This window comes from Astatotilapia calliptera, chromosome 16 (genome assembly GCF_900246225.1).
Source record: "Astatotilapia calliptera chromosome 16, fAstCal1.2, whole genome shotgun sequence".
Classification (NCBI taxonomy): domain Eukaryota; kingdom Metazoa; phylum Chordata; class Actinopteri; order Cichliformes; family Cichlidae; genus Astatotilapia; species Astatotilapia calliptera.
The window spans coordinates 21,479,620-21,623,798 of NC_039317.1; the positions used below are offsets into that span (position 1 = coordinate 21,479,620).

Below are 144,179 nucleotides of genomic sequence, written 5' to 3' on the forward strand. Positions count from 1 at the left end.
GTGATACTGACCTGAAGTGCTCAAAACCGAATGAAAAGTGCAACAAACTGTGTGATTCACTGCTCTTGCCCTGGTGAAGTTAACTATGCAAACTGCAAAATCAGCAGTATGGTTCATTTTTAGCACATCACCTGCCACAGTATAAATCGATGGAAAAATATGAATTTCACTTCTGGGTTAATTTTACTCACTTTCACAATTTCACTGCTGTAAATGTCTGACATGTCTTGATGGATAAATATATTAGGATTTTATATATGCAATGGGGACTTCAATAACAATGGTGCCACCCCCTAGAGAAACTAACACATGTCACTCTCTTTTTGTAGCTTTTAAGGGTGCCGATATTACGCTGCTGCAGCATTAAACTGTGCATTCTGCCAGGCTACATAATGTCTGGGAGTTTATGCACCACTCACTGTAGAATTAAGCAAAACTTGCCAATTATCTTATTGTAGTGTTAAGCTAACACTTACTTATGTACACTTCTTGGCCACTTGATTATTTACACCTTCCTAGTAAAAGATTGAGCCTTCTTTTCCATTTAAAGCTACATAAATCTTTTATGCCATATACGCTGAACAAGGAGCTGATCTTGTTTTGGTGAGCCCCTGCATTTTAGTTGTAATGAGTGTTTTTTGAGTTACCAGGTGTTTTCACCCAGAAAACTGCCACTCAATTTTTTAAATTCTCCATAAACCATAGAAATGTGCAAAAAATAACAGTAAATTAGTAGTTTCTGAAATACTAAAATCAGCTCATCTGGCACCAACAACCACGTTGCATTCAAAGTCACTTAAATTATCTTTGTTCTCCATTCTAATGCTCAGTTTGAATTTGAGGAAGTTGTCTTTGCCATGTCTACTTGCCTACATGTTTTGAGTTGCTGTTGTGCCATTTATTGATTACATATTTGCATTAGAGAGCAGTTGACCAGGTATACAGAATAAAGTGGCCAGGGAATGTGTATACTTGTATTTCCTTAATAAGGATTAGTGCAGAGTTTGCATGTTTCGGTTTCTTTCACTTCCCCAGTTGTTTTGTCACATTACTGTCTCCCTCAATCACTTCCATTGTGTTTTGTGAGCTTTTGTTTTAATTTTTATTTTGCTATTTTAGTTGTATGTGTGTTTGTTTTGTTTTTTTATTCACCTTCTGTCACAGAGTTTTTCTATTTGCTGGCATTGTACAAAATAGACGATATTTCTCTCACAGAAGAAATGCAAAAAAAAAAATAAAAGAACTGAAAAAGTGCTGATGAAGTAACTAAACTACAAGCAAAATAGCAACAGGACTTGCTATAAAGTTAAAAGTTTACTGTTGTTTTTGGATTAAATTGTGATAAAAATGTTGGCATATTTGCTGTGCCTATTTTACATTTTCATTGCCTAACTGTTACATCTACTCCTACCGTACCAGTTTTAAAAGAAACTAAAAAAAATTAACATCGTGCAGAATTAAGTTCAGCTTGTTTCACAACACTCCGAGTTTCTCACGTGGCCTCTTGGGGGAAATTCTACACGTAACCAAATCTCGTGTTTGGCACGTAAAAACGCGATAGCCAGCCCCGAGACTGCTGGATCTTTCTAGATGCAGACCTGGGGGTGGAGCTAGAGTCTCACACACGGAGACTGTGTAGTGTAGATTGTAGAGTATCTGTCAACAATAGATTAAATTTCAAAAATGAGCGATAACGACAAAGGCCGGGTACGTATACATTTTATTACCGTTTGTAATGCATTAAACATTTCAAATCATTGGGTTTGACAGGGTAACTGAAATTGTAACGGTAACAACCTTATTCATATTTTGTTGGCTAGTAGTACCCAGCTTACCTTGTTGGCACAACTCTTTGGTCGAAAGCTGGGTTTTAGAAAGAAAATAAATTGCACAAATTTAAACAATAAAAGGCGACTTTATGCGCAACGGATGCGAGTTTTTAGTTCATCTTTAGCTACCTGGCTAAGACTAGCTTATAGATGAAAGCTAGGCCTGGTGCTTTTTTGTTTACGAGCCGGGGTTTGCACTGAAAACACTGCAATGTCGGCAAACATTTTTATAACGTTTTTAAATTGTTAAAACTCAGTAATTTTCTTCGTCTGATTTGTCTGATTATTGTGCGTAGAAACCAAAATAAATATTTCATGTCGTCGCGGATTCAGTGGAAGACATTTGCCTAACGAACTGTTATATTTTCGCTGTTTTGTTGATGTTGTTTTTTGTTCGTTTGTTTGTTTTTGTTTTGTTTCCCCCCCTGTTCCCCGGATTGAATTATATCATGTTACGTCTGCTGGTTATTAATCTTTGAATGTCATTGTGGGTTTCCTTAGTTCTTAGGCACAACAACAATTTAAAACAAAACTAACGACCTCAAGATTTGACCTTATAAAAAAAAAAATAATCATTTTTATTAACTCATGCAGCTCTCCCACACCATCTTAAAACTGTTAAAGCTGATACGCCACAAGCACCAGCATTATGGATAAGTTTGATTAATACTTGCTGGGCTGACTGACCTGTGTGCAGTAATATCCTTCCTGTAGTGAACTGTTTAATATCCCCTCACCTTGCACAGCTCCTGAATGCTTCTGTCTGTTTAATGGGCGTGTGATATGCCCTGTGTTCCCATGTGGGAGGGTAAATGGCAGATTAAGAAAAAAGAAATGAAGAATTTATTTTCTGCATGTAAACCCATATTTTGAACTGGTTTGTATTAGTTCCTGCAAGGTGCTGGGTGCTTGTTGCTTAACTAACAAGTTTTGTTTTTTTAGTTTTTTTGCCTCTTATTGGATTCCTTTTCTTTTGCTAATATTTAATCTTTAAGGTTTTCAATATATTATGTAATCGTAACAGATAGCAACAGTTTTCTGTCTTTGCATTTCCAGAACAGGTTTTAAGGGCTGCTCAAATGAGTGACTGCTACATCTTGAGGTCGTTGGAGCAAATTTTACACTTTATTTTGGAGTTATCCACTTAAAAAAATGGAGACAGTGTTGGTAGTTTTAATCTTGATTATAAAATATTCACAGTCAGTGGTTTGATGAACACTATGGTGACTTAAAGGCCATTTGTCAGAAATTATGTAAGAAGGGTTCATTTGGGAAAATATATTGTTAAAGGAAGGCAAAGGGAATCACAAGAAGTTACCTTCACATCCTTACCCTTCAGTTTTAGTTGTAATTTTTAAAAAATGATCACCCCCGGTTTTACCTCTCAATTATTCCAAATTGTTTTTGAGGAAGTTCTTAGGAAAAGTGGCCAGAAAAACACAAAAGTGAAAGCAAAACCACTGAGCGTGAATGTTAATAAAAACACTGACCGTATGTATAATGTGGTCTTTAATAGGGCTGGGCGATATGACCCAAAATTCATATCTCGATATTTTTTAGCTGGATGGCGATATAAGATATATATCTCGATTTTTCTTTTTAAAGCCATAAGTTAAGAACAAAAAGAGAGTTCTTAGTCACACGGGCACTTTTATTTACATACAGCGTAGATATTACTCAAAGATAAATTATCAGCATATATTAAATAATCATGGTCCATAAATAAAAGAAAATAATGTTGTTTTTGTGCATAACAAAAAGCTCACAATTGTGCAGTCAAAATGTAAACTAAAAGACGCTGAGCATAATAACAAAGAGACAGATTTCACAGCTGCTCCACGTCTCTGAACAGGTGCCATTTGTGGTCCTTATACACACACTGTACGTATCACTCCGCGAGGCTCCTCCTCTGTAGCCGTAATTCTCCGACAATCCATCAAGCGGTGCAGCTCCTTAGCTTAGCAAAGTCATATTAAAACATTTTTTGACAGATTGCTGAGCGCTGTGTACCACATAAAATCGGTTCGCGGTCAGTAAGCACAACCAGAATTCATACATAAGGCGCACTGTCGATTTTTGAGAAAAGGAAAGGATTTTAGGCCGTGCAGCCCCTCTGGGCTGCATGTCGTTAGCGTGGTTAGCTCGCTAACACGTTGACGCCATCCAGCCCCACGCACGGTAACTCGCTAACGGAGATTTTCCGCTTTCATCTTGTCATTGCCTGCAGGTGAAGCTATGGGGGAGGCGGAGTTGTGTTCAGTGCAGGAGAGGCGAGGCCGAGTAACGTTGCGTAGAGACAAAAGTGGACGAAAGAGAGGCAAACCTGCGGCTCCACAAGTATAATTATAACGTAACATAGACTATATCGATATAAACGATATTGTCACATCTTATATCTCGTATGAAAATATATCGATATTTTTAAAAAACTCGATATATCGCCCAGCCCTAGTCTTTAACATTCCCATTAATGTCATTAGCTCGTACTACTACTACTACTACTACTACTAATAATAATAATAATACCACATTAAACGTTGAATGAGCGTGCAGTTTTAATTGCAGTCATATATTCTTCATCCTTTTCTTTTTCATAAAGGTTAAGGTTGGACGAAGAAAATACGGAAGAAGTCCACTTTATTTTCAATAATATGAAGCTCAGATGTGTGAAGCTGAATTGTTGAATGCATGCTAAAACATGAGGAGGGAAGAAGTATGGGCAGTGTGTGAGAGATGGGGAAGTAAGAAGAAGTAAGACAATTGAAGAAAGAAGAATAATGTCAAGTAATGAAGTTACAGAAATGAAGTTAAGGAAGTAATCTGGATAAGGTCACTGCGCTAAGTAAATTTCTGGTCTGTTTGTCAAATGCGTGCATGTTCTTCTTATTCAATACACACACATTAGTTTAAATCATTGCAATTTTATCTCACAACTGACCATTTTCTTTTTTTCCCCACTATTTAACAACTTATTAATGTAAACATATTGATGTCATATTATCCATGACTACACAGCACTCCTATTTCACAACCCTAAATTCCTGTACTTTTCACAGGATAGTCTTAATTTTTAAATACACAGTAATATTTTGGCAAATGTATGTGTTGATCACTTCATTGGTGCTGATAAAAAAATGTGTGTGGTTCGTTCAGGAGTCTCGCTCTGCATCCAGGAGCGTGAGCCCACGGGGCTCTGGGAAGTCGGGGAGCCAGTCCCCAGCTCAATCCCCTGCCCACTCAAAAGGAGGCTCCCACTGCTCCCGCTCCAAATCTCGGTCAAGGTCAAAATCTTGGTGAGTAATACACTGGCATAAAATTCTCTACTATCGATAAACAGACTCAATATGGCCACTTTCATGTTATACCCACCCTGTTCAGGGCTTCACGGCAAGAGAATCCTGGGTTCAAACCCAGATAGGGGACTTCTCTGTGGAGCTGACTTCTTCCGTTTCTCTGGCCATTGACAAATCTTGCAAAAGTTCAAGAGTTTCACTTCCAAGTTGTTGAAAAAAAACCCAAACAAACAAACAAAAAAAAGACATTTACATCTGCATTGTCTGCCAATTTCTGCGTCATGTGTGAATGAGTGTCCTGGTCACTGTGCTACAAACGCAGTGACAATGTCAGTAGATCGGACCATGCAAGTAAAATTTACACTTTCAGTGCAAATTTTCAGTGGGGAATTAAGTGTTGCAGCTCTTGATGGTTGACAACAAACACTATTCAGTTAAACTATATGTTCATATTTCATTGAGGCACAACGCAGCTTAACGGTTCAGTCTCAGATGTTACGTAGTTGAGGTGAGAGCCTGTCTCTATCTCTCACTCTCAATCTCTGTGACAGGAAGTTGTTACCAAGCGAAAGAGGCACGAGCCGGCGGGTTTTGCAGTACTTTGATCTTAGAAAACAGAAGGTTTGTGTGTTGGCTACGTCACAGGAAACTGGCATTTAACTAGCATCGCTAGGTTTAGCCACACGCTGCAAATTAATCTGACATTGTGCGTGTTTTACATGATGCAAAGTGCCACACATTTCATCAACATTTAAATATGATGTGGTTATAGAAGACTGTGAGTAATGGTTTTAAATAGATCTTAAATACATACACAGTATTTCTGTGTGCAGTGTTTCATCCATTAGACTGTGTGCACTTCTACCTGTTTTCTGACTGTTTTATTACTTTTAGGCTATTAAAAAATATTTCACCTGTTCATCTCTTTAATATTATTACTCCTATTGGTGGTCCCAAGCCTGGATAAATAGGAGGGCTGTGTTAAAGCAAACATGCAGATCAATCCACACTGTGGCAGCCCCTTGGAAAATAAGGGAGCAGCTTAAAATACCTCCAATAAGACATTTGACTTGTGCATTCTGTTTCCCCATTCACAGGAGAGAGACTTTTTACTCTGTTTGTAAGGTGCAGGGGCAGCGCTGTCATTCAGCAATACAGCACCAGGTGTATTTTTGACAGAAACACTTTAAGTTGCACAGAAATCCAAAGTAAATTGTTGTTTTTCAAAAGTTTGCGACAATGTCAATAAAGCCTTGTTGGAAATTTGACGTCACAGAGGGTTTAGTGTTAGAGATTGTGACAGTGGTAAGTGGGGTTACTTTTCACTAGAGTCTGGGATGTTTTGGCAGTTATTTTAAATATTTCATGCTTTTTTTTTTTGCTTTTTTTTTTTAGTCCATGCTATAATTTTCATAAAGACAAATGTAAATTTGTGGAATTACATGAAAATTGCCAGAGAACGTATGAATATGGGTTGTTTGTTTCTCTCGCTCTCTATAGGTCACATTCCCACCGCTCACGGAGACACTACAGCCGATCCCGCTCCCGATCACGGTCCTATCATCACCGATCTCACAGTAGGTCCTACAGCGGAGAGCGTCGGCGCAGAAGCCACAGCCATTCACCCATGTCCAATCGTCGGAGGCACATTGGCAACCGTGTATGTGCTTAGCAATGTGTGATATCTAAAAACAGAGGATGTATTGGTTTAATGAATGATTTTAATGAGAAAATGATCACATCCAAATCTTGAAACCTTTCAAATTTGCAGGCTAATCCAGATCCGAATTGCTGCCTGGGAGTCTTTGGCCTGAGCTTGTACACCACAGAGAGGGATCTGAGGGACGTCTTCTCCAAATACGGCCCCCTGGAGGATGTTTCCATTGTGTATGACCAGCAATCGAGGCGCTCCAGGGGCTTTGCTTTTGTGTATTTCGAGAACACAGATGATGCCAAAGAGGTACAAGAACAATAATAAATAAACCCGCCTGCCACACCTATACTTAAAATATCCTCTAGGACTGCAAGTGTAATTTATGTTCACTTTCAGGCGAAGGAGCGAGCCAATGGCATGGAGCTGGACGGGCGTACAATCAGGGTGGACTTCTCCATCACAAAAAGACCTCACACCCCAACACCTGGAATTTACATGGGCCGGCCCACATAGTAAGCAATCTCTTTGTGTGGAATAATTAAATATGTTTTTAAACAAAGACACAGTGAAAATGCTTGTAATATAAGACAGCTCTAACTTATGGACACATCAAAGCATCTGAAATAAAATTCTTAGTGTTATTAAACCTGAAAAGTAGTGTTTTTATTCAACATTTAATCAGTCAACAGTAAAGGGAAAAAAAGAAAATAGAAACAGGCTCTTACAAAATTAGTCCCTGTGTCATAAGTTGTATCCAGTTGAACCTAAAATGAACGCAGAGATTTTAATGGTAAAAATGACACAACTAACCTCTTCAAAGGCTTTCTCCAACCTCTTGGCGAGTGGTTGCTACGGTCTCAGTCACATAGCCCTAGAGTCTAGTCAGTGACCCCCTGATAACCACAGGTAACTAGAGAACAGTGTAAGCAAGTAGGTTCTGGCAGTTGCTAGGTGAAATTTGTGAAAAAGAGGTATATAATGCTGCACCAAAAACCTTCTTTTAAATCTTTTTAATTGGAGGTGAGAATGTAACAGTAAAATAATGCAAAAGTACGCTTTGTGTAGCGTGAAAAATCTTATATTACTGCTTTTGTGTAGCGGAGGAGGCGGCCCAAGCGGTCCCCGACGCTATTCACGTGACTACGACCGTGGTTACGACCGTGGATACGACCGTGGATATGACCGAGGTGGATACGACCGCTATGATGACAGGGACTACTACAGATCATACAGGTGACTGTTAAAGGATATCAGCGGTTACTTTATTCTCATCGTGTCGTATTTGGGTTTGCTGTTCTTTATTTTATCCCCCTGACACTGACAAAAATGATAAATGGTCTTTGTTCCTCTAGAAGGCGATCTCCTTCACCTTACTACAGAGGCGCTTACAGGTCTCGATCGAGGTCACGGTCTTATTCTCCCCGTAAGTCATTTCAATAAAGTATCAGAAGTTTTTATTGAAGAATCCAGCATGTTGTATTGTGTCATTTAATTACCCTGTTTTGTTTCACAGGTCGATATTGAAGGCTTCTGTCCCCTTATCTTCCCAAACGTGCAGAATTTTTTTGTTTGTTTTTTTTGTGGGGGGTTGTTACGTTTTGTAAAGACAGATATGATTGACTTCAGAGTACATCTTTCTTACTGTAATCATCAAACATCTTTTTGCTTAAAATACAAAAGTATAGTAAATTTATGAAGCGGTGCATTCATGTTTTGAACGCCTGTTGTAAATGTTATACTCATGTCAGATTTTTGTTGTATAGTGGAGCAGATTAAAAAGCAGATCTGTTTTTCCCACCTTGACTCGTGTCCTTCCTCGCAGTATTTTTATGCCTTTTACAATAGACTATTGCATTTGCAAGATAGTTGTAATGCTGACATGAATATATTAAAGCCTTGACTTTATGATATTTATGCATATTCTTTCTACAGAATTTGTGCAAGGCATTTCTATTGATTTGAGTTAAGTTAAATTTTCTGGAGGGCTTCGTATAGTGTCAAGTGGGTGAGGATGACATCAGGAATAAAACTGCTTTGATGAAATAGTAAAACACAAAAGTATTTTAATCTTCCTGTTAAAAGCTCAATCACTCGGGCCTCGTCCTTTCCTTACTGCAGCTGTTCATGCCGACCACGTTTAGCTGGATGGATTTTTTTTTTTTTTAACCAAGCTGGAACTTTTTAATTAATTTATTTTCCCCCTAACTTTTCAGACCAGAGTAAACAGATCTGACCAGTTAGACAACTCGTTTGGCAACAAGCATAGCTTAAAACTCGTCTCTGTGCTGAATATACAAATGGTAAAATTATACTATTTTGTTGGGGTTTTTTTAAACCTCAAACACAGCTAGATGCTTCTCTGGGTCAGTTGGCTCTCTGAAATCAAAGTAATGAATCCAGAATTTCAGTTTCTCCCTTTTCTGGTTAGAAACATCAGGATCTGCTCATCGTTGCTTGGTGTCAACAGTGTGTTTTTGGAGGACAGATGTTCTGCAGAAACGCAACGTGTTTGATGTTTATACGTTACAAGTTCTGACCTCCTCCACCTAGGGTAGTAACTCATCCCTCACCCATAGCTGGCACTATACCGTTTTCTATCTGAGATCTATGGTCTTGGACTTGGATGTGCTAATTCCTGTGCAGGTGGAGGAGGTCAAGTGTCTTGGGGTCTTGTTCAAGAGTAAGGGAAGAGTGGGACATGAGATTGACAGATGGATTGGGATGGCGTCCACAGTGATGCAGATGCTGAACAGATGTGTTGTGGTGAAGAGAGAGCTGAGTATAGAAGCTAAGCTATCGATTAACCAGTCCCCCTACGTACCTACCCTCACCTATGGTCACAAGCTCTGGGAATGTAGTCGCGGATACAAGTGGGAGAGATGAGTTTCCTTTGAAGAGTGGCGGGGCTCGGTCATTCAAGAGGGACTCGGAATAGAGCTGCTCCTCCACGTTGAAAGGAGCCAGTTAAAGTGATTCAGGCATCTGACTAGGATACCTCCTGGATTGACAACAAATGGTGAATGTTTGCAGATAATTCAGCTTCTACCATACAAACTGCAGATAACCACAGCAATCACAAGTAGCCAGGCATGCACCCTGACCCACCGGATGAGCTGGAGGTGTCTGGGATGAGGGAAGTCTGGGCTTCTCTGCTCAGACTGCTGCACCCACAAACTGAACCCAGTTAAACGGTAGAGGATGGATGGATTGACCAATTCAGAACTGAAAAATCTGGGCTTTCGTGTCACTTTTTTGCAACATGCTTGCCGTGTAATGGCCTAAAGTTGGACCTTTTGACATCTGTTGGTTGCAGCAGTAATGTACAACTTCTTCTTTGAAAGTGAATAGTCTCTGTTTCTGGTTTCCATTACACAATTTCCAAGTTTCACTACAACTTAGACAGCAAGTGGGGACTGTTTGCAGATAAATCCGCTTCTTCAATGCAAACTTTAGGTTTTAAGTCAACCAGGGGAATGATCTAAAATGAATATGATTGCTTAGGAGAAAAATACACAAAGAGGAGTTTGTTTATGCAATCATGCTGACCCTTATTAACATTAAATTACATATGGATCCTTTTTTTTTAATTGTTAATGATTGATAATAAATAAGGGTTTGAGGCAGTTTCCCAATGCAATAAAAAGCTGGAGTACTATCAGGCTAATTGGTGCTTCTAAACTGGCTGTAGATACAGGATTAAAGTGCTGCATGAATAGCCTGAAAACTATGAATGTGGTGGGCAGCGTAAAGTGCTTCAGGTTGTCAGTAAGACTAGAATATCAATATCATTTTCCAGCCTGCTTTGTTGAGGGTCAAAGGTTACCAAATTGTAGTACAGCAGGTTTGTCCACAATAGATTCGCCTTGTATAGCCATAGAAAACGTTTATTTAATGTCAGAAGAAGGTGAGTCGTAGGACTGCTTTATGATTTTTTTTTTTAACGTGGTTTTGAGGAAAATTGATCCGTGACTAAATGCAGCTAAACAGCCACTGTGAAATCAAGTCAGTTACACCAAGCACACTGTTTAAACCTTCACCACAAGGTGAAGCAAGAGCCTCGGAGTAGCACCTAGCTGCAGGAAAGCAAAGTCCAACATCTACCCCTGCTGGTCACAAATGGTCCAAATCTGTATCCATGACATACAGTACATTACATGGAAAAATATTACTTGCTGGATTCTTTGCTTATTGTAGTTTTTCCCTTTTTGCCAGAGAGGAGAGGGGGAGGCGGAGAGGCAGAGCTCATGTCTTGTAAAAACAGGCAGTTTCTTTACTCAAAGGGTCAGTTCACCCAAATTATTAAAAAAAACACAATCCCCCCTCTTATCTCAAGTGAGATCAAGCCATGCAGATAATTTTTGTTTTATTTGTCCAGGCTTTGCAATATCCGTTCTGAGATTCCTCGCTTCACGCCAAGACCATTGAGGTGAAATGACTTCATTTGTGGTGCACTGCGCACAAGCACCTCAAATTATTTTTGGTTTTGTCCAAAATTTGGGTGATTAACTGATAAAATTAATTAGATTCCCACGGTGGAGATATTGACAATTTTTAAAAATTCTAAATCTTAAAATTAGCCATATCTGATGTATTTGATGCCCTCCAGCTGTTTGAGTTTCACTGAGTAAATGGATGCTTTACACTTTGGTTTACTGCACAACCAAGCAAGAAATTGACCCTGTAATAGACACACAGAAGATACAACAATAGATTCACTAAATATATATCGATATCACTAAATTCAGCTCTGATTTGAATGGTTATTTTACCCCAAACCCTATTCAACAGTTTATATTGTGGACTTTTGTGGCTTTAGTGCTGAAATTAATAAAATTAAATACTTTGCAAGGGAGCATTGTAACTTCCATAATTTATAAATTAGTACTTTAAACCTTGAATTAAAGTAAAAGATGTTAGAAATGATAAATAAAACAGTGTTGGGCAAGGATACCGTAAAAATTAATGCAAGTTAGAAGCAAGAAAAATTCACAAAGATGTTCTTTTTTTTTTCACTACCAAAAAAGGGGAAGACCAGCAGAAAGACACCAGCAACCAGTGACCACACCTTGGAAAGTGCATAAGCCTATTTATTTCCATATTCTACCACAAGTCTACATGTGCAGTATGTGTGTAGTGAGTTTTGTTCAGCAGTTCTCAGCACGTTCCCCAAATGTCACATCCCTTCCACTCTCAGCTCAATTTTCCCCTCAGAGTGTAAATAATTTTTGGGTGGCTGGCGTGATTTGTCAGCACACTGACCTAATTGGGCATAACACATAAAAAGAACACATGTAAACAAACCCTGCTTTTCACGGGGAAATGCAAATGCGACGCATGGATGTGATTTTATGACTTCTATACTGATCATGGGGAGTGGTAACATTAATAAAGTAGCTATTAATGCGTTCAAAGCGACTTAATGACTTGTTTGAATGGTGATTCTTATCTCTAAGCGTAAAGACCCAAGACAACTGTGTTAGCAGGTCACCTAGGAAAGTAACTAAAGAGCTTGTTTTGTAAATAGGCCACAGTTTGGACATTCCTCTGTTCGCATACTGACGTAAACAGGGCAGGGATGGTCAGTACTGCTGCTGTTGGCACTATCTCCACTACAGTGGGGTGGCAGTAATGTTCCAAGGCACAGGCCAGTCACATGTAGAAACACTCAGCTGCTGTAAGCACGAGGCTCCTCCCCCTTCTTCGGTAGTGTAGGTAGAAGGACTACACATCCATGCACGAGCCCTGCAGCCACAACCTTTCACTGACATTTCAGCCTTTGTTTGAAATTCGCCTTACGTTTAGCCGTGCTTCCCTCCCAAACACACCCATCCGTGCGCACACACAAAAGAGACGGGATGCTACATCATGCGTAGGGTAATATATATATATATATATATATATATATATATATATATATATATATATATATATATATATATATATATATATATATATATATATATATATATATATATATTTAAATGAGTGGCCTGAGTGGCACCGCATGGAGGGCGCATGCAGCACAAGGCCTGGGATCCCCTCGCTCCTTCTTATCAGCAGCTTAAAATAAATATTTGCTCCTTTTTTACAATTTGCGCACTGGGGCTGTTGGTACTATTCAAGGCTTAAAAATGGAAACTGTCGCCACCTTTAATTAAAAAGTGTAAAAGCCAATAAGAGATATTGGTGCCAAAACAGATGCCTCTGGTAAGGCTGTATAAGTCATGAATATAAGTAGTAATAAGTAGCTAATTCACCATTATTCCTGCAAGGACGGCGTGTACAGGCAAGCCAAGCTTTCACTTTCTGTATTACTTAAGACAGTTACGTTCATATTCTCTCTTTTTTTGTTGTTGGTGTTTGTTTTTTGATTTGTTACAGCTTTATAATTATATTCAGATTTTACAAGATCACAATTATTACCTGAGGTGGTCTTATTGGAGTGTAATATATGCGTAATAACAGGTGTTCACGGTCGAGGATTGGGCCCACATCTTACACGCCGCCATAAATCCATATTTTTATGTGGCTCATAAATAAATAAAAGGCAAACTGTGGGGATCAGTGACACTCTTTGAGTCGACAAGTGCAGTGACAACGACTTGATTTTCCACACAGTAGCTCTTTTTTTTCCTTTCTTCACTCCCCCAGCCTGGAGGGACCCGTGGCACGGCCCTTATTATGATTTGTTAATATAACCCCTCTGCCTCCTTTAAGCCCATCCCTTTGCTGAATGTACCCACTGCTCATCATGCCACTTTCATACCCTACTGCACTTTCTGTGCTGGGAGAGCAGCAGTGAACCCACATGCACCTCCAAACAATTTTTTTCTTGTGATTTTAAGGGAGATTTTATTTAGAGGCGGTGCTTGTTGGCTCCAGAGTAGCGTCGTAGCGACGACACTTCTCCCTCAGTCCCTGTTAAAAGAGTTTGGCCAGGGCCAGTTGGTGCCGGGGGGTCGCCTATAGCTTAGTACTATCCTGGGGGGTGATTGCTGCGTCTTTTTTTTTTTAAATCCCAGCAGATTTTTTTCTATTTTATTTTTTATTTTATTTTTTAAATTTTTTTCTACTTCTCTGAATATCGCCATTCTCTCACTCTAAGATCTGATACCCCTTCGAGATTTTTCCTTTCAGATCATGAACAAACTATATGTTGGGAATTTAAGTCCTTCGGTCACTGTCGAGGACTTGAAGCAGCTCTTTGGGGAGAGGAAGCTGCCAGTGGCCGACCAGGTCCTACTGAAATCCGGCTATGCTTTTGTGGACTTCCCCGATCAGAACTCGGCCATAAAGGCTATAGAGACTCTTTCTGGTAAGTGTGGATTTGATAAGTGATGCTGCTGGTGACAGGGAAATTTCACAGCGAGTTTAACTGCAAGACGAGGTTTAAAAAGCACAATAGGTCAGAGTGTCCGAAATGTGAAATAGGCTGTTAAGCAGCTCTTGTGTTATTTCTTTTACACATATATCTATATCTATATGTATATGTGTGTGTGTGAGAGTGTGTGTGTCTGTGTATGTTGTTCGGGACAGTGTTTGCGATCACATCCGTGTGTGCCATCAGAGTTTAGATGAACGCTCAGTCATGCACGCTCCAGCAAAAATTGGATAAATTATCGATCACAGGACACACTTGGGGCTTTAGTGCCCATTTGCCTAAAGAAAGCACGAGTCGTCGTAACGCAATTAACGCGCACAATACCCTATATTTTGGGGATTCCGATAGTGCGGGGCGCTACTTTGCAATCACCCACTGGAATGTATGGGATGGTCTGATGGTTCGGGTAGGCATAATTATTTTTCACTTATTTTTTATCTTGATTTTATTCAAGAGAGCACGGCGAAGCGAGCGCGGAAAACTTGTCAGATTCGTGTTCCTCTGATGTCTGGCTATGTTTTTACGAGGTGTCTTGGAGGTGGGTCACGGGGGTCCAGAGGAAAGAGCTAATAAACAGGTAGCTGAGGGGGGACGAGGTGAGACGCTAATTCCGTGCTGCGCCAGGCCACTCAATAGTAACGAAAAGCCGTGTTTGAAAGCCTCGCCGAAGAGCGCTTCAAATTCACCCTCCGAGCCGGGTCAGCACGGGGAATTAGGAAAAACACCTACCTAGAATAGAAAGAGTACAAGTCAATTCTCCTTTGCAAATCATCTCCTCTTTTGATGTTGCATTCTTTACTGGAAGCTGAAAAAATATCCCTCATTGCACTGTGAGGGTTGTGGGAGTGGAAAGCATGGCTGCCCATTTTCCCCATAGTATATAAGCTTATCATGCTTCATTTTGGCGCCGATACCCCCCCAATTGTCACCCACAGGACCTCACCCCGAGTTGGGATTAATGTAAACGTATACAGTTTGTTCGCCGCCGCGCACACAACGCGCCCGTGTACACTACTTTTTTCAGGGGTTGGCTATTTTGAATGGGGACGCACCTACTTGGTGAAGTGATTCAAAGTGTTGGTGTGTAGGCCTACCCAGCTTGCATTGTTACTTTTATGAACACAACAGCTAACGCTACACTATCAATTGTTTTTCGTCCCTACAGGTAAAGTTGAATTACACGGAAAGGTGATAGAGGTAGACTACTCTGTTCCCAAAAAACTAAGGTAGGCCTACAATCTGTGACACACACGTTCTCCACAAACACACACGCATTGTATCATACGCCTATACTGTGCCCCATGGCAGACTTGTGTGACCTGTAGGCTTCCGCTGTGAAATATAGCGAGCAGATTTTCCCTCTTTTCTCGGCTGCCGTGTGTGATTTCTGCCACGCTGTTGCTGCTTTGTTTCCTGGCGATTAAATTGCGATTGTGTGGTGATTAGACAAAGGGAGTTGAAGGGGTGGGTGGGTGTTGGGGGGAGAGAAAAGGGCGATAAAGAAACAGTTTAGTCCCAACATCCGCACAACACACGGTGGCTGCTGCCATATCGCGTGATCTTGCAGCAAGGCCTATCCCAGTTTAAAACATGGACTCACGCGCACACGCTTGACGTGTAATAATTAATATATCCTAATTAAATCTCACCTAAAGGCTGAAATTAAACTTGGTTCAAGTTTAGGCTGAAATTAACGTGGTCCAAATGCGTTTATGTATTAACCTCCTCTCCCTACGCAAGGTTATTTTTCCATATATGTAGGCGATAAAAGTTGGGTTTCTTTATTGACTGTTGCACTGCAATGCACGACGTGATGCATACCAATCAGCTGCCTCTTTCTCCCCTATATGCATGCGTGTGGATGTATGTGGGAGTCACGCTGTGTGTGTAAGAGAGAGAAGAAGTAGCAGCTAGGGTTGACTGTTTTAGTGCGTAAATCTATAGGTCAGCCCCTCAGCTTTACAACCACGACACCACTGCTGTGTACTTGTGTTTGTGTCAGCTTGCCCACAAACGTAAGAAATCCACGAGCTTTTTTAATTTCTTTTAAATGCCTGGGTATATTAAAGAAAGAAACTAATTTTTTTTTACCCCTACGCATAACGCCTGAAAAAGTCACTCGTATGTGGCAGTTTGCGCAGCCTAAACACTCCCTCGACATCTATAGATCCACCCATTTTCACAACAATGCCATTGGCTATAGGGAAAAACTACATTGCGTGACAAAAAGGTAAATATTCAAGCCCCTTGTGGAGGAACACGTGACCCATACTTTATGTGCTTCCAGCATAGTCCTCCCCCTCTAGTGCAGGCTTTCTACTTTCCTGCCTAAGCAGCCCCTTCGTGTTTTTTCCTTTCTTTTTTTTTTGCTTAACAACATTGTAGAAAAAAATCTGCATGCTTTACATATACAATGATCGAGCTGCTGTGTCGTTTTCCTTGCTTTATGGCTCGATCTAAAGACGTTTTGTAAGCTGCAAGGCGCAACATGGTGTAAAAGCCTGCGCCACTCCCCACAGTTAATGTGCACGTAGGCCATGGCAATGTTGGAGAGCCTCATAATGGCTGCCATGATGGCCCTGCACACTGCACGGCTATAGGCTGAATCAGATGGAGCAAATGTCCATACATGTGCCCGATGTGTCCAATCGGCAGTGTGTACAGCTGCTGGATGTGCTTGCATGTGCTGAAAAAGGCCTTAAAGCGGAATCCTCGCCATATGAGCGAGATCAATACTAGTGCTGTTTGAATACGTATAGGTGTTCATTTTGTAACGCAGAGCCTGCCTCAACGTGACACGTGGAGGTGCAACTTAATAGTTTGCTGTTGTTGTTGTTCGCTTGGTTTAAATACAGAATGCCTTAAAAAGTAGTGAATTTAAATTTGAAACCCTCTCCGCAGAAGTTCGCCACGATTTGTTTGGAGATTTTGCGACAGAAACGTTCGCCCAGATTTAAATTTTAAAAAGATTAAAATGCGTATTTTTTGTGTTCACTATAAGATTTAATTATCATAATTTACAGGCCTCCAGTTAATGCAAATGTCTCATCTTTTTCGTGTATAATTTCTTTTACATGTATTCAAGCTCTACGAGACATCATTGAAAATGCAATTTAGATGTAATAATATAGGACGATTCTACGCTGTTTGCTTTATTTATGGTATTTTCTAAATCTTGCATTTAAATAATTATGTTAACAACTGCAGGAATTCTCGTGGATTTAATTGCAGCTGAGCTTGATGCATATAGTTACACAGGGCTCATCAGTTTTTGTCTTGTTATTTAGGAAGCTGTGTGAGCTTTATGTCTCATCTTCAGGCCTGCTGACACTTCTTGGGTTTTGTGAGGCTGCTGTAGTTTCAGCTGCTGCTTGTTTATATATTTTTAGTTATGTTTTGTTGTGTAACAAGGTCCCTGTGCTGACAGCCATATATGGATTCACAGTTAAATTGTACCCATTTTAAAGGGTAAAATTCAGATTGATTATGGTGACTTTTTAGCTTTTTGTTTGCTAATGAGTGAAAGCCTGGGCCTTTTTAAACGTGTTTTTAAATCACCTGATCAAAAACAAAGGTGTGAGTTCATGTGGTTTTGATGTCCTGTTTGCCATTTAAATATTATTTCACCTCTGTGCAGTTTATGTGTTCACATTTCAAATAGCTTTGGAGCTATGAGCTAATTTATAAGAATAAAAGTAGCTTTTGATTTTATTTGGGGAAGTTTGGAAGCTTCTTGTCAGGGAAATGTTGAATAATTAGTTACAAATTTATAGTCATATTTTAAAGAGAGTTTTTACAATTATGAGGCTTGTATCTGCTGAAACTGTTTGTTTGTAGCACTTTATTAGTGTTTTAAAAATATGGATTACTTAATATAGATTTCAGTGTTAAGACAATTGTTACTCCAAATGTATATATTTATGTTAATGGACTCATACTTTAAATAATTTCTGTGTTTTACATATATATTTAATTGCCTTGACATGAGCTTGATATATAATTGTAGGTTTTAAAAATAATTGTTTATTGCAGCAATAATCAGTGGAACTCATGAAACAGAAATTCAGTATGCTTAAGAATAATTATTATTAGCCATATTTCTTTTATTGTAGTTGCCTAATTTATATGTTCCTAATTAGAGTGCAATTGCAAAGGAAATTATTTTGATATTATAGTTAAGCAAAATATCTTTGTTGCATTTTTGCTCATGTGTTTTGTTTTGTTTTTTAATGGTGGCCTGTTTTTACACAAGAAATCATTTAAAAAAAAAGGTTTGTCCTCCATATTAAGTTTCTTGCAGTCGTTGCTCGTGCTGCACACGAGGCACACGAGAGTGGGACTTGGTGCTAATTGATATTGGAGCTTCATAAACCGTTTGCAGTGTTGCTTGTCTATCAAACCTGAGCTGGAGTTGCACGCAAAATGACCAATGTGAGCGCTTGCTGTGAGCCTGATCAATAGTCAGTCAGTGATAGTAAGCACATGAAGGTGGTGCTTGCGGAGTAAACGCAATTAAAGCTGTCCTCCTGTAATATCATGCAGGTTTGTTTACTTGCTTGTTCAGTGACAAAAACAGACTTTTCCTCCTTCCAATTATCTCCCGGCACCTTCGACATGCCTAAATGAAAATGTGATACATTTGTGACCGAGTGCTAACTCTTGTGCTACACTCCACTGTCTTTCTAATGAGCTGTTTTGTGCTCTTCATCTACGTATTAAGCTAGCTAACAGTTGTTTAATAAAGCCAGGCCGATTACAAGACGTGCATTCTTTTTTTTTTTTAATAATGGGATACTACGGCGTGGTGTAAACATCTGCATTGCACCACAGTGGTGCCCGTGCAGATGTGTGTGTTGGGTTGTCTGTGCACACTGAGTCAAAACACCGAAATACGATAGCCATCAGTTGATCCACTCAGAATCCATTAATACTCCCCAGTTGATCCTGGGCGAAGGGGAAGCTCTCCAATTCAGGCTCTGGTTTTGTCTGGAGTGATATCAGGAGGTACTGTATTGCTCTCCTCTAAAGCCACATCCGCTGTACCCTCCTCCTCCTCCTGTCTCCTCTCACCTGTCCATAAGGAGTGATCCCTCAGAGTGATCTGTTTTATTTAGGAGGAGATGCCACACATGTTTAATCTTCCATACAAATGTATCCCCTATTGAGATCTTGTGTTATAAAAGTTATGGCTTATGAAATTGCTCTTCATTAGCAATTACAGGAGAAAAAATGACAATTTTCTTCTTAGAAATTAGCCTTGGGCTTTTATTTTTTCTGTGTTCAGGCTACTGCATTTCAAATTTCAGCGCCTCTACAACTCTGCTAAATTTGTATAGCAATTATTAACTTTTTCATGAAAGTGAAAGAGTATATTTTCTCTCCTGAAGTGATAACAGGCTTGCTAGTGCAACAGAGTACATAGCTTAAGGGAGCAGCGAGATTAGATGTGAGAGAATTGTGAGTTCATTGTGTGTCTATTGTAGCTGTGGGATCACTGTTTAAGCTCCCCGAGAGTTTGAAACACCTTTTTAAAAAAGATCTACTTTTTTTTTTTTTTTATTATAACAGAAGCTTGCGTGTGTATCACAGCAGTGTCTGTAGAAACTCACTTCTCAATGAGCTGCCACTCACATTTCACTGCAACCTGTTGCATGACTAATAGTTCCTGTAGCATTACACCCATTACAACCAGGATTTAAATAATCGGCTAGATGACTCTCCAGAGCCATAGTGAGGAGGTGTGGAAGGCGTGGCTGGAATGAGGAGGATTGCTCTGACTTGATGACTTAGTCTCTGACTAAGCCGTCCAAATATGCTAGAAATAAGGGAAGTAAAACAGGACTGGTCACTATTTGGAGATGGTTTCACCTGAAGGAGAGTGTGACAGCGGGAGAAAGAACTAGAGAGGTGCTATGTATCATCATCATCATCCAAATGGGAGATGAAGGGGACAGCTCTGTGTTTTTGTTTGTGACCTCACAATCGTGCATTGCTGCTGCAATTTTTATCACGATGGAATAAAAAGTGTAATGAAAAAGAAGTCTGTTGTGAAAGGGAAATGAAACCCTCATGATTAAAGACGAGAGGCTTAAAGTTGCCTTGAACTGAGACACCTGAAGACATTTTATTTCAATCTGTAAGTTTGTCCCTGAAGATATGCTGTCATTGGCTTTCTGTAGAAGATGATAGAAAAAGTTGAAGTTCTGAACTTATCAAGACTAAAAAGTTGCATTTCTAATCAACTAGGTGCTCGGTGGCACACCTGTCCATCAGGTATGCCAGATACGTCACCTAGTTTACCGGTTGCTTGGAGATAAGTGTGAGCGCTGCCATGTCAGGCTGTTTGGAGTGGTTGTTTGGGGACGCCGTTATGCTAAACAGGGTTTGATGAAATACTGGAATCTAAAACGTGCTGAACATGAATGCTTAATGACTTTATAAGTCATGATTATGAGTGCCACAGTTTGTACCCAAGTTCTTTTTTTAAGGAAGTCATTTGAAAGTTGTAACAGCTGCTAGGTCTCTCTTTCCTTTTCTACATCATCCCTCTGTTGCTCAGGCTGGTTTCCCTCGTGTGTGTGTGTGTGTGTGTGTGTGTGTGTGTGTGTGTGTGTGTGCACGCGCCATGTGAATATAATGGTTGAACATGACACAGGATGACACAGGAGAGACAGAGAAGCTGTGGGGAATCCCAGCTAAAAGCAACATGCCGGATGTAAAGTTTAGTGTTTCTGCCATTCAGTGTGCCAGCACACAAGGGCGTGGTGTCCGTGGAGGGGAGGGCAGCTGAGGCGTACAGCAGGTGGCATTTCTCACACAGGCAGATCCCGTCCTTGTCCCATATCATCACCATATAAAACTGCTACCCTGATACTACTTTAGAGCTCTGATGGGTTTTGAACAGGTGAAAACTTCCAAGGAGCCAATCAGAGTCTGACATGGAGCGAGCCCAGAGCCAAAAATGCTTACATGCAGAGGAGGCACTGTGTCACTGGCTTAAAACTGTGAGCTGGAAATACGGTCTGCCTAAAGATTCACCCTGGTCAAATGAGCTTCATAATCCTGTCAGGCTTTCACCCTTTTCTCATTCTCTTACCTTGGTTTTAAAGTAGAGATGTAGCAGTGGAATTAATTTCTCTTATACATGATTGCCCGTTGGTTGACTGGTAGTTGACCTGTCAGTATCAGAGATGATTATTGTACCTACCTGGTCTAATCCAGAGCCCTGGTACCAGGATGCCTGTAATTAACGTTACTTACAGCAATTTTAAAATAAATGAATAAAATGTTGAATGCTCCAAAGAGAGGAAAAACAACCAAATGGGTAGAAAAAAGAAAGAGGAGAGAGCAGACAGGCAAAAAATTACCAGGTAGACTCAAATTGATGGCAAAAACATGAACATTTTCCACAAGGAGATGGTGACTGATTGCGGAGACAAAAACAACCACAAACATCCATAAAACAAGATTCTGGGTGACTTGTTGACTTGTTTCTTTTCTCTTTTTCTCCTGTGTTATTCAGGGCTCCAGACTGTCAATGTTTGGTCAGGTTTTATGATCATTATATTAGGCGTTTTTGTGTTTGTTTTTTTCATTTTCTTTAATGCAGGCTGTACATATGTTTTGGAAAATAAAAATACACAATTATAGTTGAACGTTGAATGGAAATGGTATTTAAAGACATAGCCACAGCCTAGCAGGCAACTATGGGGAAAATTTCTTTATCAGCTTGTTTTGTAAGGCTACTGTTAACATTGGGTAACATGGCAAGAGATTGCACGTGCCGTTGTTCCGATATAAATGCCCTGTAGCTGCAAAACAATGTGGAGACACTGAAGGCAAGGAAGACAGCTTAAATAGAAAGAACCTTAAAAGACACGCGGATTTCACTGGCTGAGGTACAATAACGAGATGCATTGAGTAAATTGTGCAGAATGTGGCGGTGCGAGTATGATTAATGCATTGTTCGAAACGATCTATCTAACTGCACAATGGCACCATATGACACAAGCTATGCAGGGATTCGTGGAGTCCTTGAAAAGCAGCGCCTCTTCTCACAAGCATTTACCAACAGGGTCGCCTGGCAAATAAGACCAAAAAACTCAATAAAAACAAACAAAACAACATAACTTGCATGATCGTATCATGTGAAGATGACTTTTAATATCTTTAAATTAAAACTGTTGTTTTAAAAAAGAAAAAAAAGAAAAGGTTTTGCCCATTTGGTATGTTTTCATGCCTGAGTTTGGAGTTTTTCAGTAAACTGCTGCCTGCCGCCCTTATTTGATCTTAAATATACATTATTATTCACGTTAGAGCACAAAACAGATGCAATAGCACCAAAATCTGGTGGTGGTGCTACCATTTGTGAGACTTTGGTGGCATTTGGTGAGGCGAGAGGGAAAGTTCTCCTGAAGCCTTGCTTTTAGGAGCTAAATAGCAGCTATATGTGTTTATTCAGAAGGCATTTATTACCCTGAAAAACAATATTATTGCCAATATTAGGCAGTTTTTCTTGCAGAAATCCAACTCCTTTGAGTCTGAACACAAAGTGCGCTTTAGGCTGGTCGCCCCACTCAAAAGTTTCTAAACCCAGTTTCATTTCCAGGAACTTCCAGATTTCCAGACAGCTTTTTAAAAAAAAATTTTATTCCCCATGTAGCGGCAGTAACATCGTTTGATATTTATCCGCGAAGAGAAATGCTACAAGATACAGTCCTCTGACATTTACAGCATCTTGATGTGGGAGCAAAACTGTGTCATTGTGCTGTTGAATGCGCGTGTGTGTCCATGTGTGTTTACAGGTCGCGCTTTATTCAGGTCCAACTGTTCCGCGTTGCCACGGAAACCAGTTTTGAGTGTTTTGCTTTAGTTAAAGAAGCAGAGCTCGAACTTTCAGAAATTAGACCCAAAGCGCTCCGGTGAATAGAAGGACCTCGCAAGCTGCAAAACAAAACGTTTCCTGCTTTTTATTTATATATTTTATAGAACCCCCTGAGATTCACCCTGCAGCCGATCACTTTAATAACTCTTGATATCAAAATTGCAAGATTACAGATTTTGTTTGTCACAAACTGCTGTCAGTTTGGGCATCTTGTAATTTCCATCCATTCCCAGGAGAGTGGAGAGTGCAGTCCAGGCGTGTATCCGTGGCTTGGGATATGGGCGGCGCAGTGGTCAGAGTGCTGATTTTATATGACAGTGAATTCACAGCCGAGTAAGGTGCCTCAATAAAAATGCCTGTGCAAAGCTGGCACTTCAAACCTTCAAGTGCTCATTTTCTTTCCACAAGTGCAGCAGGGAAAACTGCTGAATGGGCTGTCCATCTATGTCACAGCCGCAGCCCTTTTGTGACCTTTCTTATTTATGAACCCTCTCGCGGCCGTCATTTCCACCCTTTTCCATATGTATGCAGCAGAATCACTACCACTGCCACCGCCATCAGAACAAGTCATCTACAGTAGGGTCATCGCACAGCTGAGCCTCCGACACAACCTAGAGCACAGTCCGGCTATTGTGCTTTCCCTGTTTCGCACTGTTTCTGATGGAAGAGGAAGCCACAGAGAGGACTTCCGAGTCAAAGATGAGCATGTCCCACATGCATACTTATAGGGAGAAATGAGCACTGCTGATAGAGGGCAGCATTTCTTTCCCCGTCACTGAGGCTCATGGGGAGGCTGTGTGAGGCCGTTAGTGTCCTTTCTCAGCAGGGTATGTGTGGTCTGCTCGCAATCATTAGGATTTCCAGCTGTTGCAAATCACATTAAACGTTAAAGCACATTGAAATCATGTATATTCTCACATTAACCATGTATGCCCACTTCTTGAAAAAGAAATCAAATTATATGTATCTGAAATCTTAAGATACTCGATCTTCTTCCCCATGCTGAATGCGAGACACCTCCTTCACTTGTATCCAGCTGTAACATTAAAATAAAACTTAGCAAAAACATCCCAACCCACACAGAGCTGGACGAATCCCTAAAATCACATTTTAGTTTTAAAGCCGAGTGAGTGAATATCAGACTGCTTTAAATGTTTAGTATGCTGTTTTCAGATACTCTACACAAACAGCTACTTTTACTTTGCATGTTAAACAGGAAGCAGTCACATTAAACTGTCTTCTTTTGAAGCTGTTCCTCAAACTAACTAAAAATAAAAAAATAAAAAATTATATATATATATATATGACTTAGTGTTTTTGTAGTTATGTATTTAGCAGCATATATGACTTAGTGTCAGCATGAAAACTAATAAGCCTTAGACAAAATGTCAATCTGTTCTTTTACTGATTTATTCATTTTTATTGAAAGGAAACATGGTTATTCTGTCTTTGTGATTCAGTTTTTGCCACTTTTAAAAATTGTGGTTCTTAGCTACAGTGTCCTTGGGCCATGTCAGTGTTAGCAGTGCTGCTTTGCATTTGTGAATTGTGATATACAGTGAAGCCTGTTGTGTTACACTGGTATGCCTGAGTCTGACTTTGACTTGGTGAGCCCAGTGATGAGTTGGGTGATAAGCAACAGGCAGGAGCTGGAGAGTAGGACAAATCCGTCTGCGGCCCTGCCAAGTGGCCAAGTTCACGCCAATACCCAGTCAGTTGCTTTTGGATGAGAAAAACATGCATGAGAAAACTGGATATGGCGATAAGCAAATGGAATGACAGGAGTCTCGCATTTGCATGGAAACACAAGGGACCTTAAGGGAGTCCTTTTGATCGTATCAGACCAAACGGCAGTTTGCAGGCAGAGCTGGAGAGTATTTTCATATAGACGCAGCAGAGCTGCTCAAAAAGAGCCGTGAGCAGAATGTGAAAGAAACAGTATCAGCTTGTAAATAGTTGTCGTCTTGCTGACCCTTAGCTAATATATTTCAGGAGGAGTTAAGTAATTTATTGTGAAGTGTTCAGTCTGTGTGCATCTAACTAAAAAGTCTATTCTAAGGGATTCCTGTGGGTGCAGGAGCTGCTGCGTAGCATAGCGTACACGAGGAATACAACTGTATGTCCTTCCTGTGAGTTTTAAATTGTTACATTCACATATTTGTAATTACGTCGTGGTGAAACAGCATGCAGGAAACTGCCAAACAGCAATGTGATTTAGCAGCTGACTGATTCATTTGTGTGTGCGTTTATCGTGGTCTCCTTGCATGTATGCTGCCGTTGTTGCCCATCCAGCAACGCAGAGCCTCTGTCTCACACATGCAAACAACATTATGACACTGATTGGTGAATGAGCTCTCCCTGTCAGGTTAAACGAAGCACACGCTCACACAAATCCAATTAAACTTGAAGCAAGCGTGCATTGAGGAGCACAATCTGAGAACCTGAAGGCAAGCACGAGGGCATCTTCAGCCCACCAGGTTAATAAATATTTGATACTGAGGCAGCCATGCGTGTCTTCTTGTTCAGAGTGTTGGGAAAGTTAAAGAGGGTCTTTGCCTTTAAGCACGGTGCGACCAGAGCCGCTTCTGTTAACACGCTTCTGCTCAGGTGATTTTTATTTTTAATAATTATAAATTCCAAAAGATCCAGCTGCAGCTCACCTCCTCTCTCCAGGGACTGTCACACACTTCTCGCACTGCAGTATTTGGTGCCTGTCTTCCCTGCATCCTCCTCCTTCCTCTCCTCCTTCTCACATGTGCATGCTTTGCCACCTAGATTGCGTGAACTGTCTCCCACTGCATCCCGCTGGCTGTGACGCCACTGCTCCCCTGGCACGGAGTGGTAATGCAGAATGAAGCCTGCTATGTCTTAGCATGAGTTGGTGTAAATAGCTTAGAACTGTATGTTATGTATAGTAAGCTGAATGTGAGCCGCCATATCAGATAGCGCAACGGAGACAAGCGACTTATTCTTAGTAGAGTTGTGGTTGCCGCCATTCAGATCCTTCAACAACAGTAGACGTATGTGTGGCCGTGTCATTGCGTGTGTGTATTATGCCTCTGTGCTACTGCCAACCTCCCTTCTCCCCCCACCACCGCCCCTCCGGTGGGAAGCAAGAGTTCATTTCAGTGATGGCAACTGAGATGGTTTTGTTTCAAGTGGTGTGAGGAGTGACTCCAGGCTGGGAGGTTTCCGGTCGCTTAACGTTGCGGGACGATAAATTACAGGGAAATAGAGTGACAAGCTTCAGAGGGTAGATTGTTGATGAAGAGACAGTGGTGGTGCAGATGTGGAGCCACTGAAGATGACACAAGTGTAATTAGAAGGGACTTGTGTTTGTTCTTCCTTTTGTCAAGCGCAATTGTCGTACCCTTTGATAGAAGCACCGAGACACGCACCCCGGGCATTGGTGAAGCATTTACGGTATCACAGTTACAGTTTCCTCCTTTATTATGGTACATTATTAAAGATGGCGTATGCCTATGTAGGATTCATAAGCCAGGTTCTCTCTCTCTCACACAGTCACACACACAGACACACACACACAGATGGACCCTGATTTGATCAAATCACAGAAATGCCGCTGAGGGGAAAAAAATGCAGTTTTATTTGCTTTTGCCGTCTTTTCGCTCGTTGTTGTAAAATACAATCCACCGCTGCAGATGTGAGGTCTGGTCATGACGAATGATCCCATTACCATTATGTGGCTGTCACAAGCTCGAATCCGCCAGGGCCTTCACACCGAGATGGTGCTTTTCAGGGCAGTTGTTGTGGTTGTCTTGAAGAACTGGCAGCCCGTTTTTCAGAACAGCCTTCACTCCTAATAACCCCTTCAACTTAGACAGGGTGTTTGTTAAAGAGGGGAACCAGGCTCGTTTGTTTTCTGCCAGGAATGATGAAAGCAGCCGGCCTGTAAATACTTGCAGATTTGTTTTGGTGTTTCTGTGGAGGAGTGGCGTAAACTCGAGTGCGACTAGAAACAGTTGTTAAATGAGTGGACTTTGACATCCTGCTTGCCTGTCATTGTTATTAATACTTTGGTTGCAACTCAGGTGGATCTAAGAAATGCAGATCTTTAAAGGGGGTTATTTTCAGCCTGTGATTGTCTTTAAGTAAAACTGCACATTAGATTTGGCAGGAAAGTCTGACCCTTGTATACAATATATCCTGTTTTTGTGTTGCTGCGTTTGCAAGTTGTAGCAGTTTGTTACATAATCAAACCTGGAAAGCAAACAGTAAAGAAACATAAACTGCTACTCGGGCCGCAACTTCATGCGCGTTGAAGAGTTGCTGCAGCTTGGCAGACGTTTAGACTCCACTGAGCTCCTTCTAGTCCCATATATAAGAGACTAGAACAACAAACCTTTCCCTCAGGCTTTTTCACAATCGCCAATAACTCTCTCTCGCCTTCTCTGTCTCACTTTAAATGCTATCCACGTAAATAGGCATTTCCACCCGCTACCCGCTGTTGTGCAGATCGGCTTTCTAACCCGAGGTATCGATGTCATCCTAGGATATTTACACAAGTATTTATTGGTTATCGATCAGGGCCGGTATCCCTGTCAGCAGCTTCCATAATTGAATTAGTCTATATACTACATTCCCACACAGTGTGCAGGCATCTGCCAAACTCCTCCTTCCTCACCCAAATCAACTGCTCCTCACGCTGAAGCACACGTAGCTCTGAATCCTTTCTATTTCCTGTGCGCTTCCTGTCGAGCCCCCCACTTCATTTCACAGAGCAGATCAGGATTTGGAGCCATTTTAGCCGCAGGATTAAAGTCTGACAGGGATAATGCCACTTCAGCCACTTGTGAGTCACGTGACACAAGATGATCTAAGGTTTTGGGAGGAGCACTATAATGTAATTAATGTATCGGAGGCTCTAATCCATTTGACTCCACCCCCTCGTGGAGCCGGATGGCCATAAACCTTAAAAGCTGCTCTTTTCCCCCGTAGAGGACAGTGAGGAAAACAGAGGGGTTGATGAGCGCCTCTTTCTCCTTCACGCTGCTGCCCCTCCACACACTCCCTCTTCTAAATAGAGCGGCCTGTTCACGTTATTTTAACCTTAAACCGGCACGCACGAGTGCGTCCTATGTACTGTACATAATCCCACCTCCTTCTTAATCTCCTGATGGCTTATCACCGTTACTGCATTTTACCCAGTTATGTAAAATTGCTGCAAGTCAGCAGCTAATTTAATATCCTACTGTTGCTACTTGTCACTGGATCTTTTTCGTATTCTTCACTAGCATTGTTATTTTTAAAAAGGTGTCACATTCGTGGAAAGTTTACTTTAAGTTTGCTCTTGTCAAATGCAAGCAAAGGAATTTACTTTTAATGTGTGCTTGTTATTTTATTATTATTTTTGTTTTTCTTGCATTCCTAAAACTGCTGGGACTTTGCATTTATTAAAGGCGCTAAAAAAAATAAATGTTTCAACAATCAGCTGAATATTTATTGATTAATTAATGTTTAACTGCTTTTATTTCTGTCCAACTCTTAAATGAATTATTATTTCCGATATTTGCGGCTTTTTAAATAAGCACTTAAATACTGCAGGATTAAAGGTCAGGTGTTGCTTCTTTAATTTAATTAGTCTAAACTGTAATAAAGGTGAGAAGGAAGACTGCAAAAGAATAGGTGTAAACCTGTATAAATATACAAAGTAGGCTTAAAATAAAGTTAACCCACCAAATTTTAAAATAAACATGGCGACCGAGGCATCGTTAATAAATATTTCCCCCAATTTGGCGGTGATTTCCTGACCCGGTGTTTGAGAACACACTCTTTCCAAAAGCTGCGTTGTGCCGATGTTTGGAGATTAAGGACTCCACAGTGACGGCAGCTGCGACTGGCAGGGGTGTTTTGAAAGATGTTGCTCATTGACCAGACGTGCAGGGTTTCTGTTTCCCAGAGGATGAATCTTCACTCACCTCCTGCTAGTTACCGTGCGTATTTTCGCTCTCTGTTAGGAACTTCCCTGCAGATGGAGGTGGGGGAGGTGGGGGGCAGTGCATTCAAGTGTGTGTGAACAAGTAAAGCTTGCTCTCCAGAGGGAGCTGGAGGGAGAAGTAAGACGGAGACGTTGAGAGACAGACTGTAGAGAGAGCAGCAGACAGAAAGCAGGAACAGTTTGAGGGCTTGCGTAATGTTGAGTGGTGTGCATGTGTTATTGATCCTGGGACCTACACCTATGGCAGACGCGCTGAGCCTTCCAGCTACGGTATAATACCTTATGGTTGGCAGATTAAAGGATGAGACCTCAGGAACAAGCTGCACAACTCAACATAAAGCAACAGAAGCAGCCATGAGGAGCAGCTAGCAGCGGACCCACACACTGCACCGCCGCAGTATGAGCTGGTATCCACCTGTCAGTAGCTGTAGGCACTGAGGTGTGTGAGAGGCAGACACAGGAAATGCATCAGTGTGTGCATGTAGAGAGGAGTAGACAAACTAGTCCGCTATACTGTACATTAATGTGTTTTGGATGTGCATGTGTGTCCCCGTTGTCTGGCTGTATGTCTGTCACTGACTGTGCTGACTTTGTGCTTTGTGACGGGGACAGAAGGGTCCTCGGTTTCTGGAGGAGCCGGCAGGCATTTGATGTGCACAGGACAGGACGGCACATGAGGAGCACTCTTGAATTATCTTTCTGTTTATTATTCTTCCTTCCCCCCCCCCCCCCCCCCCCTCCCTTTTTGTTCTGTTGCTTGTGGCTCAGTGGTGAGGGAAGTGGTTTGAGCCCCAACGCATTAAAATGTAAATGCTGTAATTGCAGCTGATTGAATGTTTTCTGCATTTTGCGTGATTACCAGAAATTACTTTTTGAACAGGATTACACATAATGCTCCACGTCCCTCGTGAATTAGCCTATACGCTTAGTTATGAGTGTAACACTCATTCCCGTGAGCGTGATCTGTGAAATCACAGCAAGTTTGGCAGCCATGCAATTTACACAATTAACTTCTTTTTTTTTAATTAGCACAGAGAAATTACTTTTCAGTGCAGCAGAAGTCTGTGTCCAGTATTTAACTTTAGAAATAAATATAATTCTAGAAGTTTTTGAGGAAAAAAAATGTACATCTTTTTTTACTGATTATCTTATGTTATAATAATTTGGATTTGCAAAATACAGGTAAATAGGTGGCTCCTCGTTTGAGCCATAAACCTTTGGAAGCTCGTAATGCTAATATATACACACAAAATAGAAGAGATTTTAAGACCTTATTTTACTTTTTTTTTTTTTTTTTTCACATGGGAATCCTGCAGTCCCTACCATCCCATTCAAGTATAACAACAGTTTGAAAATTAGATTTATATGTATTAATTTGGGAGACTAATATAGGCTATTCCCTTAAGAGCAGCTGTTTATGTTATGTTTTCTGGATGTTTTCTCCTTTATTACTCAGTACAGTAGGGATTTGATACGAAAGTGGGAATAGAGAGTGTGTGTGAAACCGGAAATGATGTGGGACGGACTCAAACATTCCTCATTGGTCAGCGCTTGGTAGCGACCTCGCAGTCGTGTCTAGAAGCTCTTCAGACCCCCAACGTTTGTTGTTGCTAGGTTTCTACATGGAAAATTGTGAGCACAAACAAGAAACAGCAGCTTCTCTCAGCATGAGGAAAAAAAGGTAACGTAAGGCACATTAGCAAGAAAAGAGCGCTAGCCTGTATTGTGTTTACCTCGTTAATTATGAATGGTTTAGCTTACAGTAATTAGTGAATGTAAGTCAGCAGATATCAACTGAACGTTTTATGTAAAGCCTGGTCAGTTAAAACAGGTCTGGTTCTTTTAACTTTTTTTTTTTCTTTGAATAATTTAAACTTCTTTATTCCACCAGAGACATTACAGAAGAGATACGTGGCACTAATTCCCAGACAAAGGGTGGTCGAGCTTCCGGTTTTTTAAAAACAAATAAGCTCTTTAAAACGGTATTTTTGAGGCGACGTGGATAAAGAGTTTTAGGCTTGCTTTATCATATTTTTCTAGTGTTACTAAACATACAGTTCCCATTTCCTGGTGACCGTTGAAATGAAAGTTATCTGAGATAAGTATTTAAAAAGGAAAATCAATGGAAGGTAAGATGGCGGCTGCGCGGAAAGTCTTTGTGTTCAGAGGCCTTGAGTTCATTTAAATCTAGTAGGCTGTTTTTACATGTAAAGAACATGTTTACATTTTTTTTCTTTTTAAATGTTAGCACAACATTTGTTTGTGTTATCTTAAAAACAAAAAGGGTTGTATTATTAGTGCACTTAAGGCCAATGGTTAAAAAAAGTCAGATTAAAGGCACATTTTTCCTCCAAATGTATATTCATTCAGGGTAAGTTTACCATTTATTTAAAAAAGTTGATACATACGTATTACATTTATTAAATTCAGTAATAACATCTCCTGGAGTGTCACCAGAATGTAGGGGTCCTCCATTGTGCTTGCACATTGCATTGAAGGAAATAAGAATGGAGGCCCTTCCTTAAATTTAGTTACTGCACTTTCTAATAGACATCTACTGTAAATAATTTTCCCTCCAATTCTCTCTAGTCCCATTATTGTACATTGAAATTTAATAGTTTAAATTTAAAGAAAAAAAAAAGGCTTGGAAGCACATTTACACATTGTATGGCAGTACCATCGGCAGGATATCACAAATGTGTAAAATGCTTTTGGTGAGGGGAAAAAACCCCACTGTATGTGAGTGAATTTATACCAGAATGTGTTTGTTTTTTAGTGTTGTGCTTTGTAAACAGTCCCTTACACCAGTGCTGTTAATCTTCTTTGTAGTTTGTCTGCTGGCCTCAGGCAGGCCTGGCAACCTGTGGTTGCTAGGGACGAATGCGTATTCGCAGATTGGTGTGCGAGCGGTTGCTGGCAGCCACTCATCGACTGCGCTGTGGTAGTGAAAGTGTGAAAAGTGTCTCACACACAGGAAATCAGGTATCTACTCTTTCAAAATGTTGCACCCTTTGAAGTGTATTACAGAAGGTGGCCATTCTCTGTTTCCGGTGTGCAGCGTACGTTTTCAAGTGCTCAGGGAATAAACATTTTTCTTTAGTGATCTATGGTTGCCAGGATGTTGTTGACTGTTTTCCTAGTGTGTTTCTATGTTGCCGAGGCTCTACAGCAGTATTTTAGGTGGATCTAAGGGGTTTGGGCCCCACCTTTAACAACAAGCAACCGAGGATTTTTTTTCATCAGCTTTTATTTGAAGTAGTTAAAATAAATATGAATTTGTTTTCCTTTCTGAAAGCATAAACGGCCTATGTCACGCTGACAGATACTTATTTGTTTGGAGCATGCATGTCACGATTAAGAGCAGTTGTTCAAGAGACGAAGAAACTTTCTTTATCTTTTTTTTTTAATGCATTGTGTACTGATGTGGATCCCATACCTCCTGACTTGAGCTTGATGTTCTAGGGCTTCAGGGGTTTTTAGGTACACTGAGCCTGGATGGTTTTCTCATACTGTTTGAGATTTTTTTACACCAGAAGCCTCAGTGGAAAAACACAACAAAACATTTTATCTCGAGAGTTGTTAAGAAGTAGGTCACCTGTAATTAATGGATGTGGTTTTTCTTGCATTTATATTTAGACTTTCACGTTATTATTATTTTTAAACAGTAGGGATATTACGTCAGGTTCTGCCTCTGCAGGAAAAAAAAAACATGTAATGGGCTAGAGTGAGGATGAAGTCACTTAGTGCAGCAGATAGCTACCTTTTCTATTGAAAGTAGAAAAACCTTGAACAATAGAGAAGACGGGAGTTAGCTGAAAATTTGTGCCTGTTGTATTTTCTCCTTGAAAGCTTAGGCGGTTTCTCTTGAGAGAAGTTAATGAATTTACAGCGCAGTGCGCTGCTGTCTCTCTCGCTCTCTGTTGATACCAGTTAGTGTAGCTCACCCGACAGCCTCTTTCTTTCTCCCACTCCTTCTCTCTTCTATATGACAATAATCATTTGAATAAGAAGGTATTTAATAACACTTTGAATTTCTGTGTTTAAGTGAATGGATGACCTATATTGGTCCTCACCACGCACAAAATCACACAGTAACAGTGATAGATTAGTTATGTTTCCTTCATTTTTACACAAACATTTGTCTGCGTGTTATCAATAGAAGCTTTAATTTTGAAAACGTCTGTAATTACAAGGCCTGGTTCAAATTACTCTAGTCGATACGTAATCAGAGTCTTGGCAACATGCCTGCTGAAGCCTTAACTTCCTAAGACCCGACCTCTTTCATGGCATGCATTTTTAATTTTTCGTTGCTATTTTGGTTGATTGGGGCCTAAAGAATGTAAAAACAAAGAGTTACCAGATTTTTTATTTTTATTTTTTACTTAAGTTTTGTTTTTGTGAAAAAATGAGATCCACGCATAAGTACATTTGTTTCAAATTTTGATAGAACAGTGGCAGTATAATGTCCTCGTAAGTGGATATCAGGCTCTTGTAGAGCTGGGCGATATGAGATTTTTTCATATCACGATATGTTTTTTTCATTTCAGGCGATAACGATATCTATCACGATATAAGCCAAATAACTATATTTGTAAGATTTAAATGTGCCGTTGCTCACAAGTAAAATGTGAAATAATCAGCAGCTTGTTTTTATTTAAATATTTATTTCCCATAAGTTCAACAGGGTAGATGTACTTAAGGAACATGAGACTTTTTCAGATAAATAAAGGCAAATATTGCAAACTACACAAAAGGCAGCCGCTAAAGCGTTTAAGTTTCAAAATAGAACAAACGAAACAGACTAAATTGTCAATTCCACTTAGAAACAAAGTATTAATTCTAAAAATAAATCTTAGTTTGTTTTACAGAAGAACAGACAAAACTGACTAACTTTTGTCAATATCAAATAAACTGAGAACTAAAAGGAAATTCTCAATCTCTCCTTGTTGTATAGCTGAGCTTTTCAAACAGTTTTAACAGTTACTTTAGTCTGACAAAAGCCGAATGACGAATTAGCGCTTCCAGTCAGAGACTGAGGCTACGTCCACACGTACACGGGTATTTTTGAAAACGGAGATTTTCCGTTTTCGTTTTAAAAAATAATCCCGTCCACACATAAAGGCAGAAATGAAGGAAAACGCTGCTATGAACATGCCAAAGCAGCAGGTGGCGCTAGATTCCTAACCGTGCAGAAATGTTGGCCAATCAGAAGTCTAGAAGCCTCGGTGGGAAAAAGTAAACAAAGCTGGGGCATAGAAGCAGAACAGAGTCGTATGTGTGGACGGACAGTAACTGTGTGTATATGTAAGCATTTAAACACTGCAGAGAGTAGAATTAACAGTAACAGTATTGTAGAAATTCATTTCACCGAAACAATAACGTAGCGCACAGTGTGACGCATGCACCAGTTTATTGTATTTCCAGACTTGCTTTCGGCACAATTTACAGTGCACGCTACTCTGTTTTTTGTCAGACTTGAAATAGCCGAAATACCTTCACACTACGGAACTTCTATGGCTCTTCCGTTCGACAATCTCTCCGGCATTGGAACCATCATCTGTTTTCTCTTCGGTCACGCTCGGTTGATTTTTCTAGTCGGCACACTCATTTCCTCCATTATGCGCTGGCTCCATTACCCGCTGGCTGCTTCCCAAACAAACACACGTGCGGCTTGGCACTTGTGCTGTACGTAACAAGTCACGCGACGTGACGCTGCGGCTGTGATTGGTTCGGCTCTGCGCTACTTGATTTGGATTGGCTGACCTTTTTTTTTTTTTATATTTATTTATTTTTTTTAAGAGGACAAGAGCGGCGAGGTCTATCGCGATAGCTTAATTTCTCTATCGAGTAAAAGTTATATCGCGATACATATCGTTATCGTTCTATCGCCCAGCTCTAGGCTCTTGTAGAGAAAAATTAAGTATTTTGGTCTAGACGTCTCAAAATGTGATGTCCACATATGTGGATGCCAGGTTCTAGGAGGTTAATGGTAAGATTAGTTATTACATGTTATTTTATTGACATCATATTTCTCTTTATTGTTATTGAAAGGGTATTCTCCTTGATGGGAAAAATAGACATTTTTTTCCTCCTAAATTTGCTACATTAGTCTAAAAAACTTGTAATCTCTTCTTGGATCTTTCCTCTTGTTGTGCTTGCCTGCTTTTTTCACGTTTTTTTTTTTTCTTCACTTTAAGTGTCCAAAATAGACTTTCTTTCCCTTTCAAAATAAATGTGTGACACACATTTATTGGCGCTACACTGCAGGGACATACATACATCTCTACCTGTATTGGAATAAATAAAGATAATTAATCCTGATAATTCACAGTAGAACCTTAAAATAAGTGTAATATATCAGCAATATGACTTAAATTTGAAAAAGTGCTTGTAGGCTAATATAGTGAATTTAGTTAAAGTTGTAGCTTATGCGCTAAAGAAATGTCGTAAATATGTCTATTTCCCTAATGCGGAGGGACATTTTAAGTCTAGCCTGTGTGCTGGCCCACACCCTGCACAGTAAATAGTGAAACTCACAGCTCAAAGTTTTGTCTGACCAACAGTCACTTTGCTGTGGTTTTTCTTTTTCCAATTGTGAAATTTAAAATTTTTATTACACTGTTTTTATTTATTAAGCTCTTAAGAGAATAGATTTTAAGGCCTAAAACAACTCTGACATGTTATTGCCATTTGTCAGTTTCCCACCTGCTCAAAAATAAATTTAGCAAAACAAGTGTTTATATAGTAATAAAAATGTGTTTGATTTAAGGTGTGTGAATGTACTTTACAGTCATTATGAAGTGCTCCGTCGCTTTGTTTGAAGCAAACCATTGTCATTTAAATAGAAATGGATTATGCTACAGTTATGGGCAAATGAAACATTTTTTATAAAAATACTCATTTCATTGGCTTAGCAGGCATGACGGGAGAAAATGCGTTTTGTGTCAGCTGGGCACCCTGTGGCATTGTAGCTCTGACTAAAAAAAATAAAATTAATTTGTGATGATTACACCTGAGAGCTGAAAATGATTTTTATATCTGCAACACTGTGCAAATAACTTTTGGAATAACAAGAGGTGAACCGGTGGTATTGTAAACATTCATTCATTTTTTTTCTTTTTTCTTTTATTGTAGTCAAACTGCAGTTTGCTTATCTTCAAGCTTACCTGTATTGTACAGGCAGAAAAGTTAATGACTTTGGACTGCCAGCTTTCACTACAATAGGGCCTCAGACATGAACGCTGTGTTTTACCTGAATCACTGAAATCTGTTGAATCATTTGTAATTATCTCATTATATAACCCAGAGTCACTGCTTGGTTCAGCAGTTAATCTTGAAATGTCCCTACGTACATGTAAATGACGAGGAACAACACGCAGTGTTGCCTTATTTACATCTTTCTATTAACCAGCCGAGTGAGCGTCGACAGCAAATGTCAACAGGAAGGCTGTGGCTTCCATCTGAGCCGCATGCGCCTACCTGCATGCCTTTCGGCCTGTGCCTCCCCGCCTCGGTGCCACGGTGAAAACTAATGCGTGAAGAGAAACGGGCAGGCAGGTAAGCTTGCTGCATTCTGATGAGTTCTCGCCCCACGAGGTCTGGGAGGGGAACTGAAGCAGGCACCTGAGTGCTACATACCGAGATGAGGTGGTTAGCACTACCGTGGAGCAGCAGCTTTGTTCACTCTGCAGCATCAGTGTGAAAAATATGTAGTTAGGGAACAATGGAAAAGGGGAGACCAACTGCCTGTTTTCTACCTGATGATCATGGGATATACTGGAGGGATAAACACCATTAAGTGAAGCTGCATGTGCAGAAGACGTTGACTGTAACACCCTTCAATATATTTGATATGTCACTATACGTTTAGTCAAAAAACAACAAGCATTTTGTTTCTTTACAATATGACTGTGTTTTTACCCTGTGAAACCTGTCCATGTAGGTGTGAGACGTATGTTGTCAAAGAAGTGTCTTGTAGTCATAAACTGATCGAAATCTAACTTGACCCTGCAGTTTTCCTCAGTCGTATAGAGCATTTCAGTGCCTTTCAGCTCACTGGTTTGGTCTTCTCATTGCTTATAATGACGTTTTTATCTGGCCAAGCAGTTTTCACCGAACAAGCTCTGACAGTACATTATCTGCCCACCACTGAACAGTCCTCAGTTTTTGCCATAACTGGAAATGATGGATGCTTATATTTAATACGGCCAAAATTTCAAGCCTGCGTACAAGTAATCCCCATTAGGTTGCAGACTGCTGTAAACACTTAGTTTTCAATTTTTTTTTCTCCTTCTACTTCTACTTCTTCTTTTCCTGTTCCCTGTTTTTGGGCTAGGTTGACGTCAGCTGCTTATATGGTCGTGTCAGGCACTACTAGATCTGTGACTCTGTGAACAAAATGGCTCACCCAGAAAATGTTTCTTCCGTTATGCTTGAAAATGCTGTGCAGCCTTTTAGGGGTTTATTAGGATGTGTCTTAAAATGAGCTTTTTCCCATTGTGAAGTTCAGTTGAATTTTCTTGCTTTTTCTAAATTAGAATGCACAAGTATAGTCTTGGTATGTGGTAAATGTATATCTTTTACAGGTTTTTTTTTTCTACGTTCTCTTCATAGATGGTATCAAAAGTATATGTAGCTACTGTGATATTACCCATACGTTTTTGAAATCTTAAAAAGAGGATTTCTGCCATTGCCATCTCAGTTACAAAAAGTTGGATTTGACGAGAAGGGGCGGGTCTAACTGTTGCTAATGATCTGTGATCGACAGGTTGTTAGGCTCTATATAAGGTCAAAAAAGGATCTATTTTTCAAACTGTAAATAATTTAGAACTACTTTGGTGGAGTCCTGGGATTAAAAACATGGAGGTGGAAATGAGCATAATCAGTCCATTTTAAGAGTAAATTACAGTGGCAAGTTATGTTTCATTTTCAGGGCTGCATGTCTCCAAAAATACTTTAAAATAGGTTCAAAGATGTATTTTATATCTAACTGTATGAGACTGTAGGGTACTGATTATCTATAACTAATATGGAAAGCAAAAAACAGAGGGCTTTTTGTCCTCCTTTGATTCTTACAGGCAGTGGTTTTGCTGATTGTCTATTGGTTATGATTATATTGTGCTTCAGTCTTGACATCTGATAATGGTTTGTAAATTGCAAACTAAAGTCATTGCAGTGTCGTTCTTTTCATGCGCCTCCTCCACTAGGAAAGAAGAAAATGAACCACAGCTGCACCAGTGCCCAACCATAAACCATTTCAACTCAGATATTATTAAATAGTCATTAATTCAGAATCATTTCCTAAGAAATTAGGAAATGATTCTGAAATGATTCCAGGAAATTTCTTCCCAAGAAATTCGCTGGATAGAGTTAATAATTATTTGATATGTATCAAAAATATGAATGTCCTTATAGGAGTTTAAAACCCAAGAATAGATTTATTTACCATACATTTGTTTGTGCAGTTGTTTTTTGTTGATGTTGATAAATCCCATATTTTGCACTGTCACTGCTTATTTCTTACCTCTCCAATGACTGCAAAATTGCACATTCTTCTCAGAATTTCTGGAAAATAATTGGAAGATTGCTGAGTCAGAAAACTCAATGCCACATTTCTTTTTCAAATTGCCTTGTACAGCCATTATCTCCAATATATTATATTTGTTCTGTGCTCTTAGATGTGTCCTGACAGAGCTCACACAACCCAATATACAAACTCAAACCAATGTGCAGAAATGGAAAAATTTTGTCGAACAGCGTCATAGGTTTGTGTGATGTCCTGTTTATGTTTTGCTTTAGAGTCTGTTTGTCCTTGTGGGTGGAAAAGCAGGAACAAATCTTTGTGGCTAGAGGACGGTAACAACGTATAGACACCACTCTCATACAAATCCTGTTATCTCTGCTCCACAACAATTGGATGGGACTTAGAGAAGCGCTTAGGAGCACTAAACAGAAATGGTCTGAGCAGCGTCTTAATCCAGCAGCAGAGAGTGGGCCACTGTGGGAGTGCCAACAGAGTTTGAAAGGAGAAGCGGGGGGACGTCTTCCACTCTGAAGGGTGTCCCGAATATTGTTGACTTGTTGCGCCTTCTCTGAGATTTCAGGGCGTTTAGGAGCTTAAGGGTCAAAACCAGAAAGTGGGTTAATTCAGATTAGATGAATCCGCTGCATCCCCTTGGTGTCTAAGGACCACTGGGCTTTTTGACCAACCCACCCAAACTGAGCCATATACTGTTTCACCACTAGTCTCGGCGTAAATGAAAACTGTCAGTGCAGACTTGCATTTACCGTAAAATCAGTCCAGACTGAAGATGTAAGAGCAACAGCCACTCACATACATGCGCTGGCAGCTGTAAATGCAGCTGATTGTTCGCTGATCACATTATGCTGCACTCAGCACTGCACTACCATACATAAAATAAACTGAGACATTAGTGTTGCCTGCACAGTATATATCACTGCATTAGTAACATGAGCATGTAATAGGTGCGTAATCACATGCCTCCAGTGTGATTTACGACCGCAGAGTTTTTCATTTCCTATTTTATCTGCATAGTACAGCTGATGTGATGGAGGCCGGGTCATCTTTCATTTTGTGAAGCCATCACTCGCATGAAAATATGAAGTCTTCCGTCAAGCTGTTTCTAGATGCTGTGAACTTCCTGTGTGTGTGTGCGTTATATCCTCAAGCATGGCCGTCAGTTGCTAATAGAGCCTTTTGCTAGCAACTGAACTGTTTTGTTAGAGAGTTGTTTTCTGTTTTCTGACAGAAAATAGGTTCGGCAATATTGTTTATCTTATCCCAGAGAAGAGATTATCTCCTTAAGCATTAAGCAGTAAATATGTTCCTAAGCTGTTGTGAAACAGTGGTGAGGACTTTGTAATATGACATGTTTGCACTGACAATCAGCCGGTGTTGACAGCTAAATGGATGCTGGAAAGAGGGGAATGACAGTTAAATGGAGAAAAAACTCCCAACACATTTATCATTCAGGTGAATGTTGCAAACAATTATGTGAGGACTGCAGTAGCAGTGAGTGAGTGTGCAGAGGTGTTTGTGTGCGTTTTGTGAGGCAGCGTGCTCCGGAATGAAAGACTATTTGAGATGCCTTTTTATTCGTCCAGAGCGAGCCACCCTGCTGGGCGCAGGACAGCATGCCTTGTGAGGCGTCTCTGACAGCCTGGGCATCCACACAGAACAGGGTGAGAAAGGTAAACAAGGCTCTTAAAGATCTCATTAGAAAGAAACCTTTAGCAGAGAAGGAAACGTTTAATTATTCACTTGTGAGTTTCTGTGTAGAGGGGAAAAAAAGGAAGGAAAAAAGGTTTCCCCCTCAGCCGAAATTCCAAAAGAGGCCTTGGGGAAAAAAAGCAAAACTTATCGTGTTGTAGTGTGTTTCTAATGACATAAGTGAGTTTGATTTTTGGGGGTTAGGAACAAAGTACACTGAGATTATGATAAATTGAAATCTGCACTGTGCATGCTGAGTGAGCGTGGAGGACATTTTGAAAAGCACATGTGTTAGGAACATAAAGAAAATTTGTTTCATATGAAATATTTCTTCTGACATACAGTTAGGTGCCTGTCATGTCAGTTTACATGATATAAAAGTGTCATATCACAGTATCAATGATATAGGAACACCATCCATTTAGATTCAGTGACTCAAACAACGAGGGAAGCCCAAGCATGTCTGAGGGCAAGAGCCTCCAGTGGTGATTTAGTATTTAAAAAGTGAACTACTCAGCAACTTAGAATCAGCACAGTACTTTGCAAAACATGCAAGAAAACTATTTCTGCTAAATGTGGAAACAATGCATGTTTTTCACCACTTGATACACGTGTGACTCAAAAGTAAACTAATACGTTGACAAAGTGTGGCTGGAGCGGTCACTTGTTGCAGTCCATAGGACAGGAAGAGCAAATGCTAGATGGAAATGACTGATGTGGTTACACAGTAGAAAAGAAATGCTATAAGCAGTTGGTTACAGGGCTGTAATACATGGAAAAACAAAACATACAAGGTGCTGGGGTTGTTGCAGCATGTCACATCATGGTTCCCCTTGGACAAATTGTTTAGTGTTAAAGTTTGCAAAGTGAACTTGAACTTAAAAGTCTGTAGGATGTTTTCATAAATAAGTAGAAGAAATCGATAATAATTCTTTTCTCTTCTCTAAATAATGCCACGCATCATGGTCAAATGAGGTTGCATACTAGTAACCAATGGCTACAATGGTGCATTTTTTTTTTCTAAATTAGCTTTTGGCCAATACCTATCACTAGGTACTCGGCCATAAAAGAGGGCACATCAGAAGACCAGCAGATTGATAAGCTTGAATTCCGTAAAAACCTGGATTTGTCTCTGTTGGCTCCATCCAAGTGATCATTCTCTAGTTTGTGATTATAAACATGGTTGTGAATCACCATGATGCAAAACAGGCTCACACACCTGTCCCTAAGGTGTCTTCACAGGTTATCTTGAAAAATTTGGACATCGGTGCCCGACATGAGGAAATTTACTGCCTAAATCTCTGAGCGCTGATGATACGACGATAACGTTCTGGTCCATTATGAGCTGCTGCTGAGCACTTTAACATTATCATTAAGCAGTAATTTCACACTACTTCCTTTGCTGCAAAAGGGCATTTCACTGTGTTGTAAGCTGTGCAGATTTTGCTTTTGGGCCCAGTAAAATATGATGTTGGTAAAATATTACCTTGACTGCTGTGTCTTAAGAGACCTCATAGTAGCAAGATTGGCATGCTTTTTTTATGATTTCATAATGAATTTGCCCACCCGTATGGGTGCCTGACATGTGTGCCCTGTGTATTCTTGTGTGCAACTACAGGGTCTGGTAGTTGCAAGACTGGCATATTTTTATTTTATTTTTTTAAGAGGTATGTTAGAATAGGGCTGTGCGATATGACCAAAATCTCATATCCTGATATAAGACATCTATCGTCCCGATAATGATATAAATCACAAACATTTTCTGAAAGTTCAGTGAATCTCGGGCAGCTTGACTTGCGTGAAGTGTTTCCAGCTAGGTGTCGTGTACCTGGAGTTGAGTGTTTTGACCGATGCATGAAACTATACATTTTTAGACATAAGTTGTAACGGCCGCCGTTTTCTTTCTGAGTATTTATTACACAGTGTGCTGCGGGGAAAAGCCTGTTCTAACGTTTGAGTCTAAGGTTTATTTTTTAGCACCTGATGGCTATTTTTTGCTTCTCATCCGTAAACACTCTGCATAGTATTTCACGTGATTCCGTTTATTTTGAAAGGTCTCAACAGGATCTTGAGCTTTATGCTGAAAGGTTTATGTGGAAAATAAACAAGTGGACACGCTATTGTTTTACCGTCGTTGTTGCTAACGATGACGCATAAAAACAGGCGCTTGTCTGTCCTTAGTGTGGTTATATTAAATATAAGAGATAGAGAGAACTTTAAGAAATTAATATAGCCACTACAGTGACCATCAAAATGGTGAAAAAATATTGCCGTAAACAGTTTATTTTGCGACACCATGAAACAAACGATAGCGTAAAATGAAACGATAGATGTTTTTACATCGTCATCCGATGTATATCGTTATATCGAACAGCCCTATGTTAAAATGTGACAAGACGAATGGAATATTAAAGCCTCTGTACCTTACAGCTTTACAGTCCTCTCTCACACACACACACACACACACCAACACCCCAACATCGTGGCCACTCCCATGGCTCTGGATGGTTTAAACGCTCAACCAAAAGATACAACATCCTATGTAGAAAACATTGTGCAGCTTCTGAAGAGTTACAAGGTTAGGTCACTTTAGCTACTGTTAAATTGAAAATGTTAAATGGTTATTTTATACGTTTACTAAATAAAATTTCCAGGGAAAATGGTATCTGGGCTACTTTTGTGCTTATATTTCACTTAGTCTGTGTCACTGGATGTAATGCTTTCTCACTGCTATTGCAGCAGTAATAGCAGGGAGCTACTTTTAATCCTTTAACGCTCCAAGTGATGTGAAGCTGTCCAAAAATTTGACGTCAGCTGATTGCATGCCACTGATTAGCAAGTCAGTGGCGTCACTTGATGACTCATGACAGTATCTCCTTCATAAAAATCAAAAACCCCATTTTTGAAATCCAGCAAAGAGGGAAATTTCTACACAAAAACAACACTGTGGTCCCAGATTCTGGAACACACACACACACACACACACACACACACACACACACACACACACACACACACACACACACACAGCAGCAGGTATACCACCAACCAAAACCCAGTAGAGTTGACCTGAGTAGCTACTAATGGGTAAAAGGATATATAATGCTGACTTACTTTTGCAGTAAATTCACACTTCAGATTAACGAGTGTGTCATCAGTGACAGAAACTTACTGGAAAAGAAGGACTGAAAATGCCCCTTACTTAGATTTAAAAATGCTGCTGCCTGCAAGCAAATACCAAACACAAAATTTGGTATTCATTTATTTTTTCATATATTGTCAGAAATATCATGGCAAGTTTTCTTGAACTATCATGATATAATTTAGAATCTTTGTCATCCACCTCACTTGCAGTTTATATTTATCAAGTCACCCATGGTATCAAATATGGTTACTTCTAGAATATGTTGCATTAAACTGCCTTTTTTTTTTTTAACAGCATGGGGCTGTTTTGCATGGTAACTGTTTTTTAATACTTGCACATGTGAATTTATAAGCTCTTATAGAATCTACTTTTATCAAAGTAAAAACGCTGCATAGATCAGCCCCAGCTGTAGTTATGTCTAGCTTGTTTTAGTTGTGTCTAAATTTTATAGACAATATCTCCCAGAAGCACCTGCAGTATTTGATAAATGTAGCCTGCGTTTCGGGTTGTGTTTTGTGTTAATCTCGTGTCATTCCTGTTGAAACTTTTCCCAGACTGATGTTGACACTTTGTCCAACTTCTCTTTTTTGCCTCCATAAAATGAGTTCAATTTCAGTCTTTGCCCATTTGCATTGACATAAGCTGTAGTCTCATGTAGCCATGTTTCTAATGTAAGGTGGAGTTAATCTTTCATAACTTGATGGGGGAAAAACCATCAATGTCTCACTTTTGACATTTTTGGGTACAAATTAATCAGTTAGTGCAATGTTAGCGATAGATTAATTTGAATGGATGATTAATTTTATATTTGTTGACAAATAGATTAAACAGTCAATTGGTGCAGCTCTGCTGCTTCTATTTTAATCTTACTTGCACCCAAGTGATATGTGCCGATAGCAAGCTGAGTCTCTGCTCCAGACACATGAAGGTTTTAAAATCTGAAGGTAGAACTGAAAGCACAGATCAGAACAGAGGAGAACAGAGAACCTGTGAAAGGATTCCTCTAGAATGGTTGATGATCATAGGGTCATCTTTAGGAGCAATGCAAACTTTTGGCACGGGTTGAATACCCTCTTTCTCACCCCTCTGTCTGCCTGCTCTCTCAGAGGTTAAAATTCCTTCGACTGCACCGCTTGCGTGTGAGTATTAGTATGCACGCCTGTGTGCAGACACGGTTCCTTAGCTCGTACAGGTGGGTGCAGTAAATATTAGCTTTTCAAATGAACATGGCCACCCTCGGATATTTAAAGGCTGAAATTGAGAGGCTTTCTTTTTTCTCGTGGCAGGCAGCTCCAAACCAGCAGCAGACAGCTTGGTTACATTCAACAAACATTAAGTAACCATTGACTTCAGTCTGCATCTTCTACTGCAGTTCATTTTGGACTTGGGAAAGGAGGAGCTGAGAAAGGGCACTGGGTTCAAGCTTGAATGCAAGAAAACAGGAGATATTAGCAGATGACTGCCTCTGGTTTATCCACAGATAATAAGGGAACACAAATAAGTTGAGGATACCTGAAGACTGTAGACAGGCAGCATTTTATTTTACAGAAAGCAGTCATCTTGTGCTTATCCAGTGTATGCTGAGTGAGACCTCAAATGTGTCACTGCTTATTCAAGATGTCCCTTTGGATGCTTTCAGTCTGACAGGAAAACAGGTGGCTCTAAATAATGACTTATGACAGAGATGCTGAAAGAAATGGTGCATTTCTTACAGCGACGTTTTCCTGTTGAAGAATGAGTTTGCAAAGTTTACCCCAGTGTCCTGCTCGGGTTAGCCTCTCCCATCATCAGATTCACTAAAGTATCCATTCTAATATAAAGTAAGTGTTCAGCATCGGGCATCAAGATTAGTTGGAATAATTAATTAGCACAGACGCTATAGAGAAGTGGTACTTCTGAATTCACGGACTATTTAGGGAGACTACGCCGAATGAAAGGACCTTTCAGTTTCCATATTCTGCAGGTTGGGGATGCCAGCATTCGGAGCTGTTTTGAGGTTTTGACTTGGTCTTAAATCCTTTTCAGCTACTGGCTGCTTTTTGGATGTCACGGGTTTGCTTACAACGTTAGAAAAAGTGATGTGTTTTAGCGGTAGAGACAGATTTTAATTGGTTTACCCTTGTTTGGATATTGACTGCCAAAAGAGATCTTTCATCAAGCCACTTGCTTTAAACTGCCATCAGTGACAGAAAGCTTGCAGGCCACTGTGCTGTACAACACAGCAGGAATTGTCCGTTTGTTTTTTATCCTTGTGCATTCTGTTTTATTTCGGAATGAAGGCAGTATCTGAAGTGTCTATCACTTTAGAGACTTTAAAGTTATAGTTGGAAGATTTATTGCTAAATATACATATAAAAAGGTGTTCTACTCTTAAATTAAGTTTGCTTTTTTGCTGCCGTTTCCCCTTTGCTTATCTTAAATTGGTATTGTCAGTTTGTTAATTTATTTCTTGGTATTTTAAGAAAAAGGGGAGAAGACACGTGACACTGTGTTTCTCCGGACAATCAGAAAAGAGTCATTCATTCGTGTCCAGCTGCCCGCGCAGTGCTCCCAACCTCTCCTCAGCCACTGACGGGAAATTCTGACCTGCAGTGTTTTACGCCCAGCCTGGTTCAGGAGAAAAATGCAGAATAGAAATGTTTGCCAGTGCGTGAACACAGGCATTCGAGGCGCAGAAAAGCTGATACGACGTGCGTGTTTGTTTGTGGGTCCCATGGCAATCCCGCCTGAACTGAAATCTATCGCTCATTATCACATCTCATTACATTTCTTCCTCCACTTCATATCTGCATCTCAGCCCTTCAGTCTCACTCGTTGTAGTGTCTCCTGTTTTCCCACCAAAATGCTTCTCAGCAGCATGGCTTTCTCTCCACCGGCTCCTCATCAGCTGCCTTCATCGCAGAGCTGGGCTCTCTCACGTTAATGTAGTTGTTAACAGCCTGTGGTCACAGGCGGTTTGTGTGGCTTTGCTGTTGGAGCTGAAACGCTCACAGGAGGCAGAGGAGGTGCTTTGTAGGACCTCTGATCCCAAATGGACCGGCCAGTGATGGACTGTGCTTGGTTGACTGATATAGTTTGACAAGAAACTAAAAAGACCAGGGGTTCAGTGTTAAATTACAGAAATTGAAGATACAAATGAAAGGGATATGAACTGAAAACCAGAGCGAGAAACTGTAAAAGAACACATGAATAAATTTTCAGGGAATACATGAATATCTTGTTTATTGCTGAATGTGGGTGCTTTTTGTTTCCTTTGTTCTCCAAACCAAAAACACACCCTCTGTTGCTCTAGTTACGTCACTCAGGACGAAGGAAACCCATCATTGTGGTCTGAGCGCCTCTTTTGTTTTTTGTTTTTTTCCTTGTCATGTGATACTTTCACTTCTCCAGTTGAGAGTAGTAAGCACAGTGCTTGTAAGATGGTGTTACCAGGAGTCACATGCTGCTGTCTAATAAACACCCTCACCTTACATACCTACGGTACCTTCAGCACATCTGTGACAGCCCTTTGATTGGTGATAATGAGCCGTGGGTGTTTACAGTGACTGTGAAATTACATAGAGTAAATATAGTACAGGTCTGATTCTACATTATGTCTTTGCTTTTGAGCTACTGATACAGCAGAGGTGTGTGTGTGTGTGTGTGTGTGTGTGTGTGTGTGTGTGTGTGTGTATGTATATATATGTATATATATATATATATATATATATATAGCACAGTTTGCTGCCTTTGCTCTGAACACAACAGATGAGTGTAAGTTTATGTGAGTTTGTGGTTCGGGTCTGTTAAATTCTCTCCGTCTGTGTCTTTAATCTCTGCAGGAGTCGGAAGATCCAGATCCGGAACATTCCCCCTCATCTACAGTGGGAGGTCAGTGTGTGTGTCTCCGTCTGTGTGTGTGTGTTGGTGTGACAGTAATGCCCTGTTGATCAGCACCAGGTAGCACATAAACCAGTTTCCTGACGATGAGTCACCAGCCTTTATCCTGTGTTTGTGTGTTTATGTCTGTACTTGTGTGCGCGCTTATGTCTGTGTCGGTGTGCAGATGACAGTGCGTCTGTGTGTCGACATCTGTAACCTTGCTGGGGTCCAAGTTGGTTTTCTCTGTGTGAGAGTCTCTGTCTTCAAGCCTTTACTCTGTCATTTTTCTTATTTTAATATCTGCAGCCTGTCTGCGCTCACAGCTCTGGGCATGTGGTTTAAATGGGTTTTATTGTTTTTAATATTATAAACATTAGCGGATAAAAACGCTTTGTGTTTACTGAACAGATTAGGACAATTTGCCTTATTCCCCCCCCAATCTTTTAGTACTGCATACAGTTTTATTGTACAAAAGAATTTATTCACATTTAATAACACAGTATTTTTGTATTAGTATATAGATAAAGAATTGAATATCTGATAGAAAACACGTGATCCAAGTGTCATCTATTTGTTTCTGAAATTTAGTAGAGACGCTCAGAGGCAGCTCATTTTATTGTATGTGGCTCATTCAGAGTTATTTCATTTCTGTTGGACCAGATGAGTAAAATAATTAGTTTCCATAATAACCTAAATAAAAAATAAAATACAAACAAAAGTACAGTTTTTGAAGACTTAAAAGAAACCCAGCTATTTAAAAGCAGATAGTGGACAGCATGAAATGTCTTTAAAAAATAAACAAAAGATATGTTTTTCTGCATTCAGTCAGTCTGCGGCGACTTTTAGCAGCATGGTGCCTCAGCACTTTTGCCTCAGATCTGCATGGTCCTGGGCTCAAACCCACAAGGGCCTTTCTGTGTGAAGTTTGCATGTCCTCCTGAGGCTTTCACAGGTTTTCTGCAGGAGCTCCAGTTCTGCCTGCCATTGAAAAACATGTAATGGTAACCCTATCTGTCTTGCCCCAGGCATTTTTGCAAGAGATTCTTAATCTCAAGAGTTTTCTGGTAAATAAAATAAAATATCAAAGATGCGCTGCTGTAGTGAATAAAAGAATGTGCTGCAATGGCTCCTTGGCTTAACCATTCTAATGATGTGATTTATTCTTAATACGTGAAACACAATTCCTTGCCGCAAAATACAGTGAAAAGTTCAAAATGGCGGCCCTTCTTCTCTACTGATGTCACTCTTTGCACACTGCCGGTCCAGGAAAGATCCTTTGGTGGTTTTCTTTTTACATTACTTTTTTTTTTTTTTGGTTTTTTGTTTTTTGTTTTTTCCTACATGAATCTGACCTCTTTCCGTTTGAACAGTGACCTTTTATTATTTAACATATTATGATGGAACGCTGCCACACATTCTTATATCATCTTAGGTGTTAGTATGTCTTTTATGTCTGCCTTATTTCCCCTTTGCACCATACATAATGTTTGCACAGCAAGATTAGGCTCTTCAGCCACAAGTATAACAACTGAGATACAAGTTTTTGGAATAATACTTTGATTGATCACACTTATGAATATTAAAGTATCTCTGTTTTTACCAATATTGCGTGACTGCAGGGAATGACATCTCTGACACACGCATGCACGCACGCACTTTGCCACCTCTCCAGGTTTCTCTGCAAGTATTAGCTGTGATCTCAGACGCCATTCAGCTCTCATTTTCTTTATTTACAGACAAGTCTGCACTAGCTGCAGCTACTCATCTGACATTAGGAAAAGTTTTTGTTTGGAGCTAGGTACATCAACGTACAGTGCTTTTTATTACGCATGCATTGTAGAGGAATAAGCTGATATGAAGTGACGTAATTAAAATAATGTAAGGTTAAAGGTCTGGCCTTCCAGTAATAAGCTTTAATCTAAAGATCAATCAGATCTTAAAGTCTTGATCTCACTCTAATGTGTATGTATGTCAGTGCTATTTTGTGTGTCTGAGTTTTATCTTTTCTCTTTTCCCCATCAGGTTTTGGATGGCCTTCTAGCTCAGTATGGTACTGTAGAAAATGTGGAACAAGGTACAGAATTCTTCTCCTCCCTGTTTGCTGTGCATGTCATCTTCATTTGGTTCCAACTGTTCAATTCACATGAGACTGTTTAGCATCACACACACACAAACATGCACGCACGCAGACCTCCCAGTGAGTCAAGTCTCCCTTTGTGACTTCACTTCCTCGTTACCATCATCCCACACAACCATTATCTAAACATAACCCATCTCTGCATATGAATCAGCCTTTATCATCTTGTCTGTCTGCGTGTGTGCGTGTGTCTTATAAGTTTGACCCGAAGAGTCGAGTGTTTGAATTGCATGCAGCCTCTATAATAAGCACTGTGTACTACCACGATTCCCGTTGGCCCCAGCGTATAGATTGAAGTGGGCAGACATGGCAGTAATCCAGTAGTAATGTGTCCACGTGTGTGTTTATGCCTGCATGTGTTTGCGAGATGGATCTCTTTTGGGGAGGTGCATCGTGGTAACTGGGGAGGACACTGCAGGCGCCTGTGGTGAGGCTTTTGCACTGTCTGATTTTGTGTGTGTGGTGTTTTTCTTTTTTTGGGGGGGGGGTAGGCAGCATTAGAGCAATCCCTGCAAACTTTTTGCTGTCTAAGCACGCATGCATGAGTAATAGAGGCATGCACCGCAAGGTATAAGCACCAACAAAGATGCACATGTACAAATCTTTACACACACACACACACACACATACAGGCACAGTGTCTCCTTGTATATCAAAACAGCCACAACCAACTACTACCCACTGTTGTCATGACAGGTGCTAAAAGAGAATCCGACAGAGGAGATACTCCACTCAGAGTTTACCACACGCTGCCATTAAACAGTCTACTTCATGCTGTACCACACACCGGCACAGCATTTTCCCTTCACCTCCTCTTTCAGTTCCTCAGCCCGGCTCTCCAAACATCGCTAGTTGCAGTGAATTATCAATGGAGCCAGCTTGCTCGTGTGTCCGTCCCTGCTTGCAGTCTCTGTCACTTTTCTCTGCCTGGATCTGTGCACTCTTGTTACAGGGGTGAGGTTTTAGAGAAGTCCGGTGTTCTTGTGTGGCATGGTCAGAGCTGCTGGTGGCGGGGTGGGGCAGAAATGGCTGTGAGTGCCGGTGCCGGGCACCACGCCAGGCTCAGCCCACTCGCCCTCTCTAAGCCAGCTGGCCGCTCTCCCTGGATTTAACCCTTTAAAATCTGCTATCTGCTGCTCGCTAACAGGTTCGGAAGTTTCTTTTTTAGACATTGATGCCTCTTATGACTGTTCACAGGAAAAGCAAGCTGAAACATAATTTTACTACTTCTGTGGTACACCTGGCATCTCAGACTTATTTATAATTGACATGTTTTGTTCTTGGCTTGCATGGGCATTTATGTGCCTGTTTTATCTAAAACCTCAGAAGTATCTTTACAGAGCTTTGAAGACCTGCTCTATTTGCCATTTATTTGATTTCACAAGCGTAGTTGAAAAAACATAGATACTGTTGTCTCTTGTGGCAGAAAGCATTTCATCAATAACACAAGCTGCCTTTCTCAGACCTTGTTCTTTTGCCATTAGTATCACTGTTGTTCTCTCAAATTACAGGTATCATGCAGTTAAATAAAACATGCTGAAGTACAATGTGCTAAGACCGGTTAAGGAAACATGTATACCAGGGTGACAAATTAAAGGGAAACTCAAATTTTGACGCACATAGTCAGGAGAACTAGTGGCTCTTATCTATTTTCACACATGCACTAGCACAGCAGCCCTAAATCTTTCTAGACTTTATCCAGTGTAGGTACATGTGAGCAGTATTTAACCTTCCCATGTCAAAAGATTGTGTGCTGGTCGGTTACACCTGTCAAATATAAGATGAAGAAATATCTTTTAAAATAAAGGTAAAATAAACCACCACAAGCTGTTTTGGCAGCTTGTGGTGGTTCTGCATCTTGCAAATGAACTCTCTTATAATGTTTTTTTTCTTTAATTTGTCACATTTTTTTGTATTTATGCATTGCATGAGTTAATAACAGCAAAAACAAAACAAAACATTCTGAAAACATTTAATATTAGAGCAAACAAAACCTTTTTTGTGATCTCTTAGAGAACAAGAGAGGAGAAGAAAAATGTTTTGCAGTCGAGTCTCAGTATTCATAGCCCAGCTCTTGGCTTCAGCTAGACTGCATCTGTTGATTATTTCATTAAGTGATGAATATTGATGGCGTTTCTCTTTATTATAAGACAAAGAAAAAGAATATAAAGTTTGTGCTTGCTTATCGTTTTTCCTTAAATTGCTACAGTGATCAACTCAGCATCTGAGCTGTTTGATCAATGGACAATTTCATCAATCGATCGATTGTGAGCTTCCTTTGTAATTGCGTGTACTTTACAAGGCTCGCTTGAATTGAATTCCACTTACAGTTCAACCTTTGAAGAATTGAAGAATGCGTGATCTCAGCAGGAATCAAACCCTTCAGTGTGGCGGTATCCGTGTTGTTCTTTCCTCAGCGGACCACAAGTCTCGGCGAGGTGCTTCTTAGCGGTGCATTGCATTTTATCACAGATTACTTGCTTTGTTAAGGCTGTCATGTCAAACTTAAATAGTTATTGTGCAAGTGGCAGAGAGGCTATTGTGTTAAGCTGCTCCTGTCTGTAGAGGAAGCAGCAGGGTCTGGAGGGGAGCCAGTGTGGTGATGGTTGTAATGGATTCACACAGGCAAGTGGTTCTCTGGGTTAGGGCTGCTCAATTAATCGAATTTTAATCACGATTACGATCTGAGTTTTCAACGATCATTAAAAATGACTGAGCCGATTATTAGCCCCTCCCTCATGCTTTACTCTCGCGCTGCTCCGTGTGGCAAATCGAGCGCACCGCTCTGCATTTCGAACACGCGTCACAACAATTAAGAGGACCCGAGGGAAGCTCGGAAAGCTAAGCAGAAGTTATTTGGAGAGAAGAGTGACTGCCGTTGGTTGAAAAGAGGTAAAAAAAAACTTCAGTGGTGTGGAAACATTATGGGTTCGCGGAGTCAGACGTGGATCAAGTAGACATAGTGTGTAAACTTTGCTATGGTGTAGTAGCTGCACCACAGAGCAACACTGCAAAGTTCACTAAACATAGATGTTTACATTTTTCATTTATTTCTTATATTGCAAACATTTGCACTGTTATCAGTATTTGCACACTATTTTATATTATTTTTTAAAGTCATTATTCAATACATTGTTATTGTTAACCCTTTAAAGCCGGTCAGAGCAGCAAGCTCCGTTTTGTGTAACTATTTTTAAATCCCACTAAGCTAGCGCAATAAATTTTTTTCCATATGAAACCAGAGGAGTTGTACTTACATCTTATGCCATCAGCTTGTCCTCGGTCACGGTTTCCTTCCACATATAGCTTTGCAAAAATTGCATAAAAAGCGCTTGCAGGAACAAAAACATAATATTCCAGAAACACGCTTTGCCGATCCGATCAGCTGTTCGTAACACTTCCCACATTGAAAAAGACGTCAACGCGAACTATCGCATTTCCTGCCCAAAACCAGAAGTGACGTCATTTTCGCGGGAAATGTAGTTTTTTTACTTGTAGGCCTTAAAAGCCTATACTGGTGTTTTTATAAGTCATGTTTGACTTTTCTGAATAGTTGCTGGGATGCTTAGAACTCGAATTGCACTGCTGGAAATAGTTTATTTTGATGCACCTGCTGTTTTCTTTGCAAATTTGCATCATAGGATTGTTTTTTTGTTGTTGTTTTTCCTGCAGTATATAAAAATTGCTGTATCTCCAAAATAAAACTATGAGGACACTCAAAATAAATTTCCTGTTGTTGTAAACTATTTTTTGCAACTTTTTTGTATTTAAAGTTTTGAGGGATAAACCTCTTAAATTTATCCAAGTAGAAATATATGTAAAAAAAACAAAAATAATTTTCAATTTTTTTCTAGTTTATTGCACTTTTTTGCAATTAATGTAGTTACTATGGACTTAATACATACATATTATTAAAATATGGGCTATAACAGTTGTATTGATGTATAGCAACTTGAAATGCTTTTTTATATATATATATATATATATATATATATATATATAAATAAATAAATAAAAAAAAAGCTCTGGCCGACTTGGTTCTATGGTAGGTCTTAAAGGGTTAAATAAATATCGTCAAATAATCGTGATCTCAATTTCAGTGAAAATAATCGTGATTATCATTTTTGCCATAATCGAGCAGCCCTACTCTGGGTCACCACGGGAACCTGAATGCGTCTCTGACTCACCTACGGGAACAACAAAGAACTGCTATGTGCATGTGACCGAATCTCTGTTTACTGTGTGTCATCTTTTGGGTGTGTTTTTTTTTTTTTTTCATGTCCTTCTCTTTCTGTCTTGTTTTGCAGTGAACACTGATACAGAAACAGCAGTGGTGAATGTTACATACGCAACCAAGGAGGAAGCTAAAGTGTAAGCAGCACATAATAGTGACACTGATGCATGAAAGTAGAGCAAAACTCATGATATACTTGCACAGACAAGAAGCTGCAATACAAGGAGTATTGGTCCTGCTGTTCGTATATTTTTCTTTGTACCAGGCGGTTTCAAATGTGTATCCATAAAGGTTAGAGCAGGGTTGGTTCATCTGTGGCCCACACAGTAACAAACTCCTTGTGAACTGATTTTTCTTTTTACACAAACACATGTAAGCTTGGAGGAGGTTACTATACTGTAGAAAAAGACAGGATTAAAAGGTAGAAGGCAAACATGTTTGTTCTCTCCATTAGCTGTCCATCGAACACCTAGGTCACATTTTCCCAACTTTTTTAGCCTTGTGAAAACAGAGTAGATGTGTTTCAAAGCATTGTGTTGGTGTGTTTATGAGGGGAAAATTTTTTTTTGAAGGAAAATAATGTGATGTAAGCTCACCAGGTCACTGCCGGTGGGTGTGTGGTGAGCTAGAGTTGAGAAGCTTGCTGTGTGATCTTGCATTTTAATTTTTTTGCATTTCCCATGAAAAAGCGCAGTGAATGATGCATGAAATCAAATTATATTTAATGTTTGTCCACCAATAATCAGATGTCAGGTGTAATTTGCCGCTTTGGTGACTTTTGCTCGGCTGAGGTAGTCATCATGTGTAACAAACATGTGTTTACAAGCAAGTATATCAGAGGCTTATGAAATTAATCAGTCAAACTGTCAGAGAACCTGTATTCTGATATTCTTGTGTTAGTGCATCTGTTCATTTATTTCCCCTCTCTCTTCCTGATACTTCTGCTTCTACATTCCTACTACCACCCAGAGCCATCGAGAAGTTGACAGGACACCAGTTCGACGACTACTCCTTCAAGGTGTCATATATCATGGACACGGATGCTGCTCCACCTGTCCAGGCTCCCCGCACGCGTCGTGGGGGTCGAACTTCCCGGGACCAGGGCTCCTCTCAGCCCGGGCCATCAGGAGGCTACGGATCTCCACGCCCCAGACAACACGACTTCCCACTGCGCATGCTCGTGCCTACTCAGTTTGTGGGAGCCATCATCGGCAAGGAAGGCAACACCATCAAGGATGTCACCAAACAGACGCAGTCAAAGTAAGCAACAGCACCTCACCCTGCTGGAGTTTAACCTTTCTTTTATTTTTTGGGTTAGCATGTAGCAGCAGCAGCATGTACCTCTGCTGCTGCTGCTTCTTCTTCTTCATCATCTTCTTCATAATGTAGGGCTGGGCCATATCATACCGTTCACAGTAACACCGGTATAATGTTAGGCAATGATAATAAAATGAAATATCACGATAGAAATGGGTAAAACGCACATGCGCAGTGCCTTTGTTTTCATATGCACATGGTGGAAAAAGCATGTCAGTGACGGAGAATTGACTATGTGCACGAGAAAATGCTAACTTCCTGGTTTGAGACCGGATGTGGAGTTGTGCATTTCCGGTAGCTTTACTTTGCGGTCAATTGCTACTGCGAAGATATACTCCAAAATCATGTCCAAAACTCGAAAACTGAAAGATTGCGTTAAGTTACAAAGAGCAGAAGGTGGGAACACTCACCGCTGTTGTGTCATAAAAAATCGAATGATCAATTTTGACGTTTAAAGCGTTTAGATCGATCAGTTGTTTACATCACTCAACACAAGCAGAACTGCATTACTCTATGCAGAAGACACATCGTCCACATTCAGAAGTATCTCTGTATAATGACTTGTCTTATGATTTAAACAGGCAAATGTTCAGCATTCAAACTACAGGTGAACAATAGTCAAACCAGATGTTTCCCCCGTTATGTCGATATCAGCTAGTCAAGTACACACCTACACAGCATGTTAACAAACCGTGAAAAAAGCCACACAAAAAATGAATGATTACTGGTAACGGTTTCTATACATTAGTATTTACGAAGGGTATGTTGTGACTTACCTTCAAAATTACAGCGGTCCCTCGCTATAACGCGGTTCACCTTTCACCTCGCTGTTTCACGGATTTTTTTAGTGCAAGTTTGCATGCTTTTTTTTACGTCACATTGTGTCCTGCGTCCTGATCGCTGCAGACGATCTCCTCCGTGACGTCTCTCCTGTACAGTACAGAATCACTGCATCGATCTCTAGCAGTGTGACTCTGAAGTGCAGTACTGTATGTCCACGAAACGTTTTGCACCGTCAAAAAGTAAAATTGGCTACTTGATTTCACCTATCGCTGGTTATTTTTAGAACATAACACCCGCGATAAACGAGGGACTGCTGAGAAATATAACATTTGAATCCCTTTGCTCTTTTGCTCTGAGGCACGGGGGAAAAATATTGACAAGTCGATGAACATCATTTACAGATATATTGGGTAAATGCCCAAGACATCTATAGAAATGTAAATCGCCGCGTGATTCATTCATTTGCTTAACTTGTTTTGGACTGTAAACCAGGCGCGAATAGGACACCGGAAACAAAGCTCCCCACAGGAGTTTCCGCACCGGAAATAGCATATGCTAACGTGCACATAGTCAATAAGAAGGGCGAAAGCGTTGAATGACAGATTAACCAGATTTGGTTTGTAAAAATGGTGCAACTTCAGTGGTGTGGAAATGGTTTGGTTTTTGTCGGTCAGATACACACCAAAGCACAATTTTTGGTAGAGCAGGCAAGCGGGCCGTTGTTATTATCGTGTTTTTCGGAAAATAAGTCGCTCTTAAAATCTTTTTGATTTTCTGAAAAATCGACAGTTATAATCCGGTGCGTCTTATGTATGAATTCTGGTTGTGCTTACTCACCTCGAACCGATTTTATGTGGTACACGGCGCTCGAAAATCTGTCAGACTTTGATAAGCTACGAAGCCGCACCGCTTGATGGATTGTAGTCAAGAGCCTCACGGAGTGATACGTACTGTGCTTCAACATAATATTACCATATTGTGTGTGTGTGTGTAACCTCTTTTTAAGTTTTGTGGATATTATACATGGTTATGCTCAGGATATGTCAGCCCATTTCCACTGGAAATGCCTTTTGGTGAAACTGTCAGCAAGGAATTTGCATAAAAAAAACAGCTGCTTGTTTAAGTGAAAAAACATTGATGGTCTTTTTTTTTTTTTTTTTTTTGCACTAATAAAGTTGTGGAGTTGTAAAGTATTTTTTCTGGCGTCAGTTATATCGTTATCGCAAATTTTCAAATATATATCGTGATAAATATTTTTGGCCATATTGCCCTGCCCTACCTACTACAATGCCAATATATGTCTGTCTCTCTTTCTATCAGGGTAGACATTCATCGGAAGGAAAATGCAGGTGCAGCTGAAAAACCCATCACCATCCACTCAACACCCGAGGGCTGCTCCGCCGCCTGTCGCATGATCCTGGACATCATGCAGAAGGAGGCCAACGAGACCAAGACGTGAGTCTGCCCAACTATTCTTTTATATAAACATGCTCACATGTGCTCCTGTGGAGCATGTTTACAACCTCACAGGGCGATTAGCCATAATGTCTGCAGGGCTATAATCTTATCCTTTTACCTGCCTGCGCACCTTTTAATCTCACTGTGCATTCTCTCGGTTGGACCACTGACACAGTAAACACAGTGACACTCTCACATAGCCTAACACGTGATCACAGCTTAACATTTAAGAAACAAGGTCAACATGCCTAATTGGGGCTGACAACTTTAATGAGAAGCTGCACCTTTTGAACTTTCGGAACTTCTGCTCTGTTTGAGCGTCAACCTTTAACACATAATACTCATGTTTGTCTGCATTTATTTGAAAGTGTGCTGTTTTTCAGGGGTGGCTGCTCTCTGGTGTAACAGTATTTGAATTTATTTTTTTAAAAACAAATCAATTTCCCTGAGATGATACATAGTAAAAACTGCGCTTAAATGTGTTTGTGTGACTGTTTTGTTTTTTTGATTATGTCCTTGGCTGTTTGAGCAATGCTTAAAGATCTGTGTGAACAGCTTTGAAAACTAGTTCAGAATATATATTTTAGCCATTCTCTACATTTTGATGTGTTTAATGCAGTTACAAAAATACTTTGATATTGGAAGGAAGTGAAAGTCTTCTTTGTCCAAAGAAATAAAGCTGCCCACCAGCACCTGTAAAACTCAAAACTTATAGAAGGAGTTATAAAAAGTGTTACCACCCCCAAAACATTCAAATGATTTTAACTTTTATGCTGCAGTATTTTCATATTTCAGCACAATCACAAGGTTTTCACTACAGTTACAAGTTATCCATCCACCCATTTTCTTCCATTGTTTGGGGCTGGACCCTATTGTTGTTATCCCAGGAAAAGGGGCAGGGCACATTGGGCGTGCCACATACCTAAGAACCTATTTATATTCCTCATTCTCACCCAAGCAAAGAGTGCCGGATTACAAATGATGACATCATAGGCACCAACCTGTGTGGTTGGTGTCATTTCAGCCTTCCAACTTTTGAAACCTTGCACGTTTTCCGTTGCTGGCACAGGTGTCCTCAAAATGGCCGAACTCAAGGTGCCTGTGCAGACATTTAAATGACACATCTGTGCTGGAGTGCAGGGATTCCCAGATAGCACAGAACTCCGAGAGGGAGAGTTCTATAACAGTGCTGAAGAAGTTTGCAAATAGACAAAAGCGCGGTGATGGCGAGCAGTGTTGGTCAAGTTACTTGAAAAAAGTAATCAGTAACTAATTACTGATTACTCCCCCCAAAAAGTAATCCCGTTACTTTACTGATTACTTATTTTCAAAAGTAATTAATTACTTAGTTACTTAGTTACTTTTTAAAAACACGATTTACAACCTGAAGAGGTGATAAAGTGATAGATCTTTCAGCCCAATTCTACTTTTTCTACATAATCCATCATACAAAATGTAATCAAATGGAAAAGTCTCTTTTTTTAACTTGTTTTATCAGTTTTAATCTTTTAACTTTATGCATCAAGCAAAACATTTAATTATATGCAACATTCTCTGACTTGAATAAATTAGTTTAACATTTAAACCTATTTTCTACACATTCCAGCACATAAAATAAAATATTTTTTGTGTTTTCACTCACTCTTTCAAACAGATGCAAGTAAAACACAGCAGAAAATAAATAAAGTCAAAGACTCAGCGGTCCTTTTGCTCTATTTTCACCTGTAAAGCAGGAGCAGGGTAGGCGGAGGGTTACCCTGGTGTAGGTGTGCTGCGGTCAGTTGAAGAATCCGCGCGAGTGTCTCTGTGAGTTTCCCATTACGTCGTAGCTACTCGGTGCTTGCTCGGAAGTTTAGGGGTTTTTTTCGCTGTAAAAAGAAGTTTTCTTCCCACGCACGATGGACGCTAATGTTTTTGTCACTTTTTATGGAATCAAACTCAAAGTAAGGTCAGTACTTCCACACTTTAAACGCTGCACGCTCATACTCTCTCCCGCACTCGATATATTATCCATTGTTGATTTGCACACAGCTGCTGTCACCAACGTCGCACTTGCTTACGTCACTGTCATGAGACATTCTCGCAAAAAAAATCACGGTTTTAGTAACGCAGTAACGCAGCGTTCCTACGGGAAAGTAACGGTAATCTAATTACCGATTTTGCAATAGTAATCCCTTACTTTACTCGTTACTTGAAAAAAGTAATCAGATTACAGTAACGCGTTACAAGTAACGCGTTACTGCCCATCTCTGATGGCGAGTATAGACGGATACAGCTCTGTGATTGTGTCACATTGGTGGGGAAAGCAACCTATGGGTCAAGCATAAATGGGCCATAATGCAGAGACATACAACAACTCATACAGTCATACCTACAACCAGTTTAAGATTACCAGTTAGCTTAACATGCATGCCTTAGGACTGTGAAAGGAAGCCAGAGTACTTGCAGAGACCACCGTACTCATTTTTTACAAGTTATAAAAATGAAATTTTGCTTGCACACAGATGGGCTTAGATTTATAGAAAATAATCTCTGTATAATGTTTTGCATTCTAAATAGTAAGATGGGGAGTTGAGTTTTTTTTTTTCTTGACAGTGTCAGTGGAGCGTTTTCCCTCTGATTTCTGTTTTCACGCGACATGGTTGCTAGCTGTAGTTTCACACTTACTGTACTCATGTACTGAAAGTGATAAACGTTAAAGTAAATGTGTACACTGTGAATTCCGTATACATCAGCATACCTTTAAATAGTATGTATTTTTTTTCTGTCCCTATTTTTTATTTTTATTTTTTTCTGTCCCTTGGGCACGCTTCAAAATTTACACCCTTTTATGGTCCTCGGGACCCAAAATGGTCCCCATCCAAAAGGTGATATAGCAATGAATTTTATGAAAAAAAAAAACTTATGAAAAACTTTATATCAGTGGATAGGTCTGAAGTTTTTCATAAGTTTTTTTTAATATTTTTTATGTTTCTATGGCTTTATTGTCATAAAAAACCCTGTTTTTTGGAGGGTAAAAAACCATAATATGCAATATTTTCAAAAAATGAGTTGCAAATGGAACTACTTGGCATGAGGTTATTAGAGCCTTGGATGGGTAAAGAATTCAGAACAGAATTGATTTGGATGCATTATTATTTTTGGAGCAATAAGAGTTTTTGCATTATACATCCATTGGTATCCCTCGGGACCCAAAAGGGTCCCCATCCAAAAGGTGATATAGCAATATCATATATGAATTAATTTTTCATTTTTTTTCTCTACATCAGATCTTTTAAACAACTTCAGACCTAACCACAGATATAAAGTTTTTCATAATTTTGTAAATATTTTTTATGTTTTTATTGCTTTATTGTCATAAAGACCCCTGTTTATTTATTTATTTATTTTTTGGGGGGGGGAAACCCATAATATATATTATAAATATATATATAAAATATAAATATATTCTCAATCACATTCACACCACTCTCTTATATCAGTTCCACTACATCGAGACTATTTTATGGTGGTCAGCTGTTTTATTGTCATGTAATTTGCATAATAAGATAACCATGTCCTGCATTCAAAAACACTGAAAATGTCTATGGTGGTGCTGTACCTAATATTGTGCTCATTGGATCCAAAACCTATTTTTCCTTTATTTTGAAGGCTGAGGCTTAGATCCATTAGGTATTCACGAGAAAAAAATTATCACATGTCAGGATTACAGTATATCGAAAATATGTGATTATAAAGGGCGTCAATGGGACCCAAAAGGGTACGAGGGATGCGAAAGGTAACACTTATGTGAATCTTCTTCACTATACACCACACCATAGAGGGGATCAATGAATTTTAAAAATAATCCTAAAATGCACATCATAAGTCAGTTTCATGCAACTAGTCTTTAAAATGACTGATATATTGAAAATCAAAAATCCAAAGTTACCCAAAAGGGTAACTTTTTTGACGAGGAGCGCCCAAGGGTTAAATATGAATGTTGTCTCTTTAACTGAAAGTGCCTGTCAAAGTATTATGCAGTCAGAAATCCTGCTGTCACACGTAACAATAACCTCCACGCCTCTGTCCCCACGCCTCTGTGAAGTAACACCACCCAGTGCCACACCTCAATTACACCGTACCCTGTAGTTTCACTTAGTGAAACCCAAACCACTAAACTTGGCCTCTTAACCTACACCAATGCCATCTCCCTTTACTTGACCTACAGCTCACCCCATACTAATCTCACCCTTTCAAAATTGAACAGTATACACACACACACACACACACACACACACACACACACACACACACACACACACACACACACACCACCATCACTATCATGAAATCTTTCATCTAGCACAAAAGAAACCTCCAGCATCTGGCTGCTAAACACCACACCCCAGGAGGTTTCTTAGGTTAGTGTGCTTGTTGCTTGTGCACGTTTGCAGGAGTGTTTCCTCTAAGTTTAAATAGTTGGAGCATAAGGGCGTTTCCTACAACATCCCTATTTTATGTCCTTATTTCTTTTTATTATTATTTCTTTTTCTTTTTTTACCCAAAGCAGGAGAGTTGTCCATTTCTAAATGTAGCACAATAGCATTAATAATCTTCATAACTATTAATCATTCCAGACAGGACAGTCATTTGCAATCTGTACCTTTCTGCATCTCAGACAGGTGACCTGTTCCACACACAGAGGTTTAATTAAATGATTTGTTACACATTGGTTGTCCTCAGGTGGAGTTATGAAGTCTGCCACAGTTCATGGAAATGTTTCTGTTAGTGTAAAATAGTTTCTCTCCTCCTACCTTTATAGGGGTTGAGCAACCAAACCTGGCAAAGAGGTACATCTTAGGTATTAGATAAGAACCTTCATGAGCCTATCTAATATCTAATAATATCTAATGTATCAGCTATTATGATGGCAATATGTTGCCTAGCAACCAGGCAGCAAATAGCTACAATGACTTGTTTTCAGTATTTATGCAGCTATAACACTTGATAAAAGCATTGTATCATTTATATTTGACTAAAATGTAATATAATTTATATCTACACAGTTTAATTTCTTCATGATATATCATGACACCACCAGGCCGACTGGCAATCCACCATAACAGGCTAGAAGGATCTGTTTTTGCTGGGATATCTTGTGAAAACATCTAGTTTTAATTTTACAACCAATAGCACAAACGGGCGAAACAATACTGCAGCATGGTGTGCTTTTGTATTATTATTTGTATTTATGATAGTGTCATTATATAACAAGGCTTGTTTAATCATTAAAGTGACTACTAATGTATGGTAGCAGGTAGCCCAGTAGCAATGGAAAAATATTTGCTGTTATCATTACGTTACATAGGTAGATGCGGGTGGTGGTCGTGTGGGGAATCGAATCCCAATTTCACCCAGCAGGCCAAAATGGCTATAGCGGGTCGTGGGCACACAATGGAGAGGAATATGAATCATACAGTAATGATAGTCCTTCTGTTTTAATAAGTAATAACTGCACCATGTACAGTTTAGGTACAGTACACTGAAAGCAGATACTATCATACATGAATCATCAGTAGTTAATTTATTGAGCCTCTTCCTTCTCTAGTTAGGGACTTGAATGTCAAAATCATACAAGCAATCTTTTTTATACCTGTCTGTACTTCAGAATATTTTAAAGTCATGGAAAATTAATTTTGTCAAATCATCCTAATTTGTGGTGTGTTAAAGAAACTGGGACTCTCTTTCCGTTTCACTCTAATTACAAAGCTTACACAATCTGTTTTCCTCCTGAATATATTTTTTTAAATTGACTAAACTCAGCAGCCGGAGAGCAAAATCACTGCTTTGGCTTCTAGATAAATGTGCTGTGATATATTATTCAGGGCCAAACAGTGGACTTATATGCATTAATTTCTCAACTTTGATAGGAAGGATAATTATTTGAAATGGTATTCTTTATTCTAACTTGATTCTTTATATTTATTAGTCATTATGTTGGTTTAGTAATAAATCAGACTCAATTAGTGGAAAGTAAGTGGCTTAAACAGCCTTTTACATTGTTTACCTATAATCACTGCCAATTTGCTTGATTCATACCAGAGAAAAAATTCTTGGAAAGTGGTAGGTTATCATGTGGCATTGGCAATAAACAGTTTGTCACATTCAATTTTGGCGAAACACAAAGGTCCAGGAGAGAATATTCAGTTTCAAGGAAATAGTCTGCACTGATTTTGCACCATTTAACAATATCTAAGTTTTACAAAGCCCTTTAAAGTGACTTTTCATTCTTTCTCACACACTCACACACACAAATTGCGAGGTGCTGCTAGCTCGAGGGGATGGAGCCTGGAGTTGTCTGTGAAATGCAGTTTTTGAATAGTAAAATTAACATCAGCACAGGTTTGTTTTTCATAGAACAATACACTTTGTAACAGAGGCATGTCAGCATTAACCTTTCTGCATTCTGCATGACACCATATCATAGCTCATAGGTGATACTCTGTAGCACCTACCTTTTACTATATCACCTTACACGTACGTGTGTGTGTGTGTGTGTGTGTGTGTGTGTGTGTGTGTCTCTGTGTAGGACGGAGGACATCCCTCTGAAAATCCTTGCCCACAACAGCCTTGTGGGTCGGCTGATTGGCAAAGAGGGTCGCAACCTGAAGAAGATCGAGGAGGAGACAGGGACCAAGATAACCATCTCCTCGTAAGTCCAGCTTTTAACTTGCTTATGGTGCTCTTACACATGTGTAACCTCTCATATTTGCAATTCTCCTCAGGGGATTTATGTTTTGAGTGAGATCAAAGATTTTTACTGTCGCTGATTTAACCAAATCACAAATAACAGACAGTGATTTCAAGCCCTTTTCACTGTAACCTCCTTCGTCTGTGCTCCTTAACCCTTCGGCATGTGGTTACACTTAACAGAGTTGTTAGAGAAGTAACGTGGCGATTCGATTACAGCTTTTTCTTTTCAGAACATGATATTAGAGAGGTAGTGATTGCACCCCATTTAACGGACTGTGCTCCCCAACCTTCTTTCATTTATTGCTAATGAATTGCTCTGTGTCTGCGAGGTTTGAGAATGTAATGAGCCTTGAAAAAGAGACGTCGAGGTGGAGGAAGAGCGGGCTAGAGCCCTTTTGAGAAGCTCAAATAGTAGATTCAGAATTGATGGTTCTGTTAAGTCTTTTTGCAGTGTCAACTGTGTTCACCAACATAGTGCAGAGAGTTTGAGCTTCAAAGGCCCCGAGGTGTTAACATTTGTGTAATGTCCAGGATAACTGGTCTATGGGGCTTTGCATCTTTGATTCATGTAACAGACTTTTTAGAGTAGTATTATCTCATTGGTGCCGGTTCAGCTGAGTATCAGACACCTTGAATTTCAAAAATTTGCCAGCAGCTTTCAAGATAACAGGTAACCATAGACATAAGCATTTTTTCCTTTCATATTCCTCAGGTTAACATTGAAATGTACAAATTAAGTCATTATCTGGCTGTTGCACAAATAGAAGAAAAACATCAATCACACTGTTGCTTTTTTTGGCTTCCATTTGTATATGTAAGTCCCTCTGCTGCTAATCCACTTGACTCGCTGAGCTTAATTTATAGCATTGCGTTGGATCCCTGCGGAGCCTCTGCTGTAGTGGGCGACATAGTTGTTTGCATTTATGCTCATGTGCTGATGTGTCTGCAGTGCTCCGCCATCGCGAGTGAAACCTGAGCTGATCATGTCAGGCGTTAAGCTAATATATCTTAAACAACAGTCGATTACTGAAAGGGAGGGAAATGAAAAGACTTCAGAACAGACAGTGTGTGCACTTCTGTCAAAGCTGTGGAACAAGAAAAAATGGCATGTGAGCACACTGGCAGGTCACTAATGTTTGCTTTACCTGTTTTGTTTTGTTTTGTTTTGTTTCGCTGACATATTATCTTTGTGTTGCAACCAAACAGACCTGTCACACTAGTTGAGGTCTGAGTTGCTGCCACATGGCGCTAGGTTTCAGGGAATGTGTGGCCAGAATACAGAGAATTAAAGGAGTAACATGAATTAAGCAGTAGTAGTTTAAAGGGACATAGACTTTTTCAATAGCCTGAAATGTGAACAGTATGTCACATTACACTGTTCACGTAGGGCTGCTCGATTATGGCAAAAATGATAATCACGATTATTTTCACTGAAATTGAGATCTCGATTATTTGACGATATTTATTTAACAATAACAATGTATTGAACAATGACTTTAAAGATTGTCATAAAATATTATAAAATAGTGTGCAAATACTGATAACAGTGCAGATGTTTGCAATATAAAAAATAAATGAAAAATGTAAACATCTATGTTTAGTGAACTTTGCAGTGTTGCTCTGTGGTGCAGCTACGACACCGTAGCAAAGTTTACACACTATGTCTACTTGATCCACGTCTGACTCCGCAAACCAATAATGCTTCCACACCACTGAAGTTTTGTTTAACCTCTCTTTTCAACCAACGGCAGTCACTCTCCTCTCCAAATAACTTCTGCTTAGCTTTCCGAGCTTCCCTCGGGTCCTCTTAATCAGCGGTCCCCAACCCCTGGGCCTCGGACCGGTACCGGGCCGCGAGAGTTGAGGCTCAGGTGTGAAATGTATAGTTTTCAGGGTTTTTATCGGTTTTCAGCGTTATTTTGTTATCGTTTTTATCGTTTACTCGGTTTTCCTGGGTCTTTTCACGTGTGTTATGAATAAATCTTCTTTTTTTCGGTACCGGTACTAGTTTTATTTTGTTGTATTTATCCGCGACACCTTAAAGGCTGGTCCGTGAAAATATTGTCGGGCACAAACCGGTCCGTGGCGCAAAAAAGGTTTGGGACCGCTGCTCTTAATTGTTGTGACACGTGTTCGAAATGCAGAGAGGTGCGCTAGATTTGCCACACGGAGCAGCGCGAGAGTAAAGCACGAGGGAGGGGCTAATAATCGGCTCAGTCATTTTTAATGATCGTTGAAAGCCCAGATCGTAATCGTGATTAAAATTCGATTAATTGAGCAGCCCTATGTTCACGTAATGTAAAATGCAGGATTTGATTTAAATCAGGTGCTAGCATAGCATTATCCATGCATGTTGTCCGGTGGTATAAGCTGTTGTCTTCTGTGAAAGGGTCATGTGACTGGTAGGTGCGTGATGAGTCTGTGACGGCCCACCGTGTGACCAACAAGACCCAATCAGGAAACAAAGTGTGATGTCTCTTGTGGTTTAAAAAAACGTCCAGTCTGAAATGCAGACCTCTTTTGTTTTTGTTGACAGCATTTCCAAAAATGTCTCTTTTAGAATCTGGTGAAGTGAAAATGTATCAGATGCTATGTTTTAAACCCAGAGCATAGTTGGAACATGACTACAAATCATCGTATCTGTCTTTTTTTTGACATGTGAATCATAGTCTAAGCCAACACTGCATTTTTAAAGCTCCCATATTCTTGACTGAGTTATATTAGTAATAAACAAGAATCTAAAAACGAACAAAACATGTCAGCCAATATATGTTGTTCAGCGTTAAACCTAAATTTAATTGATATTCTGTTTTACTGTCAGTGCAGTTTAACTCTCACTCGGCCAAGTTATTATTAACAACGCTGCAAGCTTCTCTTCACTGCCATCCATCCTGTATGACGTGAATGCAGCATGTTGAAAGACACAGCTGAGTTGCATTATGGGAAATGTAGTATCCAGCCTGTGGAAACTTAGTCAGAACCTAAATATATCATTATTCTTTTAAATCTGTTTTGAGAATCCTCTGCACGTCTATACAGTAATCATTTCTGTGTGTGTGTGATTTTCCTTTCAGGTTACAAGACTTAACTATTTACAACCCTGAGAGGACCATCACGGTGAAGGGCAGCGTAGATGCATGTTGTAAAGCTGAGATGGAAATCATGAAGAAGCTGAGGGAAGCCTACGAGAATGATATTGCTGCTATAAATGTAAGTCTTGAGGGTACCGTCTGCAGGCCTCCTGATTGTTTGTGTTAGTATGTGCTAGTATGTTGACTCACGCAGACTGACAGGTGAACAACAGAGAGAAGCGATGATATACGGCGGGATAATATTGCCTTCCCATTCAGCGCATGTTAGCGCCAGCATTAGTAATACCAGCTTGGTAAATGGATAACAGTAAACGATCGCTGGACAGCTCATCAGTGAGTCGAGTGTTTGAGCGCTCCGTGTCTGTGTGTGTGTGTGTGTCTGCCTCTTTCATGGAGCTTCTGACTCACACTTAGTTCCCCGCTGTGTATGTGTCTGTGTTACTGCTGTAACACACTGCTTTTCCCAGCATCCACCTGATATGTGCAGGCCGCCCTCTCGCCCAGCTCCTCTTTCACACTGCCCCAATGACATCACCAGCGGTGCAGCCTGAGAGGTCATCCTCTGAGGAAGAGCGATAGCCATGATGGCACACTCTGCATGTTCTCTGTTGTACTGCAAAGAGATGAATGCTGATAAAGGGACTGTATTAACGATGACGATGCTCCTCAGGATGTGACTCGTGTAGTAACACGGAATTAGTTGGTTTCTTTCCCTTTAGCGCATTAGTTGATTAGTTTTTCCTTCACAGTGACAGTCTCAATATTTGTTCAGAAATAATCATAACGCAGCGTGCTGCCATGTTGTTCTGGATGTTAAGAGCAGTTCTGGCACCTGTCAGGTTGAGTGTCAGCTCTACAGTAAGCATTTAGGGCCATCTAGCGTGACAGTCTGGATATTACAGAGAGCGTTCTGGGATAAAGGAAGTGAAAGGAGGCAGTCCTGTCTTGTCATGGCCATGAAACCAGAATAGCTGACTTGCCTTTGGGGGAAGATTTTTCTTTCTGTTTTTGTTTGTTTTGGGGTTTGTTTGCTTTTTGTTGTTGTTGTTTTTTGGTTTTTTTTGGTTATGCTTTTAAAACATCTCTCTTGTAAAAACCATGTACCACAGGAGCATGATCTTTTTAAGGAGTTAAGAAAACAGACCAATTTTAAGCTTGCAACAAGCATTTTTTAGAGTTTAGTGGTTTTTTTATTGTAATGTAGCTCATGCAGTAGAAGATTTTTCTAAACCCCTAGAGGAAGATTTATTCCTTCGCTTTTTCTTTAAAAGACATGCAGCTAAACAGTATTTTAATTATCAATAAATGAAGAGGATTTTGCAGAGTATGTCATTATTATGGTAATAATTAATAGAGATGGCACGATACCACTTTTTTATGTCCGATACCGATACTGATATCATAAATTTGGATATCTGCCGATACCGATATGAATCCGATATAGTGTTTTTTAATCAACAAAACTGTTTTTTAAATATTTTGCTGCATTTTGTATAAGTTCATACTCAAGTTTAAAACAACAACTACACTAAAGCTATTCTGTTATACCTGTATGCAAAAAAAAATATTTCATAGTACAGCAATACTGATCAATCTAATAAACTTAAACCTACACCATCCTCCCTATTCTGGTATTTTAAAGAGTACTTAGCATAAATATTAAGCAACCTAACTAATAGGGTTCCAACTCCCAGCAACAACAAAAATAAATAAATAAAAAATAGGGAACCACCCCTCACGCTCCACCTCATGATGCTTAATCGACGTAATCAACCTTAATTTGATGCAGTGTGAAAAAAAAATGCACAGAAATCAATTATTTTTCAAGAAATATTAAATAGATTCAACATCTTTCTTCAACAAAATTGCAGACTGCACAGATGGTACCTTCCCAAAGGAAAAAGTAGTATAGCTTACTAGGGTATATATATTAGACTTAATAGTTACTATATACAGTAATGGACTTCTATACATTTTGCATCAAATTAAAACTTTGGCTGTCAGATAATTATTTATTAAAAGCTAGACATTTTAAATGAGAATAAGAAAGAAAAGTATGTCTTTGTGCCCCCTTTTCCCTGTTAATGCCCTATCGGCCCCCCTGGCTAAACTTTGCTAGATCCGCCCCTGCACAGTTACCAGCGTCAGCTACGTAGAAAAAGATCCTCGAGTAGAAAGTAATATTAAATAAATTCTAACAACAGCTGATTAAGCTTAAACGTGCTGCTGTTGTTCAGCCGCTGGTTTCCTCTTTCTGGTGCAAAGTGGGCCAAAAACAAACTAGAGACACGGACTCGCGACAGAAAAGCCGATCAGCTGATCGTTAAGCAGTTTCATGATTGAAGTAGCAGCAAGAAGAGGCAGTCGCTTGTTAAGCTTAACGCAGGAATGCTTTACAAACATTCAGAGATGGACTTACACACTTGCTTTACTTCTCTCGGGATAACTTTGTCGGAGATGAAATGCTGGGTTGCTAGTGAAGCTCCAAATGCTATCCAGACCACTGACAGGTCCCGCATGCCACAGCCGCTCTATCACGTGATGCATACTGCTCCAACGTGCTAACGTTCTGAGGTGAGTTACGGCGTGTTGCAAGTTTTGTGAGGTGCTTTCGTGATATTTAATGGATCGGATTACATTTTTTATTTTTCTCCGATATCCGATCCAGTAATTTAGGTCAGTATCGGACCGATACCGATACGTAATATCGGCTCGGTCCATCTCTAATAATTAATAACGTGTAGGACATATTTTTCATTGATAAATTATTCAGACATTTCCTCAGTCATCATAACTATTGTTGAATACTTCCTCCAGCTCTGCATCCTTATTTGTCAGCACAAATGTGGTGTTCTTTGAAGTGATGTGAGAACAGAAAATATTTTTTGTGCTTGTGACCAACTTTAATGTATCAGATTAAATAAAAGGCTCAGAGTTGTTATTATTGTTATATTAAAAAATACTTGAAAAATTGTTGTTTATTGCTTGCATTATTAACTTTAAGAAAAAAGTTTAAAATGTGCTTAATTGGACAAGTCATTTGTGTTTGGTATGTTTTCTTCATCTTTCTTCAACTTATGTTTTTTCCAAGATCACTGCAGTGTTTTTTCTTTTTGTTTTGCATGCTTTGGATATTAAATGAAAGTTAAAATCCGATCAGCTTCTTTAAAAAAAAAAAATCGCATTAATTAAATGCCAAGCAATTGTCTTCTGTTGTGATAACTTTTTAAAACTCTGCCACTGCCACTTCTTTTTTTGTCCGCTCAGCAACAGGCCAACTTGATCCCGGGCTTGAACCTGAACGCTCTGGGCATCTTCTCCTCTGGTCTGCCGGTGCTTCCCCCTGCTGCTGGACCACGTAGCGCTGTGCCTGCTGTGGCGCCAGCAGGGTACAACCCATTCTTAGTGAGTATCCTCTGTTTTCTTTGGGGGGGGAAGGCTTTTTTGGTCCCCCCTCCCCTTTTCCCACAGACTACCTGAGCGCATGGCCATAAAAGGGAAGAAAAAGTTATTTTTGAAAATGCTTCTTTGAGCATGACTTTGCCTTTGCTGGTTTACCCACATCAAGTGCATGATAAAGATTGACTTGATAAAGCAATTTATCTCCAACACTTGGTAAACCAGGCTCCTCTGAAGTGCATTTTTAAAATACACTACAGTGTTGACTCAGGTCTTCCTGCATGATTTTGTACACAGTTTGAAGCAACCAGAATTCCCCCATCTTCTCCAGAGATGAGTCAGTCTGTCAGTAAAACAAAGTCTCCACTCATTGCCTGACGAGCGTGAGCCAAAGCGGCGTGAGACAGTGCGTGAGAATGCATGTGCGTGCTTCGTAGTCAAGACACTCAGTGTGTGATTCACTGCGAGTTTCTACCCTGAAATTCCCCCCGAAGAAAGAGCTTGACTTGTGTTCGTGCCTGTGCCTTTTAACATGTGTGTTAACATGCCATCTGATAGGCATGCTTGTCACTTCACTTTCAGAGTCACTCTTCACATCTCAGTGGCCTGTATGGGGTTCCTCCAGCAAGTGCCATCCCCCACCAGCACTCAGTATGTTCCCTCAAATCTGCACTACAGTCAGTGTTTCCTCTCTGAATCCTTTGTTTTGTTTTGTTTTTTGTTTGTCCTAATAGATGATTGCTTTAATAATCAAAAACAGGTGAAATCCATGTTTTGGAAAAGAGAGCCCTTTAGGATTTACGTTTCTTCTGGTTGTGTGGATTCTGCAAATAGCTTCTATGCATGGGAGGTAAAACCATGAACCCTGCTGTAAAACAGATAAAGGCAGATCTAAATGAGGTGGATTTGTAAATAGCAGACTGTTAGAACGCCTCAGTCAGCGTCTGTGTAGGACAGAGAGTCTGGATTCCTGTTTACCATCACCCAGTCACCAGAACACCACAAATATTCCTGGAAGGGGACTTTTTAGCCCAGAGTTATCCCGTGGCTCGTAAAAATTCACTTTATAAACCTCAACTACATGAGTGTTACCATGCTAAGAAAAACAAAAACACAGGGCAGGCATCACCCCTAATAGGAAATATTCCATTCAGACGTGGCCAGAGGGCGATGTTTACCCAAAGAGGGCTTAATTTAGCCTCCCTTGCATGTGGTGTCAGCTTTTTCGGCCGTTCTTCAAGTATCTGTCAAGTGTGTTCAAAACCGTTTTTGCGACAATTTGAATCATTTTCTTTTCTTTCACAGTCAAATAAATAGTAAAGTTTAATAAAAGTACTTTAAATGTTTTCTTTTCTGTGTGGTCCTTTTTCAGCAACAGGCTCCAGAACAGGAGGTTGTCTACCTCTTTATTCCAACTCAGGCAGTCGGGGCCCTGATCGGCAAGAAGGGTCAGCACATCAAACAACTTGCCCACTTTGCCGGAGCTTCCATCAAGGTGCGTTTGTTGCCTGTCAACAGTGTGCTCAGTAAGAAAGGGGAAAGAGGAGGATGGAGTGTTGCTAATCTAATGAGCGAGTGTCTTTTTTTTTTTTTTTTTTTTTTTTATAAATAAACCTCAACTCATCATTCACCCAGCAGCATTTCATGGATCTGGGGTGGAGCAATTTCCATATTTCAAAATGTTGAAAGAGAAACATTTCAGATAATGCAATCAGAGAAAATTCATTTTGTTGGATTCTTCAGTTGCATTCAATATATTTGTGGGATTTTCTTCTCATGATTTTATTGGCCACAAGCTTTACATGATCTCATACTGCATGAATTTGTTCAGAAGCTAGAAATCTGATTTGCGTCTTTCTGTGCGTGTCAGATCGCTCCGGCTGAGAGTCCAGATGTTACTGAGAGGATGGTCATCATTACTGGAACACCAGAAGCTCAGTTTAAGGTAAAACCTGCATATGTGCATGAATCTTTGTGTTAAATAATTTTTGAGGGGGGATTAACTTCATAAATAGTTTTCATAACAGCAGTGGATCATTGTTTGTCCCCATTTTCCCCAGTCTCTCCTTGCCTCATTCCCTCCTCTGTATTCCAGGCCCAAGGTCGGATATTTGGAAAGCTGAAAGAGGAAAACTTCTTCTCTGCGAAGGAGGAGGTCAAACTGGAGACGCACATAAAGGTTCCCTCAAGTGCAGCTGGCAGGGTCATCGGTAAAGGTGGTAAGACGGTAAGCATGCGCTTGAATTGTCCTTTAAACTGCAGCAACAACAATGCCTTGCTCCAACTTTTTATTTAAATGAGCTAGTTATGTTTACATGATAACATTTTTATCTGTGAGAGTCTCACGTACTGGTGTTTACTGCAATTACTTATTGGCTTCAAGGGGTGTTTCAGTTAAACACAATTTAGAGGTTGGAGGTAAAATTCAAAGTGAGGCTGTGATAACGGGAGTCTGTGTCGGTGTTTCAGGTAAACGAGTTGCAGAACCTTACGAGCGCGGAGGTCATCGTACCGCGGGACCAAACTCCTGATGAGAACGACGAGGTCTTTGTGAAAATCAGTGGGCATTTCTTTGCCAGCCAGGTACCCAAAATTAAACCAGCGATACTCATTATTTGGCTAATTAGTTCTGCTGCTGCACAGGTATCAAAAGAATAGCTGCAGCCACAGCGTACAAAAGGCATTGTTAAATCGCATAAAACAATAAAACGCGGTGTAATGTCCACATTTTTATATGATCATAAAACCTGGTGTATTCTGTCTAATGGCTCTTTGTTCAGCCGCAACATGCTTCCCCTATGTTTATGTGTATTCTCTTCTGGCCTGCAGTGCTAAAACCATCTAGATTATTTTAGTGTGAGCAGCCCCCCCCCCTTTTTTTTTTTTTTTTTTTTGAGATGCATAAATGTCTGCCTGCTACAATTGAACTAAATGGCAGCCATATTGTGTTGCTCAAAGTGCCTGTAATGGATTAAAAACCTTAAAACCTTTTTCGTGACCCAGTTATTATAAACTTGTGCAGACCTCTGTTATGTAAAAAGGATTTCCTTTCTGCCGAGCCGCCTGCCGTTACTATCACTGTGTAGAAGGCAGCATCCATCTGCCTGTAATGAGAGGCTCATGGTTGTGACAGCAGGAGAGGATGTTAACATTAATATTGCCCCCCTTGGCTGAGCTCTTAGCTGCGCATATCTTTTGCTTGGCAGATGTAGACAGCTGGTAGTACAATTTGTTTTCATTGTAACCAGCTGGACATGAAAGTTTTCTGATGTTGGAGAAATCTAATCAGCCCAAAGCTGAATGTGCTCCATGTAACTGTTATGTAACTGTCTATATGAGTAACTAGTAATAATAAAATGAAAACAAATGGGTAGCTGTTCACTGGCTTTCACACGTATCACATTTAGTTGGCTCAGTTGGCTGCAGTCAGATTAATGCATCCAAGTGCTTTAAAAATGGTATAAAATTGTATTTTTCTTTTCTTTTTGAGCGCAGTTTAAATCGGCTCATGCATTTTCTGCAATATTAAAATTGACAAACAAGCGGAGACACACACACACACACACACACACACACACACACACACACACAGCTTTGGATGTTGCTCTGCTCATATCTGTAACGCTTTCTTTCAGATAAAGCTTGCATACTGCATTTACCTAAATGTATCTGTCTACACTTGTATTTTTATTGATGATTGTCCTTTACTTTGTTCATTATTCTTACTTGAACCTGTTATGTTCTGCTGCAGTGTTAATTCTTGATCTCTCCTACAGACTGCACAGAGGAAGATCCGGGAGATCATTCAGCAGGTCAAACAGCAGGAACAGAAGCACCAGCAGGGCGCCGCTGTGTCACCGCACCACTCCAAGTGACCAGCCGGGTGGCTCCAGTGGGCACCAGCCAATGAATGTAGCCCTCCCAAATGAACAGAGACCTATCCAGACTAAGGCCAAGGCCAAGGGGGACATGCAGGGCTGACCAACAGCACCGGGATCAAAACCAAAGAACTTCGCTAGGGGGGACACAAGTGAGAGCCAAAGGCTGAGGGCATTGTGTGCACTGCCAGCCCTGTGAGAGCAGATAGATTGGGAGAAATCGTACTGAAGCTTAAAAAAAAAAAAATTAATAAAGAAACAAAAAGACCAAAAAAAAAAAACCTACAAGAAAGGCGGAAATGGCAGAAAATTTGGGAACTGTTGTCTTCACGGTTTAAAAAAAACAAACTAGTTTGTCTCCCTGCATAACGTTATCTCTTTAGTTGGACTAACATAGGCCTAAAAAAAGAAAAGGAGAAAATGCAACTCTATTTTAACACGAGCGTGTACGAGGCATTGTGATTGATATTTTGGGTTAGAGCGAGAGCCAGCGACAGCGGACTCCTTCTCTCACGCGTGTTTGAGATATTTAGATTGTGAGATCAAATATCCTTAGCAGTATTAATGCAGTAGAAACGTGTATGGATACACACTGAGAGCATGCTCTGTTATTTTATTCATCAAAATGACAGTAGAGCTTGGTGTTAGTATTTTGCTTGTACCTGAGATTGATTGACTGAGTAATCGATTGATTGACAGCCTCCCCTTGTTTGTTCCCATTTTTAGGCCACTGAAATTTGAAAAGAAAACCCCTATAAGTAAATAAGGTGAATGGTTCTGAGTCTTTGTAACAAGCCTGTGTGTGTGCCAACGCAAAAGATAACGTCCCTTTCAAATATATCTCACCATTCATATCTGATACTAAGCTTTTTTTTTTTTTTTTCTCTCTTTTCTTCTAATTTCTGCTTCACTTCTCATCACTCTCTCTCATCAGACACCATGTCTTTTCTTTTGTTTTTGTTTGGGTTTTTTCTTCTTTTTTTTTTTTTTTTTTTTTAAAATGGGATAAAAAAATTTCCGTAGCTTTTTGATAACCTTGAACTGACTGCCACTTTTGCTCAAGAGAGGTTAAATGCAACTGAGGGATTTTTCTTTTTTTCTTTCTTTTTTTTGTAATCAGTAAAATTCTGTCATGCTGTGCAGTAGACGTCGTCTGTGTTCACGCTCGTCGTCTCCTCTTTAATCAGAGCAAAAACTGACGTCTTAACGAGCGGTGCGCGTTCGCCCGTTAACCGGTCTTCTTCGGACGCGCGCCGCCACACGCTTGGCCTTATGAGGACGTCGCAAGGGCCAGCACAGAATGTGAGCTGAGGGCCCGGTAAAGGAGGGGGACAGGGTTCGGGGCAGGGTTGGGAGGGTTAGGGGGAGGGAGGGTGCAGACCTCTGGTGTGTGGGGTGGCAGCGAGGTTGGATTTTAGGGAGGCGCTGTATGACCTGTGGTACACGACCAGCCGCAGCCGCGTTTGGCTTTAACCCTCTCTTGTCAGGGAGCTTTCTAAAAATGGCATGACAGCTGTGAATGTACAAAATGCAGCCTTTTTAGAAAAAAATACAGATATCACCCCTGCCGTGTCCAGCAGGCCAGGCCAAACGGCACACGACACAGATTGTCATCCTCTTGCTCTCTGTTCTTTTCACTTTTTTAAAAAAGATTTTTATTAAAAAATTTTATTTTGGCGAGTTGGCCGCCTGCTCTGCGGGCACGCTGGACACGCAGGTCCTGGTGTCCCTTTGTGCTTTACTTTGAAGAACATAGAAGCTTGTTGCCTTATTTTGTCACCTTTCATACATCACCCATCAGCTTCATCTTCCAGACGCAAGGTTATTGCCAATACGCACAGCTTCCTCCGTGTGTGTGTGCGCGTGCGTGCGTGTGTGTGTATATATATATAAAAAGAGAGAGTAATATTTATGAATCTATTTTTTCCTATTTTGTCATGAGAGCTATTGATAAGAAACAAAAAGAAGACAAAGTCCTTTTCTTTTTTTCCTCAGTGGGACACTGCCATATTATTTTGAAGGGAAGTGTTTATTTTCTTGAAAAAAACTAAAACAAAAACTAGACTATGAATAATAATATAATGAATAAAAACCTGAAAAAATAGGAAAGCAGTAAAAGTGAACCACCGCGTTAACTTGTGGTCGGGATGTGAACAGTGCGCATGTCAGTATTGTGATCTACCTCAGGCTTCAGGGTACCTCAGTCCAATCTTTCATTTCTCCCTTTTTCCACATTTTTGTATGCCTTGTTAACTAATCATTTTGAGCGTTTTTAATTTTCTTTTTTAATGAAATAAAAAAAGATAAAAGATCTACAGTAATCTCTACTCTCTTCAGGTCCAGCCGACTAGTGAAACTTTGTAAAAGAAAAAATCAACTAAAATAACCGTAGTCAACGTTGTCGGACTGTTTGCCTGGACGCCATACAACCTCTTAATGATACAAAAGAATTTCCAAGTCAGTTTTTTTTGTTTTGTTTGCTAGAAAGGAATGAAGAGCAGGATCTAAGGGGTACATACCTGCCCGATGTGGTTCTGAATGTGGATGTTGTGTACTGATTTCACCTTCAAAGAAATTAAAGAGAACGAAAAAAAAAGAAAAATCAGTTGATAGAAACAGAAACTAACCGACTGTACCTCTTGTTTTTGTTTTTTTTGTTTGTTTTTCCCAACCGTACCTCCAGGTTTTTTGAGACTTTTAACAACAAACCACGACGTTTATTCACTTGTGGAAAAAAATAACATAAAAAAATTAATTACTTTTGGTTTTTTTTTTTTATAACAACCCAATTTTACCAGCTCTATTTGATAACAGCATCCTCTGGGGTTGATTTGATGAAAACACAAAGCTGCAAAAATACACTGACAGGACTCTTGAACGTGGTGTGAAGCCCTAGTCTTCTGTGTAGAATGTAGAACAACTCTAGTCGTTGAAATGTCACTGTGTACGACAGGATAACTGTATATCTGTAAACATGTACAATAGTCGCACATTAATGCATCGTTTTCTGTCTCTCTATAACACCTACAAGTCTGCACCTGCATTGTGAGAAATGGTGGGAGAAGTTTAGAGCGTCACAGGCTCCCTCAAGCTGACCTCTAAATGGTTTTCTCATCGATCTACCGGTTATTACATTTATTTTTTTTTGTGCTGTACATTTCAGAATTACCTCTGAATCCAAGGCTGACTTAGTTACAGTTACTAAAACCAGTGTAGGGTAAAGGAATATAATAAATAAATGATGTAGTAAAAGTTAGTTTGTTTTTGGCACTATTTTAGGGATTTTTTTTTTTTTTTCCATCAGATGAGGATCCTTTTTTTTTTTTGGTCCCAGTGAACACAGATTAGCAAAATAAAACATAAAGGTCTATCAAACTCACACAATGCCTGGGGCTGCTTCAGCACGCCTCCACCACAGCCGGTACAGTACCTCATACTGATGATGTTAGCTCGCCAGACCTGATTCAATTACCCTGACCTTACCCACACGAATGCAGTACAGTGCTTCTGTTGGAGCGCTTGACTCCTGCGGTGGGCTGCTTCACTTTAGTTAGGGCATGTCTGTTCGCAGTAGCACTGGAAAATTGAATCTTGTCACTTACGGTTTGTCTGACTGGCAGGAGTAGGGTTTTTTCCCCTCTTTTTTTTTTTTCCTAGAGCAGATTTGAAGTTCTTTTCTCGCATTGCAGAGGACTCCTCAGGCCTCCGCCTCTCTTGTGTTTTTGGCTCTTTACTAGAAGAGCAGGTTTCCCCTCAGCCACAATCTGAGGCAAAACCTGCAAACATCATAGTAACTTTCTTTTTTACTTCCAAGGATTTTGGCGTTTCTAGGTTCAGTAGGGTGTTGCTAGGCATTAATTTCAGTATCAGAAAAAACACACTCGCATCACTAAGGACGCACAGTGCTGTTAGTCATATCGCACAGCGGTTGAATAACTTAGGCTTTATTTCGTTTTCTGTTGATCTGGTTTTCTTGTCAGTTACACTGATTAAATGTAGTCTGGAGCAGTAGCTGGGATTCTTTATTATCCAGTCATGTTAGATCACTACTTGCTGTTAAATTGTGTCCTAGCTAGGATTTTAAACAGATTTTAAGATTGGGATGGGGGAGGTGGGGGGATAAGAAAAAGAAAATGCAAAGTAGATATGAGTGGGCAGAGTAACCAGGTCTGAAAATAAAAGTGCTGGTAAAAGTTGTTCTGCCTATGGGACTGAATATTCAACACCATCCAAATTAACAAAAACAAGTATGGATCAGGTGATGAAGGATCAAGTCTGGTCAGATGTGCAGAACCACAGCAGTGGTTTTTTTTTTTTGTTTTTTTTTTTTGTCGTCCTAACTTGTGAACTGAGAAAAATGCAAAGACTTGCATGAGACTATTGCAGGCGATCCAGTATGTACTACACGTCATATAGCACTATACTTCAATTTGTGGTTTTACATCGATCCGACTCTTAACTGCTCTTCACCATTTGGGAGATTCCTTTTGTTTCCTCAGTAGGTCACAAACCCTCACGTCCTACATTTCCCACAGGCCAAAAGGTCCCAAAAACACCTCAAGGTAATTGGTGACTGTGCACTGGACAGACATATGATCCAATGTTACTACATCTCGTGGATCCGTGCCTTTCTGGTAACAGCCATGCTGTTGTTTTGAGTTGTGAGTGAACTGTATTGCTGAGCAACCTGGATCTGAGCAATAAAGAATATTTGAAAGAAAACTTTTCACGTTTTATTATTTCAAAGGTTTTGTACCTCTCTAATAAAGGTGCTTTCAACACTTACAATCTGACACACCAAAGGTCAGTCACACTGAAAAAAAGCCCGATGTAAGTAAAACCATTAAAAAAAAATCCCTTCATCCACCGAGTACACTGGAGCTTCTCCTCAGTGGTTCTGTTTCATCTTGCACCGTGCACAAGATCACCAAGTATTAAATTTGAAACCCATACATTAAAACAAAATATACAAATCAGAAGAAAGACATTTTACTGCTAAACCAACAAAAAGACTGCAAAGAAGGATTTTTTTCTAGCAGGATTAAAGCTTCCAGTCACCCAAATTAACTGCACATCGGTTTTCAGACAATACCAGAGAACACCTTAACACGTTAAACACGTCCCATATAACAAGCCATTTAATCCGGTCACGCTTCTTTTCCAGAGGTCAAATTCTGGCCTCTAAATCACCCCCCCCCCCCAAAAAAAGAAAGATTAACACTGAAACTGCAAGAAGCGATTGTCAAAACAATAAAAAAAAAAAAACATAACATACTCATATAAACCAAAAAGAAAAATCATAAAAGCCCCACAAAACCATCAAACATTTACACCATCTCTTTCTGGTGCTCATGGAGGTAGAAGTGTGAGTTCAAAACTCCACAACAGGCACTTTGAACACTTGCTTTCTGAACATGAGTGCAAGAGCAAAATTTCCTTAAAATGCCCCCCGCCCCTTCGTGTCACCACTGTACATTCCTACATCTATAAACATTTACTGCTGTGCCAACATGTGGCACGGAAATATCTGGTACGACATAATTCTCCTCAAATACTCCCACTGTGATTTGTCCAGGTGGCTCTGCAACAGTAAAGCACTTTACACGTGTGTGTGTGTGTGTGTGTTTCATTCGCTCTCGAGGGCAGAAGGCATCAGTATGTTAACAAACAAACTCAGTCCCAGGATGGATCACTGGACCTTCTTATCGAGTCCATTCTGTGACTGGATGCCAAGTTTGAGTCGCTTCTGACTGAAGCGGCGGATGAGGGCACCCGGCAGCAGAGCCATGCAGGCGATGGCCAGCAGCTGCAGGAGCCGCTCCCAGGAGAACAAGTCATCCAGCGATGACACCTCGGATAGCATGACGCCTGTCTGGACGCAGATGAAGTTGTATGGCAGGAGGCCTGAAGAAGCGGACAATAGAGCAAGAACAAATTGTGCTGAAACACGATGGGTAACTTAATTTGCAATGACAGATGCAGCGTTGTGTTGTTGTTGCTTAACCCTGTAAGGCCCAAGAACCCATAATCCTAACCCTATGCTATCACATGAAAACTGTGTTTTTCCCCCCCTTTAAAAAACAGTTACTTGTTTTTACTCTATTACAACTCATGTGGTTATACCGGAGTGTTGGCATATGCCACCATATAAATTCTTAGTGTGCATATCTATGTAGAAACCAGGCTTAAGTCTGTGCTGTGAAGAGGAGTTTAATTAGGTTTTATGCAAGCTGTAGGAGGCCTGGCACGAGCTGGTAAGTAACAACATCACAATCAATCCGATTTTTATTTCGAACATATAAGTAATAATTTTGTTAAAACCCTTAAAAACAAACAAATGCATTTATCAAAATTAGTAAGGAAAAAACAATGTTTTCATGTGTGTGATGGGCGCTGGATACTAAGAGCCCACATGTGGCCGACACTGTTGCCAACATTTATACCTGTTCTGTTCCTTTTCTATTAACGATATGATTAACTTTCAACCTGAAAGTCAAAGTCAAAGAGGTTGTTGCTCTCTGTGCAAGTTTAATGACCATGACCAGATCAAAGATGCCTGCAACTCGTTTAAAGACGAGGAAATCAGTCAGTTTAAGTCAGATATGGTTATGATTTTTTATAGGCACAGAATTATCTAAATCTAGAGGCGTATTAATAGATATAGCAGAGTTTTCCAGGAAGCGATAATTCAAAAAGTTAAAGCTAATAAGCTTGGTTTTAGCCTGTCAATAGTGACTGACTATTTTAAAAGCTGAAGCTGATCGTCATCCAGTATTTTGTTTTCAATGTGGAGTGCTAGACGTACCTCACTTAGTGTCACCAAGCAGAAAATCTGTGTGTGCTTACCAATGAAGACTGAGCAGAAAAAGAAGGTGATGGGGATGTTTACAATTGGGGCAGACATATTCAGAAACCAGTTGGGAGTCATGGGAAAGAACCTCAGGAAGAGCAGGAAGAAGAACAAACAGTCCTGGTTTTCCTCCACCTGGAAGACAAGGAGAACAGATCAGAGGGGCTGGAGATATTTACAGAGGCAGGCGGCAGGTGTGTGTCATTGTTCTCGTCCCCTGTTCACATCAACTAGTCACGCGCAAGTTAACTCATCAGCAAAACTATACCAAGAGTCATCTTTTCAAAGCGTTACAGTCAAGTAGTCCTTTTGGTGAATAATAATGCAAATCCAAATCTGGCATAACTCTCAGTATACTCGGATATTTGCCAAACACCCACCAGCTACGAAGAAGCTCATCTTGTCAGTACATATACGTCCGTTAAAGGCCCAGCAGGCCTACCTTATTTTGCCTGTGTGCGTGGGTTATCTCTCTCTCCTGTCCTTGGCACCGCCCTCTGCAGCTGACTCCACTCAGCATTCAGCACCAGGGAGTACTTTAGGTCAGGGAGAGCCACTGCTGTGTCAGCATGTGAGCTGTGCATAGGAGCGTGTTTGATCAGTTCTCTTCAACTTATTCTTTTTGTGACCCACACAGCAAAGCCATGTCTCAGGTTTTACTGCATTTGATCTCTTTCGGTTTAATTATTAAAACTTAAGAGAAAAAAAAAATTGACTTGATTGATTAAATAGAAGAAAATACATAACATTAAACATGTTAACAACACAAAAGCCATATTAAACGCAGACTACTTTAGGCCCGGAAGTAGGATTCGTCACGTCATCACTTAACAATCGGATAGATGTAGGCTGCCGGGGGATTCCCATGATGCATTGAGTTTTTCCTTTCCAGTCACCTTTCTCACTCACTATGTATTAATAGACCTCTCTGCATTGAATCATATCTGTTATTAACCTCTGTCTCTCTTCCACAGCATGTCTTTTATCCTGTCTTCCTTCTCTCACCCCAACCGGTCACAGCAGATGGCCGCCCCTCCCTGAGCCTGGTTCTGCCGGAGGTTTCTTCCTGTTAAAAGGGAGTTTTTCCTTCCCACTGTTGCCAAAGTGCTTGCTCATAGGGGGTCATATGATTGTTGGGTTTTTCTCTGTATCTATGAAGCGCCTTGAGGCGACTTTTGTTGTGATTTGGCGCTATATAAATAAAATTGAATTGAATTAATGTGCAGCTGTCAGAAAGAAACAAAAACAACAACAACAACAACACAAACTCGTGAATTCACAAGATTAATGACTTCCTGCCAGCGTTGTCCTGTTGTACTTGTACATACTTTTTTTTTTCTTTGAGCCAGCAGTATTGCCTTCAGTGGTTACATATTTCATATTCTTTACAGATCTCCATCACCTGCTCTATCACCAGGTGTCTCTGACTGGAGTAGGTGGGACTCAATCTATTTTATGAGCAAGAAGAGTGATGTAGCAAACACCCCCTTTCACATAAGCACACATACAGCCTGAAGTAGAAAGGCCTTCCTAACAAAGAAAGCTGACATTGTGGTAGCTGTTCTCTCTGAAATTTTAGGTTATGGCTGGCTCTGTGTCAAACTTTCTCCTGGGCTTCGTGTGGGAACACAACAATGTCGCTTCTACATATTTGACAGCAGAGTCTGAAATTACCCCTGTCAACCATTTCTTCCTTTTCAAGGACAAGAAGTCACTGATTTATCAGATTCTATTTGTAAAAATGAGTATACTGGATTTCTTAAAGTGATAATATGATATGGCCAATGTCTTCTTGTAGGAAGTATTATTGTTAATAATAGCTTGACAGGTAAAACCTTTGATTTTTGTAAATAAGATAAAGCGTAGCCCTCTTTACTGTTTATTTACAGCACACACAGCCAAATTAACAGTTGATCTCTGAGAAAACAACTTAATTTTAGTCCACCGGTATTTCAAAAACTTACTATCTTTGTTTCCTTCAGCGTGTTTTGTTTGTGTGACAGCCCAGTCATACCTTTCTCTGCAATGTGGAGACTTTATCTGGGAAGAGGTTCACAATGTAGTGTTTTCCAAAGAATTGGGAGAGGAGGAAGCACATTGTAGAGCCCACAGTTGTGAGCACACAGGCAAGCAGCAGTCCTTGATAGGGTCCAAATATAGCTCCCGCAAGAATGTTCTACACAATGACAAATGGAGACCAAAAGCCCGCGTTAATAGGCATCATCTGACACACAGCTCTGTGGCGTCTCTACATGCGAAAGGAGAGAAATACTTTGTGATCTAACACTGGTGTGAAGCCAGTATTTTGGCAGTTCTGCCCACTCAGATTGTCATTTGCATTATCTGAATATTCTTTTATCCTCCGCATTTATTTAAACAAGAGACACAAGCTGCATACCGCATGCTGCCCAAGTGCCTTTTGAATTTTCCTTCATCTTGCATGCAAATGTAATCTTTTCACACCTACAAGATGTGACACTTTTGGCATATTTTAGCCCATGTGTTCTCGTAATGTATTTAAACATACAAAATGCTTCATTAAAAGGATTTTACATGTGTTTTTAAGACAACCAGCACAAGAAATCTACCAGTTTTGTGCTCATCACAATGCTTGCCTTATCATCCTGGATCTATCTGTACACAGGACATTACCTTACCAGGAATGAGGATCCAGGAATAGCAAAGGACTGCTTGTAGAGATAAGCACTGCAGAAGAGGAGCAGGACATATCCAGTGTGCTCTGTCTTGTAGAACTGCAAGAGTTCAGCGAGTTCCCGGAGCTCCTCCAAGTCTGAAGGGAACTTTAACCTGTGAGAACATTCACATTTAAGTTAGTCATTTCTGTCAGGCCAGTTTCATGTTCACAGAAAGACCGGCAGCACAGAAAAAATATCATTGTGATCAAAAATGTTTTAACTTAAAGTTATTTTTAGATTTAAATACCCAAAAGAGTAACCCATGTGATTGCTGATGGGACTACAAACATGGTTCTATACCTATACCTAAATCTGCTAAAATCTGCTAAAACTGATACCAAAACAGTCTTTTTACATCACTTAAAAAACTAAGCTATTTTTTAAAGAAACTGCAATTTTTTCTAACTACCATCTGTTTTACTATTGACAAATCTCACTTCAATCCAAGATAAGTACAAAGAATGAAGTGAGTTTCTTTGAAAAGTTCATTCTTTGTGAGACAGAGTCAAACAGTTAGCATCACACTGTTGCTGCAGATTTTGTCAGCTGCACATTTATGGATGCAAATATCCCATCCCACCACATCCCAGAGGTGCTCTATTAGATTGAGATCTGGTGACTGTGGAGGCCATTTGAGTGCAATGACCTAATTTTCATGTTGAAGAAACCAGATTTAGTGTATCTGACACAGTGCATTATTCTTCTGGAAGAAGACAATGGAGACACTGCTGCTATAAAGGAAAGAACCTGGTCAACAATGACACTCAGGTAGGCTGTGGTGATAAACAATGGTCAGCTGGTACAAAAGTACCCAGAGGGTGCTGAAAAATCTGCTTTGAATTTCAGCATCAGTTTCCTTTTCCTATGTAATCTTCTGCCCTGTAGCCCATCTGATTCAGGGCTTGATGTGCTGTGAAAACAAGCCATGTTCACCCAGAGAACTGCCACTCACACCGTGTGATTGGCTGATTATACATTTGTGTTAACAAGCAGTCAAAAAGTGTACCTAATGAGCAAAAGTATTATTTTAGGCTAATGAATGATATGAGGATCCCACTACACCTCTTTCTATGAAGTATCTGAATGACACAAACACCGGAAGGAGGTTTCCTCACTCAAAAATGGGACCTCGCTTGAAAACTTGAATGCTCTGCATGTAATTTAGAGTCCTGGCTTGGTGCAACTTTTATATGGGAAAAATCGTGACTTGGTTTGGGATGACACAGCTTTGAGCGTGTTCTTTTTCATTCATTACCAAAACTACACTTCAGTGGGAAAAAAAGGTTGAGCCCAGATAAACGCAAAATAATGCAGGAAGAGCTGGACACTGTTAATCTACTGTATTAAAACCAAATTACATTTCTACAGTAAACAACAACACAGCACTTGTCAATTATGACCTGATGACAACCCTCACAAGTTAAAACAGAAGCAAAAACTGGACTTGCTGTTTTAACTTTAGCTTTTCCAAAAGAGGCTTCAGTTAGAGTTAGTTAGTTTTTAGAGTCACTGCTTTTTGAAGGGGGGTTAAAAGCCTGCACATACGCTGCCTGTGCCTTATGAGCTGCATGCTAACATTCGCTTACTAGTGACCCAGCAGGGTCCAATTTAAATAAAGCTAAATTATGCACAGCATATAACAAAGCCCCAAACTATGGGTTACCAGCCAGCGGCTAAATATACCAGTCACCTGCTGGGTTCTTCTTCGTCTAAGGAGTCGCCGGGCTGCTGCTGTTGCTCCTCGGACACATGTCCAGCCTCGGCGCTCTGGACAGAACGCTTTCTTGGTCCCGCGGGGAGGTACAAGGACAGGGAATATAGATACAAGCTGGCTGCGGCGACAACCGTAATTAGTCCTACGAGTGAACGCATGTTCCCCTGAGTTTGATAGCCAGAAAAAAGCTTCACGTCCCGGTTGCTGTCAGCGAGAATAGCAACGGCAAGAAGCGGCAACCAACCGCCGCAGTGACGTCACATCCCCATGTCAATAGAACAGTTAAAATATTCAAATTACTAACCCACTAGCACCCACAAGTATATCTTATAATTTAATAGTCAGATTAAAGTACATATCAATAATATAAAAGGCGGGGAAAAAATAATTATTTATATTCTCTGCTTCCGATAGGGGGCGATAAGCGCGAGTGTTTGCCGCAGAAGAAGAGCGTTTGTTTACACGGAGGGGGAGGAAGTGTGACAAAGGTGATGAAGGATTGCTAACTGGATTAAAGTCAAGTTTCAAAGTTCAGTCTGCACTGCAAAAAAGAGAGTGCGACAACTCCAAGTATTCCTTCGACACCATGGCTCAGTACACTCGCGTTTCGGGATCCGTGGGCTTGATTACTCTCCAAAGTCCTCCCGTTAATGCACTCAGGTGAGCCGATTTAATGAACTTGGTCTGCACAACTTCTTATACTGCATTTTTCTATTTTTTAGCGTGTCTCGTAATGCGAATTCACATGTGCCTGATTGATTTTATATACAGTAGAGCTGTAGCTGCAACAGCAATTTGCAGCTTACACAAGAACAAGTAGAAAAGTAGAAAGTAGAAATCACGAAAGAGAGCTTTGTGCACCAGAAGATAGTAACTCAGGGGTTTTACCAGAGGGTGGCGTCAGAGAGAGTGATCCTCTGATTGCTGTTGTAAATGGCTTGAACCATAATCTGTCAAACATGAGTGATATCAAGTCTTTCTGTGCCAAAGTTGAAGTGACTGTTATGTCCTTTATTTATCCAGTAAAAAGACTTATCATACTTAATGTTTTTTTAAATAAATCTGGCCAAGAGGGAAGTAGAAAATTAAAACAAATACCATATTAGTTGTATAAAGATATTTTAATTTGCCATAAAGAAGTGGATTGCTTATAATGTAGAGCGCAGAGTCGCTACTTGCAAAACAGGTCCTTTGTTTATTTTATATACACCCCTTCATAAACCCTGGTGTCTACAGCCTGTTTACAAATAGACACAAAGGTTTTGTAGTTGGTACTTTTTATAGACGGCTGTCTCATCATGCAGATTATTCCTAAACTGGCAGCTGCCATTCTTCTGCATATAGAGTCAGTAGGTTTTCATACCTTTAAGTACATTTTAGTGATCGGTTAATCTCATTCACGGCATTTACTTCAGGGTGATTTATTACCACCGCTGCTTTAGGAACAGCTTGAGGCTTAATACATTACAACAGAGAACTGTGATTAATTAACAGCTCACTAAAAACTCACCCAACCACAGTGTGATCTACTGGACCCTGGAACCTTTACTGGACCTCACAAGTTTACTTTAAGTCACTTAAGCTGTAGCAATAAATGAATCTATTTACTCCTTAGTTATGCTATCGTTGCCCTGTTTTATAGACATTTTCTCATCTTGTTTTTTTTTTTTTTTTTTAAATTCTATTCTGATGTGTACCTTAACGGGAAATCGACTGTATGATGCATTTTATTAGCTTCGTAAGATAAAATTATCAAAAAATAAAGTACATAGATGTTAATTATCAAAGTTTATACTGCTGTGCCTGTATTTGTTACATGCTTTTATTTTAAATTTGTGAAGAAGGGCTACAGCAGAACAGTTTACTGTTAAGTTTCAAATTTCACAAAGGGTGGAAAAAAAGGCCAAATAAAGTCGTGACTTTTTCCTCATGCAGTGCAGCGGTGAGGCAAGGCATTGTGGACTTGATGCAGAGAGCACTCAGTGAGCCAGAAGTGAAGTCTGTGGTCATCTGTGGCCAGAATGGGATATTCTGTGGGGGTATGCACATTTATTTTTTTATTTTTTTATTTTTTATTTTATAATGTAAGTGTCTCTGTCTGCCCATCTTCTTTCACTTATCCTATTGAAATTATTTTTTAAAGTATATTTTAAAAACATGCTCCATGACAGATTGGATCAAGTTGATCCCACTTTGTTCTTCTGGTGTTTTCCCTTCAATTTGAGTTCCCTTCAGAGTGGGCACCTCGAGTCCCTAAAAAGGGAACAAAGTAAAAAAAAAAAAAGGCCTGTATTTATATAGCGCTTTTCTAGTCCCTAAGGACCCCAAAGCGCTTTACATATCCAGTCATCCACACATTCACGCACACATTCACACACTGGTGATGGTAAGCTACATTGTAGCCACAGCCACCCTGGGGCGCACTGACAGAGGCGCCCCAGGGTGGCTGTGTCAGTGAAGTTCACAAGCAACCAAACATATTAGTGATACTCTAACAAAATAAACACATTTTCAGTAGGTTTTTTTTTTTTGCCCTTTTTATTAATTTAATGTTAATATTCCATCATTAAAAGGTGATTTGTTGCATACACATAATGCAGTAAACAATACAATACATGGCATTTGCAGGTGTAAACACAAAAGCAAAACCAGAAGTAAATAATTTCACATAGAAATAATCCTAAACTGTACATTTTTCAACTATTTGTGTCATTATGTCCACCATCATTTAACTTGGAGCTTATTTGCTTAACCGTTGTGTTTCATTCTATAAAATATGAAAAATAGAGAAACGTGTTTTTTTCTCAACTAGAACCCAAATATGTCTGTCAGACAAGGTTGAGAAAAGTAGAAAAGAGCTACACAAAATAATGAATTGCTGATCTGCATATCATGACCTTTCTTTCTCCAAGTTTCTGATCATTTTGTCGTTTTGAATTTATGCAACAGGAGCAGACATCAAGGAGTTTGGGGGACAGATGTCTGGGCCTCCCCTGATACCGATGATCCATGCCATCGAGGCTGCTTCCAAGCCCGTGGTGGCAGCTATAGAGGGGATCGCTTTAGGTGGAGGCCTTGAGTTGGCACTTGGCTGTCATTATCGGATCGCACACTCTAAAGTTAGTTCATGCTTCAGATCTCTGTCCCTGTCAGCCAGTGTCTCTTTAATGTCAGCGATGTAACGCATCGATGTCTGTCAGTATCTGGCATGTTGTGAAGCTTTTGCATAATAATGTTTTTTGTTTTTTTTTAAATAAATTTGCAAATGACTAGAAAAAGAGTGAGTTTGTCTGTCAGACTTGAAAAGGTTCTTATCTGTCCAGAATACATTTGATATTTATGTCACTCACAGAAGCCAGGCAGAATAACACATATCATATTCAAAGAATATTTCCAGAAACATTTTTCTCTAATGTCTAAACCTCCACAGTTCAGTACGTCCCGTTTATCAAATTTTGTGCCTTTATGTCTTTTCAGGCCAGAGTGGGACTTCCAGAGGTGACTCTGGGGCTGCTGCCTGGTGCAGGGGGAAGCCAACGTTTGCCGAGGCTCATCGGTGTCCCGGCTGCCTTGGACCTCATCACCACAGGTAGCAGAAAGAAGTTAACACTGTCTGACTTTGATTAATAAAGTTTCCTAAACTTGGCGACTCCCAGCAACTTTTGGTTTCTGAAGAAGAGCACGCCCTAAAACGTTTGATAATAAAGCACCCAGACATGTCACTGTATGCAGTCCTGCTAAAAACTAATGAGAAACTATTCAGTAGCTTGTAGAACCGCCTATAGAGGCAATAGTTTGACTTTATAGCCTCTCACATCATGTGTTTACAACATTGCTTCATTTCATTGAGGTTTGCTGGCATTTGAGTATACAGAGCTCTCTTAAGGTCTCAACACAGCATATTAGTCACTGGGCCTACAGCAAGTGTTGTAGATTTGCTGTTGTGGTTGGGCTCATCGTCCAGTTCAATGACCCAATTTTGGCCGAGCTTTAGCTCATGGACAGAGAGCCTCATATTTGACTCTAGAATACTTTGGTATACAGAGTCTGAATGATCAGCCCTTCACCACAGTGGTTAACTGTTGTTGTGAGGTGTTTGTGCTGATGCTGTGTTTTGTTTTCTGTGCATTATGACCAAACATCTCCACTTTGTCTTGTTTGTCCAAATCACATTGTTCCAGAAGTCTTATGTTTTGTTCAGATGCAATTCTGCAAATAGAGCTGTGCTGCCTCTGGAGAGAAGAGGCTTTCTCCTGGAAACCAAACAAGTCATATTTGTTCAGTGTGTCTCTGATTGTACAACCATGACTTTAATATTTAACGAACAAACTAAGGCCTAAGATGTTGCTCTTAAGTTGGTTTATTTTATTTTTTATTTTTTGCCGTTTCTCTGATTGTTGCACGCTGTGACCTTGAGGTGAATTTGTTTGGATGTTGGCAGTCTACCAAAGCTCCTGCTTTCATAGAAATGCTCACACTTGCTAATGATCATTTATTTAACTGTATTTGATTAGCAGCACCTGTCTGCTGCTTACCCCTGTAATTCCTATGGAAACAGCAAGGGTTTTTTTTTTTTCTTTTTTCACATGTGACTGAAAATAAAATCAAAATAAACCAGGAGACAGTTTACATTGATGACCAGCAGAGGTCAGCGTGAATTAACGTTTTACTATGTGATGCTGCAGGAGCGATTCACTGCCCTGTTCAGAATGTCTGAAATGTTCCTCACAAACTATAATTCTTCATCTTTTGATTTTTTTTAAAAGTCTATTTTACTCTATTATGCTATTTAGTTTTGTGAGACGTTGCCTTTATTTAACTAAAACAGGAGATGATGTGGTTTTAAGCTAAGCGTCTAAATGCCAAGGTCACCTGAAACGGTCATCATTAATTCATATTATGTTCATCGTATCATTCATATGGAGCCTTGACGACACTCATGTCTCCCACAGGTCGCCACGTGACTGCCGCAGAGGCACTGAAATTCGGATTAGTGGACCAGATTACTGATCACAACACTGTGAATGTAGCTGTGAAGTTTGCCCAGCGAGTCGCAGGTGAGATGTGGATGAAGGGAAAAAAAGAAGCAAATGGTACTCACTGGCTTATTATACTCTCTCTCTTCACTGGTTTAAAAATTGATTCTGTGGAAGCAGGGAAGAAATTCCACCTAGAGCAGTTATTTTAGGCGAGTCTGACATCAAGAAGCGCTGATATGTAGGTTGTGGAAGTAAAAGGAAGGAGAAAATGCAGCAGCCAGATCCTTCACCACAGAAGCCATAAATGTTTCATGGATCTGTCAGATGTGCTCTGATGTCTTCACTGCTTTTGCTGTATTATTCAGAAGGGCGAAAAGGGACAAACTTTCCTAGAATATTCATAACGGGCCCTCACCAGTCATTTTGGAGGATGAGGATTTCCCCCACACGTGCGTACCAGCCTCATTTACTCGCTGAATGGGCTGCGAAGTGTGCCACATCCCTGTAGTTTAGGATGATTTATCAGTCAGTGGAAAGAGCGGCCCATTCATATTTGCTAGATGGTGATAAATAGTGACAGAAAGCATTGGTAGACTCAGCCTGAATGAAAAAGTATGACAAAATTTTTCAGTCATCTAGTTTACTTTTTGGAAAATAGCCTCAATTTTTACCGGTCTTTGCGCTAAGCTAAGCAACCTCATATTAGGCATACAGACACAAGTACTATGAAACCTTTCATCCAACACTCAGCAAGAAAGCGGAGAGGCATATCAGAATGTCCTATTCCCTTTATTCATTTGAGCATTTATGAGTGCTATATTCCCTCTAGTACTGCAGAATAATGCACACACCACCCACTCTGCTGTGTGGTTCGGTGAGGGGAAGGTACATTTTGTTTAGTCCTGCCTCGGCATAGCCCTGCGAGAGCTTATGTTTCTTCTCCACGAAAGGAACGTGAGATGATGTTTTCATGACTACCCTGTAGGGTGCGTGCTAGATTTTTTTTTTTTTTGATTTATTTATTTTTATTCCAGAGATGTCATCTTCATCTCTGGTGAGATTTCTTGGCAGTGACGGCTCATTTCGAAGGCATTTATGTTGGCAGCAATCTCACTACATCTGCACAAAACGTCAACAGTTAAGTCTTTAGGTTTGATTTACAATCAAAAGATGATTACAGTCTTGTGCTTTTTTTTTTTTTTAAAAACATTTTTTTTACACAAATGTTTTTTGTTTTTTTCCCTCCGCAGTCTACTGCCAAGTTGACTTTGAGTGGGTGAGGAAGTGAGTGTTGTTGGTAAAGCCGAGGCTTAGAGTGAGTCAGACGGAGAAGCCAACGGCGTACAAGATGGGAGATTTGAGGAGATCGGGCCGAATCTGTGGAGGTTTTTAACAGATATTCCAGTCTTTTAGGTTGATTAGCAGGGGTGTTAAGTAGGGACGAGAAATGTGCAATTAACTTTACAAACCGAGCGTGACTGTTTGTGACATCGAGACGCGCAGCTGACGACACCCACGGAGTACAATCAGTCTGTGCACACAGTGTGTGGGTACATATTTATCCAAAGAGCAGTTGCACTTAAACTGATGCACGTGTGGCCTCGCAGATGTACACACACACTCACACACACACACACACTCACAACACACACCATATACACGCAAGCTCGCGAGTCGAGGCTGGTGACGAGATTAACTTTTTTACCCCAGCGGTTGCAACATCTGTCCCGCTACATCTGTGAGGACGGCCAGGATTCCCAACCGCTGCGCAACAAATCCACAGCTCGACCATTTACAGATTAAGCGCTTCAATAATACTCTCCTAAATTACACAGGAATCGCATTGCACTGACACACAATACTTCACAGACATTTATTGTAGACAGAATGTGCATTAAACTGGTTTAAAATGACCCTCATAAGTCATTCCACACTTACAGTATGTTGTTTTAGGCAAAATACCTCCTTACTAAGTGGATACTCATAATCAAATATGGCCACTGTCCCTTTAAGCTTTGCCATGGTGACCCAGTTTCTGGCCCAGACCCATGGCTGAGTGTAATTCAGTGGAGCTGTGAAGGATTCTGACTACTGTCCCATGTAATCACGTCAGAGGAGACAGGAACGGGAATTAAGATTTTTAACAAGGTTTTAGCCGAGTGGTCATCTTCTTCACAGTCATTGTTCCTCAGGCTTGAACACATCAGATGGGAAATCTTACGTTCGAAAGTTTTAGTATCTTTATATTAAATCTTTTCATGTAATTTGGCGCGTGGGGGGAGAAATGATGTTGCTCAAAGGATTGCGAATTCAGTTTATCCCCCCCTCTCTTCTTTGCTCTCACAGTTGGAAATTTACCTGCTATTTTGTCTGTTTTGCTTTTCATTCTGTTTCAGATCTGCGTTATTCAAGGTGAATGGTAACAGTAAACTGGCAAGGTCCCTCCCATTATCTGGGAATGGTCTTTCAAATCCCTCTGCACGTATAAGCTACCGGGCTATCTAGTGATTGAGTGGATGAGTGTGCCTGAAAAACCAATTACACCTGGACTGTGTGTGCTGAGAGCTGGTTGACAAATTTGAGAAGGTGGAAAAGAGTGGTACCTCTGGAAGATGGGAGGCACTTTTCGGTTTGAAAAGTTGAATTGTGCAGAGGCATCTGCACAGAAATCAGAAATGTAATTGCAGACTACAGGTTTAGCTGTCAGAAGTGTGACGAAGCTGAAAGCAGGCGATCATTCGGCTGGGGTCACATCGTCCTTTTTTTCTTTCTTTCTCTTTTTTTTTTTTTCCCCCCCTGCAGATCAGCCGCTGGATGCACGTCGTATAAGCACATATCCGTGTCTGTGCCCCTCTGATGTGGCTGTTCTGTTTGAGGAAGTGATGCAGAGGGTGCGCCGGACTGCCCGTGGAGCCATAGCACCGATTGCGTGTGTCCAGGCGGTGCGCGCAGCGGCCACCCTGCCCTACAATCAGGGAATGGAGCGGGAGAGAGAGCTGATGGCTACTCTCTTCACCTCTGGCCAGGCCCGCGCTCTGCAGTACTTTTTCTTTGCTCAGAGAGCCGTCGGCAGGTGGAGCATGCCCAGTGGAGCCCGCTGGGATACGAGCAAGCCCAGGCCTGTACATAAAGCAGCTGTGATTGGTAAGGGCTTTTGTGGCTTTTAATTTCTACTTGTCCCAAGCTTTTCATTTATCACAAGCACGTTGACTCATCTCACTATCCGAGTGGCATCTCTACATCCAGGTTGCCTATGGAAACTAAGCCCTTGTTTACACTTCAGCTGAGTTTTAATGGATGTCTCTTCCCTGCCGCGAGGCTTGGATGTATGACAATCTGGATATGTGAAGCTCAGCAGCTTGTGTATTAAAATTGCAGGCTTTGGAAAAACGCTATGCTGCCAATGTAAAACTATTTACAGTCTAGCATTGCACAAAATGTTCCGTGTATATATTTATATCCTGTAATTTAACAGAAATGTCTCTGGCATTTGCATGGCTGTTGGTTCCGATATTTTTCCCCCCCCCTATAGTCAGCGTGATTTTTGGTTTTGTTTTGTTTTTTTGTCGTTTCAGGTCTTGGCACCATGGGAAGAGGCATAACTGTTGCCCTTGCACAGGCAGGGTTCTCCGTGGTAGCTGTGGAGACTCAAGAGAAGCAGCTGATGGAGGCAAAGCAGGCAATATCAGGCATGTTGGAGCGAGGGGCTAAGAGACGTGGGGTCGCTCCTGCTCTAGACAAGATCAATTACGGCCGTAACATCCAGTCGGTAGCAGATGTCGACCTTGTCATCGAAGCTGTGTTTGAGGACATGGCTCTGAAAAAGAAGGTCTTTCAGCAGCTGTCCGCTGTTTGTAAACCTAGCACGTTCCTGTGCTCAAACACCTCTGGATTAGATATCGACCAGCTGGCCTGTCAAACCCGCAACCCAGAGCTTGTGGTTGGGATGCACTTTTTTGCTCCAGCCCACGTCATGAAGCTGCTGGAGGTGGTTTATGGGCCAAAATCCTCTCCTCTTGCTGTGGCAACTGCCATGCAACTGGGAAAGAAAATTGGGAAAGTCAGTGTGGCGGTTGGAAATTGTCGGGGTTTTGTGGGGAACCGCATGCTGAAGCCGTATTTGGAACAAGCCCTCTTCTTGTTGGAAGAGGGAGCCACACCTGAGTTTGTGGATCAAGTGCTGGAGGAGTTTGGGTTTGCCATGGGTGTGTTCAGAATGTCTGACCTCTCTGGGCTTGATGTGGGCTGGAAAGTGAGGATGGCTGATGGCTTGGCAATGCCCGACCCGACAACGGGACAGCCAACGAGGCTCCGACAAGGTCGTAGGTACAGCCCCCTGGGAGACCTGCTCTGCGAGCAGGGACGGTTTGGTCAGAAAACAGGCAGAGGGTGGTATCAGTATGATAAACCTGGCAGTCAGGTGGCTAAGCCTGACCCTTGGTTGCACAGCTTCCTTGATGAGTACCGAGCCCGGCACGCTTTGGTGGCACACCGCATAGACCACCAGGAGGTGCTGGAGCGCTGCCTCTATTCCATGATCAATGAGGGCTTCCGCATCCTGGAGGACGGAATAGCCGCAGGGCCTGAAGACATCGACGTCATTTACGTGTTTGGCTACAGCTGGCCTAGACACCACGGAGGCCCCATGTTTTACGCTGCCACAGTTGGCCTAAACAAAGTCCTTGAGAGGCTCGAGCACTACTACCAGGCTCACCCTGATGTGCCCAGCCTGCAGCCCTGCCACTTGCTCAGGAAGCTGGTGGCCAGCGGCAGCCCACCAATCCAAAAGTGGAGGGAAGTGATTAAGAAAGTCCGCAGCCAGCTGTAAACAACATTTCAACTTTAATGTGTTAATGCACTTCTGAGTTTACAAGCTGATTAAATGTTGACTTGCATAATCAAATAATAAGAAGCACCTGTAAAACTAAATGCATTTACCTTAAACCAAAAAAGGACCTCCTGTCTTTGCCAACCGCATTTGTTTTTTATCGTGACAGGAAAATTGCTCACCTCATAGATGAATATGTTCAACATGAAATACTAATAAAAACAGTGTCTATTATGTATTAGTAGCAGTAATAAAGATTGATACAATAGATTGATCCAAAAAATTAATCTTCAGGAGTAGAATGGCACGTGCTTTAAGGAAAATTAACCATAATTTGGAAAAATAAACTGAAAGAAAAGTGTGACGGGAGTAGATGAACAGCACAGTACTGGGGATATTTGCAGGAAGCAAGTCATCTTAGTGTACGTGAAATGTCAGCTGATAAGAATAACAGAAGGAAGAAATTATACATCTTCAGCAGAGATGGATGACTGCGGGGAGGAGGGACCTCCTGTGGCGTTCAGCAAAGCACTTAGTCATTCTGTCTCTGGTGGACCAGACCACTGTGGAGAGGCTGGGCAGTGTTGTCTGTAGATAGACAGACAGATACTTTATTGTCCCCATGGGGGAAGTATGACTTGGACACTGCAAAGCCAGACCCCTCAACAAATATGGGCACTCGGCACCAACAGATACAGATTTAAAAGCCCAAAGGATAAGAACATCACTCAGACTGGATTTGAACTGCAGCCTCGTTTTATTTTGATCTTACTGACAGTTTGTACAGTTTGACTGTATTATCATTTCTTATATTTTGTCTACTTTATTCACACACGGAGGTGGACACAATACTAGGAGTGGCCACAGTGAAAAACAGACCTGACCAGGCTTTGAAGCCAGCGAATGTATTGCAGCAGATGAAGCTCTACAGAGGAAATAAAACTAATAATTGTGAATAAAATGTCTTTACTTAAGTTTGTGCATTTTAAAATTGTTTACCAAAAACATATATGGCACATAATATGCTAACGTTTGAATGTAAATTAACTTTTTGCTTTTCCTGGTTGTCACTAATGATACTGCACAGTATAATCTGACTCTTCCAATAAAGACTTTATACAATCAGGTGTTGATCTGTTGTGATTTATACAAAAAAATGAATGATTGGTCCTCATCAAAATGATGCAATATCTAAAATCTAAAGTTTATTTAGTCAAATAATGAATCATTAAGGAAAGTGTGATCGGTATAAGCTGAATATATATATTTCAATTAAATTAAACATTTTACATTATATTTATATATGTAACATGTAATCAGATTACTTCAAGCAGGCATTTTGGGGCTTGAATATGTTTAAGTGTAGCGTTGTGCACCGCTTTTATTTGGCTTCTTCACGGGGTTCCACGTCACTTGTCCACAGCGTCTCCTTGGGTCTGTGTTTTCTGCTGACTCAGCCGAAGCGATGACACAGGAGAGCCGGGGGAGACGCGCAACTCTAAATTGCGTTTATAGAAATCAATGGCTCACTCTCAAGTAAATCCCATCCCACGTCCAGCAATGAACAGATGTTCGGGTTGCCACCTAGCGGTAAAAACACTCCACGCTGAGCAGCTGGCTTGTGTTGATGTATTGCTCCATATTCTTTCTTTCTTTCTTTCTGTATTTATTTATTTATTTATTTGTCCCCGATCTGCAGAGTTTCTGAAACCGTTAATGCACTTAAATAACGCACGCCCATGCGTAGGTGTTAAGAATAAATAGTACGAGATCTAGCAGCAGACTTTCATGAATCAAAACCACCAATCAAAATGCTACTCTTGGGTGAAATGCGGAATATATTAATGTCATAGTCAGACGTTGATCTTTTGAAGTTTTTTTTTTTTTTTGGAGGGTCTGATGAAAGCCTGTGTGTGTGTTTGAAGTGTGCAGAGCAGCTGGCTTTGTGTTTGTGGACTCCTCCCGTTGTGTGATGAAGTTCAGATGCGCGCCGTTGTTCCGTACGCGCGTCACCAGGGGCACAGAGGAGCTTCCCGACGCGAGGGGTGGATGGAGAAATGTGTGGATCACGATCACGGGAGGCTTTGCACATGACATTACCCACCCCTTGCCTCCTCGTTTGACTGACGCCCTTCGACTTTTACAGGATATGCCGCCACCCTTTGTGTAAACCGAGCTGCTTTGGATTCACACATCCAGCCACCGTGTTTCGTTTCGCGTCTGTCTTCCAGCAGAGAAGCTCTACGGGGCGACTCGGACCGTAAACATCGCCTCGGTCACTGGCCTTTATGTTGTAGGTTACTCAGAGGAGCCTGAGTGCGTGTTTTATTTTTTTCCCCCTTTGATACAGGAAATGTTGGCATGGCTGCCTCGGGAGCACATAAGTGTCCGAAGAGCGAGAAGTTGGACGAGGCGCAGGCTTTGGCCAAGAGCTGCGCTGGGAGACCAGATTTCCTGCCTTGTGATGGACTCTCCATATGCGCCACGCACAGTCACGGGAAGTGTTTCAAGCTGCACTGGTGCTGTCACTTGGGCTGGTGTCACTGTAAGTTTGTAGTTTATCAGCTGCATTTATTTCAAAGAATCGATTCTCACTATCACCGCTGGCAAATGTGCGTGGTATTTGGTTGTTATGTGTATGTGTTTAGTTAAAACCACACAAGCACTGTTGCCTTCCTCCACTGAAAGGCTCAGAATGAGGCAGATATGAACTTTATTTGTTAAACAAGTTATAACGCTTCACAGATTATGTAAAGGTTGTCCGTCAGTCTGATTTCTTACATGCGCCTACAGGCAGCATTGGCTTCCCCTCGGGAGAAGCTGATGTCGTTTCCTGTTATTTGATTGTTTGTTTGGTGTAACTTCTTCATTTTATTGCTGTACTCGCTCCTGTAATACTTCATCATCAGTTTATATGTGATCGAAGTTAATTCTTCCTACCCTTCCTCTTGCTGTATGAATAGTTTATGCCGTCTAGACAATGGAGGCTGAACAATTCATAAATTTACTAGTAGATTTACTACTGTACAGCTCTGCTATTTTTTAAGCTTGTTTTTCAGGCTTTGTGAAACTGGTCGACACAGTCTGATGACACAAACCCGAGTCACCACTTTCATTTCTCTTTTCAGGATGATTCCGTGTTTTATTTTTGAGCAAAAGTCCCGTAAAAGCACACAATGACCAGACACAGTTATTCCCCCATTGACCTACAGTCTGATAATTCACTTCTCTGTGCCACTGCTGTCCAAAAAAAGCAGATCACTCTTTTATTAGATTGGCAGTGAGTGTCGTTAACACTCACTAGGGCAGTAGAATATGTATTAATCCACTGCTGAAAATAGTCCCAGACTAAATCCACTATTTACTCCCGTTTTTTAGTATTATGCCTTAACTGTGAAAATTCCTGAGCCACAGCTGTCTTTGTGACCCATTTTTTTCAAGACAACAGGGAGGACTGTTGGAAGGGCTGAACCCTTAATATTTTTTTTACCTACTGAAAAATGCAATTTGTTGACAACAACAAGAAATGGAATATTTCACCATCCTTTAATATGTTGTAGCCACAGCCCTCATCAACTGCTATTCTTGAGCCACAACACTGAACTCTGCAGCCTTGTAGTAATTTCATTTGTATCGACTATTGCATTGACTGTAATGGGGATGAAGTGCAGGGGTGCAGCTCCACTCGCACACGCACACTTTCCTTTCCTTTCCACTTTGTTTGTGCGCCACGCTTGCCATTTGAACCTCGCTCGACCTGACACCCTGAGACCACCGCAGATTCCCAGTAGCCGGGCCTGCACCTGACAGGATGTCCCTCTCTCTGTGCTGCCCTAATTTATCCCCATCTCTGGCTGCCCAGAAAATCCTCAGATCAGTGTAAAACACAATCACCATCTACCCTGCACCACTCACTCTGAGCTTATAGTGTGCAACTGCACAAGTCACATTGTAATCTTTGCTGTGTAATCGTTGGATTTAGACGCCCGCCTCCGTCCAGAATGAGCCAGGCGGTTTTTGAAATATCAGATGTGGCAGAAAAATGATGAATTCCTTCCAGTGTTTATTACAAGCCACATACAGCATTTATGACTCCACGCAAAGCCCATTCTGTGTTTCATCATTTGTCAACATTTAGACTTGCTCCTCCTTTCTGTTTTTGAAATGTTCATTACTCTGACTGAAAGTGTGCCACAAAATAGACACAGAGCTTGTTATGATATAGGAGAAAGAACCAGGCATATCCTAATGGAGCTTCTCACCTTCTCATCTCCTTCCACTGCAATTCAAAGGTTCCCCTCGCACCACGGTGAAAATAAACCAGCTAAGACTGCTGAATCAGGCAGAACCAGGGCACCCAGTGAGAGAAGTACACTAGCACGCCTTCACAAAGCCTTCCTGCTCGGCTCACGCCCTTCTCCTCTAGAAATCCATAATAACACTGGATGCAAAAGCAGGAAATGTTGTAACAGCCTTATCTTGTAACGTTTTCATTTTGAATGTGCCTGCGACGGCCGCCTGGAGTATAAACTTATTCTGAAGCTGATAATTGTGCATTCACCACAGGGAGTCTTGCCGGGCTGCCTTTTTAATTACATTTTTAATAGGTTCCCAGCAAAACAAATACAAAAGGTCACTGCATATGAAGACTCGGCTCAGCAATTTAAATTCACAAACTAAAATTCTTTCCATTATCTCACCTGTAGAGCAGCGTGAGATGATTAGGTGTGACTTAACGCCTGGCTTCTTCTATTTTTATGTGCCTGCTGCAAACTGAACGCATCCACAATGCATTTCTTCCAGTTTTCCAGACTCAAATCATGTCTGCAGGCTAGCACAGGAAAAATATGTTGGATGGTCTTCCAGTGTTTTCCATTTAGTTGTGGAAACTTTTGACAAAAAACAAAACAAAAACGACCACGGAAAAAAGATGGTGGAAACTAGAATTAGATGTAGGTGGAAGCAATGTTCCCAGCTGGTGACAACATCAGTCCAAGCCTCTCATTAGCAGTAATTAGCTGTGTTTAGTGTCACCGCCAATATGTCATGTCTGATGAGAGCTTTTGCTCAAAGCGGCGCTGAAACCACCTGGTCTGAACACTTTTTTTCCCTCCTTCTCTCACTTCTCACACTTTATTCTTTAAGAATTGATTACAATTACCAAGCAGAGCAATGAATTACTCATTACGAAAGCCTAACAGAGTCTGTAATGAGTCCTGAACAGTCTTGTCAGTCTGCTTGTACTCTGCCAGGACTAATTTTGAACTTGTAGATACAAGAAAATGGGATCTTTCTGTCAGGCTCCCAGGGCAGTCTCATCCGTTACACCACGCAGCAGAAGCTCGCAACTATTTCTAAAGGGAAATACAGAGATTTGTTGAATATAGCCCTGTGCTGTATTGACCGGTTTGGTGACGGGTTCAAAATTTATAGCACTGCCAAATCATAAAAAGCTTCACCGATTATAAAGGGATCAATATATTGTCAGCACGGGCCTGAGGGGATGTTTTTGATTGATTGCTCATGTTTAGGATCTGCAGCCCTTCAGTCGCTTTAAATGCTGGTGTATCAGTGATGGATGCAGAGCATCGCTTTTGTTTTAATGGACAGGTTTGTGTTACTGCCATCTGACAAGAATACCTGACCAAGTCGGTTCTGAAAAGACTCCAACTTTGTCGTGTCCTTACTTAATTAATAAGAAGCACGTGTCCACAGGATTCATAATTTCCACGCTCAGTTGTTGCCCATGCAGAGGGCTTCAAATTGTCTTCTTCTTCTTTGCATAGAATTGAGGTTTCAGCTACTTTATTCAAATCGGTGTTTTGATCAAAATGAAGAAGGTTCATAGCATTTCTTCCTTCAAATAGTGCTAGCACAGTTTGCTGAACTATTTGTTATATACAGGAAAGTCTGCACAGCAGCCACTGTGATGGTTTTGATTTTAAATTCGTGGGCAGACAGCGCAGGAGCTGTTTGTCCAATCAGATGCAGCTCGGGGTTTGTTGGAGGCTCCAGGAGAGAGAGTGCACCTTTTAGTTCTCTGTCTAGTGGTTTTTCCATTAGTGTGCGTTGCTGGAAAGTAACATGAGCCCTTCCTTTAGACTGCTGAAACTTGGAGCTGAACTTTAGAATACATCGTTACAGAGGAAAACACCGCAGCTGGCATGCAGTTACTTTTAACAGGTCCACAATTTAGGTGGCAAATTTGTTGTGATGTGATTTAAAAGGGCAAGAAAAAGCCTTAACTGTTTCTTTTTGTGTGTTTTTATGCATGATGTGATATCCAGAATGCTTCCACGCATTATTTCTTTATTCGTGTTTATTCATTTTTGTTCCGTTCCTGGATTTTGCATTAACCGAGGGAAAAGCAATCGACTGTTTCATTAACAAGACACTTTGACAAGTCGCAGAAAGCACACGTGTAAATAATAAAATCAACAATGGCTGAAATTTGTTTAGCTGCTTCGGGCGCATTGATCATGCTGGCTCATTGTCTCTGTAATGGCTTACGGGACACTGGCGTGTAACGGCGCCTTGTTATTAGTTCCTATGGATTCTCCTTAGACTGTAAAGCAGAGTCAAGTAATGGCCAGCAGTTGGGGACTTCTTTGGTTAGACTGTGAAAAAGCCTACAGGAAAAAAAACCCCTCAAATGGCCTCAGTAGACACCTTCCTGATGATTTCATGGTCTCAACCTCCAGTTTCACATCCTACTGAAAACAACATTATGTTTATTTTGTAAATTACAGTCCCCATTAGAGTTGAAAACAATTATAAAGCAGGTCGGTGATCTATCACGGCTGCATGAGCACCCAGTGTCCCCTGATTTCTCAGAGACATCCCCCGTTCTTTGTGTCTGGTTTTAGAACGAGATGGCACGAACAAAGGGGTGACATCACGGTGGCCACCTACAGCCATTTTTTATATACAGCCTGTGGTTTCTCTTTCTGTGACGGGCCAAAATCTCTGCTATAACAAAGGCTTGCTTTGCTGATTGGTCACTAGAGCATCAATAGATCACTTTTGGCGTGCACAGAATGATTTCATAAGATAATTACAGATTGTTTAAGAGATCGATTCTTGGCCATTGTCGCCAGGAGTGATCAGTATCTCTTTTTAATGGACAAAAAAAGTCTTAAAGGGGAATTCTGTCAATTTTACACATCAGTGTGTGGTTACATATTGCGAGGAGCACTCATGTAAAGGTAAAAAAAATCCCTTTGAATTCCCTTCAGTGCCTCTTGAGTCAGTGTAGGCTGGAGGTGTGCAGTTGAAAAGAAGTGAGCTTGACAGACATCTGTAACCTGCTCCTTATCTCTGCATGTGGCTACATTATCTGCTACCTGCACAACACACTTGAATCTCTAACCAAACTGTCACGTTTGTATTGCATTGACCAGAAAAAAGTATTCTCTAATTAGAATAAATAAAAGAACTGTGTTAAAGCAGTGCAGTGCTAAATCAGTGGAGGGCTTTTCAGTGGTGTACTGTTTTGTGTGCACAGGGACACAGGAGTGTTTCATTAGGGTTACAGACTAAATAGTGGACTTCCAAGTGGCTGCCTCCGGAGGCATGAAACAGGAAGCACGATGCCGGGTTGGACCGTCCTCTTCCATGAAACCTGAAACTTGTGTTGTTTCCCCCTTAGCGCAGCCCCTTTTTGTTGGCCAGATTTAAACACAAAGAGCAGCGGATGTTGGAGCCTGTAGTATCCGCTGGCCGACTGGGCGCAGCAGCTGTTATGAGGAATGATAACAATCTGCTAAAATAATTGTTTTTGTTCGATGGGTTTTGCCAACATGCTGCTTTGAACTGGTATGTGGCACATTCAGTGGGCTACGTAAAGCCGGTTGGCTTCAGCTCAAACATGCAAAATATCAAACTGAGGGGGATGTTAATGACTCATTCACTGCTGAGGCTTCGACGTGAGCCAATATCGAAATGACATAATGTGTGTGTGATGCTGACTACATGTTGGGCTTGTCAACAATAATCCAGCTGCAGCTGGTAGGGCAGTAGAAGAGTTGATATTTTTTACAGTGTGATTTTGAAGGGGAGCAGGGGACTGATGGGCTGCAGGCAGCATTTTCCAGAGAATCTACCTCCTGTATTAAAACAGTTTTTGCAGCCCTCGGCCAGCTACAGGCCCAGGAGAGAGGAGGCGTGCAAGATGGAGACGTGCGGTAGCAGAGGAGTACTCGACTCCCTCCTCTGAGCAATCTGCATCTCCCTGCTTGTTCTTCCACTTCCTTATTAACCTTTTCAACTCTTGAGTTTTACTATAAATAACTTTGCATCTTTACGCAACATTCTTTGTGTACCGGTTTCAACACTTTATCTAGCTAAATAATCACTAAAATAATCCAGATGATGTTTTTTATGTATATATTGAAGATACTTTTCATTCCCTGCTTTCAAATTGAAAAAGCTGCTTTCGTAATTAGAATTTTGTAATGAAAATCTGTTAATTCTTCATTGGCTTATTTACATCTCCTTTAGTTAATGACCTCATTTATATCCCAAATGCTTTTAATCGGTCCCTGGTGAACTTGTTGGGTTTAGCTGGGTTTTAATTGTAACGTGATGAAAAGCTTTTCAGTCGAGAGTCATTCCTCCCCTTCACGAAGTGCAAAGCGTGTCCCGCGCCCGGTCGACCGAGGCTGCCGTCAGCAGAAAAACACAGCGCCCGTGTTTGTGTTGAGAACCTCCCATTGTTTGACACCGAAGGACTGAAACCATCTGACATTCACTGTTGATGTTGCAGCTGTCTGATGGTTTTTTTATGCTGCCAATCTTCATTTGTAGCGGGACAAATTTCTCGTGGCATCATTTTGTCTGTTTGTCTGGGTATCTCTGACAAAAAGGACAAACATATGTTTTTCCCTCTCCACCATTTTCAGGCAGATTTATCTTTAAACCCTCACTATTCAAGGACAACACTGTCACATTTGTCTTATTGTCTTCAAAATCCAAAACAAACAGCGAGGAACTGATTATATTAACAAGTTTCGCCTGTGTAGATAAAGCTTGTTTTGTTATTACTCCACTTTTCATTCTGTTGCCCTCAAACTGCTAAACAGTGAGTCACAGCATCGCCTGCACGCACACTGCTTTATAATAGTTAATTTAGCTCTTTTCATTTCACAAATGCAAAACGAAAAGAAACACGTTGAATATTTTTGCTTTGTCCATGAATGAAAAATGTCCCATGCCGGGAGTTTGTGCAGCATGTGGTGAATGTTGCAGACTGTCCTTTCTTTGTCGGGACATGTGGTCTTTGTTAGTGCGGAAATACAAACATGCACAGAGCGGGGGCAGCACACGCAGAGGTCACCCAACAACTGACGTCTGACGTTGTCATGCGAGGCCTGCAGCACCGGGCAGCACATTGTTAGAGTACAGCTCAATATCAATAAAGCTGCTCAGACAGAGCTGGTGTCGGTTTCAGTCGTCACTGAGCAGTGTACGTACATACAACCCTATAAAAGCTATTGCTGAGTGCAATATTTATTTTAGTCAGAAAAGAAATGCAAGTTTTATCAATCTTACATCATTTTAATCGCTTGGAAAGCCCAAACATATTCTGTGGGTAGTTTTCAGTTCCGGTGGATTGGTTTTATACAGGGGCGGGATTGGTAATTGGTTTACCAACGCAAATGAACTCATTTGTACACCTCAAAATTGGCTCAATTTACTGCAGTTTCAAGCTAGTGGTCTCAAAAGACAAAAAATAATAATAATTGTGTGCACAGCATTGTCATCAGTGCGACCAGGCTGGGCTTTTAGTATGCTGGGTGCTGGTATTCGTGTCGAAGCATAGTGTAGCTGATATTCACATGTTGGTTTTGTTCTTGCATCGTAATAGTTATATTCTTGTTGTGATGTCATAGCTTTCAAGTGTGGGGAAAAAAGGTCCTTGATTGTATAAAACCCCCCATCAACATTTCATGTGTTTTCTTTATTAATTTATACAATATAATAAATATACTGTCAAGTCAGGTTTGTTGTTAGCCAAGTTTACGTTACTTATGTTGGTTTGCTACAGCCTTTAATAGCACTAGCTAACCCCTTGAACAGTGTTGGTCAAGTTACTTGAAAAAAGTAATCAGTAACTAATTACTGATTACTTCCCCCAAAAAGTAATCCCGTTACTTTACTGATTACTTATTTTCAAAAGTAATTAATTACTTAGTTACTTATTAAAAACACGATTTACAACCTGAAGAGGTGATAAAGCGATAGATCTTTCAGCCCAATTCTACTTTTTCTGCATAATCCATCATACAAAATGTAATCAAATGGAAAAGTCTCTTTTTAAAACTTGTTTTATCAGTTTTAATCTTTTAACTTTATGCATCAAGCAAAAATTAAATTATATGCAACATTCTCTGACTTGAAGAAATTAGTTTAACATTTAAACCTATTTTCTGCACATTCCAGCACATAATATAAAATATTTTTTTGTGTTTACACTCAGTCTTTCAAATAGATGCAAGTAAAACACAGCAGAAAATAAATAAAATCAAAGACTAGCGGTCCTGTTGCTCTATTTTCACCTGTAAAGCAGGAGTGGGGTAGGCGGAGGTTTACCCTGGTGCAGGTGTGCTGCAGCGGTCAGGTGAAGAATCTGCGAGTTTCTCTGTGAATTTCCCATTACGTCGTTGCGTACTCGGAGCTTGTTTAGGGTTTTTTTTCGGTGTAAAAAGAAGTTTTCTTCCCACGAACGATGGACACTAATGTTTTTGTCACTTTTTATGGAATCAAACTCAAAGTAAGGTCAGTACTTCCACGCTTTAAACGCTGCACGCTCATACTCTCTCCTGTACTCGATATATGATCCATTGTTGATCTGCACACAGCTGTTGTCACGAACGTCGCACTCGCTTACGTCACTGTCATGAGACATTCTCGCAAACAAATCACGGTTTTAGTAACGCAGTAACGCAGCGTTCCTACGGGAAAGTAACGGTAATCTAATTACGGTTTATGCAATAGTAATCCCTTACTTTACTCGTTACTTTACTACTTAAAAGGTAATCAGATTACAGTAACGCGTTACAAGTCACATGTTACTGCCCATCTCTGCCCTTGAATGCTTAGACAATGTCGTTGGTCAGTGCGATGTTGAGCCTGATGATGCAGGATCAACACCAACATGGGGATATCAGATCGTGCGTCCAAGCACCACCACTGATCTGATTGTTCTGTTGGAAACCTGAGTGGATGAACATACAGAGATGAGGTGCTCCAACCTGTACTTATGATGTTCTTACTGTAGCACTGTGGCTATTTCAGGAGGACAGTGCCCGCCCCCTCTCTGCCAGCAGTAGAAAAGGCTTTTCTGAATCAGGAGGATAAACATTTAGTCCACATATCTCTGCTATTATGTCTCGGACATGCTGGGTTGATAACCAATGACCACTGCAAAGCTGCAGGCTGCGCAGATGGAAAGCAATTCCTTAACAACAGATCTGGACACTTGTGTGTAGAGGGGTGACTGCTCGTATCACATCCAAAAAAGGCCAAACCTCATATTATTGTCTTGCGAGGACTTATATTGTTGGATTATAAAATCTAGTTAAAAGTAGTTTAACAGGATTTCAATTCTAGTTTTTGGCTATGGAGAGATTGGTACTTCAAACTGATATTTCCACACTACAGAGAAGTGCACAAGAGTAGAATTATTCAGGAATTTTAAACTAAAAGCATCTGTAAATTTTGTAAACGTTTACTATTGTCAGCTGTTTCTTGGATGTAACTTCTGAGTCTGAAAAATCATTGGAGCCAATGTGGAAGTGCTTTCAAGTTGTATTCTTTCTAACAGCCAACAGTAGGCGACTCCTCGGGTTTTAGAAAAAAGTTTGGCTACGCTGAAGTCTATGCGAAAACTATCCTTCGGCTCTCTTGATCTGTGGTCTCAGAAAACAGTTTTCCTGATGTGTTTATGGTTTAAACTGATGGTGTTAAGTCTTACTGAAAACAACATTATATTTATTTTTATGTTACGGTCCCCATTAAAAGCAGAGTATGCTTTAGGGCTGGCCAACCTTGTGATTGCTACTATATGAGCATGAAGTGTACCTCGGTTTTTCACTCAGATTAACCCGCCACTCATCATGTCTGGTATTAAAAACACTAAGCTGACTCGAGCCTTGGCTACAGGACTTTAATAAACAATTCAATAAGCATTTAATTGATGTAGAAACCAAGGTCGCTCAATGAAACAAAAACCCAGCTGGTGTAGTTTCTTTTAAACCTTATTTTGTCATGATCCTGGGTCTGTTGACCCAGCGTTTTGAGTTTTAGTTTATGTAAGCCCGTCAGGTTTCCTAAGTTCATTTGTTATCATGCCTAGGTGTTTCTAGTTCTTATTATTTCCCCCTCGTGTTTCCAACTATGTTAAATCTCCCCTGCTCTTCATGCGTTTCATGTCTGTGTCTTACGTTGTCAAGTTCGGGTTGTCATGTCTATGTCTCTTTATGTTTCCTGTTTTATTGTGAAGAGGTCTGGTGTTTCTGTGTTCATCGTGTTCAGTTTTACTCTCCCACAGTGACGTCATTATGTTCATGTGTGCCAGCTGTTTCCCCATGTGTTCCCACTTCCCTCATCATCCTGTGTGTATTTAGTCCGTGTGCTTTCAGTCATTTGTTGTCAGGTCGTCTGCTCATCCATGTCTCATCCCCAGGTACCCATGTCAGTTCACTATGGTTAAGCGTTTTCATGTTTTGTTATTAGTTCACCCAGTTTAGGTTATTGTTTAGTTTTCACCGATGCCCGATTATTTTTACCCTCATTGCTAGCCTCAATAAACGGCTTGTTTTGTTTATCCACACTACGTTTTGGTCTGCGTTTGAGTCCTCCTCTGCAACACATACGGTCTGCCCCAGCCAGACCGTGACATATTTGAGTTTCTCTTTCTGTGTTGTTGACATGACTGACTTCATTTCTAAGCAAATGTCACCCTTGAACTCTTCCTTCCATACAGAGGCCTTTGGGGGGTTTCACAAAAATCTGGTCCAACGCCTTCATTTATTTCAAGCACGCAACCTGTTATAAGGAACCGAGAACTTCAGATGACGTCGTATTTTTCACTTGCAGATTCTCCACACGTTGGCAATTAAAGAACGAATAATATGAGAACATTTAAAAGGTTCTGTTTTTGCATTATGATTGTTTTCCGGCTTGCAGTCTTTTTTATGTTTATTGGATACGGCACATAGTCCCAGTATTAAAAAACAGAAGCTTGTTTTTTTTCCCCCAACATATAAAGATTCTCTCTTCTCATTTTTTTTTCTCAGATTATTGTAAGTGAGATTTATCACACATACCGTACTGTCCTCGGGGCTCACAGAAACAGTGATATTTCTAAGAAAGTGCAGACACCTTGTAAATTTACAGACGAGCTGCACTCCTTCTGCAGGGCTGCTGAGGACAAGCAGTGTTGGTGTAGCGTTAGCTCCATATGCCTGTCTGTTTTGTTGTCTGACTGTGCATCTGTCTGTCTCCTAGTATTGCTCATGTTATTTGAAACTCCAGATGGATGAATGCAATTAGATGTAATATGCTAAAAAAAAGGCAACTAAATGTCAACACATCTCCTTCTACAGCTTTAGCTCTCATTTGTTGCCGCTTTCAAGCCTGCCTGAATGGGCTCATCTCAGTCTGAACATGGACCATTGAGTTTCTCTCATTAAGCAGAACAGCTACTCTACCTCCCTTTTTGTCTGCATCAATATTAGCTCTTGTGTTTGATATTAAAAATATTTACAAAGTCTGAAGATCCAGCCACATCCTCTTAAACGCCTCGCACGCCACGTGGCTAACGCAGTCTTGTATAATTTAATAGTGAGGTGGTCGCGTGAGTTATTCCACAACACTGCAGCTCATCTGTAAGGCTTGTGCTTGCTTTAAAAAAAATGTTCTTCAGCATTGAAAACTCACTTTGTTCATTCATCAAAAAAAAGATGGCCTCCTCCCTAATTTGAAGCAGTTTGATATTGTCAGTGTAGCCTAGGAGAAGAGTTTGAATGGAACAAGGCAGCCACTAAAACAAAGGACAAGGACACACCACGAGAGGAAGAGAAGTGATGCGTTGGCTTGTCGTCTTCTGTAGTTTCTCTCTGTCTCCTGGGAGCCAGTTAAACACACATCTGAACTGCAATATTCAGGCAGCACAGAGTTGGAGGTGGTGGGCTGCAAACAATGAGTAACATCTGGGAGCTGTTATTTTGAACTATCACCAGCAGAACTTAATGTGGCATGGCTTAGAGTCTTCCAAAAAGAAAAACTATAGAAACACAGTCACTGTGCAGAAAAAATGCTATTTATTGGATTGAGAATGCAGGCTGCCTCATATATTAGAGCTTTGTATTTATATTATGTCAGTAATTCTAGTGTTAATCATGAAAACATCGGCTGTAAATATTGTACACACAAACCCTGTTATTTATTTTTTTTATATTTGAAGAATGAGTCTTGCATCAGTATTGAAGGGTCAGAAATGATTGTTGCTCCGCTCCAGCTGGCCTAAAGTTTACACTGTTTCAGTCTGGCTGCTGTTTCATTACAGATGTTGGAAAGAAGAAAGGCGTCTTTAATTTGGCAGCAGAAAATGCTTTATTATCTCAAAATTACTCATAAGATTAAATAGGTGATCATCTGATTTTAGATAGATAGATAGATAGATAGATAGATAGATAGATAGATGCAGTGTGGGGACTTTGTCTTTGTCAAAACTACTTAAATGAATGCAGGAAAGAACAATCATATTTTGCTCGACCATGCAATACCATCTGGAAAGCATCTAATTGGCAATGGTTAAATTTTTCAGTGTGACAATAATCGCAAACACACCGCCAAAACAGTAAAAGCATGGCTGGATAAAAAAACAACAACAACAAAAACCCCACAAGTCACAAAATATAAACAAAGGGCATTGCAAGACTTTGCATGACTTTACTGTGACATCGACAGGGATTTGTTAAGCTAGCATCTTTCTTAGATTTGGGCATGTACTGGAATGTGTGGGAGTGGTTGACGTTCACGTACTCATGCTGTCTCCAGCATTGCTGTTGTGACTGAGATTGCTTGCTGTTGATATACGGTGTGTAGGTTTTCAGTCATCCAGGTCGCTGTAGTCCAAGAAGCTTGGGAAGAAAGCGATTGGACTCCGAAATTTCTTCAAGAAATTTAAAGTCCAGTCGCTTTCCTTCCAAGCTCCTTAGAATACAATGACATGGATGACTGAGAACCTACTCAAAAACCCAAATTTGATTTTTCCAAGGAAATTCTTGTCATATCATTGATGCTTGTTGATGCACATTGTGTCACTCAAACACACTCCTCTTCTCTTAGTGTTCTTTTTTTTTCTGATTCTGATTCTGATTAACTATATACTGACATTTTCTTGCCTTTTTGGGAGCTGTGTTTCTCACTTTCAGATGAACATAATAAATCCTTGCTATTTTCCCTCCTTTTAAACATTTGCATGGGAAAGCACTTGAGCCATCAGCTGGTAAACCCTTCACAACATTTAGCTGCAGAATTTTTCTTTGTGTTGTTTGGTGTTTGGCAGGTAGTTTAGTGGGTTTGAAGAGTTTTTCCTTTCTTTTTTTTCTGAAAGCAGCTGCATACTGATGACATATGCAGATGCCAGAGGTGGGAGTAAATGGTGAAGGTGTGGGTCTGGAGACCAAAACGATTAGCTGAAAAATGCTACAAATGGTTTAGGGGATAATTTTGTGTGGGTTTGTCACTATGTGCAACAGCTCTGCCATACAAGTAGGCAGTGGTGTCATTGTTAAAATACAAATGAATGTAACTGCATGTTTTGTTTTGTTTTGTTTTTCTTTAGGCAAGTACGTGTACCAGCCCATGACCAATGTGTGCCAGCTGCCCAGCACGACCGTGCCGCCTGTTGGCTCAGAGTACAGCAGCACCATCGACCTGTCCGTCTCTCTGGCCGAGCGCTTCCTGAAACTCGCCCCTTGCTTCAAGTCCCCGCCTCACCTGGAGTCCCCGAAGTACTGCGTGATCGCGGACCTGTTTGTGGACGACTACATCGTCAAACGTATCAATGGGAAGATGTGCTACGTGCAGCGTCCCCCGCCTCCTTTGCCAGAGCCGCCTCGTCCTCCTACCCCCCCACCACCTGCTCCAGCTACACCTACGGTTCCCGAAAATCCCAGCCAGGCTCAGCAACCGCCCAAACCGACACCGTCAACTCAAAACGCACCTGCACCTGTGCAGCCAGTGCAGCAGGTATACGGTGAACACAAACACCCTTCCCCACTGGATAAGGTAAAAGGTCCCAAAATGGACCACTGTTCTTCTCCGTCAAGCTCCGAGGACTCCGGCATCAACGCCCTCGGTCTCCACTATTTGGAGTCCTGTGAGGAGGAGAGCGAGGAGGAGGAGGAGGAGGAGGATGACGAGTTGAGCACAGATGGAAACTCCAGCCCTGGGAGCCTCTGGGATCAGGATGACTGTTCTCTGCTCTCTCCCTCCAAGTCTATGATAGAAATCATCGAAAAGATTGAAACAACTGTGTAACTGACATGGCATCAAGGTGGAATTGATCTATAAGGAACATCTACGGAGCAGAAGCTTATTATTGAGAATAACTCTCAAGGATTTATGACATATGGACCAGTAGGAAACAAACCCCTCTCTAACGCTTCAGCAGGGCTTCGCCCGGTTGTTTTGGGATCAATTTGTTTTCCTGCAGGTGGCTGAGGACAGCGCACCTACAATCTGAAACAGCCTCTCCTCTGCCCGCATCCTCTGCACGGATTGAATTTGCTGAACTTATTACAATAAAGACAGAAGCACAAGAATATCAAGAACATGCACAGTTTACCAAAAAGACCTCCTCATGGTCGTGTGGAGAAAAATCAAAAATACAAAAAAAAAATCTAGAGTAGGTGCACATCAGAGGAAATAGGAAAACAAGAAAAGGGGGACACTTTTTTTGTGACACTTCTCTTTAGGTATATATTACTGGAGCTAAATTATGTATGAACCAAGGTGGTATGAGTATGTTTCATGATGATAATGAGCAGTTAGGTAATTATTGTGTTCTCCAGTCAGTCAGTCTGTCAGACTTCGCTGCAATTCAGCATTCGAGTGGCAGATAAGCATGCCGTCCCTTGTTCTCCGGTCAGTGACTCCACCCACACATATTAGTAATTCTGACTCTTCAGCGTAATAACCACAAGGCCAGCTACCTCTCGTGGGCCTAAAGCACACCGGCCTTTTAACTCCTTAATTACTCAGCTCTGAGCTGGTCAGAGCAGGCGCACCTGCTTTTATCGCATTATTAAAAAGATTTGTGGCCCACAGTTTGTCTGCACTTTACTGACACCATCACGGGCAGTAGGGTAGGTAGGTCAGTGTTTGACAATCAAGAATTACAGAGAAGCACATTCCTATACTGAACCTGCCAGTGAGGACCAAGGATACTCTTATACCTTCTAAAAAATGTCTCAGACTTTACAGAAAATTTTTCTGACCACCTTTTCTGGTCAAGCTGAACTGAACGACAGTCCCGTTAAGCAAAACATGACTTGCACTGACCTCTATTAGCAGCCGAGAAATTGAATAGCACGGACGCGTCTCCGGTACAGCTGCAGTGACAGGGAGGGAAGTTGTCACAGTAGACACAAGTGAGACAAATATCGCTGAGGGAACATATCTAATTTATAATCTCATAATAATAATAACAATAATAATAATAAACCTACATTGTTAACTAGTTTGGGGACTTTTGAGAATGAAATGCCTTTTTCGTGATGACCAAAAGGGGGGTCTGGGGAGGTCATTCATTTTAGAGTAGTAGGTTACATCTTAAAAGATATTAGAGTGTGAGATAGGATGCCTGAATACCTGTTGTGATGTTGTGATTGGCATAAGAAACGAGTAGCTTATTAGTCATATAGTAAAATGAAGCTGGGCGGCGTCTTTTATTTTAATGTTTAAAAACATTATTTTCCAGAGAGCTATCAGCAAAAATCACCACAGTTATCACAAATATTTATGGCTGCAATGTTATAAGCACTAGATGTTTAAAAAAAAAAGATGAAGAAGAAGAAGAAAAAAATCATTTTGCATGACTGCATTCACTTGCAGGATTCCCTCATGTCAAACTCCAATTAAAAACATGCTATCAAAGAACAAAGAAACCCTGTAATAGTTATTAAAACAAGGTGTTTTTATTCAGGGACAGCCCTGGACATTACACTGAGCACAGTCCCTTATAATGCAGTCGAAGAAAAATGCATTTTGTTCTTATTCTTGTTATATTATTATTTTCATATGAATAAATCTTAATGAAACTCACCTTTTTTCCCTCTCTCCTGGTTCATCTATTGTGGACAGCGCGAACACCCTCTGTAAAAAGAAAATGCACTCAAACGTCCTCCACACGACACACTGATGATGACTAATGCTCTCCAGAGCTGGAGTGGGTAACAAGAAAAAAACAAAGTAAAGTAAAGTGAGAGATACACTCGAACTGAGTCACTATTTCAGCTGTGGATGTCTGATCTAAACTGTGTTGAGGTATGTATCTTGCTGCCTTTGAAAGCTTTAATTACTTTGTGCTGCACATTTTAAACATTTTAAAGGGGCAGGAAAAACATCGGGAGTAGGTTGTAGTGGAAGATTTAAGATTGGACACATTCTTTGCTTCAGCTTTATGTAAGACAGAAAACACTGAGCTTGTTCGATGGAGACAGAGACCCCCTCCCGGTTTCCTCTGGGCTTCTGTCGCAGACAGTCTTCTCCACACTTCGTCTAGCAGCAGATTTTATGAGAGACCATGCAAGCTTCTTTCTCACCTTGACTGCAAACTGAGATTGATTTCTCCACGCTTCTTTTCCCCCTTGCATTGTGTCTATCGATCCTTTGTGCAGAGAGAGAAAACCAAGGCTTGGATGAAATGCTAATCAGTTTATATAAATGTACATCCACTATTCTGCCCAAAGATGAAGAGGAGAGGAGTGGAATTGAATGCTGGAGAGCAGATGACATAGAGTGGGAGAAGAAGAGGAAAACCTGAGAGAGAATTTGTGGAGGGAGTACAGCAACAGGCAGGAGATGTGGAAGCTCAATTAGCGGGATGATGATGATGCAAGCACATGTAAAGTCGTAGGATGGACTTCATGTGTGCATACGAGTGTGTGTGTGTGTGTGTGTGTGTGTGCGTGCTCCGGTCTGTGCAGACGCACACACATTTTTACGGCGTTATGAAATAGTTCCCGTTTTTTCAAATGGTACAGAGCGATTGCATGAAGAGATCACTGTTACTGTTAATCCCTCACAGCAAAGTCATTCGATTGGCAGGAACCATTGAGCAGTGACAGCATGCTAACACACACACACACACACACACACACACACACAAAGTCACACACCAAGTCACACACCAAATGAAAATATGCCCTTGTTCAAGGACTGCTTCACAGGCCAGGTTGGCACAGCTTGAGTCACACAAGCTGTAGAGGGATGTCAGTTTCACTCTTTCCATTCTGATGTTTGCACAACCACATTACCTTCCTAAGGAGACGTCCTTTTAATTTCATACAACTCAATTTCCTCTACATGGGGCAAAACAAAACAAGCAGATCCCCAATACTTAAAAGAGGTTTCAAGTTACAAAATGAAAACATGAAGTACCAGCAGGGACACACCTGAGTAGTAGGAGAAGGATTTTAGAAATACATCAAATACATCTGCTCTCATGGGGAATCCTCAGAAACTTATTAAAAATGTTTCTTTAAAATAGATGCTAACCTTTTTGTGTGTGTAACTGCAAGCAAATTAGAAGCATCACTCCCAGATACCTCTGTTTATAATCTCCTATATTACATTATATTTACTTAAATGAGAACTCCATGTCTCTAAATCACATATTTGTATTTCAAATAAACACAAAATCCAAAGAACTGCCAAAGGGATAAAAGGTCTGGTATTTTCTTTGAACTATTCTTTTTCCAGGGTTGAATGATTGAACATCATACATGTTTAATGACTTTAAAAAGCAAGAATTGAGTGTACAAGTTTCTTTTTTTGGGGGGGGTTCTCTAATCCACTGGGTCAAAAGTATGTGCACAGGCTTAATTGCATACACACATCCCCACTTATAATCAGCTGAATGTCCCATAGCAAGTTGGACCTCAAGTGGACATCAACAAGCTTCTGGAAAAATTCTGGCTGGATATTATTGTTGGCAGAATTAGTAGAGTTCATTGAAATTGTTTAGTTTCCTGGCATGGACCAGGATTTTAAGGATATTTCATAAAGTTTCAGTTGGGTTGCGGTCGTAGCTTTGGGACGGCCGGTCCAGAAGCTTGCTGTTAGCGCACTTTATCCATCCAAAAAGCCCGTTTTGATCTGTGTTTAGATAACTGTTCAAATTTCAAGAATTTGGAGGTAGTCCTCTTCCTTCATTATTCCACTTATTTTGTGCAATGTACCAGTAGCACTGGCAGCAAAACAGCCCCAGAGCATGATGCTATTACCACTATGCTTGGCAGCTGGTACAGTGTCAATTCTGGAGCAGGGTCTTCTTTCTTGGTGGGACCATCTCTGTCAATGGTGATATACAAGTTTGCCTCTCTGTGGACAGTGGCACTGGTCCTCCAGCAGTTTTCACTTCTTGGCAGGCTTGGTGATCCCTGGGTTTGTCCTGAATATTTTGACCAATTTCCTTGCATCTGAGTACTCTGGGAAAGTGGTGACACATCTAAATAGCTTGTACCTACTGTATGTGCACTAGTTTAAAATGATGATCCTGCAGTTGTTTAGAAAGAGCCAATTAAGCTTCTGGAATAGATTTCCCAAAGCACCGACCTCAAGCCTACTTCTGCCAACAAGCAAATGAATTTAAATGAACTCTACAAATTCTGCCAATAAGAGAGGTCAAAAATCCAGCCAGAGTTGTTCCAGAAGCTTGTTGATGGCTTTCAAGAGCATATGGTCGAGTTGCATTTTGCCAGGAGATATTTAAACAAATATTAGTGGAGGTATGTATAGTTTTGAGCTTGTATGTAATCATTTGACTTGTGTGGAAATTCCAAAATAATTTAAAACATGCTCACCCAGTTTGTGGTTTTTAAAAGTCATTTAAATTGATTGTTGATCATCTTGGCAACAGTTCAAAGAAATCATTAACAGCTCAAATTTACCACGAAATTCGTGGACTCCATGAGAGCAAAGAACGTAAACCTTTGACCACAACTGCAGCTCAATGTGATAATAAAAAGGTTGCTAATTTTGTCTCCTTAAAGCAAAATGCAATTAACAGGAAAACTGAACAGCTGACTCCTTGGAGTACAGCATGCTGAATGAGACAAATCAGCACCCACCCATCACTCGAAGTAGCAATGCCCTCAGGTTAGTCATAGGGATGCAGGTCGTGCTGCACAGCGTATAGCTGAAGTAAATTTAAAACTTCAGAGTTTTAGATTCATGTGCATTAATCATGGGCAGGCAGACAGGTTAAAAAAGCAAACATCATCCACCTGTCAGACAGAGTACAGTGAGATACTTTTCAAAACCTAAAACTGCTTATGGGAACGTTTATGACTAAAATCTGGAAGTTAAAGTGTTACCATTATTTACAATTTGACAGCGCACATCCTAGAAATCCATATCAGTTCCTCACAGACAACCAGCACCATATTTGAAGTATACCTTCTCCCCCTATAGCTACATATTCAGAGCTAAACTTCAACAGCGGCACTCAAAGGGACCATTTATGCTTCAACATTCTGTCCCTATCACTGGCCTGATGCAATTGGCATGCACGTAATGGGAAAACCCACCAGCACCCTGCTAATAATCAGTCGGACACATGGCTTTGCCCGAGCCGTGCTCTGTGGGTGATGGGTGTCTGATAAGCTCTATAAACACGAGTGTCACCTGGAGTGCAGCTCTGCATTCCCTGCCTTTGAAATATTCATTACATTTTTCGTCAGCATCTGCCCTTGTCTTTGAAATGGATTTCAGGCACTTTTTAGACACAGAGCACGACTTTTCCTTCTGCTAACCGCAGACAGCAGCTTTAAGCTTTGGTGTCGATAGACAGGGCTGTTTTTGAAAGTGTTCTCTTTTGTGTTGCTTAAAGCTGGTGATTCACCGTCCAATATTCCTTTTGAAAAACTCGTGGGGTTTCTTTGTCATAGCAGAATGACTCACACTGACATGTTTTAATGTGATTAGTTGTCTTTGTTGTAGTAAAATAGTCTGCATTGATGGATTAGTCTGGGGCTGCACAGCAATGGATGATTTATTGTTTTGCACATAAAATTCGAAAACACTTCTTCTTGTTTAAATTATAAGATTCTACCTTCCCTTCCCAGAGAGAGGATACTTCACTGATAAAATAAATAAATACATAAAACCAGTCATTAAGATGAATGAAATAAACTATTTTACATTCACCCTATATAACCACTGCTGATGGGTTTAAGGCCCTGGATGGTGGCCATTAATAGAGCCAGTGTGGGTTTTTGTGCGCTGAAGAAATGTTTGAATCCATCTTAATCACATCAAAGAGACAGAGGATGTTGGAGAAGCCTGTTCTGGCTTTCAAACCTGAAAGCCAGGCAAGTCAATTCGGGCACCTTAAATATTTTTTTGCCTTGTAATTTATTTCATTCGTGGGCGATTGAAGCATGAACTACAGTTATTAGGAGCAGGCAGATTTATTTAGTTTTGGGGTTTGCGTGAGAACAAGGTTAATGTTTTAGTTCTCTGTTGTAATGTAATTTGAGTTTCAAGTCAAAGAGACATGTTTTTTGTGTTATTACTTTATGTACTGAACATTTTATTATAATATTAAATGGGAAAAGAGAATCATTTTGTTATTTTCAAGCCCAAATGGTGCTGAAAACAAAGCAAACGGCTTGAGGATTTCATCAACAGCAGGCACCCTGAGTGTACGGGGGAGGGTTTGCAATCATGTAAACCCTGATGACAGCGCACGCCGATGTTTCCAATCATGTAAGGTACACATCCTCATGATGGAGTTACAGCTGCAACATTCAGAGAATTGAACATCCCCAAACTGCAGCACCTCTCTTTGTGAACCAGTCATGAGCTGATTCTTATCACTCGATTGATGCTGCTTCACAACACTTTGGACAGATGTGGCCCCCATCTGTGAAAGCATTTCATAATGCCGCCACTCAAACATTGTATTGTTCTCCTCTGTTTAATATTTTCTAAAGGGTTGCCTGAAATAGTGATTGAACTAGGCCAGCGCCGGACCCAGACTGCTTCCAGCAGATAGGACTGAAAAAATATGGGACGTAAGCTTTCTAAATCTAAACGCCCGCAGCCTGTCAACCATAAAAAACATTGGTTTCAGGGGAATGATTGCATTATGAGATTTTGGCCGTTATGGCACCCGAGGACGAGCTTTGTGGCTCCATTAACGTGAGTAGAGATCTTGAAGGAAAATGTTATCCTCAAAAGCACATAATCCTTGAACTGAAGTACAAAAAGCAACATTAAAACTTTCAAACTTCTTCTGTGTTTAAAAAAAAAAAGTTCCTTGGTGAGAGGCTCTGAAATGTCACAGAGTTTATGGTTCTTCCTACCGCACCATAATTGGTGGTTTCACAGGTGATTGGTGTCATTACTGGTATGCTTCAATCAAGGCTCTGTGAGGCTATTTCTGGGCTCTTTCTTATTTTTCTACTGGATAGCTAAGTTACAGTACACCCACACCAACCTTTGAATTTCATCTAAATAGAGGACATTACACCTACACCACAAAGTTAGAGTGAGGAAGAGAAATAAAGGCTGCTTTTATTGTAGCCTTGAATCCTGCATGCTACTTAAGGCCGAGGTGTTTTGTGAGTTCACATTAAAACGCATATATTCTTCGAATATTTCAGCTTAAAACACACAGAGATGTCTGCAAACAATAGCGGCAGCTGAACCTTGTACAGCAGAAACAGACAAGCAGCATCATCAGATAAAATATTTGATGTCGACCAAAACCAGGTGCATGATACCAGCAGCTCAGCAGGAGGAAATAAGACCAGCTAATTTGGGTTTGAAAAGAAACCTTGGTGTGTGTGTGCTAGAGGAGAGGAGGAGGAGGAGCATCAAACAGACACATCTGATTAAGCAGTGTGTAAATGGACCTGCTGACTGGACCAGATGAGGACCAGCAGATGGTTTTCCGCATCACAGGGTTGGATCTGCTGCACCGTGTCCACCACAGCCCTCCAAAAAGCTCTTCAACCGGCGACACCGGCACAACCACCCCCCCGCCCCAGCCTTTTTCCCATCATGCCCACGAACGCTATTAGCATGCAAATACTGGCTGAACACCCCCTACACCTCAGCTGTCATAGGCTGCACCAGACCTCCAGCTTCTCGGTGCATTAGTGTGATTTTCTTTATTGTTGTGGGATTAGGCGGTGGGAGGGTGGATGGGGAGAAGTGGAGCTAGTTTTTCTCTTGGTACTAATGTCAAAGGTGGTATGTTGTTGAGACTGACACCAGTTCTAATGGATATAAAGGCAGAAGCGAAGGAGAGAAAGTTAGCTTTGGGGCATTTAGAGGTTTGGAGACACACAGTTAACGCCTGCAGTTCCTTCTCTGCTTTTTTATTTAAGTATATAAGTAGCAGCTTATAATATTTCTTCATTCTTCCGATGCTTGAATCAAACTTAAAAAGCAAAGACAGGAAATTTTTTTGTAATAATTATTGAAACATCCATTAATATTCTGTCCAGCACAAAATCAGACAAGCAAGAATGTGGACTGAATTTCAAAACTGGAATTACACAGACACAGTCCAGGAAAGTGAAGTGATTAAGGTACTTTAAGGTTGAAAGAAAATATCAAGGGTGTATTAGCTTATAACTTAACACCACCCTATACTATAACACTATACCCTCTCATCTAAATATACATAGCTCATGCCAAAACAAAAAAAATTAAAAGAAAATGTTCTTGAAGAGAGGTTTACAAATGTGACTCATGTAAGTTTTAGCAAGAGTACGATAGGGACAGGTCTCTGTCCGAAGTCTTTCTCAGCACCTCTAAGGCTGTCAAAATAACATGTTTGATTTCTTAATTCATTTTTAAAAAATTCAAATCTCATTTTACTGTTTTACTTCCACCAGGAACTTCCAGGACTCTTTTCTCATTGCTTCTGTTCCCAGTCCTCATGCTAAGCTAGCTAGCTGCTGCCTGTAGCTCCACATTTACCAGCAATGAAAGTGATCCTGTCTTTACAGCCGTCTCTTACCAAGAAGGCAAATAACAGTAATTCCCAAAATGTCAAACAGTCCATTAAGCTGCAATCTGAATGGCAAATAAATCAACATGCAACTCCAGAGTCCATTTGGCTTTGTGATACAATCAATGCAGGCACCCCAGGTTGTAATAAATTGTCACATTTCTTGTTTTCCACAAACACTGTACATACTTCAGCAAGGTTAATGAGTAGGTTTTTATTGTAAACATAATTCATATTACTCCGCAGCCGTATACATCCTGCAACAGCAGCCGATTGTTAATTCCCCTGCTCTCAGTGCTGCTAGTTTGTCTTTGTTTCCTGCTCCGTTTCCTGGCTCTGTTTCTGTGCTCGCTCTTCGCTTTTGTGCATCGAGCCTTGCGAGCACAATTACCACAAATTAGATTAATTGCGAACTGTTAGGCTGGTATTTTTAGCCAAAGGCTGAAATGCTCTCTTAACCAAATTAAAAGGCACGGCATATCCAAACGCACATAAAAGACACTCCATAAACACTCACAAACATGCTTAGAACTGGAGAATATCTCAACTACTGCAGAACCTTAGCTCAATCTTCCTTTTAAGTCCAAAGTATTTTTTTTTCATCTTCCAACTTGATTCTGTTTCCTTTGATCATCCTCCTCCTTTTACGCTCTCATCCTGACTACAGAGAGTCCGATAGATGCACCCCGACTGCAGCTCACCTTCACTCACATTTCTTGCATGTACATTTGCAGTGCTTAATCATCAGATGGCATAAGTCAAATAAGGAAGAGACCTTGATTTGCTGCAATTTATTCCGAGCAAAATGTTTCTGTGCTAAACCCAAAATGAGTAAACTGAAATCTCATTTATTATCCTCCTGATTAGAGTGTTTTTGCCCTCTCAGTGCTCTGCTCTACATAAAGATATGAAGTTATTTGAGTAACCAAAGTATATTTCACCTGAGAGCTGCTGGCCCTTTATGTAATACCTGCAATTTACAGTGTCGCTTATTTATCCTTGTACACACATACCTTGCACTTCCAATAACCACACAGAGCTGCAGGGAAAGACAGAAGGTCAGTAGGTTCACATAGCTGGCAGATACAGTACCTCCACTTTTGCTTGCTAAGTGCCTCTGTCCTTCACTTCTCTGAGCTTTCTGTGGCTGCACTAAATTATTTAGGGAAAAGCAGTCATCTCCGAGGAAGCCCAGCAGACTCTCCTATGGATCCCATGAGCCTAAGACGAGTCAGACGGGTAGCTGGGGCACCGCTGCTGGAAATAACACGGCAGAGAAATTTGTCTGTATAGTGGCTTTAATATATCGAGTTTAGAGTCAGCCAGAAAGGAAGCCTGTGACAGTGTCAAGGTTTTCAAGCACACATGCAGCTGCCAAGCAGGAACAAAGCCCTTTTCTTTCTTCCTAAAGAGCATTTCACTGGTGGATGCAGTCAAGTCAGAACAAAAGAGACACAGTCCTGTTTTAACCTTTGGTGCTTTTTCACTTCCAGGCAGTGACCCCTCTTACCCACACTGAGATCTCTCCTCCGTGAAAAGTGACAGTCCATCTTTCCCTCTGAGTGGCATGACCGGTCAACCCTGAGAAGTCTGATGGAAGACCACAGACTCCTCTCACTCCTGCTTCCAGCACCTGACCAGTTCAAAACTTTTTAAAAATTCTATATACACTTATCAGCCTGCACATTGATGTGTGCAGAGCCATACAGTCTTCTTTGTGTGTGTGTGTGTGTGTGTGTGTGTGTGTGTGTGTGTGTGTGTGTGGTGTGTGTGTCTTTTTACCTACCCAAGGAAACACTGGACATATATTTGTGGTTCAGACTGGTAAACTCTCACCCACACACATGTAGACAAAAGCGTAGTTATGCTGCTGCACAGTGATCAATAGATTCAGTGCATTCTGCTGCCACCTTTCCATTAACAGCCAGCTGAATATGGGGGACCAAATAGCTGGAAATAGTAACAAAGCATTTTAACTCATTGTGAAATACAAACATGCATTAATACACTAGTTGTTTTCAAATAAAAGAATTGCTCTACGGGCTATAATGTTTTCCACTTACACACTAAAAACAATTTTCTATTTGTTAAGAGGCAACAAAGGCTCTGAACAGTTCACTGCAGTGAATGGCTACGTTCTAGTTTGTGTTTTATGGACTCCACATGAGAAGAAATTATTTTTATGCTTTGACTTCAGTAATTGAGTTAAAGCACTGCAAATATGAAGTCTTTGATCACATTCTTTACAGAAGCACTGTAAGAATGCTTATAACATTCACACTTACGTGCATGTATCCAACCACATCGGACACTCAAGTATTGCAAATTAGAAATACACTCAACAGCCACTTCATTAGTTACACCTTGCTAGTGCTGTCTAGGACCTCCTCTTGCCTTCGGTACTGCCTTAATTCTTCAAGAAGGTGCTGGAAATATTCTTCAGGTGTTTTAATCCATGATACAAATCTCCTTTTTCGCCACATCCCAAAGGTGCTCAGTTGGATTAAGATCTGGTGACCTATGAGGCCATTTGAGTACAGTAACATGCTGGAAGGAGCCAATAAAAAAAGGGGCACACTGTGGTCGTAAAGGCATGAACACAGTCAGCAACTAAAGGGGCCCAAAGTGTGCCAAAGATAATCTCTAAGACATCTTTACACTGCCACCACCAGTCTGAAGTACTGATACATAGCACGGTGGATTTTGACCCTACCATCTGAATAGCTTGAGACTCATCAAACCAGACAACATTTTTCAGTCTTCTATCAGTGCTGCTGTAATCCATCTGCTTTGAAATGCTGCGTATCCAGACATTCATGATCGCCTGGATATCTCGTAGTTATTTGAATTACTGCTGCCTCGAAGTGCCAGCTCAAAACAGTCTGGCCGTTCTCCAAGATCATGAACAGGTGTGCCTAATGAAATGACCAGTGAGTGCTTCTACCTATACAACACAATACAACTCGAGTGCCCCTCTCTGTACAGCTTCTCTTAAATCTTCATGCACTTTACATGGACAAAAGATTCAAGCGAAGAAGCCCAGTAAGAGATTTAATGAGCCAAACTTTATTCAGCGTTGTTTTCTCTTGTTGTGTTTTCAGAACTTCATTTCATTTTAAGATGCTGAATTTCACAGTTATAAATGTGGGTGTCACAACTTTAATAACTTTCTGCAACTTAACCTCAAACAAATTCAAATGAAACTTAATTAAAAGCTAATAGAGCTGGATGTTTGTTTTTCTCTCTCTTTTTTAATTAAATATGTACAAATCTGAGTTCTTGCTCCTTGTTGAGCATCTCTCCGGAGAGTTCTGTTTTTAGAATACACCAGTTTCTGTATCTAGTGTTGAGATAGGATTGGATGTTTTTTAGGCAAAAAAAAGTACATGCACGCTTTTATCTTTCAGGTTTTTGTGCCAGTACAGTTTGGTCATGCCTTTTTTGGCCCAAACCAGTACTGACTGGCAGCAGTGAAAAAGCAGCATAAAAGCTGTACAAACACTGAGAAATGCCCTCTGCTCTGCCATCAAGGAGATAAAGACTGTTATAAGGAGGCCAGCAAATTTCTACAGGTGCACACGAGCCTCCTGGAAGATAGACAGACACAGGAGGTGAGTCAGCTCCAAGTAGATCCACAGGAAAACAGAGGGTTAGTATTAAAACTCATGGAGTTCTTGGACCTCCTTGCTCAAAAGGACAAGGAGCTGAAGAGGAGAGAAGACTACTTGCAATGCTCTAGAGACGAGACTCAAAGAGGAGAGAAAAACTGTGGAAAAAGACAGTGTGCATCGAGCCTTGCGTGGAGAAAGTCGAAAAGGAAAAGTAGGTGAGGAAGAAAAAAGGCAAGTGGGGCAGATGTGATAATCAGCTTCCTCGTCTCCACATACTGCCAGCTTTAGGTGCGCTGCCTCAGCTGATTGTTTTGGTGATATATTTCACAATAATGGCTCGTTAGATCCTAACAGCTCATTCCAGACTGCTTCATGGTTTAGTATAATATAAAATACATTCTTTGCCTTTCCATGAGCTTGCAAGCCAAAGGAGTTGGGGGGAGAGGACATTTCAAAAGACACGAGAGAAAGAAAAAGCAAGAGGAAGAGGAGAGGGAGAAAGGGAAAATAAATGTAAAATAAAAAGAAAGGATAAAGTGAAGGAGACTCTGAGAAAAAAGAAAATTTGCATAAAGCATCATTGCTAATGAAAACCCCACCCCAGCCTCCCTCTGACCTCCCACACTCTCTTCTCCTTCTACCCACCCTTTACAGGATACATCCACACATTTACCCCTCCCTTCCCCAACAACATTTGCACATACAGGCATACATGTGTCTGTATGTGGCTCTAAATCACCGCAGAACACGGTTATACGGTAAACCGTATAACAAGGCTTACTTGTAGGTGTGTTGAGTTGTCTTGTGTTATACTTTTGGACTTTAATTAGACAAAACATAAATGTGAATCTTGCAGGAAAGACAGTTACCATTTCCTCAGGCATTTTCTCTTTCAGGTGTTTTATGGCTCATTTTCTTTTTTGATGAGTCTCAGCTCAATGGTTTGAGTCAGCACTCAGGAGAGGGACCTGCTCTGCAAGAAATTCTTCAAAACCGACCCGAGGAGAGTGTAACTACATCTCTGATGGGCTATTTCCTGGCATGTCATGTGAGAGGAAATGCTATCACGGGATTGGCCGGTGGGGATTAAACTAAACTACCTCTCGGCAGCATCCCAGTTGATTGTCTAGGTAATACCATCAGCAGTCTCTAAACGCCAGCTGTTTCATAATTACTTGAAGTAGCCTCTTCAGAGCATGTTCACAAACTGGAACATTACTGCTGGGGCAGTCAGCCAAAGAAATGAAATGAAATAAAATTATATTTTAAAAAAATGAAGGAAAGATTTAAACACATTGGAGCTTGATGAATGAAGCATTTAGACCGAAACTCTTTGCTGAGATACTCTGACATAATGTAACAGCAGTGAGAGGAAACCCTTTGTGGGCTGGATTTAAAATCACACCAAAAGAGTTAAAAACTGAGTGCTTGTAAGTAGGGATGGGTACCGGTGTCCCTGAGCTGTGATACACTTCTAGCCAATCATTTTACGTTTCCGAGGATAGTAGGCGGGGCCAGGTACGTACGTTCTTTTAGAGCAGAGCTACAGATTAAAAATGTCCAAGGCGAAGCGGTCAAAAGCCTGGCTGTACTTCACAGCAAAATATGCAAACTCAGCAGCCTGCAACAAGTGCTTTAAGCTGATACTGTGATACTGTCAAAGGAGGTAACACCTCAAATCCGATGAAACACCTGGCGACGCATAGAGTTTTTTTTAAAAGCCCAGAAATGCGCCGTATTTGATAGCTTGCTGCGAGACCTCACACCGAGTACATCTACTGCGGGTGGGTTGCCTGTTATCGGACCGGAGTTAGCAACATCCCCCAAAAACACGAAGAGGAGAGTCCTGGCCCCTAGCCCTGCCAGTGTAGCAGAAATGATGAGGATGATGATGCAGCAGCAGCCGTTCTTCTCTGCGTGAGTAGCTTAATGTTGTTCGTGTGTAATTTACGTTGAGTAGGCTAACCACGTTATTACATTAATGCATGTAAGGTGAACTAGCAAACATCATAGCTACATGCGGCTGTCCTCTTGTTTGATGGCAGATACTCCCTTCACCCTGGCCAAAAAGGCTAAAATGACCAAAGAAAAAGTGGAAAACAGTTAAACATGAGAGGTTTTTGGACAAAGTTTATGTTTTTTCCATTGTTTAAGCACTGCTTCCAGCCAAGAGTGATACCATATATGCCCCATAGCTGCAGAAAAGGCTAACATTGTTATCTTTTTACAAAAAACCAGCTGAACATGAGAGGTTTTTGGACCAATTTTGTGTTCTCCATTCTTTAAGCACAGGTTTGAGCACCGTTTGAGCACCGGCACCGTTTCAAAAGTACCGATTTGGCACCGGTATCGGATAAAACCTAAACGATACCCATCCCTACTTGTAAGTGTCTATGGCCCCCACATCCCAGAACTGGATCAGAGCGTCACTGAGCTCAATTGCACCGATTCATAACGTCTCTGAGGGTCTAAGTTGAATTCAGGTGACAAATGCCTTTGTCATCCAAGGACTGCCTAGGTGCTCTAACCACATTGCCCTGCACCAGGAGGAACCCAGGGCCCACTGCACCAGCACAAGTTCTGATCCTGGTACCTAACAGTGCCTAAAAGTCAGGTTACTGTTGACGATTAAGTAGAGGTCTGTGCATCCGTCCAAGGATTCTCTCACCTAGAACAAATTCTCCAAGGATTGGAGGCAAATGCCTGCTGTTGCAGGCAGCATAACAATTACCAGGCATCTCTGGGCTCTTTCATGTGTGTCACATGTGCTTAGGTCTGAAACTGCTCTCATCCATTAAGAGAGCAGGATGCCAGTGGTGGACCTGGCAGCTGTGGTTTTGTTGGGTGAATGCCAATCAAGCTGCATGGTGCTGGGCTGTGAGCACTGGCCCTGATGCTATGCTCATGGAGTCACACACATGCACTTCAATACCCCGATAGAGATAATTTTGCAGGCCTCTGGCAGTTCTCCTCCTTATTCAAAGGAGCAGACCAGTCCTTACTGGTTCTTGCCACAGCACGTATGGATGTGCCATCCTGGAGTAGCTGCACTACCTGTGCAACCTTAATGGAGTGCAGGTGCCATCTCATGATGCCAGGAGTGAGGAGAACAGTGGCAAAAAGCAAAACTAGAGACAAATCAGTCAGTAGGGATAAGAAGAGAGGAATGGCATTTGGCTGACTCCTCCTAAACCATTTATTTAAGTGTTACTATAAAGCAGGTGCACCAACACTTTTACACATTTGAGTTATTTTAGTTTCATATACACTGGAGACACAAATATATAAAGGACACATTTCCTCACTTTCTCATCCTCATATTTGGCACAGTTGAAAGACATTAGTTCTGTTTGTAGTTAGCTTTGAGAAATTAGAGAAATCTTTGGTTCATTTCTTTCTCTTATCCAACCACTGCTGGGAGCTCCATGTGAGTTCTGCTGGCATCATGAAAAAAAATAGATTTTTAATGTAATTGGGGAATTAAGTAATTTATTTTATGTTATTTTAAATATTTTATTTTATCTTCCCTCACTTTATTGACCTTCACTGTTAACACCCAAGGTCAAAACTGACCTTCGAAAAATTTCAAGAAACCATATTGAATAATATAATAATAAAACTCTTATTTTTTCAGTATGATACCCCACAACATCACAGTGACAGCATAACTAATGGCATCACATTCTAATAAAAACACAGTAAAACATCAAAGTTTTAGTGTAAAATTTGCCCTTCATGCAGATTTGTGCGCCCTGAGTGCGTCAGACTGATTTATTCAGGTGGTATTTAAGCCTCCATTGTCTCTTGTGTGCTAGTTCACTTTGGCTGTTAGTTTAGTTCATGAAGTTAGCTTATTAGGATTTTGTTGTGTTAACCTGCAGTTATTTGGTCTATTTTAAGAGCCTTCCATTATTATTTGACTTTTGTGTAATATATTTTTGCATTCTGGGGAGTAAATAAAACCCACTTTTTCCAAAATTACTCCTATGTCCTTATGTCTAATCAGCTTGGTCCCTTGCCATTCCTTTTTTTGGGGTGGGGGGTTTGTTTTATGTGTTACCTCTCCGCTGCACCTGTTGTCACTTTCATCTGCCACAAAGGAAGGAATGGATTGGCAGTGGTTTATGTTTCCTAGCTGAGTAGATTAACATCCATGAAGTTTAACTGACTTGGCTTTATGCTGTGATGGGATCAAGTGTCGCCTTAATTTGTTTATAAATTTAAGGTTTAATTAATATTTTAACAAATTGATTTGCATGCTACATTTACTTATTAATAGCTATTTAACAATGAAAGGAATGCTTCATTACTGCTTCCAGGACCTTTTGGTCCTCCATAGCCAAAACCCTCCCAGGTTCATACGCCTGTTTCTGTTTCACGGTTTGTTAAAGCAACAAAAGGTTCCATCTTGGGAGGTTTGTCTGTACTCGCTCAACTCTTGTAAAACCACACACGAACGAAAACCACTTGAATTAAAATTGCGCAATTAGATGTAAATGTGAAATAACAGCTCTTTTCCACGCCACCGCATTTCCACATGCATGCACAGTGACACAAAAAATGATGACAGCTTGTCCTTTCAAGCTGACAAAGTCAGGAGAAGTCTGGTGACCGTCGGTGTCTGCTGTTATCCTCCTCACCTTGCAAAAAATCATCACCCATCATCTCTCTCCCTTAGTCTCAATGCACCCTGTCATCCATCTGTATTTCAGTCCCCATTCAAAAGCTCGGCACCTCAGGCTGCATGCATGCATGCTGCAAAAGGTTGCTGAGAAACAATATTGCTGAGCAGCAGATATTCACTCAGAATTGCCTCCGGCTGAAAGAAGACTTAATGAAGACTAAACTGTCACCGTCTGTGTCTTTAGGATGTCTCCAGAATGCAGAGAGTATTTTCTCATCCCTCTCTGCTTCCTCACATGGCCTACAACACAGCTGCACTGGGAAGGAAACCTGCCAGAGAGCGACAGAGAGAGAGGGAAAAAAAACCTTCCTTTTTTTATCTACATGTTTTAATTAGTCTCCTTTTATTCACCAAGATTTGCTTCCAGTGATATGTTTTAACCCTTACATAACCCATCATATTAACCAGGGACAGCACCGAGGCTGTTTTTTTGTACAAAGATGTCTGTTTCATTTTGTTTTCTAGATGACATCATGCATCGCCTCCGCTCATTGTGGAGAATAGAAAATGGGACCATTGTTAGCGGCTGTCTCATTTTGTCAGTGAAGTCATTAAAAGCAGGATGGGGCTGCAAGCAAGTTAAAAAAAAAAAAGAAACACACATGCAAAACAATCTCAACTGGAAGTACGTGGAAGAGTAAAGTGTGTAGAGTCTGAAACACCTCTGACACCTATAGAAACAGACTAGACGTACCTCGTTTCTATCTGATGAATAAAAATAAGAAGCGCCTTATGTGACAAACATTCAGTTTATGTAGGGAAAAGACAAATGCACCAAATGTTTTACAAATTTTATTAAAAACTGAGTAATCACACTCCATCCTTTATATCCAGTGCTGTTCTTTTTTAATCTAGAGAAAAGGCAGGAGGCTCAGAAGCAAACATTTCAGGCTCACAGCAGGATTTCCCTCCACTGCTGTTGTCAATAGTTCTGTCTGCACGGTGAAATCCAATGCATTTTTTCACAGTTTATTCTCACACTCCATTACCCAGCTTAATTTGTAATTGTCTGTAACGGGATGTGTCTTCTGATTTATGTTCCATTCTGCAGCATCATAGATCATTATAGGTGTTCTAATAAGCCCCCCAGCACTTTTTAGCTTGCATATGCTCTGTTTCACTTGTATCTTGTTAAAATAGGCTTATTTTTTATGTTCTGCTGCTGGCATTTCTGGCGAAAAAGGGCACATTACTTAAAAAACAACAACAACAACAAACTATTAGACTCCAGCTGTTTTATTCCTTCTTTTCTCTGCCACCCAGAAATGTTTTGAATCCATCCTAATGAAAGGAAAAGTCCAATAGTTAATAAATGGGAAAGATTCAGTCTCTGTAAGCCTGGCAGCTGCGTATGTGTGGGCGTCTTTGAATACTATAACTCATTACGATTAGGCTTTTTGGTCTGCTCCAGTCTATACTATATTTTAACCACAGTGAAAAACATCTGGCTCCAAGCCAGCATTTTTTGGCACCAATGTTCAACTGACTTATGTTTAACAGACGTGGAAGTATTTCCTTCCTTCCCTCCATCCTTCCAATTGAAGGTTGCTGGAGTCTATCCCAGCTGTCACAGGGCAAGAGGCGGGGTACACCCTACATCGGTCGCCAGTCCATCACAGAGCCAACAGAGAGAGACAGACAACCATTCACACTCAAAGTCACCAACTAGCATGCATGTCTTTGAGTATTCTGGGGGAAAGAAACCTCAGGCACAGGGACAACATGCAAATGCCACATGGAAAATGGCCTGTATTTATATAGCGCTTTACTAGTCCCTAAGGACCCCAAAGCGCTTTACATATCCAGTCATCCACCCATTCACACACTGGTGATGGCAAGCTACATTGTAGCCACAGCCACCCTGGGGCGCACTGACAGAGGCGAGGCTGCCGGACACTGGCGCCACCGGGCCCTCTGACCACCACCAGTAGGCAACGGGTGAAGTGTCTTGCCCAAGGACACAACCACCGAGACTGTCCAAGCCGGGGCTCGAACCGGCAACCTTCCGATTACAAGGCGAACTCCCAACTCTTGAGCCACGATCAGCCAGGTGGGAGATTAAAACCCAGGACCCTCTTGCTGTAAGGTGACAGTTTCCATGCTGTCCTGCATATTTAACTGCTAAACTCACCAAAATAACTTGTTCTGGAAGAATCTTCCTCTACGTCAAACTATTTCCAACTTACACCATAATGGCAGTCTGTCCCTTTTGAGCTGTAGCTGTAGGAATAGCACCTTTTGTCTCTGGCCATTGATAAACACTCCTTCACTATATATTCAAGCTGGTTTTATGACATAACTCACTTTCCAAAAAGGGATAAATTCCCTTTTCATGCATGTTTTCATTTTAAAAGTCACAGTTTCTGTGATTTCTTGTACAGCATCTACTTTGCTAAGTTAAAGGTCTTATGTGACAAGAAATGTGAGGAGTCTTTAAATAAGCCAGATTATCAGATTATCTGAGCCGCTGTATTTAGGGAGTAAAGCCGTAGAGTGAGCCGACCCTTAATGGAGGTAATAATCCCACACCGTGAGAGGAAAACTATGCCAGTGCATATCTGTGGTGACTACAGGAGGTCAGTTATAAACCACGCAGGAGGTTAATGGTGTAATGGCTGTTTATTGGCGTTTTAGTTGTCAGAGTGTCTACAGATAAAAGCTCCCAAATCCAGCAGGCAAAAATAAAAAGTGAACCTTTTATTTAGTTCATTGCATGTATTCCGATAACAAAATCAAAAAAGGGAACAAACAGAAAAATCCAAATCATCCCAGGGCACCAAGAAAAACAGATGACAGCAGAGGAGAAACACAGATGATACGGACAGGACCAAATATACTAGGGACTGACTGGGGAGGAGACACAAGAGTGAAAGGAGTTCAACCGATCAATCAGACAAAGAGGAAGGCAAAACCAAAGCATGACAGCAGAGAAAACCATGAAAGGAAAAGGAAAAGCAGACCGTAAGAAATCAAGAAAGTCAGGTAGCTATACAGATGCTTTGACATAGACAAGGAAAGGCAGGACAATAACACAATATAATAAGAAAATGGTTTCGGAATGAGACATGTAAAATCAGACAGACAGGAAATAAAAGCCAAAATAAGACACGGCAGACACTAAGATTCACACTAGACACAATACCAAGGAGCACAGACGGTATAAGAGCATATTATTGTCACTAAATTGGTCCTGGAGGATGTTTTTATGCTATTTTTTATTCATGGCAGAGATTTGTGGGAGAATTATGAGAGGCCATTCCCATGGATAAGAAGAAACCCCACACGTAGTCTTGGGATGTTTCACTGTTGACATGGCACAGATCTCCTTTGGACTCTTGATTGTGCTCCATCAGAGACTTTGCACAAATCATCTGCTGTCTGTCCCTGATGTCTCCCTTGGAGAGAAGTGGCTTCTTTGTTGCCTTCTCAATAGTAAGCGCTTCTCCAGAAATTCAGTGCCTCAGAGCGTGTGGAGATGGACTCACACCTGCCTACTCCAGGAGGAGACGATCCCAGCACTTGCTGGACACTCCAGGACAGCATGAGGCCTTCTTAACTGCTGTTGAACCACTCTCCTTGAAGTTTTTGATCATCTGGTAAATGGTTATTTCAGGTGCAATTTCCTTGGCAGCAATTTCCTTGCGAGTGAACCCTGTTTGATGCAATGACAGCTGCTGAACTTTCTCTGGAGGCAACCACTCCTAATACAGGAAAATGATACTGTCGGGAAGTTTAAGCAAATTGTTGGAGTTTTCTCTGTATCGTAGGGTCCTCACCTTACAACATAAAGACAAATGCCTGCTGGTGTGATTTGGCCCTATAACACTAATAATAAAATACATAAAATTTATTGAATTCAATTTAAAATCCTGTGTTAATGCGATTATAGAGAACTGCTCTAAGCTGAACATTTAATTTCATGGAAAAAATACAGTTTATTTTTATTTTCGTGATAAAGTTAATGTTTATAACACTGAAGCTCTTTCCAGTTCATAGATATTCTCCAGTCTACACAACCATAAAAATAAAATAAAGAAATAAAATAAAATGCATTAGCGCTTACAAAGCACAATGCTGGTGCCTTTCCTTAAACCACAGGCCAGGACTGTGGAGAATAGGGTTGTATATAAATTTCTTTAGTCTCGTGGGTTTCTGTATGTCTGCATGATTGTATGATCACACAGGCATTAAGGTAACAAGACTAAGGTAGCAATTCACCATTATTTTTGCAAATAATATGCTACTATTCCTCAAATAAAGGTTTAACAAGGTGTTTTATAAAGATACAACTATAAAAACCTTTCTGCCTATTAATGCCTGAATCTTGGAACCTGTAAGTAGCCTCTAAGTTAAAAGAAAATTGGAAATATTAGGTAATGATTCGATCAGTCTTGTGCTTGAAGCAATTATGTCAACATTTTAGCTTATAATAGGTGTAGAAGTTAATGGGAAGCTACTTCTAGACTCTAGTTTTGGTGCATTTAACGTTTGATCAGCCCATATTCCTCTCTAAAGATGACAGCTCGTAAGCTTCACCCTTTCTAATTTCTCTCATGGGGAGTTGTAAATTGGCATGTCATCACGACTTAGGTGTCAGGGAAAGAGTTCCTCTTTTTTGCTGTGGGGATTCAGATGTAAAAGGCTACATATAAAGGCAAACTGAGTTTTCCTTGGGCAGAGGGATGACACACTTACTGCACGCTGACACTTTTAAAGTTGCAGGTAAGTAATCTTCGCTTGTCAAACAGACAGGTTGTCTTTTTTTAAAGTGACACTTTGAAGGTCTCAGCTCTTTCCCCTGACTTTTTCCTGCAGAGTTCAGATGCTGCTGCTTCATCCTGCCCCCCATAGAGAAAATAACTACAGTATGATACTTGTACTTGCAAAGTAGGGGCCTGCCTCAAGGAACAAAGCCTCTGAGTCATGGCTTAGTACAAGCCTTTGAAGGATATCATTAGCTGCAGCACCAAATGCCATGCCAATGGCAATGAAAATTGACATTATAAAAAAAGACGAGGGTGGTAGCTGCACCACTGTTGTGTAGTGTGAAGCTTTGTAAATAGTAATTACAGTACTGAGCTTCATATCACTGCAAAATAATTAAAGTTTTGACAGTGACTGGTGTGCTTTTGGTGGTTTCAGTATTGGGTTTTTATTAAAAATTTCCTTGAGGTTTGTTAGTAAGTGGTTAGCTCCCAGTCTGATTCCACTCTTATCCTTGTTTTTCCTGCAGGCTCATTAGTGAACCACTGGTCTGCTACAGAGGCACATGAACATTTCAGTAGTATCCAGCCTGCCCCAAACCATTTCTACACTGCTAGCGACTAACCAGACTACAGTTGCCCAGTTGGCTCGCTGAACTGCCTGATCCAGTTATGCAGACACCGTCATACTCCTGCCGACATTGCGGCTCTCAAATCATTTTCATGCGGGGCAACAAATCAAACCGCTGTGGAGGCTCACATCAAAAGTAGTATGAAGCAGAACTGAATTCAGCTCACAATTTCTCATGTGGCCCCTTGCTCACCCCTCCTCTAGCCCCCGGGCTCGGCCAATGGGTTGATGCCAGTCCTGTTCTTGTGTCTGAAATGAACAGGACCGATACGAGTCCTGGCCTCTTTAGGCTCCCGCTAAACACAAAGAGGCTGAAAAATAGGCAAAGTGTGAGTGCCAAAAACTGCAGTTTGTCCAATAGACACTTGAAGCTGGCTCCATAAGTGAACCAGGCTGTTGCGTTTGTGGAATCATGCTGACCCTGACTTGCATGGTCCCTTCAGCACCTTTTGATCATCTCTGGTCATTTTTATTAAAGTTCTTTTTTACTATCTTATGCCAGTGTGCATCTGAGGTCTATATCTGAACTACACTCAGCAGGTGGCTCATTTAAAATTCTGTTCCTCCTCGTGTCCCTTTTCAAAGCACATAACTCATGCACTTAGATTTACCCTACTAACCTCTTCACCCTTACACCTTTCTTTCATTATATCACCAACACAACGCTGACTCTTTGGGGTGAAAGAGGAAGAAGTGCAGAGGAAGAACACAAGAGTGAAGATGAATTGGCAACAGAACTAACGGCACTGAGGAACAGCAGGTCCCACATGCCCCAGCCCCCTCAGCTGGCTTTGTTCCTGCATCTTCTTTGCAACAATTCAAAAGCAGCTTGCACAAATTAGACCCATGGGGAGAGAGAACAGACCAATGTACAGCAAACTACTGTCACTCAGAACGGTTTCTGCTGAGGAGAGAGGGGACACTGGATACGCTGGGTGCCCAAGCAGACGAATTAGCCACAAGGGACCAGATGTTCCTCTTCTGTGTTGCTTCCTCTCACTAATAAAAGCACTTGCTACTGCAGTGCAGCATAGCAGCTAACTTTTCTTGCTTGAGTCTTCATTCATTCCAAGGCATGGTAGTCTTATTTAATACTGAGCAAACTATTCATTTGCAGGAATCATATTGACTCATTCTTTTTAGATTCGTGCAGCCCCAAAAGGCAAATGTTACAGCTCCTCTCTGTGTCAAGCTGTGCACACGCACCTGGTATAGATGGTGACGAGAGGTGACAGAAATTAGAAAGGAAGAAAGAAAGCCAGACAGATAGAGAAACACCTTTCACCATGGGAGGAACTTGGCAGCTTTCTCAACTTTGTAGATCGCAGGTGTTGTGCTCACAATCATGATCGAGTTAGGGATGCCACACATCAGTGCAGGCTGGCAGGGTGAGCTGGCAGGTGTTGTCTGTGGGGAGATGCACGGGCAGAATCAAGGTGTCACATGTGGAGAGGATCGAAGAAACAGAAGAAACCCTTAGTGTATCATCATCCAGCTTGTGATATTCATCATTGTTAGATCTACTCAAATCACACACCCGAAAATCTACAGAAAAAAGTGCAGCCTGCTAGATGAGGATTATGTGTGTGTGTGTGCGTGCGCGCATACTTTTGTATGTATCTATGCAGTGTGGTGATTCAGCATGCCACTGCTTAAACTGGATTCTCCACGGTTATTAGTTACACATTACAGTTTATCCAATAAAGGGAATTAAACATATTTAATACTTGAGCAGCAAACTAAACATTATGCAGCGACTGTGAAGTACATAAATAAACATAAATAAACACACACACACCCAACAACAATTCAGTAACCATGCTATTGACTGATCAATTAATTGCAAATGAAAATCACAATGTGGGCTTTAGATGACTGGAAAACTTTCCAGGGAAAACCTGGTCTATTCAATAGAGATGACATCCATCCCACTTTGTATGGTGCAGCTTTCAATTCTAAAAATTGTCTTTCTGGCCCTTAATCAGACATTTTATGTGATTTCTCAGACAGCCTCCACACCACATTTAATTCACAATTAGATTTGATTGGCTACTCTCAAAATGTAAACGAGCCAACACATCACTTTATTCCACCTTGTTCTGACATATCCCATATGGAAAAGAAATAGTAAAAACTTATATGTGATTACTCATGAAAGTAGCCACTTTCATGAGTAAATCATATAAGGCTTACATGATTTACTCATGAAAGTGGCCACTTTCGCATTACTTTCATGCATTGTTTTAGTAAGTATCCAAAACATACAAGTTTCATTATATAATTTTTCAAGGGATCTTATATCTGTTTTCACACTTATATGCTTTTCATACAAGTTTCACACAAGACAGATACAAACTTTATAAGATTTATATATATCTTTTCCATATGGGATGGCACGCAGACTCAATATTTAACACTATTTTGTTTCATAACATTTAAGTTGGCTATAATGGATTACACAGCACTAGAAAATAAATATCATCACAGTAGATGTCTTTCTGAAATTGCGATATGTGCCAACACAATGCAGAGCAGTGTTGCGTGTTCTTTTTATCTGAGGTAAAAGAGGGTTTCAGTCCCAATCCAGGTTTTCACTCATTTATTGCCTCAAACAGTTCAAAAATAATTCATGTACATGGATCTCTTTCCGGTTAGAAAACCACAGTCCTCCATCATCATTGTGGATGTCCCTGAATACTGTGGCTACTCTGAAAATAAAAGCGTCAGAGAGTTTTGACTCCCTACTATATCTCCCCCATAAAGACATCTTACTATTCATCCCTTATCATACTGTTGCCAGGCTAACAAAGAGTCAGAGCTCTGTTGAACCGAGTATTCATTTAAACTTAACTAGACTTCATGAATTTCTTTGCAAATAAACTGTTAAGCATTAGAGAAAAATTATTCACAGCCATCCCATGAACATATCACTGATCACAGGAATGTTGACAGCTGCTGTTATTTTTTTAGACACTCTTCTATCAGTCTTTTTGAGTTAACTTCAATAATTACTTCTTCTAAATCTCAATATGTCTGTTAGACCCCGTTCCCACAAGACTATTCAAGAAAGTCCGACCATTAATTAAGGCTATGATCTTAAATATGATGAATCTATCTTTAGTAGCAGGCTACGTACCACTTTGAAAGAGGCTGTAATTAAATCATTACTTAAAAATCCTTTCCCTCACTCAGCTGTTTTAGCTAATTATTAACCAATCTCCAACATTCGTCTTATTTCTAAGATTCATGAAAGAGCTGGGTGATCATCTGCTGAGAAACGAGTTATTTGAAAAGTCAAGATTTAGACTGCATTACAGCACAGAAACAGCACTAGTGAAGGTTATGAATGATGATCTTATGGCCTTTTACAGTGGACTTATCTCTGTGTTTGTCCTGCTAGACCTCGGTGAAGTTTTCAATTCTGATGAGCATAAACTTATTACTACAGAGATTAGAACATGCTGTTGGTATTAAAGGAACTACACTGCAGTGGCTGAATCATATCCATCTGATAGACCAGCGGTCCCCAATCCACGGGCCTCGGACCGGTACCGGTCCGTGAGTCGTTTGGTACCAGGCCGCGAGAGTTGAGGCTAAGGTGTGAAATGTATAGTTTTCAGGGTTTTTATCGGTTTTCAGCGTTATTTTGTTATCGTTTTTATCGTTTACTCGGTTTTCCTGGGTCTTTTCACATGTGTTATGAATAAATTTTCTTTTTTTCGGTACCGGTACTAGTTTTATTTTGTTGTATTTATCCGCGACACCTTAAAGGCCGGTCCATGAAAATATTGTCGGGCATAAACCGGTCCGTGGCTCAAAAAAGGTTGGGGACCGCTGTGATAGACTATATAATAAATAGATCATGTAAATTTTGAGTCTTCTGCACACACAAAAGTTAGTCATGAAGTTCCACAGGGCTCTGTGTCAGGACCAATAGTTTTTACATTATACACGTTTCTCTTAAATAATATTATTAGAAAACGCAGCATAAATTTTCATTTCTATGCAGATGTTACCAAAGTTTATTTATCTGTGAAGTACGATAAAAATAAATTAGTTAGTGCTCTTTTTCTAAATTCAGACAAAAGGTTCTAGCCAGATGCTTACTCTGAATGACATTCCCCGGTCTGAACAACACTGTGAGAAACACTTTTTGACCAGGTTGTGCATATTAAATGTATGTAAATGTCATATTATTGTGCATATTAAGTTAATATATGGGGCCTCACTACTTGTAAGATTATGTCTAAAAGTTTCCAATTTGATAAAGCTTATAGTTAGGGCTATAGTCATACTGCAGTAGTGTTAGGCTGCTGGTGGCGTCTTCACTCATCTCTCTTCACTCTTTTCGATTTGAAACCACTCTGTATTTAATCATTAGTTATTATTAATCTCTGTCTCTGTTTCCTCTGCTCTCTGCTCTTGCCTCTCACCCCCAACTGATCATGGCAGATGGCTGCCCCTCCCTGCCGGATTCCCCTCTGGTTCTGCCGGAGGTTTCGTCCAGCTAAAAGGAGTTTTTCCTCCCCACTGTCATCTGATTGTTGGGGGGTTTCTCTCTAATATTGTAGGATCTTTACCCCACAATACAAAGTGCCTTGAGGCAACTATTTTTGTTAATTGTGATATATAAGTAAATAAATAAATAAATTAAAAAGCAATTAGAGAGAGCAGCATACTGAGAGCAAAATGACTGCATTAAAAATAAAAAAGAACTTGTTATTTTACTTTATGGCAGACACTGGTTTCAAAAGATGGTGGGGACATGCTTCTTTTCACTGCCATTGTCAAAGATGGTGTACAGTTTGTAATGGCAACCAATTACAGGGGCCTTTCATCCAGAAGGCAGCATGAAACGGTTCAACTGTCAGCCTTTGTTGCTGTGGGCATGCAGGCAGTCTAGGGAGAGACTGATGCACACAGCAGAACTTTCTTCTCTTCTGAATGTCCATCACTACATGATAAAACACTCTAAAGCTTGGGAAAAATCAGGACCTCTTACAGGTGAATGAGCTGAAAACACTAAACTAGACCGAAGACTGTTTTCTTTTGTTGCAAACCTGGACAGTGATCAGAAAGTAAATCCATGCGTGTTTCCTTGAAAACCCAACCTGTTTGCTAAGCTGCTCTATCACCCTGTTGCCACCTGGGGGACGTTTCCAAGCTGCCTTCCTCCTGGGATATGACAGATGTAACAGATGTAGCTTTACCCTGCTCTCACTCACATGCACACACACATATATACACAATGCATGCATACACAGAGGCAGCACACACATGTAAAAGCATCAGGGGACATCGTGCCTGGGAGGGGGTATATTTAGACTCTTGCGTAATGTGCTTTTAACACAACACAGAGTGGATGAATTTTTAATGCCAGACCAGAGAGAGAGAGGCAGGAAGAGGAAAAAAATGAATAAAGTTAAGTATTTAATCTGTGCTGTTGCTTAGGGGTGAGACAGAAATCTGAAAGCAGCCTATGAGCATCAGGCATAGCACACAGGCTAGCCACTGGTGTAGCAGCCATGGATGAATGGTTCTGCAAGAGAGGGGAATGGGAAGCAAGTGAGGAAGGCAGAGAGGGAAATATTGTGAGATATGTAAGGTTAGAGAGAGGGAGAGGAGACGAGTGTTTGCATGAATGAGCGAGCAGGAATAACTACGAGCCATGCCAACGCTGTGCAGGGTAACCCAGGGGAAACTAAGAAGTGCACACTACCGCAGCTTCTCTGGCAAAGCCCTTACACATAAAAATGTGTATAGTGCAAAAACATATACAGAAATATCTGTAATATTGTCTGGCTACATTTCCTCCATTTACCTCATTAGAGAAGTAATTTCATTGCAGGGAGAAAGCTATGAAGAATGAGTCCATGAGGCATTTGACAGAAATGTACTAGAAAAGCCGAAAGATAGTGGCAGTAATAGTTTTATCCGTTTTACAAAAATGCAACAAAATAGAATTAGAAAGCTCGCTCCTCCCCTCGGAAAAGATTTCAGACTTATTGCTTTGAGGATTTCATGTTCAGGATCAGTTGTTTTCAGCACTGTTTTATACAAAGCATAATTCAGAAGGCACAAACTCAGGGTACCCATTCATTTGATTAACCATCAAACCTTTACAGAGTGTGTCACCTTCTCAATGATATTCTGGTGAAACATAGCCCAATTTGTGGGAAGCCTAGACTGCTTTGATCATGTATCTAAAGATAGCAGTGTCAAAAGTGTATTAATGTTTTTCCGTGTTTTTTTATTAAAATATGTAGGCAGTTCCAAGTTTTTCTAAATAATATATGAACAAAAACAGAAACTAGTACTTCTGTTATGAAATATTTTCAGGTGCAGATGAAAGCACATTTAGTGCTGTACTAAATTTTACAGCCACACCAGTCACACAGGTCACACCACGCTGCCGTCACACCAGTCGCACCTTGCTGCTGTCTACGAAGGTTGTATGACGTCACATCAGTCACACAGATTAGAAATGCGCTGCCGTCACGCTGCCCGTCACACTGTGCTGCCTGTGCGGTTTAACTGGTAGCGCGATTTAACGGCTAGCATGGTTTAACGGGTAGCATGGTTTAACGGGCAGCATGGTTTAACAGGCAGCGCGGTTTCACGGGTAGAGCGGTTTCACGGGTAGCGCGGTTTCACAGCAAGCGCTGTTTCACAGGTAGAGCGGTTTCACAGGTAGAGCAGTTTCACAGGTAGAGCGGTTTCACAGGTAGAGCAGTTTCACAAGCAGCAAGATTTCATGGGTACCGCAGTTTCACAGGTAGCGTGGTTTGTCACTCCCATCACACTGCGCTGTCTATGAAGGGTATGGAAGTATGTTGTTCGTGTGAACTGACCATTTGAGATCCTCTGCCAGATGTACGGCTAGGAAACGGAAGCCATTCACTCTTTCCACAGCAGCGCCGTTGATGGTGATCGGGGTATGTGCTTTACTACACCTCCAGAAGTCCACCGTCATCTCTTCTGTTTTTCTGACATTAATGCGAACCATCTCACCCTCAAAGTTTAAAGGCACTGAGAACCTTCTTGTAACCATCACTCCCACTGTTGTGTCATCAGCAAACTTCACAATGAAATTGTAGATACTAGTGGCCGTGCAGTTGTAGATGTAGCGTGAGTACATGAGAGTTCAGTATACACCCCTGACGTAACACCACGCTGCCGTCTATGAAGGCTGCATGACGTCACACCGCGCGACACCGGTCACACAGGTCGCACCGTGCTGCCGTCACATCTGGGTTTCACCTTTGGTGATAAGACTGTTATATCGTCCGCCAACTTCACATTGAAATTGGAGATACTAGTGACCGTGCAGTCGTAGGTGTAGAGTGAGTTCAATATACACCCCTGACATAACGCCACGCTGCCGGCTGCATGATGTTACACCACGCCACACTGGCCACACAAGTCACACAAGTCACACCTCGCTGCCGTCACACCCATCACACCAGTCACATCACGCTGCCGACTGCGAAGGTTGCATGACGTTACACCACGCCACACCGGTCACACAGGTCACACCGCGGCTTCACGGGTAGCGCGTTTTCACAGGCAGCGCGGTTTCACAGGTAGCGCGGTTTCACAGGTAGCGCGTGTTCACGGGTAGCGCGGTTTAACGGGTAGCGCGGCTTCACAGGTAGCGCGGTTTTACGGGTAGCGCGTGTTCACGGGTAGCGCGGTTTAACGGGTAGCGCGTTTTCACAGGCAGCGCGGTTTAACGGGTAGCGCGTGTTCACGGGTAGCGCGGTTTAACGGGTAGCGCGGTTTCACGGGTAGCGCGTGTTCACGGGTAGCGCGGTTTAACGGGTAGCGCGGTTTCACGGGTAGCGCGGTTTCACGGGTAGCGCGGTTTAACGGGTAGCGCGGTTTCACGGGTAGCGCGGTTTGCGGTTTCACGGGTAGCGCAGTTTAACGGGCAGCGCGGTTTGTCACTCCCGTCACGGTGCGCTGTATGTTGTTCTTGTGAACAGATCATTTGAGATCTTCCGCTAAGACTCTCTTTTCATTTCGCCATTTGTTGATTCACTTGAAGAGCAAGTAACGTAATATGGGTCAAGTGATCAGTTATCAATCTTTCATGATACACAGTCATATTTACATTATTTGTACAGTACGAATGCTTTGCTTTGGTACCTGGTCTTCAGTTCTCCTCTGTCTGCCTAGCTCCGTTTCTCCAACAGCGCACTCGTAGGCAGCAGCTGCCCCACCCCGCTTAGTGCCTGAGCTCGGATCATACCAATATTAGGGGGGATTTACACAGTCGTAAATTTCCACAGTGTGCACTATGTGCATCGAATATTGTGTGTAGTTTTTTGCTTTATACAGTTGTCAGCCAGGCATCTAACTATGAAAAAATTACACTCCAAAAGACCCCGGGCTTCTGAAAAAACAACCCGGGCTTAAGCCCAGTAAGCCACCCCCCCTCCCGCTCCGCCACTGGTGATAAGACATTAGAGTTCGATCCGGTTGTTCAGTGATGACGCGACGAATCCTACTTCCGGGTCTAAAGTAGTCTGCGTTTAATATGGCTTTTGTGTTGTTAACATGTTTAATGTTATGTATTTTCTTCTATTTGATCTCAAAAAGCTCCTAAAACAGTCAGTGATCACTGTTGACCTCCCTCGGCTTTTATTACCGCTAATCATTTATTTAAGCTCAGTTTTTAAAACCTTAGGATGTAACTACAGCCCAGCCCATGCAGCAGTATATGAATGACTAACCTCGTATTGTGGATGGATTATCTCAGTTGTTCTCCTGGCTGAAGTTTGGTCCTTTTACAGCATCCTGCCATGCGATTACATTTGTTCCTGACCACCGAGAACACTCACGGTAACTTTTATCGAGTGGAAAAAAAAGTTAGCTTGTTTATATTATGCTAACGTAGCTGTGTCGCTAGCGGTCACGCAGCACATCATTATATACCAGCTAGCCCAACTTCAGTAACCCTACAAACGTTACTGCTGTTTAGTTTTCTGTCTTCATTTATGCTGGAAGTGATAACAGAGCTGTACGTTTTAATTTGTTTTCAAAACCCCGCAGTCAGGACATGCTATATTGTATTTAGATAGAAGCTAGCGAGCTAACTCCCTGCTAACTTCTAACTCCGTTAAATGTCATAAATTCCGTTTTCATGGATGCCTGGATGTTAAACTCAATTGTTACACCTGGTAGAGCAGAACGCTGATCATTTTATTAAAGATGAAAGACTTTAGACAGTTTTTCAACTCTCAGTAATGCCACAGTGATCGTTTGATATATGGACCTGCAGCGGAGTTTAGACCCAGACACGGCTAGTGACGTCAGACTGAACAACCGGATATACACCCCAGATGTAACACCACACTGCCGTCTGCAAAAGCTGTGTAACGTCACATCAGTCGCATCGAATACACAGGTCACACCGAGCTGCCATCACACCGGTCACACCTGGGTTTCACCTTTGGTGATAAGACACACCACTGTTGTATCGTCCGCAAACTTCACAATGAAATTGGATTAGAAACGCACTGCTGTCCAATGCCTGTCACACCCATCACACTTAACCGCGGTTTAACTGGTAGCGCGGTTTAATAGGTATCACGGTTTCAAGGGTAGACGTAACACCACGCTGCCGTCTGCGAAGGCTGCATGACATACCAGATGGTGTGTGTAGTCGTTTGAGTCAGAATAAATTAAAGTACTGTGGGTCATTTAACTGCTTTAAATTGCTTTTTAGACAATAATCTGTTATATCAGGCTACACAATACTTTCGAATCATTGTTGGTTTTGGTGCTTTGTTAGTATCTTGAAAACTTTGTAAAAGCCTGAAAAATTACAAAATACAGAAAGGTAAGCAACAACATACACTGTGATAAGGGTGGTGGTGGTGGGGGGCAGGACTATTTATACACAAAGGGTAATCATGGAAGTGGAGACAGACAATTGAGACAATCACAGG

General features: G+C 40.8%; 5 protein-coding genes across 11 annotated transcripts; 4 read left to right on the plus strand and 1 right to left on the minus strand.

The window, feature by feature from the left end:
- The first annotated feature begins 1,541 nt into the window (after window positions 1-1,541).
- On the plus strand, window positions 1,542-8,579 carry tra2b (transformer 2 beta homolog). Of its 3 annotated transcripts, none has more exons than XM_026145342.1 (8): window positions 1,542-1,707; window positions 4,429-5,122; window positions 6,623-6,782; window positions 6,894-7,082; window positions 7,173-7,288; window positions 7,875-8,009; window positions 8,129-8,199; window positions 8,290-8,579. In XM_026145342.1, the coding sequence occupies exons 2-8, from the start codon at window positions 4,833-4,835 to the stop codon at window positions 8,298-8,300; spliced, it is 972 nt and encodes a 323-aa protein (XP_026001127.1). In that variant the 5' UTR covers window positions 1,542-1,707; window positions 4,429-4,832; the 3' UTR covers window positions 8,301-8,579. The 3 variants fall into 3 exon arrangements, with proteins under 3 accessions (XP_026001127.1, XP_026001128.1, XP_026001130.1); XM_026145343.1 differs by having other exon boundaries at window positions 1,543-1,707; window positions 8,132-8,199; XM_026145345.1 differs by having other exon boundaries at window positions 1,544-1,707; window positions 4,983-5,122.
- A 4,970-nt stretch (window positions 8,580-13,549) lies between these two features.
- On the plus strand, window positions 13,550-75,128 carry igf2bp2a (insulin-like growth factor 2 mRNA binding protein 2a). 5 transcript variants are annotated; one of them, XM_026144167.1, is made up of 16 exons: window positions 13,551-14,091; window positions 15,323-15,383; window positions 47,197-47,245; window positions 49,259-49,310; window positions 53,681-53,744; window positions 54,577-54,867; window positions 57,028-57,162; window positions 63,737-63,859; window positions 66,975-67,110; window positions 70,260-70,397; window positions 70,974-71,042; window positions 71,764-71,886; window positions 72,262-72,336; window positions 72,487-72,618; window positions 72,861-72,974; window positions 74,168-75,128. In XM_026144167.1, exons 1-16 carry the CDS (start codon window positions 13,917-13,919, stop codon window positions 74,264-74,266), a joined length of 1,836 nt encoding a protein of 611 aa, XP_025999952.1. In that variant the 5' UTR covers window positions 13,551-13,916; the 3' UTR covers window positions 74,267-75,128. The 5 variants fall into 5 exon arrangements, with proteins under 5 accessions (XP_025999953.1, XP_025999952.1, XP_025999955.1 ...); XM_026144170.1 differs by lacking the exon at window positions 13,551-14,091 and adding an exon at window positions 14,301-14,563; XM_026144169.1 differs by lacking the exon at window positions 13,551-14,091 and adding an exon at window positions 14,868-15,237.
- A 3,861-nt stretch (window positions 75,129-78,989) lies between these two features.
- Window positions 78,990-85,699, minus strand: tmem41aa (transmembrane protein 41aa). The gene is made up of 5 exons (XM_026144582.1): window positions 85,506-85,699; window positions 83,777-83,927; window positions 83,134-83,295; window positions 81,116-81,254; window positions 78,990-80,173 (listed from the first exon to the last, which is right to left on the minus strand). Exons 1-5 carry the CDS (start codon window positions 85,685-85,687, stop codon window positions 79,959-79,961), a joined length of 849 nt encoding a protein of 282 aa, XP_026000367.1. The 5' UTR covers window positions 85,688-85,699; the 3' UTR covers window positions 78,990-79,958.
- Window positions 85,700-86,098: 399 nt separating this feature from the next.
- Window positions 86,099-96,461, plus strand: ehhadh (enoyl-CoA, hydratase/3-hydroxyacyl CoA dehydrogenase). The gene is made up of 7 exons (XM_026144581.1): window positions 86,099-86,189; window positions 87,465-87,568; window positions 88,479-88,648; window positions 89,007-89,118; window positions 90,482-90,586; window positions 93,311-93,652; window positions 94,084-96,461. Exons 1-7 carry the CDS (start codon window positions 86,116-86,118, stop codon window positions 95,334-95,336), a joined length of 2,160 nt encoding a protein of 719 aa, XP_026000366.1. The 5' UTR covers window positions 86,099-86,115; the 3' UTR covers window positions 95,337-96,461.
- Window positions 96,462-97,265: 804 nt separating this feature from the next.
- zgc:162707 (UPF0524 protein C3orf70 homolog B) lies at window positions 97,266-113,673 on the plus strand. The gene is made up of 2 exons (XM_026145257.1): window positions 97,266-97,881; window positions 111,190-113,673. Exons 1-2 carry the CDS (start codon window positions 97,698-97,700, stop codon window positions 111,885-111,887), a joined length of 882 nt encoding a protein of 293 aa, XP_026001042.1. The 5' UTR covers window positions 97,266-97,697; the 3' UTR covers window positions 111,888-113,673.
- Window positions 113,674-144,179: the final 30,506 nt, after the last annotated feature.

Coding starts and splice junctions, on each gene's coding strand:
- tra2b (XM_026145342.1), top strand. CDS start 4,833: ATGACTACACAGCACTCCTATTTCACAACCCTAAATTCCTGTACTTTT. Junction 6,783..6,893: donor GGAGGCACATTGGCAACCGT/GTATGTGCTTAG, acceptor TCAAATTTGCAG/GCTAATCCAGATCCGAATTG. Junction 7,289..7,874: donor TACATGGGCCGGCCCACATA/GTAAGCAATCTC, acceptor GCTTTTGTGTAG/CGGAGGAGGCGGCCCAAGCG.
- igf2bp2a (XM_026144167.1), top strand. CDS start 13,917: ATGAACAAACTATATGTTGGGAATTTAAGTCCTTCGGTCACTGTCGAG. Junction 14,092..15,322: donor GGCTATAGAGACTCTTTCTG/GTAAGTGTGGAT, acceptor TCGTCCCTACAG/GTAAAGTTGAATTACACGGA. Junction 70,398..70,973: donor CAGGGTACAACCCATTCTTA/GTGAGTATCCTC, acceptor CTTCACTTTCAG/AGTCACTCTTCACATCTCAG.
- tmem41aa (XM_026144582.1), bottom strand. CDS start 85,687: ATGCGTTCACTCGTAGGACTAATTACGGTTGTCGCCGCAGCCAGCTTG. Junction 83,296..83,776: donor TTCCTGGATCCTCATTCCTG/GTAAGGTAATGT, acceptor GTCATTGTGTAG/AACATTCTTGCGGGAGCTAT. Junction 81,255..83,133: donor TCTCCACATTGCAGAGAAAG/GTATGACTGGGC, acceptor CTTGTCTTCCAG/GTGGAGGAAAACCAGGACTG.
- ehhadh (XM_026144581.1), top strand. CDS start 86,116: ATGGCTCAGTACACTCGCGTTTCGGGATCCGTGGGCTTGATTACTCTC. Junction 88,649..89,006: donor ATCGGATCGCACACTCTAAA/GTTAGTTCATGC, acceptor ATGTCTTTTCAG/GCCAGAGTGGGACTTCCAGA. Junction 90,587..93,310: donor GTTTGCCCAGCGAGTCGCAG/GTGAGATGTGGA, acceptor CCCCCCCTGCAG/ATCAGCCGCTGGATGCACGT.
- zgc:162707 (XM_026145257.1), top strand. CDS start 97,698: ATGGCTGCCTCGGGAGCACATAAGTGTCCGAAGAGCGAGAAGTTGGAC. Junction 97,882..111,189: donor TCACTTGGGCTGGTGTCACT/GTAAGTTTGTAG, acceptor GTTTTTCTTTAG/GCAAGTACGTGTACCAGCCC.